Genomic DNA, 121,896 nt, shown 5'->3' on the forward strand with positions numbered 1-121,896 from the left:
GTCATTAATACTCGACAAACGCCACTATTCTGCGACCTGATACGCGCAAGCGGGAAGAAAAACAACCATAGCGGACCATTATGTGGATTAAGTTGTTAATGTGCTGGCTCCGATCGGACAGCAACTTAAAATCGTAAGATATGCTCCACCATTAGCATCCACGTCTACTTCCGCAAACACTTCTTTCTTCTTCTGTTTTTATGGCTGATCACACACTATGTATGTGACGTTATTGCGCCCTCTACTGCGCATGCGGGACACTTTCAGGTCGCTTGCAGTTCACACAGGAGATCGCATACAAGTGGTTGTTCACATTTTGAACTGTGAACGACCATGCCAAAAAATCCGATTTCACCAAAAATTGGATTTGGGTCACTTCAGGGTGCAGTGTGAACCTAGCCTTAGTTAATAGAGTCTAGATATATAAAACTGGCCTTAGTATAATTCTGTTATTTGGAGGCCTTAGAGATTTGTTAGAGAGCAGCATCATGGAGAGCTGGGAACACATCAGACAGATCAGGGAAACAGTTGTGAAGAAGTTTAAAACAGGCTAGGTTATGAAAAAGCTTTGGAAGTGAGGCACCATTCAGTACATTATCTGAAAATGAAAGGAGTGGAAACTCTGCAGGAGCAACAGAAATCCACAGCCCAGGTAGGAGAATGTGAAATCAGCACAGCAATTAGTTCTGCAGTCCACAAATCTGAATTACTACTACACGTCATGCTGAGCACCTCCTCCCTGCTGTGAAACATGGTGGTGGCAGCATCATGCTGTGGAGATGCTTTTCTTCAGCACTGACAGGGAATTTGGTCAGAGTTGATGGATGCAGCTAAATACAGGGTGATTTAAAAAAAAAACCCCTGTTGGAGGTTACAAAGGAGTTCAAGCAAATGGAATAGTTTGGATCAAAGCACATTGATGTTTGAAAATGGCCCAGTCAAAGTCCAAACCTTAATCCCATTGAGAATTTGTGGCATGATCCCAAAGTTATTGTTCACAGATGTTCTACATCTAACCTGACTGAGCTGGGGATGTTTTGCAAGGAAAACTAGGCAATATCTTTTGTGTGCTGACCTGCAAAGCTGCTATAGAGATACCCCCAAATGACATGCAGCTGCAGTTGCAACAAAAGGCATTTCAAGAAAGTATTTTCCTTGGAGGGCTGAAAACAAATTTCTACCATTCTTTATCTGGAAAATACTTTGAAAACTTCCACTAATTCCCACTTCATGACTACTTTGTTTTAGTCTATGTTTATGGTTACTTTGTGACAGAGTGTTAAAAGCACAAGGGGTGTGAATACTTTTGCCAGGTGTTATACACAGTTAGACACACATAAACACACACGCACACACACACCCCGACATGCACAGTCTATCCTACCTCCACCCATCTCTTGCTCAGGCTCCAATATCCTCTGTTGTGCTTTGAAGATGTCAAGGAATAATATTGACTGAGTCTCCAGTGAATTGTTATTGTGGTCTCCCTTTTCTGGATTCCATGGTAAAATAGGAGGCCATAAAAAAGGGGTAGGAGGTGAAGGACAATGATATTCGTTACAAAATATGACAGAACTCCAAAAGGGTTCAAAGTTGGGATGACACATAACCGAGGAGGAAGTGAAATGAGTCGACATCTGTGTTTTGTATTGTTTGTTTTGTTGTCACTTAGAGGCTTTGCAGAGTCTCTATTTAGGTGTTTCCCGCCAGCAATCAGACTGATATCTGCCACGGCATGTCAACATATGCAGATGATGGCTATCTGTCTTCATCTTCCTGAATGAGCAAAAGCAGGAGGAGGAAGATGAGAGGAGGAGATAAAATGGCAAGGGTCACAGCCAGGGTTGTTTTTTTTTGTTGTTTTTTTTAAAGTATCTGATCCAGTAAAACCGGGGCAAAAAAATGTGGTTGATTCCATAAATTTTAAGAGTGCATTTTTGCAATGATAAACTTAAAACTCATATTGCTCATACTATATGAGGCACACTACCCTGCTAATCCAAAGCAGCATAAGACCAGATGTTGATTCGTGTATTTGAACATGATGCCCAAAGGTATGACGAAGTTTCAAATAGACACTGAGGCAAGTAAAGTAAGTGGACAGAACTTACTGCTGAAAGCATCTATTTGCATAAAATTCAAAAACCTATCAACACCTTTCATTTGTCTCTGACTTTAAATCAGACCAGACTTTCCCTGTTCTGTGTAGGTTAGGATTACCCTAATTATATCTACTTTCTGAAAGCCAGATTTTTTTATTTTATTTTGTTAGGTTGTTTTTTTTACTTTTACTGGACTGAGATCAAATTTTTGCCTCCAAAATTACTGGGTTTTCAGTCTCCAAGCACCTAACTTTATGCTTTGGTTCATTATCTATATGTAGAAGTTCAATTTGTGCATATGTATTAATTTCTTAGCTAATGTCTTTATGTTGTTTCAATATTTGCACACAAAGTTCTTTCCTCACGAGGCCCTTTGTTTTGTTTACCCATCTCTGCCAACACAACATGATGTTGCCATTTTCATACTTCACTGTCGGGATGGTTTTCTTTGATTTGGAAGTTTCCACCCTTTTCCTCCAAATGTAACAAGGAGAAAATGCTTCAACTTTGTGCGTAAAAACATTTCTAATATGCAAACTTCTTTTATGTTTCTTTTGGATTAATGGCTTCTTATTTCCCTAAGTGGCCTTTCAGCCAATGTAAGGTGTATTTTGAATCATGTCTTATTTGTAATTATTTGTAGGGTAAGTAAATAAAAAGTTATTTATTATGCAGAAGACTAACAGATGATTATTCTTCCCACTCAAAGTTCATGGAAACAAAAAAAAGCAATATTTAAATAATTTCCAAACAGCTGAACACAAGGGACCTTTATTAGAAAGATGGAAGTGTCATGCAGAATCTGTTTCATTTATATAGAAACCTCTGGTGACCCAATACCTTACCGAGACTCTGATAAGTCTTTTAAAAAAATCATGCATTGAAGAATTTCTATTTTAAGATAAATAAAGCCTGCTTGATAATTGGAATCAATTCTGTCCTTTTTGATTTTGGTAAAATGACTCTTTGGATCATAATGTTTCTTTTCCCGCTCTTTTCATACACAGATACCAACTTCCTTCAGAAAGAACCATACTCCATCCCCGTGTTTGTTTTGTAGAGCCGCTGATGCTCTCACATCAAAGGCTTAGCTGCCAAAGTCACCCTGTGATGCATTATACTCTCTCCCACTGATCACCTCCATTGTGAGTAATTGCATTATCCAAATCTGCAGGCCCCCTGCTATCTTCTTTTTTCTCTCAACCCCATTTACCTTGTGAAAGCTGAAGCAGGCGAGGTGGAGGAGTGAAAAGGCTCCTCCTGCTGTTAGGCACATCCACCTTTTAAGCCATTTGAATGGTAAAAGAAAAGGATGCAGAGAAATAATAATGTTTCCCCTCCTGTCATTTCAGCTGCCATAATGGTGTTTCTGTAAATCCCAGGGATGGGAAGTAGTTTTCGCCGGTGTAATAATATTATGGATGCCGAATATCCCTAATGTTTGTCTCTGTGATACTGTTGTTTGTCATTGTCAATGTCCTGTTTGTAGTTTATTCAGTCAGAGGCTCCTGCAGCCAGACAAGGCCTTTTTGCATTTGCTGGAGAGTATTAACAGCATGTGTTATGATATCATGAAATCAAAGCCTCAGGTCTTTAGTGATGTGCAGGAACCAGACATGAATTCCAGCCTCAGGGATCAGATGAGCTCTTCTGTAAGATGAAGAAAAAAAGAAAAAGGATTTGGACTCAGTCTCCTTTTGAAGGAGGTTGTATGCTCTAATGAGGTTCTTTGAAGATTAGCTTATTGTTCCAGGTACTTTAATGTCATATGTATAGTAAATGCATGGCATCAAAGTTTGCCTTGGTTAAAAGATACTCTCCTTAAAGTGCGTCAGAGAATGTGAAGTGGATGTTTTAGCCACTGCTGGTCTGTGGTTGCTCTTTCTAGCCTCTGGGAGTTTACAAGGTCTAAAGAAAGCTAAGCCCGTCCTCTGAAAGTTCGGCTTCTGGCTCAGCGTTCAGTCTGATGGGATTTTAACCGTTTACTCTGCATTCATGTAGAGTTTGCTTAGTGCCCTGTGGTACTCAGTTTCTGGTCATGCAGCAATCCCGGCGGTGTCGTTAGACAAAAAATCATTTCAGAGAGGAGTCTTAGACATAGTGTGTCTTCTTGAGCCAGGTGTTTAAATACCAAACCATGTGAAGTTGTTTGCTTGGTCAAACACGTGTGTTCAATATGCTGATAGACTTGCACAGAAGATAAGTTTTTCTTTTAGTAAAAATAAATGCTAAGCACACCACAAAGCTAGTACCAACGGGCCTCGGGCATGGACCGGAGGGAGACTCTCACAAACTGATAACTTCGAGTAAAAATGCAACTGTTTAATTTGTCATTTCCAAAAGAATAAATAACTAAAAAAGTGTGCAATAGAATTGCATTTAAAGCACAACAGTAGCAATTGTTCCCATCACTACAAAAAGTTGAATGGCATATTGACTATTACATTCATGTCAACTGCATGACATTTATTTATAACTATTTGGATTTTTGAAACAGAGGTTTATAAATGTATAAAATGTGTATTGTTGTTATGAAATGTCATTTCATTTTGATGTTAAGGATCAGGAACAGTCTGTATTTGTGTTCTTACTTAATTTTTGTACTTGAATTATTTTAAGTTGCCTATTGCAACACCAAGGATGTTCAGTACATTCAATTTTTTGGGTTGAGTTTTTTCTCTTTGTTCTTGTCTTTGTGTCTCAGACTAGATTCTAATGTTAGTGGGGGTTTTGGGGTTTCACTGTTAAATCTCCCTGTTTTATTTCATTTGGGTTCATTCCAGAGTTTATTAGTCGGTTTCCCTGCTTCGGTTCTCCTCCAGCTGTACAGTATTTCCCTGATTAGACACACCTGGCTCTCATGTCAATTATTCACCTTCCGTAGTAAAAAGCCTGTCAGTTTGCTAACCAGATTCTTCTGTCCTGCATTGTCTGTTTCCTCAATGCTCGGTTCCTCGTTCTCCTCTTCTTTTGCTGTTTATTCCTCCGTTCTCTCGGAGCAGTCTAACAAACGGCAACAGTTATCCTTATAAGGATGGTGTACGGTGCTCCCTTACTTTCCACAACATCACTTAATGTGTTTTTTGTGACTGGAAATATTTACAATTAAAATGTCTTTAAAACCAAAAAAAAAAAAGAAAAGAAAAGATAAATGCTATCAGCCTTGTTTTAATCAGCTGATGGGCAGTGGATAGCAACAAGTGCAGTGCTGCATTACGCTAAGCTTTATGATGGAAAACTTTTATTCTTTTTCTAACCATTAGCATTTTTAAACCTTGATATGGTTCAGTACTTATAACCCAGCCTAGTCTCCAGTTGCAATAAATAAGCATGTAACTAATGAGCAAATTCACTATGAGTCCTGGTTTCTTGTAGCTTACCGGTGATAGTGGTTAAAGAGAATATAATTTTGAGTAATATTACAATTCATGCTGTCTTTGTCTTCTGCTCTCCTGTGAGTCTTTGTCTCTTCCCTCCCCATATTTTCAGAGTTCTGTTTATTTTCATGACAAAGGCGGGGCTCTGTAACACTTGGCTGCTCTGCTCACTCGAACCCCTGGAGACAAGGTCATGTCTGAGGATGTGTATTCATCAGAATCTTTGAGGCAAATGTGAGGAGGTGGAAGAGTGGGAACAAAAATAATGCAAAAAAAAAAAGTAAAATAGTAAAGGTTTTAAAGAAAAGCTTTTAAGGTGAAGAGACATAGGAGTGTAATATAGAGAGACAAGCCACATAAACACACAGATGAACATAAACATTAAAACAGGTACACGCACATAGACCTACACACAAGACGCCTTTTCTCCTCAATGGGCATGGTTCCTTCAGCAGCTCCTCACCAACACTTGAAGCTGTTCTGGTGGTTGACAGGGAGCAGTTGGACTGTCGACAGGCCCAGAGTCTGCAGAGAAGCAGGCTGCACCGTCATGTGAAACACACTCACACACAGACGCTGACATAAACAGAGATCCGTACAGACAGCACAGTTGAAACATGTCAAGCAAGATGGCTCCTTTGACAAAATACACACAAACACACGAGGTATGTAAGGTGAATACATTAAACAGCAGCGTTTGTTTGACTGAGCTGGAAGACACACAAACATCATACACAAAGAGCTGAAACACATGAAAACAGTATGACTCCTGTGTCTGAATACAGAAACACACAGAAACTGATTTATAAACAGAGCTCTGGGGAAAGGTCCAGGAAAGTGATTTGCTTCTTCTTCTTGAGTTGATCCTCAACACGTGTCACAGTTTACACTCTAATCTACAGTAAAAAAAAAAAAAAAATTCAAACAAGGAAATACACAAACTTCATCTGTTCTTTCACTTCCAGGTTTGTTTATAGACTTTCCTGGAGTTCTGTTTGGGATTCTTCTGCTGTGCTCCGGTGTGTGTCCCTAAATCCACTTAGCTTTCAGTGAGTGAGACAGATGATTAATAAATAAAATCCAAAATTCATTCTCAAAATAACCATCTTATTTATTCCATTTTTACTGCGTCAAGCAAAGATTAGTCTGACTCTTTTAGCAATGCAGTCTAGGAGTGTGGCTTAAGTGCTACGCATCAATAACACAGCGATGACAGCTCCCAGTCTCCAACCGGCCTCATGTAAGATAAATTACAGCCTGAATCTGACTACGCTTTGACACTCGCAACCCAGCGGCACGGCCAATAAAACACTTGGAGTGCTATAATCTGTTTCAGTGAGACTCACACATACAATATTACATGCAAACCTTTATTTGTGAATGTAGTACCAAATGTATTTTCATACAAACATATTTTCAGCTTGGTGAAAAGCTACAAATAAGTCAGTGAATCTGTTTGAATGTTACAACTCTAATTTAGAACTGATAAAATTACTGAAGAGTTGTAATTGTTTTTCTTGACTTTATAGCATAAAGGCAAACTCTTTTTCAAACACTGATTACATTTTTTAAATTAGTGACGGGCTGTAGAGACATACAAAGACAAACTGCTTTTAGAAAATAAAGTTCTGGATCGACTTTTCTACCCAGCATACACAATGGGATCTTTTGCTAAACTAGGCATATTACCATTGTTTAATGTCATGCTAAGCAATGGAGATGTACTGCTTGCACATATGAATATTCTCTCTGCATGTTGAATGCATGATATGGCTAACGTCACACGGCAGTGTTGGAGTTATCTTCTGATTAATTCAGACAATAATTATTTGACCAATAGGAAACAGTCATGGACTGTACGTAGAACAGTACAGTTCTACCAAGATGGTCAGATGACAAGACAGTGACATTACTGAAAAATAAATTAACTTAATTCATTCCCATTCAGGATAGATGAATGGGAATGAACTATGTAAATTTTAAACCCGATACACACGCACTTTGTGACAGGATTTGAAGACACAATGTACCTTGTTTCTTCTGCTATAGTGTTTTTCATCTATACTGACATATTTGGTGAGAAAAACAAGGTTAAATTTTGCCAAACCTTGATTTTCTTTCTGATGAAAGATTCATCTAAGCATTTTTAGGTTTTTTGTTGGAAAACTGAAAAAATGTGACTTTATGTGGTTTGCGAAACAAAATACTAGTGGGAACTTTTTTTTAAAAAAGTCACTAAAATTGCAAGAAAAAATTGGAAACAGGAAGAAAAAATAGGATGTAATATGTTTGAAAATAAATACAAATCACCTCGCTTGAGGAAAGATCCATAGTCCTTAGTAAAACTCATCTTCTACTATTACAATTTCTCCAGACTCTTTCAAAGTAGGAACAGTTATTCTGACAAAAAATATATTTTTTGTCAAAAAAAGAAAGTAAACGGCTATAAAACTGTGTTGGCAGATCACAGTGGCAACTTGGCCAGCCAGAGGCTTTCCTGTATAGACCACAGAGGGTTAACACTTACAGTGCATCACTCTACGGGGAATTCTGAAAGCTGCAGCCAAACTGAGACAGTTGGTTGATTTATGAGCCAGAGCTGGGTTAAGCACAGTCTGGTGGGCTGAGGCACGCACCATGATTGAAAGTCACATCTAAGCCAATGTGCTGGCCTCTCACTCTGCACTCTGTGCACACACCCAGAGATGACTGAGCTTTGTTTTGACATCAGAGGCTCACAAATGAAGTTGACAGGTTAACTTTTAAGAAGAAATTTGAGCACAGAAAATACAGGAGTCTACTGTTTTTGTGAAGTGGCATTTGGATTTTGTTGCTTGTAATTCTCTCCCATGCTCTTTCCGTTTATTGCTACTTTGATCATAAATGTGTATCCTTTCACATGTAGAAAATCTCAGCGATTCAAAAAGTTTGAAGCTTTTCACAGTGTAACTATGCAGGAGACGGGGATATTCGGGCTACACGTAACCTTTTTGCATGACTTTCTTGAAAAGTCCTGTCCAATCAGACTTTTGTGGTGCTTGTAATGTGAAATCTTTGAAGTCACACAGGATTATGGCTAAGGGAATTTATTAACTTGTTAGATGTACTTTGTCTTGCTGAAGTATTTGAAGAATGTGCCTCAAACGCTTTTTCACTTTTTGCCACATTACAACAAACCACAATGGATTTTAATGGGATTTTGTGACCAATACAAAGTAGTGGATTAATGTTGAAAATAAAGAAAAATGACAAGTGGTCGTCAATATGTTTTTTACACATTGAGACTAACACTCTTCTCCTTTTTCTTTGTGAAATGACTCAATCTCAGTCACATTGGAGACAGACCATCCATTTGTAGCAGTGGTGCTGAACTCCAGTCTTCAAGTGCTACTAGAACTCAACTTTTAGATGCATCTCTTGTTATAAAAGTATTACTGATTAAACTTTAGCTTTAATAACATAAAGCTACATAATATTTAAAGTTTAATAGTGTCAGGGTTGTTAATCATTTTCTTGATTTTACGTAAAATCCTTCTTTGCACCATCATCTCCAGGGGTCCCACAGTAGCCCCCAGAACAGAACCAGCCTTCTTTAGCAGGTTGTTGATGCTAATAGCAGAAAAGATGACATTCTTAACAGCAGACTTATAGAAGATTACACAGCAACTTGGTGCAAACCTGGAAGGATCTAAGCTTCCTCCAGAAGTACATCCTGTTTGGTTCCTTCTTGTAGGCGGCTTCAGTGCTAAATCTCTAGTCCAGTCGGTTGTGCAGGTGAACACTAGGGTATTTATATTGCTCAGCCACCTCCACGTCATATAAATTCGAACTACCCTGAAAGCTGCAGCTTTCAAGAGGTGAAGTGGTGGAAGGTGGTGAAGTAAACGCTGCAGACCCAGGTTGAAGTGAAAGGATGGTTTTTAATGGTGAGAATGTCCAAAACAGTCCAACACAATCCAACACAGTCCAACAGCCAGACAGCACGGCTGAGCTAAAGCCAGGGCTCAACGCTGGTAGCAACTGGGGAAACGAACGGACACAGTGCAACAGCTAGACAGAACTGAACACGAACAAACGACACTAGACAGAACTGACAATTCGACAAGGACCCGACAGAGACACAGGTGACATTAAATACACAGGAGGTAATCAGGAAACTAGACACACCTGGGAACAATCAAGGGGAGGACAGGACAGCACAGAGACTCAAAGGACACAGAAACTCAAAATAAACACAGAAAAACTCAAATCAACACAGAGAAAAACCCAAATCCTTACAACACCGCATTGTTCACAATTTTTTTTAAAATTAGCCTTACTTTCAGAACCAAAAAAAGGAACATAATGTATAAATAGGTGTGTATGCATAAAAATGATCATTATTATGGCTCTCACCAATATTTGTTATCTTTATCCGACATTGGCTTTGTTTTTTCTCCTCAGTTCAGCCCTATGAAAATGCTAATAGCTCCACATAATGCTCGTAATTTCCTACTTTTCTCCCTGAAATCATTATTTTCTTCCCGTTGCCATTTACAGATTGTTCAGGGATATGCACAAAACATCTTTCCTTTTGCCTCCGCTTTGGTCTTTCACATCTTCTGTATGTTGTAACATCAAACGTTACACATAAAAGCCTCTCCACGGTGCCCGGGAAGAGTTTCTCTCTTGAAATGTGTTTCTCATTTCATGCCATTATCATATCACTGGACATGTCCACATGCAACTTTTGTTTTGAAGGCCGTGGACTCGGAGAGTAAATGAGCCACAGAGTCTGCAATTTAAGCTCTAATCCCATCCTAAGCCCTGGTGGAGACTTGACTGTTGAGTGGAGCATTTCCAAAGCCCAGACTTCATTCAGGGAATGGACTGAAGAAGATTTTGATAAAAAGTACTGAATAATCCCAAGGTTCCTGTTTGTCTTGGCTTTGTTGGGTACCACATGATTGTTGAGGTTTAGACAAAGCAAGACAAACATAACAGAGGGATTATAGATTTACAGATTTAAATCAAATGGCTAGTATTGCTTTATGATAACCTTACTATAGTTTATAGCAAAGGTAAGGTGATATTGTAACATTACCTCAACAAAGAGAGTACATCCCAGCTAAATAGCAGGGTCATAATTATGTAAAATAAAAACCAAATTGATCAGCCAGTCCACTTTTATACAGTCACATAAATAGAGTGATTTGTATTGTAATGATACAGTGCAACTCATATGATATTGTAAATGCAGGTTTGTTTTGTTGCACTTGGTTGATATTTTTATAAAATGATGTCCATAAAAAAATATTTTTTTGTTATTATGGATCAGTTTTTTCATTGTTTTTTTTTTCAATTTACTGTTTGTTTCCTTTGCTCCAGTTAATATTTACTGTAACCCTGGCTCTGATTTTCTGATCTTTTTAAAGTCCAGTACCTCTCACTTCATAGAGAGAAACTAACACAAAATCCCTTTTACAAGAAACAAAACAATACTGCTGGGGGCTATTTAAGAGAGAATTCAGACAAGTCCTTCAGACTTTTAAAAAAGATGCTTTTTATGCATTGATATATAGTTTAACTGATGGAGGGATGCTTGATCTTTGTTAGGTTATCGTCTCCTAGTCCTGCAGTTTGTCATCACACTTCTAAGTCATTACATTATTTTAGTCCAAGCAACTCAGACCACTTAAACTGAACCATATAATAAAATAATCCATATTTTCCATAAGAGAAATACATTTTATGTAGCAGTATGTCCTCCAATGGGACTCCTTGAAAAAGATCTTGCTGTATCTATGAATAAATTAACTGGGATGACTGAAGCTGCAGAATAGTAAGAACGAATAGGTCATCTTTATGATGAAAGTAGAGCATTGGTTTTGAATTACTGCACACTAAGTCATTTTTATTCAAAGGAGTAACTTCAGCTACTCCATCACATGGCTCTGGGCGAGTCCTGCTCTCAAGCAAAAGGGCTTATGATTGCATTTTAATGACATAAGTGGGAACAAGGTGTCACTCGAACTCAAATGGCTGGAGTGTGCTCCCAATGTATTCTTCTGAATCCCCTCAGACAAATTGAAATAAATGCTCTGCACCAAGGAGAAATGGAAAATGGAGACCTGCTAATGAAATTACTTCAAAATGCTATTGGAATTGCCAAGGGAGATATTTGCGTACAGTATGTACGAGTGTGTTATGTTGTGCCACTTATTGTAGGGAGATTACAGGCCTCAGGTGCGTTGTTGATTGGACCTTTGATTTTACAGCATTATAAAAAATATATACTGAAAAATCTCTGCTCTGCAGAGGTCATAGATAAAACAGTATCTTCCTTCTGATGCCAGGAATCAAGCAATGCTTAGAAATGGTAAAGCACTATTTTTATCTCATTAGGCCTAGACATCCTTAACAAAACTGGCGGCAATCACGTTGACTACATTTGTGCTAGTTTGTGCAGCAAAAACATTTGCTTGTGCTACTTTTGGTTTGAAGATATTAATGAAAGTTTAAAGGTTAAAATGTCTACCAGCTCCTCCACATTACCCAAATCAAAAATGTTTGTGCTACGTTTGTGGTGATTGTTGCAGTAAAAAAATTTATTTGTGCTGCTATCATTTTAAAGAAGGTAATAAAAAGGTTTCCAGAGGTCATCAGAGGTCAACCGTCCATCCACTCATATTCAAAAAATCTAATAAATTTGACGTCAAGCAACTCTACTATGTGTGTGCAGCAAAACATTTTGTTTGTGCTGCTTTTCCTTTGAAGATATTAATGATGGAGGCGGGGGTTCACTTAGGTATATCTGCAGAACATTGTCTTTTTGAAAATGGAGGTTTGTGACGAGGAGCATGGCGTCTTCTAAGGATTATCTTCAGCCTAATCAATTAGGTAAAAGTTTGACCCAATATTTGATCAGATCTGCTGATCTGTGACCAACAGAATTTGTGAAGCTGCTTAGTTCATTAAGGAAATGAGTGAATTGTTGACACAAGTCCTGAGTCATGACTCTTGGATCAATATTTGGTCAAACTACCCCAACATATGACCTAGGAAAATAGCACAGCATTTTTACTGGGTAGCTGTTTCAAACAGACCTTAAATTACAAATGCTTGGGAAGTGGATTTGGATCCTTTAAGTAATACACAGCAAATTCTAATATACAAGTAATTTTAGGACTTTAAATAAACCAATGCAGCCATTTCTCAAAGAATGCCCCATGGTCCAAATCCAGCCCGATTTTAAACCTTATTTAAACTTTTTAGTGAGCCACCAACTTGTCATTTTATCAAGTAGTTATGGGTAGGGCAATAATTTATGAAAAACAATAAAAGCTTTATTCACTGCACTGTAAACTCACACATGGATGCAATGAAGAAGCAAATGAAGCCATCCATCTTTTTGACACTAAAGGCAAGCCCACTGTCTTATAAATCTTCCACTGTCCAAGACTTTTTGGTCATCATAAACACTGGCCATTTTGCCATGCACTGCCTTTTCTTTCTCACATTTTTCCTACTGTTGAGGAATAAAGTATTTGGCAGGCAATGTTAAAGAGACGACACAGAGATGTGTAGCAATGAAACAAGAGCAGAAGTGTTCCCCAGAAGCTGACTCATTTTTAAATGATAAAACCAGAGAACCCAAGTTCACTTGGTTAAGGATCAGTGGGCACACGGGAAAAGCAGCGATGCTCACACAGATATGCCTTGTGTTAACTACTCAGAAAACCATAGTTTCTTGAGAACTCAAAAACAGAAACAGACACCAAACTCATAAAAAGACTAAATAAGCTGCCATGTGTGTTTTCCGTCTGTGCGCAGTTGACCTTGGTGACCAAATCCGAAGGTACTCTGCGTATATCTGAATTGATTTCTGTGAGCAAATAAGCCACTTTATTAGTCTTTATAAGTGGATAAGCTCAAGGTATTAGTAGTCATATTTCGTCAGCATTATGCATGTTTCTTTACACAATCATGTGGTGCAAATCCAAAATGGCATGAATAGAAAATCCCTAAATAGGATTTACAAGACTGCTGGCTTTTCGTGTGTGGCATTTATATGTCTGCTGGTATGAGAGAGAGGCTGAGATAGCAAGGAGAACTCTGTGTTCAGCCAAAAACAACAAGAAGTTCCTTTTGCACAGAGCAGCCAGTCATGAATCAGGTGTGATACCTGCTCCCGGTATCAGCCAAAACAAACACCCACAAAGTACAGTTGTTTTCCGGCTCAGCTTTTCACTGTGTAAACGTAATTACCAAGGTGTCAAAGTCTTTATTTTCTTCTTAACAGCGGAAAATACATTCATTTAATCTTTAACACCAAAATCCTTTTAGTCCCAGCAGGTCTAGCTACATTTTCATCTGCTTGCTGGTGAAATTCTGTTAATTTGGCTTTTCCTTTTATTGATTCTTTTGTGATATGTTTTTTCAGTCTCAGCAGTTGGTTACCTTATGCCACAGCATTGTAGAAAATGTAGTTCTTAAAAATGTGCTCATGTACACACCCACTTGTTACCTTATTGGGAATACCTTACCAGTGACCTTCTACAATCAGAGTTGCCAGAATAGTTTTTTGGATCAGAATCAACAAGGTGTTGGGAATGTAAATTAATTGAGTTGCTGCCTTATGATGCCTGATTCCCTATATGTGCTGTGACAAGCAAGTCAAGAGAAATTCCTAATGAAGTGGCCATTGAGTTTATAAACAGTTCAAACCAGATCTTTACATCTTTGCACAGTATAAAAACACACATAGCCTTTTTTTAATTACTGTCAAATCAAATCTGATTAAATGTCATTGTTTTGAATTAGTTAGGATTATAAAAACGGTTTCTGTTTGCTTAATATCAAGATAAAAAAAAAACATTCTTTAGGTTTTGTTATTAACTTTCCTAATATTCAGGAGCTACAAACATGTCTTCAGTATTTGGTAAAATTGCCTTTTAAAGGCTACACAATTGTACAGTAAATAGTACTGTTGCCTTGCAGCAAGAAGGTCCTGGGTTTGAATCCTAGCCTTTCTGAGCAGATATACCATGTTCTCCCTGTGTATGTGTGGGTTCTCTCCGGGTATACTGGCTTCCTCCCATATTCCAAAAATATGACTGTCAGGTTGTTTGGTCTCTAGGTGTGAGTATGTGCCTGCCTTATTTTCTGCGTCTCTGCGTTACCCTGTGATGGACTAGCAACCTGTCAAGGGTGCACCCTGTCGCTGGCTGAATGACCACTGGAGATAGACACTGGCGTCCAATGCAGGCATAAGCAGGTATAGACAATGAATGGATGCCATTTCAAAGTGTTAGGCTTTGGTCACCATTTTGGAAATACTTCCTGCTAGCTTCCTTGAAATTTTAGTTTGTACTAAATGTCCTTTGTTTGTCAAATGTGTTCCTGTGTTGCCTACAGGAACACATACTAGAAACTTGTCCAGGATGTACCCTGAATCTCACCAGTGATGACCATATAGACATTTGGCTCAATATAACCCAGTAAGGATTAGCAGGTATTGGCAATGGATGGATGGATTATGCATTGAAGGACAAGTTGGTCATACTATACACAATCAATTGTGACAAAAATTAACTGAATAAATTCTCACTCATTAAGTGAGAATGATTAATAATCTTTGTAGATGTTTTACTTGATGTTTGCCCCTGGTGTTGTTTTAGAGACTTAAAGAAACTTTTGCATTTTATTTGGCTCTCCCTAAATAATGAGGATATTTTGGGAGAATCAATTCTTTGAGGTAATACTTGGGAGAAAAAGTTTGAAAACCACTGAGGTACAGCATACATCCTTGTGATATACTGTAGCTAAAGTGGCAGTTTTCTTTCATTAGTACATATGGCGTACAGAAACACTCAGTAATGATGTTGCAGTAATCTGATCCATCTATATTTTACTGTGCCTACCGGAGCTGAGTTCATTGAGTTGTCTTCGTTCGGCGTTTCCACAGATGTGTGTTATGTGTCTTCGAGTAAATGTAGTGATTAATGCGTATAAGTACCTTGTGACAGCTTCAGAGCTGATGTGAACTTATAGTTAAGGGTAGAGCCTAGCCGGGTATGACCCACAGTGGGGCCATAATGGGCTGGATAGGGCGCCCCGCCGTCCCCATCAGGGGTGGCCGAGCGGACACAGACATTTTACAGGAGAGGAGGTAAGTGTTTGGTTACAGTCTCAAACAAAAAGAATCCTCCTAAAACCATGCTCCTAATCCCCGTTTTTCCTCCCCCTGTTTCCCTGAGCCCCAACACCTATTTTGTTCTAGTTTACCCCTCACTCCGTTAGTTCCTTCTCCAATCAAGCTCAAACACCCATCTTACTTTCCAAACTGTGTAATTTTGACCCAGGCTCACTGTTTGTTAATGTCACTTGACTTTACACTTACTCCTGCAAAAGCATTTCATGTTTTCTCATTTTTAATATGTGCCAATGGATCTTTTTCCTCCTTATTCTCTCACTCCAATTTTAATTTTTCTCATTGTTCTTTGGTAGAAATGCGTGTTTAAATGTGTTTATTGGATTTTTTTTATGTGTTGTTTTTCCACAGTGTTTTATTTTTTATGTACATTAACTTAGAATAATGTTCAGATGCATCAGGAAATCTCCCAGACAGAAAACTAGTGAAAGAATAGAGATAAAGCAATATAACACTTTGCCGTTGTGTTAAGCGGTTTGATTAGCTCCAAGCTGGCATAGCTGCATTAACTACTCACGTTGAAAAACATGTTTTCTCCTTTGTTTCATACAGTATCTAAATCATTTAATCACAAAGTGAAAACATGAGTTCATTTGAAACAGAGGCATTAGTCCGTTAGCTCATGAAACACTTACAATCTAGAATGTTTAGATCTGCCTAAATGTGATACATCCATACCTCTTCCATGATGCACGGTGCAAAGTCTGCAGCAGCCTTACAAGGAGGGACCTGACAGCGATGACAGCATGATTAATGCTCAACGTCGTTCCCATTCAAACACTGACTTCACACACACACGCACACACCCAGCTCATGTGACATGCTTGAGAAAAACTTAAATAAACTGCTCACTGGGAAAACTATAAAGCTCTCATTGCTTCCAATAGCAGAATGAAATATATCAATAATGTGACTACAGATAAAACTTAGATTTGGTTTATTTTTACCCAGATTTGGTTTATTTTTACAAAAGCTTAGTTTACTTATATTAATATCTATTCTGAGTGTACTTGTACTTTTTTTCTATGTTGTGCTTCCTACTTAATTTAGGGAGCCATTTATGTTTTGGAATTTTAGTTTTAGCTCATTATTACAATAATAATTGTGGAATAGACGTGCTCAGTCAGCTGTGGTTCCTTACAACATTTTGCTCGTATCATTAAAATGATTGAACTTGACTGTATGCATTTGAATCTGAATGTGACTATATGACTATATAACTAATTTATTTAAGCCAAATATAAACTAACTTGGATCCCATATTGTAATAAATGCACTGAATCTGTTTTGACTTGACAGTTGTTAGTAATTTGGTAATGTATACTGAATATAATATTTTTGCAAAAATTGTCAAAATTATTGGCAAGTCTACGACAGCCAGCACTAAGTAGCAAAAATTATAATTTCTGTATTGTTTTGAAAATTATTGAAAAATAGCTAGATTAGTTAGTATTGAAAAGAAAGAGCTAGCTGTGTTGAAAGCAGCAGCTTTCTCCAAGGAGCACTAACTTAAAAATGAAAACTAACCAAAATAAAAATGAGAAATAAAAAAAGAGATATTGACATATCCTTTAGAAATTACTCAAATGTTTGGTTGTTTTTTTTTTTTTATTTAAAGACTGTACACATGTAAATTATATGATAGTATGGAGTGATCAGAAAAAAGAATATTGGTTTCTGCTCTTTCCTGTTAAACAGTAATTTCACGGCCAGCTTGGGGAAATAGAAAATACACGGAAATAATGAAAATTTGGAATTTTATGCTTTTTTTGTTGCTGTTGTTTGGTAGCCTCCTGGTAACAGTGCCCAAAACTGAATGTTTTTCATTCAAGTAGATGTAAAACACAATATTCCATTTGTATTTAAATTCTGCAAAAATTGCGAAATCTTTCTGTTATTTGTGTAGCAATCCAACAAATACCTCATATTAATGTGCAATTTCCACAATTAGTCTATAGGAAACGAAATATAACTCATCCGATGACAGAACGAGCTTAAATCTGCCAGCAACCGCTGAGGCATTAAAACACTTTTGTGGTTCATTCATCCTTCAACAGTTTCTGAGGGGATGCAGGGATGTGAAGGAGCTCCTTCTAAAAACTACCTTTGTTAAGCTCACCACATTCATTAATCTTTGCGATGCAGTCATAAAGGAGCCTGTGTGGAGGATGAAGAGGATGTGTGATTCCAGTGGCTGCCAGGGGCCAAGTGGTCAATCTGAGACAGAGGAATCACAGGTTGGCATGACGAGTCCATGCCACTCTCTGCCAAGACAAGCTATCGGGCCATATAGACAAATCTCCTGACAAGCTCTCTCAAACTGTGAGAAAGTAAATCCTGACTGCCAAGTCTAACAGCAAACTGAGGACAGTTTATGGAATCCATTAATTCGGCGCTTTTGTGTTTATCGTGGTTCATCTGGAATTTGATTTGTGATTGTGATGTATGGAGTCTCCTCAAAAGTAAAACCAAGCATCAACAGCACACCTTGTACAGGCATCCAAAGTTCACACATGGTAAAGTTTTCTTCATAGGAAATATTTTGTTGGAGTTATGAAAACGATGTCAGTAATAATTACTTACTGATAGTTGTACATAATTTCTCAATGAGGCTGTGCATAACTTATCCCTTTGTATGATGAATCCCTATTCATTTTACAGTGCTTTGATGAATTGTTTATACACCTTAGACTTTTTTAACATTCTGTCATGTTGGGCAATAATTCCATGTATTGTAGTGCGATTTTATGTGATCAAGCAACACAAAGTGAAACACAATTGGGATATGGAAAGAGGTTGATAAGTAGTTGATTACAAATAGAAACAAGAGAAGAGCAGCATGCATTTCTTTTAAATAAACCAGACCACGACTGAATTGTCTGTTCAATTCAGGCCCTCAATCCCTTTGCAGGATCAAAGGGATTGAGGGCCTTGGTGCCTATCTCCACAGATCATGGAGTAACCCTGGACAGGTTGCTAGGCCATCATAGATCAACATAAAGACACAGAGGACAAATATCCATACACAGTCAATTTACAGAGATCAATTTACCTAACAGTCATGAATCGGGACTAGGATTAATTCTGCAGAGTACCTGGAGAAAACCAATGCATGCAAGACGAAAACATGGAAACTCCATGTGCCAAGACCCCCAGCCATATTTAAGACATTCTTGCTGTGAGGTAATAGTGCTACAAACTGTGCCAATGTACAGCCCTCATCCACTGATCCACTGAACACCTCTTCCAGAGTTATGATGAGTCTCTTGTTGATTCTTTTAATTAAGAGTTAATGCTCTCCTTGCCAATTTAGGCAGATCGTCATATCTTAGTGGATTCACAGTTGTGCCATAAATGTTCAAAGTTAAAGATATCATATTTATAACCTGACCATTCTTTAAAATTCTCCCCAACTTTATCCCTGATTTTCCGCTTTGTTCCTTCTCTCATGTTCTCTAAAAGAATCTTTGAGACTTTTACAGAGCAGCTGTATTTGTATTAAGATCAAAACATACATGTGCACCGTGTTTGCTTGGCATATGTGTCCTACATTTTATTTAGTGGTATTAGGATAAAGAGCATGGAATCTTATTACCTCATTCAGTAAACAGAGATACAACCTTGGAATGCAATATTATTAATAATAGATAATTCAGCTCACTGATGTGGGAAAATAGCCATCCTCTTCCAACATTAGACATTATGTCTTCATCTTTGAGTGACTTGCTGTAAATGTCTCATAGAAAGAGCTTGTTGAAGCAAGCTGAACAGTAGGGCTTTCCATTCTGCTCCTTGAAGATCCCGTGGCTGAGTTGCCGCAGACAAAAGGCGCAAACAAAGTGCTCAGGATGAAACTTGCGATCGAGAGCTGAAACGCAGCGGCCAGTGATGGGCTTCCCACAACCACCGCACAGGGTGCCTTGCCTGGCGTGAAAGTGGGTGGAACAGAGGGGCCGACCGTCCAGTTCCATGAAACAGCCATCGCTAAACGGCTTCAGACAGTCCTGAATTTAAAAAGAGAAGTAGAGGATAGTGAAGGATTAGGGTAAGCAAAAATGATGATGTGTGTCAAAATAAGACTGAATACAGCCAGATTAAAAAACAGCAAAAATATTTGCAACATTGGCTCAACTCTTGAAGACTGCGGTTACAGTTTTGGCAATGTAGTCTATGATTACTTTTCAAAATTTGCCTTTATGACTGCTTGGTAGCAAACAAGAAATGACTGCGAAATCAGCACAGAGGGGAAAAATGATCAATGATGCATATCGAAAACATTGACCATTTTAAACAAATTGTGATGAATGAAAAAGGTTATGTTATGTTTCTCATCCATATTCAAACTTGAGGAAGTGAACAAAAGTTTTCAGTTGAACTTATGCCCACTTCATTCGCTGTACACAGTGGAGGGGACGGGATGTCACGGCATGAAAAACTGCTGGCCGATTGGTCAATTCATAAATAGACATGTAGTCATCTTCTTCAATCAAGACATAGACGTAGAATCCAATAAATAAATAAATGATTAATCACATAATAATAATAATAATAATAATAATATATTATATACTAAATTATATTCATATATAAAATTTATATTATTGTAATTATTTATTAGTTGTTGTTTTTTTACATTATTTAACATGCAAGAAGTTATTGGTTAATATCATTTTCCACAGGGAAGAAAGTGCATAAGCAATTTTTTTAGACAAGTCACTGCTTCTATTATTCAAAAGGATCTCTGATGATATTTAACCGGCCTCATGAACCGAGAATGTGATCGCTGAAAAGCCCAGTAATTTGGTCTGCACAGTTTTTAGATGCATTACAAAACGTACAAAACTTTAATAATTGATACAGTGCACAGATTTGTGTAGTTGCACCTTCATGTAGCTAAAGTTACTTTTAATTTTTATATATCAGGCTACTAGGACATATTTGCATCATTCATCATCATTGTACATATTCATATAGACAGAATAGGGATGACTGACTGGATAAAAAAAATACCCATCTTGCAGTGGGATTAACACTGAGAACATATTGTTAACAGCTTTGTCTTGCAAAAGAACCTGTTATTTATAAGAAGGTTGGCTCTAATAAGGTGCTTGTTTGTTTACATTATCCAGTCTGGGCACACCCCCAAGTTGTTCTGGAGCTAGGAAGTAAATATCCTATTGAGTTCCTAAATTCTGTTTCATGTTTTTTTTTAAGAAACCTGTAATCTTTGATAATTAATTATTGGATGGTAAACAGATATTGTTTGGCCGTAGTTGGTGGTGCAGAGGTTGCATAAGTGTGTCTGCCCTGAAGCTCAAACTTTATTGAAGAACCTGACTCCACTGTTCAGTCTTTTTGGGTAAATGCCTAACATCAATTATAGTGAATGTGATTCATCACTAATAAAGTCCAGCTGTCCCAGCAAAATCTTCCCAACATTTGCTGATTTGTAACTTGTAGTTTAAGCCATAGCCTGTAGAGAGGGAACAAAGGCTCCAGAAGATCACATTGTACAAATGTTAAGGAGCTGCACGAATTTCTGCCAAGTCCTGGTTTTGTTTTTAAATGCTCAAATAAAATCTGTTCTCAACACAGGAGAGGAGCTGTTAAACATAAAGCTTTCTTCTAAAGTGAACATCTAGATTTAAGGGTTTTTTCATTTTTTAGTTGGAACAAATCCAAACTATAAAACACTAAATATTACCAAAAGAACACAAAGACTAAGGTGAACTCTGGTGAAGGCAGCATCATAGTCTGGAGTTACTTTTCTTCAAGCGGAACTGGGTTTTTTGACAAACATGCATTGTGGCAAATGTAAGTCAGCATTCATCCAAAGCATTCGGTTACTGGCTAGAATAATGCAATTTTTCTTCATCACTGTATTTCCAAGCATACCTAGAAGTCCACAAAATCATGACTTCATGGAAGTAAAGTTAAGCATGTTATTGCAAAGCCAAAGTCAGAAAAAAGAAAGTTTGACAGAAACTTTGAGGGCTATGAATAAGACACGTTCACTTAGTCTGACAGGGTTGGACAACTTTTGCCAGTTTGCTCACTCTATTCTGTAAAAGTTACCCCACCCTATCAAACTATTAACTCCAGTTAAGATGTGGAATGCAGAACTTCTACTAAAGCATAAAGAGTGCTGAAAGGTATTCAACAAAGTTATAGTTTAAGAGTGCACACCTCTTCAACTATGTTATTGCTTCTTTTCTACATTTTTTTTTTCTTTTAACAGATATCTTTGTTTTTTAGTTTAATTGTACTGCATACACATCACTGTATCACACTGTATATATTCACATTTATTGGAATTATATTCATGGGCTTAAGTTGTTGAATGTCCTAGATTGTTAAAAAAAAATAAAATTCACTTCGTAGAACAGAAAAAACATAAAGGTGCCATTTTTACCTCTAAGTTTTCAGAACTCTGCGCAATTAATATCTTGAAATGCAGCTGACCGAGTAAAGAGAGAAGTGCAGCAGACGGAACCGTATTTGACCGACTGCTCTACACAGCGGTGGCTTTGAAGACAATATAAAAGATACCCACGCAGAGAGAATATGGTTCCCTTGATTTATCTGCAACATTTCCACCGCAACATTTTCATCATGCATATGGTTTGCATCAGCCCTGTGGTCAAACCGATGCAAACAAAGCAAGTGTGTGGGTATCTGTCTCATTTATTCTCAAGGTTGTGTGTGAGCCGGAGCCGTGTGTGTGGTCTGTGTTGGAGGCTCACTGCGCAGACGAAGCACTCTGGATGCCAGGTGCCATTGGCTGCAGTCAGGTAGTTCTCTCTAACGGACTCCCCACAGCCTGAACATTTGGGAGCAAAGAGGTGGTAGAAGTCCTTGCAGCAGTATGGTTTTCCATCCTTCTCCAGGAAGCCTTGGATAGATACGGGATACGCTGATATGTGTGCTAAATATTATTTTTATGCTGAGGCAAATAAATTATCAAACATCTCACCGTCTGGCCCAAACAGGTCTCCGCAGTGTGTGCAGAAGAAGTGCTCTGGGTGCCAAGTTTGGTCCAGAGCTGTCAAGATGTTCTGGTGGAAAAAAAAACACCAAAAATACTACATCTCTATTTTACTTTCTTTGGGGATTATTGAAGTTTTTCTCATCTCTCGTAGCTAAATGTGAACAAACACAAAAAAAATGGACCGTGAGCCACATGAAAGGAATCATCAGGGATGCTGCATTAGTTTCTCATTAATGTCTTTGGTTTATAGCATGAGGTAATCCCAGTCTGAAAAACCACCAGTATGGGTTTTCCTTTTATTTATTAGCATAACATGTGATCTTGGCCAAGAAAAAAAAATAACAACATCCAACATGTCATCATGCAATCATCAAAATTTTACAGTGAGGATTAATGGATGTAATGGACAATTTAGGACATGAATAGGGAAACAAAAAGAGAAGCTGAGATTAAGTTTGTTATTTAAGATGCTTTACATAAAGTGTAATACTGCATAATTGGAGTTTCTTATTATACCTGCAATATCGGCCCCTGGCAGTAGGCGCAGCGTGGAGAAAAGAGCTGATGGTAGTCTTTGTCACAATACGGCCGTCCCTCTCTCTCAAAGAAGCCTGTTGTGCTCAGCTCCTCCTTACACACCATACACACAAAGTGCTCAGGGTGCCACACCTCACCCAGAGCTGTGATCATCTAAACAACAAAAGTCAAATGAAGTGAAAAAGACTGCTTTGACTATAGTTAAATTTAAAGGTTCACGTTTTACCTTTCCAACAATGCATTTGTTGCATGCAGCACAGTGGCCTTTGGCTGTGGTGCGCACACCGATCTTCTCCAGGTCCGAGCTCAGCCCTCCAAGCAGGTCATCTATAGAATCTGTTTTCTGCGTCTGGATCGAGGGTTTTGGGTTGGAACTTGCTGGGCCGCTGCTACTGCTGCTGTCGCTGTCCTTCTGCCCTGATGTCCCATCCTCGTTTTTTTTCTTTGTAGTCTGCTTCTGTGTCAGCGGTGGAGGGGCCGATGGAGGTAAGTGGTTCTAAATAAAGATACATGGATGTCAAAATGTCAGGTTTAGTCTTTACATGTGCTAAAGAGATTTAAGTTCTTAAGTGATCAAATACAGAAATATTATGTCAGATTGTGCAATAGTGATGTTGGTGCAATACTGCCCTCTAGTGTTAAACCTTATTAATTTATTTCATTTTTAAAATGTTGCTCTACTGCACCCGCAGCATGTCCATATGAGGCTGGTAGGTAGTTTCCAAAAGCATCTCACTGAAGTTATTTCAGCTAAAGGGCGAAATGATCTATTTTGAAGCAGTGTGAACTATATTCACACATTTTTGTTGATATCTTTCGCTTAATTAGCAAAACAAGGTAAGATTTGAGGGTCTACCTGCAATAAAATGGTTTTCTTTGAGGAAAAAATAGAGTTGATATTGATAAATTTCAATATCTTTTGTAAAAACTGAATATTTGATGATGTGTCCAATTTGTTCTCCCCATAATAGCACAGTCACAATCAGAAATATTCAACTCATTAAATCTTTTAATGATTTATTAACACGATGCAATATTTGGGTACAACAAATGTATTAACGTCACAGTTTTTAAATACCTATGAAATATTCTTTTAAAGCTGTGTGAAAATTGTAATAACCTGTAATGAATTTAAAACAATTCACTTTGTTTTAAGGCTAGTCGACACCAATCAAGCCTTTGGAAACTCAATAAGGATTCTTCATTTGTTCTTTTTGTGAGGCAGACATAAGCACCGCACATGAAGGCGCTGTAATCGTGAGAAATAAAAACAGTATCAATAAACCTGTGAGAGATTATATCACCTCACCTGAAGGGCTGTAAGAAAATTTGCAGAAATATTAACATTCCGCTATTATAAGGGAGATTAAAACATATGGAGCAGCTGCATACCTGCCTGATCATAAGTCCCCAGATTTTATCAAAAGTTTTTAGTTACTTAATCAGAATAGCTAAGAAAACCCTGTGTTTGACCGAAGGACACTATAATACACACACTGAATAAACAAGGGTTTAATGGCAAGAATCCAAAATGAAAATCTGTGGATCACCAGGGACATAAAAAGCAAAATATCTACCAGAAAGGAAACTAGAAATATGGAAACAAAGAGTATTGGGAGATAGACCAAACTTGAACTGACTATATGACAAAGCGATATGTTTAGCTTACAAAGGGTCAGGCTTATGAACAGAAGAAAACTGTCACCATAGTCAAACATGGAGGTGGGCCTCTGATGATGTGGGGCTGTTGTTCTGACATTGCAAGTAGCATCATGTTTTACCAGACACATTCACAAGAGGGACATGATTCCTTCTGTTTACAAATCAAGGCAACACAGTCAATGTATTTTCATTGGACTTTCTAGAAAAATATCTTCTTACGGATCCATTTTCTTTCATCCACTTTTCTATAAAGTATTTTTATGCAAATGGGTTAAATATTTGCTCCTTGTTAGTATAGTGGTGAGTATCCCCGCCTGTCATGCGGGAGACCGAGGTTCGATTCCCCGACGGGGAGTGAAGTTTGTTTCAGGTCCCTCTTGAAAATGAGATCTAGATCTCAACGGGGTTTACCTGATTAAATAAATAAATAAATAAATAAAAAATGTTCTGATTCCAACTGTGCATCATTAATTAACTCATTTTTTTTACCAGTACATCACTTCTACGAGACATTATCATACACAAGATGTGAATTGTGATCATTTATAACCATTTCCTGACACATCCAGGTAAACAGCTTTATACTGACCCCTTCTGCTAAACCCATCAGGTCTTGCAAGATAGACTCCAGTTCTAGAGTTGGTGAGTCCGGAGGCAGAGCAGCTGCAACAGGCGCGGGTAGGTCACTGTGTTAAAAACAAATGTAAAAAAATTATAAATAAATACATGATAATGCTACAAAAACCTTTGCGATAATAAAAAGCATTTAGAGACCAAATTTACATTTCTATTTTTGCCCATGTCTAAATAATATTGGGAATAGATTTTGTTAAAGCATATTTGGCTTTTAAATGTATTTTATGGTGGTTGAAAGCAATTTAAAATATATTTAGTAAAATCCGAAAAAGCCGGAACAGCATAACTTAACTCATAAACAAATAAGCTATGAGCATGTATGAAAGGCAGATTGAAACAACAAGACATTGTTTTCAACACTTTAATCTTCTATTAAACACAAAATAGCAAAATATTTTAAAAATAAAATTATCATACTGTGAAAAACTTATCTAAATTTGCAACCACACGAAATGCATTGTTTGGAATTGTCTTGCTGAAAGTAGCATTCAGATGAATGTGCTTAGCTTTTCTAAATCTTTAAGATTTTTGGTTTCAACTATGTTTATAAAATATCGTAGTGCTGTCTATGCTGCATGGTTTTGTACTAGTTAGAACTGCATAAAGATCAGATAATTTATGTGTTAAGCTAATTTGGTGTTTTCCTTTTATCCTGAACATTTGTTGCTCCAAAACATTGCATGCATGTACCAAATTAATGAACTTGCATTGAATGTTACACTGTGATCCATCAGATTATAGGATTTTTTTTTTTTTTTCTGATTCAGAAGACATGTGGCCTTGCTGGATCATGATGTTACATGTTTGCTTCACATAGTAAAGTTTTAACTGGTGGAGACAAGAAAAACATGTTCTCATCATGGTCCGTGGGCTTTTAGTGGTTTCTGTTTACGATGAGCTGATCTTTTACAAATGTCTTGTTTTTCGGTTGTTATATGCCTTTTTTAGTAACTGTTTTAATTAGCTTTGATCCATTTATTTTGTTTGTGTCCTCCTTTGCTTCTTTTTCTCTGCTCTGACATCATCCTCCTTCTGATCACTGTCTTATGACTACCACTTAAGCTTACTTCCAATTACATCTTTCTGTGTGTTTACTCAACTGCTTTGTTGTTTTGTTGCCAAGATGTTGTTTAACTTATTTCATCTGTCAGACTTGACACAAACTCTATTGTGTGTCAGTGGTTTGTAACCTGACACACATGCATACAAGCCTGACTCAACTCTTATCCACTCTTTAGGAAACTGCTACTTTATTTTAGAAAACTTGGCTATTTTGCCATAACTTGGGCCACAGAATCATTCATGTTTTTTGGGCCTGCTTTATAAGCATGCCTTTTTTAAATTAAATTGCATTTTATTTATTTTCTTTACATCAACTTTATAAGTGTTTTTGGTGTTAGGTCATTTTAAGACATTCAGTGCTCACACATTTGCATACCCCCTATAAATACAAATGACCACACACAAGGACAATGTGTGGTAGGTACTACCACACACCCCACACTAAGTGTGCTAATTACTTGTTGTTTTATGCATTACAACAATATTTGTAAGGCAAATATGATAAACTGTATGCCTCAGCTATGAATATATTTTTGCTGTCTTGTAGCGATTTTATGTTTTACTGGTGATGATACAACAGAACACTGAAATTCTGTGTAAAATTCTGTTTAATTTTACATTAAACACAGGACAAACAGCAGACAGGCATTTATACATTACCTGTAGACATTAGAGCTGGCTGAGTTTTTCTCTTTCTTTTTGTCACTGGCAAGAATGGCACCTGGAGCCTGTGTGGACAATGAAGTTACATTGACATTTTGTTTACATAAATATTTGAGCTTGTTTTAGTCCATTTAAAATGATAAACATATTTCTTTCTCTTTCGTTCACCTGTCCACCAGTTGCAGCGGTGGTTTCCTGGAGACTGTTTGAACCTGTAGGACTCAAAGCCAGCTCCTCTAACAGCAAATCTGCAGACGAAAGCAAATCGTGAAGCTTCGTAGCAACTTATAGGTTGTGGTGTAACAGCTTCATCTCGAGTAGCGTTAATGTTACAGTTGAGAACATTATTCTGCTTGTTAACCAGCAAAACATTAATTTTTTGCAGGGTAGTGGATTTCCTGTGCGGATAAAGGTGCAAACAAACTGAGGTTGTTTCATACAAGCCGACTTCCTGAGGAAATGAGAACATTGCTCCGTTGCAGAAGTGAAACTTGTCTTAATGTCACAAGAATGCGGTGACTAATACTGAGGCGATTTCATGCAATCTTTTTGTGACATGTTATTAAAAGGGAAACATGGAGATAAACAATTAAGCATATTCAATATACATTGTACTGGTTTAGAATGAAAGAGTCAAAATTTTGGTCGCTAAAAAGAAAACCAGATGCCATGTTTGAAGCAAGGAACGCGTTGTAGATATTGTGATTACTTTGAAACTGCTCATTTACATTTACATGTCGTTAGATCATGTCGTTAGAAATCAGCATTTCTCAAGCACAGTCAGCAGAATCTGTTTGTTGTAATACCAAACAACTTACTAAAAACAACTGGTTGATAAAACAAATAAATAAATAAATAAATAAACAATTACAATTTCTCATGATATACCCCAAATGATATTGTTTGTAGTAATTACTGAACAGCACAGATGTGTTTATATAGTTGATCTTGGTCAGTAATCTCAATTATGTATTAAAGCTTCATATATATATATGCAGTTTCCATGTTATCATCAGCAGAGAAAGAAAGTCACCTTACCGAGTTCATCCATGTTGTTTCCTGCTCTCAACACTTGGGTGTGTGTGCTTTTTTTCTTTACTGCAGTTTTGTCACTGGGGTAACAAGCCTTGTTTCTCATCAGATCTACACCACCACTTCCTGCAAGGAAGTTTTTTTTTTCTTACTATAATAAGATCTAATGCTGCGTGATATCGCAGCTCAAGGATCAAACCTTCAAGTTTCATCTTGATCTTGCAACATTTTCTCACATTTTGTACTCAGTTTTGAAAAGTGCTTGAAATAAATTGTGCATGCCACTTGTTAGTGTAAATGGTAAATGATTAAAACAATGTGTTTATAGTACCAGAACAATTTTAACAATTGCAATGGTTTTAATAAGATATTTATACATACAGCGAGATATGTACGTTTTACTTGCTGAAGTGTATCATTGTAAAGATGAAAGTAGGTTATAAATTGACGCTAAGGCATCTCAGTGGAGGTATTTCAACAACTCATAATACATATTTATTTATTACAGACACATTTAGTTAGTATTTTGAAATGAAAACATGACTTGAATGTTCACACAAATGCTTTGAGGCAACAAAAGCAAAAATATTATCTTTATATTTGTCTAAAAGAGACACAATCGGGCTGCTCTGCATGCTCCTTTCCTTAAATGTAACACTTCACAACAAGTGATTGTAAACTGAACTAAAAGTGATTCTGAAAGTCATCAAGGTTGCTGAATTATGACTTAAACCTGACATGTAGGTAGGCAGCATTCATAAGCTTGATTTTTTTTGTAAAACTCAGCTGAAGTTGCTAAGAACAAAAGTTCCTACAATTTAAATGGCTGCATTCCAAAGTGACGCATACACATGGTTGCAGTGGTATCAAATTAATGATTATTACAATGTTAAAATTAAACACTGCACATCAACAGTATAGTAATTAAAACAATACCACAATGCTGCATGTAGCAACCAGCAACATAATAATTGCCAGAAATGTAAAAACTTGCAGACAATATGATAAAGTTTTTTTTTTATCCTATTCTGTAATACCAATAAGGAAGTAAGATATATGACTGACATATCACTTTTTAAAAAAGTATTTAAGATTTAATAACTCTTAAATAATTGCTTATATTATAATACCTTGCAATTTTAGGTAATTTGCTATGGCTGCAAAACCCAACTGAAAAATATACTGCTCAAAAAAATAAAGGGAACACTTTAAGTGTTAAACACCTGTTTAAGTGTTCCCTTTATTTTTTTGAGCAGTGTATATTGTACATATATTTTTTTAAACATAATGTGTAGATATAAAAATTCATAATTCTATAGATTGATAAATAATCTAGAATTAATTTCTAGGAAGTGTCATTTTCAAATAAGTGTTCCTTTATGCCAGTTACCAGTCAATAATTTAATAAGTTACTATTGGCAAAGTTGAATTGCATGACTGGCTAAAAAGTTGTATCACATTTTGGCATGATAGGCTTTAATACATTTAATACGGGCAAAATATTAAGTTACTTTCAAATATTGTGGTATTAGCCATATTACATCACTAGTTGCCACAGTGTGCAATACCATCCATCCATCCATCCATCCATCTTCTTCCGCTTATCCGGGGTCGGGTCACGGGGGTAGCAGCTTCAGAAGGGAGGCCCAGACTTCCCTCTCCCCGGCCACTTCTTCCAGCTCTTCCGGGGGAATCCCGAGGCGTTCCCACGCCAGCCAAGAGACATAGTCCCTCCAGCGTGTCCTGGGTCTTCCCCGGGGCCTCCTCCCGGTGGGACGTGCCCGGAACACCTCATCAGGGAGGCGTCCAGGAGGCAACCTGACCAGATGCCCAAGCCACCTCAACTGGCTCCTCTCGATGTGAAGGAGCAGCGGCTCTACTCTGAGTCCCTCCCGGATGACTGAGCTTCTCACCCTATCTCTAAGGGAGAGCCCAGCCACCCTACGGAGAAAACCCATTTCGGCCACTTGTGTGCAATACATGGGTCACAATATGTCTCAAAGCCAAAAAGAAAATTACTTCTTGTAGGACATGTCCAAAAATGTTTTAAAAATTAATTAATAGATAAATGAGAAGTATTGATCAAATGTCCATATCACCTCAGTAGACTCCATTAGAGGTGGGGTGGAAGTGGCTCCATCTGAATCCTTAACTGGAAAGGGGAACTAGTCTTTACCTTATTATTGAGGCTGAACATAGTAAAAATTATACACGATACTAATTTTGACTGCTTACTCAATTCTGTTTACTCAAACACAGTGAAAGCTCCTCTTACACAGTTTTTATTATTATTCCCAAGATCCCTCAATAACTGACCAAAACAGGGGCCTCAACCAATATGTTTTCAACACATTGCTGGTTGCTACGTGAACATTATATTTTTAAAACGATTAAAAGAGCCAGAATCACCTTTAAATCTCTGCTACGACTCCACCCTGATGATGTCAGGTATGCCACTCTGATTTGCATGCAGTTCTCGTCATTTGAAAGCACAAAACCGACATGCAGGTCCTTCTAGTGAGCCTCTCTTATCTGCTGACAATTTCGACCTAAATGTTCAGACAAACAACATTTTCTTTAACTGAGACCAAAAAAATCTATTTTTTTGAACATGTATTTCACTTTTCTTGTGTCTAGTTCTCTATGTTCATTTTCAACACCATGTGGCAGTCACCTGCGTTATCTCGTACCACTTTGGTTGCAACCACTTAGTAAAACTTGAGGTGTATCAGTTGCGAATATGTTAAACAATTAAAAGCTAATTCAAGGATACATTTTCCGATCATAATGCTTGAATGTTTTCAAATAATATGCTTGACACTTTCTATGCGTTATTTAAAGCAGTTTTAATCCTGTACTATCATTGATACTTTTCATCTTTATATTCCCCCCCCTGTTTGATGGTTTAGTCGTTCCCGGAAGAACCTCTGTTTACAGCATCGCAGTAATAGCTGGAAGGTTTAGAGTCGAACGATAAACAGGACTTATGCATGTTTCTTAGCGTTCTAATATTTTGCTAATGCATTTGTCTGAATTAGCAGTAAGCTGTGATTTAAAATGACGGTTTGGACGAGAAAGAGCGGCCGACAAGCTGGCTAGCGCTGCTGGGTTAGCCAGCGAGGCGAGAGTAGCAGCAGCTGCTAACTGAGCACGGAGCGGCTGCTGGTCCGTCCAGTCCAGGATCTCAGGTATGTCCGCCTCACCCTCAAACAGGTGTACACGTGTACGTGTGTAAAAGACAAGGAGTCACACCGGTTCGTTCGGCAGGAATACAAGCGGCCATGGGCGCAGAGAGCAGCGCGGCGCGGGGCTGCACTCTGCTGGAGGAGCCGCTGCTGACCCTGCCCGCCGGACCCACCATGTACTCGGCGGTTCTCCAGGACGGGAAGCCTGCGTCTGTGTTTGTTCACAAGCGGGACAATGAAGACAAAGTCAACAAAGCTGCTAAGGTGAACTCGTATAAAGGCCTTTCTCTGGAGCTGTGGGGTATTTGCACTTACTGCATTTTTATTTTTTTTACTCCTGATTCCTATAATAAGTTATCATTGATTAGTCTGCAAAACAATTTCGTTCAGTGTGGCAATGTCAATCAATTTAAAAAGGTAATATCAGCTACAGACATGTTTTTATTTAATGTAAGAGTCTCTCAAAGATTAAGCAATCTTTTGTGAAACTGTCTAATACACAAGTTTGAGATTAAAACAAGTCTTCATTTCTGATGACTTTTCATGACAGCAATTTGCATCTAGGTGGTAACAGGATAATCACAAAACTCATTTGTACGTTATCTTATCCCTGCTACTAAATGACCTGCTAGCATTTCTTAAGTGAACATTGTTTGAACGAGGTTGTCATCACTTTCATTTTGATAATGGTGGAAGAGCAGAATGGTTACTTAAATAGGAGTTTGCCTCAAATCCTTCTCCTTTTGTCAACCAAGATTATATGTAATGACACAAGAGGTATTTCCAATACTTAATATTTAAAAAGCATATCAGGTTAGAAAGGTTGGACCCAAATCGATAATTAGTTCACTAGTGGAGAGCAATTCATAGCCAAGAAATGACATAAAGAGTAGGGGGGGAATTTCTTGTAGACGGTTCAACTCAAGCTGGTATGTCCAACTTAAGGTTCTTAAGACTCAGTGCCCTGCATGTACAGGTGTGTCCCTTGAGACAATTAAATAACTTGTTCAGTTTGCCATTCTGTTTTGCAGCAGCCTGATAATAAACCATTTATTTTATTCAGATGTGTTCAACTTGGAGAGAATCCAAATTACGCAGCACACTGGCTCTTAAGGACAAGAGTTGGACATGTTGGCACTATAGGAGATGGTTGGCAGCAGACAGATTTAAGTATTTCTGTGCACATAGCTTTGAGCAGTGCCCTTGTGTCATGTAGAAGGAAAGACGCCAACATAGAGAAACCAACCCTGAGCAATGAACCAAGAATGATTTGGTGATTAATAATAATATAATAGAGTACTATGTTTTAGGACAGAAGTGATATCTTAGTGGCTCAGGGATAAAAACATTGAAATGTGTCCTTGAACAGGAAGCTCTCAAAGTTTTTGCAAATTTACCTTCCTGTTCGCTGTTTCTCCTAGAGGTTCACACGACTTTGCAACTCCAAAGCAAAGAAATATTGACTTATTTCCTTAACGAAATGTGTTTAAAAACACAATGTCCTCTTAATGAAATAGGCTTTGGTTTGACTGCTTTGAAGAGCCTGTGAACGTCTGATGCTTTAAGCTGTAGTCATAAAATATTAAGTGTTTGAAATGCATATTTTACAGACACAAAACAAATGCAGCAGAATCAATTTAAGTGCACAACTAATTAACCCACTTTTCACGTACTGCAGCACCTAAAGACGCTGAGGCACCCGTGTCTGCTGCGCTTCCTGTCCTGCTCGGTGCAGGACGGCGGCATCCATCTCGTAACGGAACACGTCCAGCCGCTGGAGCTGCTGTTAGACAGCCTGTCCCTGGAGGAAATCTGCGCCGGCATCTACGACGTCCTGCAGGCACTCATCTTTCTGCACGAGAGGGTGAGCAAGACGAGGATCCATTTGCTTCTGTTGCCAGCAACCCGGGTGGACATTTTCTGTTTGCCTCTCTTGTGTTAAAACTTGGATGCTTCTCGTTCTTCAGGGTAAATCGAGCCACAACAACGTCTGCGTTTCCTCCGTGTTTGTCAGTGAAGACGGCCACTGGAAGCTGGGAGGGATGGAGACTGTGTGCAAGTTCTCTGAAGCAACTCCAGAGGTAGAAGATGGAATAGTAGCAAATTCATTGTTATCAAATATTCTTTGGGTGAATTTTCACATGCATGTTAAGAGTAAATAAGTTTTGGAAACTCAGCTTTCAACGGATCAGTTCATTTGACTTATTTCTGTGTCAGTTTCTAGATAGCATTCAGAGTGCTAGAGAGGCCTCCTGTGTTCCTCCTGAAGAACAGGTCAGTGGGTTTGACTTTATTACAAAAATGTGAAAAAATTCTCCCTCCTACATTTTCATTAAAAAAAAGACATTGTTAACAGGTGGAAGACTTTAAAATCCTTCCAGACAACCATGCTCACGCTCGGGACTGTTACTCGTTTGGTGCAATGGTGGAGGCTCTGCTCCCTCTGCTGAATGACTATGGTGAGTGGAGATGACTTGATAAAAATCTGGTTGCAAATTGTTAAATTTCACTTCATTTACTTACTCTGCTCTTTCCTGTGTTCTTTCTAGTGTCACAAGAGCTCTCTGACAGTCTGACAAAAACCCTGCAGGCAGGCCTGCTGAATTCTGACCCCCTGGCTCGACCTCCACTCAGCACCTTGCTCAATCACAGCTTCTTCAGGTTTTTGTGCATTTCTGTCACTTGCATTTGCAGCGTTTTAAACTGACAAAACTTTGATTTTAAACACATCGTTTTTAAATGTGTTTTTTCCTGTGAACAGGAATGACTTTCTGGAAGTGATGAATTTTCTGAAGACCCTCACACTGAAGACCGAAGAGGAAAAAAATGAATTTTTTAAGTAATAATTTGTTTTGTTTAAATCTAATATTAGGTGTACTCATAATTTGCAATGCGATGCAAACGTATTGATATCCCGTAAAATATTGTACATTTGTCATGTTATAACCACATATTGTAAGCTGCAAGAGTAAATGGGGCTGAATATAAATGTTACATTCTTAAGACTTTCAACTTTCATCCATCACATACAATCCAATAAAATGCATTAAGTGTATACTTGCAAGGGGACAAATGTTTAAACTGTTTTAGGAGTCTGAATACTTTGAAAAGGGATTGTAAATTATAATGTCGTCTGAATTGTCTTTGGTGACTTTTTACATATTTTTTTTTATATTTCAGGTTTCTCCTTGACCGTGTCCAGAACCTTCCTGAAGAGCTGATTGCTTCACGCCTTGTCCCCAAACTTCTCCACTCCCTTGTTTTTGCAGAACCCATGGCCGTCAAGAGCTTCCTCCCTCATCTGTTAAGACCAAAAAAGGGTACTATGGCATTTTATCAAGAATATGTCAAGTAACTTGACAAAGAGATGTTTAAACAAGTAAAAATATGACTGAAAACTCATAATTTCACCTTTGTGGACAGATTCCAGTCAAGGTGACGGCAGTGAGGATTGTCTGCTGTCTGTGTCCCTTCATCAGAAACATGTGATTCCTCAGCTGCTTAAACTCTACGAAATAAACGAAGAGCACATTCGGATTGTGCTCTTGACTCACATCCACATCTACGCCGAATTCTTTTCCCACGATGAACTAAAAAATCAGATTCTACCTCAGGTAAAAGCTCAGTTCTGTGTTATTACTGAACACATACAGGTGTCAAGGTGTTTTGGATTTGTTTCAGTTTAGTGCAGTGCAAGCAGCTAGACCAGAAATAATTTGTTTTAGTTGTAGTCTTGGTCCTCTTTTGTTGGGGCAAAAGTTATGTCACATATTATCAACCAAATTTGACAATACATGTCCTATTTTTTTATGACCAAATGTTACTTCTGTTATTGTGATTGCAGTATCTTTGTCATGTAAACCCCACTGCCATCACTTACCTACTCCTGGTTGTGAAGTTGGTAAAATAGTTAAAAAAAAATAGAGAGAGAAATATAGCAGTAAGTTATATTTCTTTCAGATTTATTTCAGGTTATATCACAATGAGTCTATAAGAAATCAAGGGCTAAAATTAGTTGATGTAAAGTTACCAAACAAAAGTAGTCACCTTCCATGAGTAATTGACAGACCAAATCTTCATCGTTTAACTGAAGAACTTGTCATCATCAACAGCTTGTCCAAGTGGTGTCCCCAGAGATGTAATCTTGGTCCCTTTTTGTTCTTTTTACACCTGCTTGTATTTGACGTCGAGTTTAAAGTAGCATCCGTTTTAATTACAATTTTGAAAATAAAAACCAGTTATTACAATTTGGACAACATGACCATATCCTTCTTTGTGATTCAGGGCCATTAAAAATATACACATTTTGTTTTCCTTCAAAATCCTGAGTGTTATTTTAAAAACAATTTTTCCATCCATAGAATGACGAATGCAAGTGTTAAAACCATTAATTAATTTTTTTTTCCAAATTAAAGACTCTTGCTCAGGTCAAGACATTTCTCTCATTCTTGCACTTCTGGAGAAGTTATCCGTACCTTTATTTCTTTCAGTCAACCTTATTTTCATATTTCTGAATGTTTTGTCTGCATTTCTTCGATCAACTTCTATTTTTAAGCATTCTTATAAATCCAATTATTGCCATTTCCGTGTGGATGCAACCTAGTGCTTTATAAACTGTTTTATATAAATTTAGTTTCCACTTTTTCTTTTTTACTGGCTACAGGTTTTGTTGGGCATGAGAGACACCAATGACTCTCTGGTTGCCATGACGCTGCAAAGTCTTGCTGTGTTGGTGCCTTTACTGGGAGCTCACGTGGTTGTTGGTGGAGACAGAAGCAAGATCTTTAAACGCACAACACCAAGTTTTACCAAGTCTGCAGAGGTCACACCTGAAAGTAAGGAACTCCTCATTGAGATAAAAGCTGATGCACCTATTGTTAGACTCCACGTTTATATTGTTGGACTCCATGTTTAGTATCCAAAAGGATTATCCAGATTAATTTGATCCATTTTAAAATTTGTAAACAAGTTCTTCAAATAATGTTTGCTTACTAGCATATAGAGGGGAGAAACAGGTTTTACTGACAGCATGCACTAGCAGCACTAATGACATTTTACTTGTCTTCCTTAGCTTCTCCTGTTCACATAGTTGGAAGCTCAAACTCTCAGATGGTTCAACCCTCCAAATTCCTGAATATGCTCCCCAAACCATCAGAGACCAAAGGCTCGGTCCTCAGACACATGGGAAACTTGACAGGCACACAAGAGAAGCCGAGGGTGATTCCGCCATCATCTGGTAAGACCTTCAAGCTGTTTAAGTTGGGTGTCGACTTTATTGTAGCTGAAATTCAGTGTGGCCTCTTTGCTGTGTTTTCCAGATAAAAGCCGAAAAATGCCTTTAACCTTAAACGGCTTTCATGAGGATAATAGACAGGAAGTGTTCCTCGGTTCGGAGCAGGCTGACAGGCTAGAGGGCCCTGTGGAGGACTGGCCTGACTGGACTGAAAACGATGTGGGAGAAAGTAGAAATGCGCAGTCTGTCCACATCCACATTAAGGCATCAGAGGGAGCTGATGCTATTAGCAGCAGACTCCCAAATGAAAATGCAGAGGAGGAGCCTTGGGATGACTTTGAGGACCCTGAGCCGACGTTGGATCTCTCCCCTACAGCTCCTTCTGCAGATTCACTGATTCTAACACTTTCCAGAGGGAGCACCACTACATGCGCTAATCCGATTCCTGAACCGTCGACACTGAAATCCTCCAAACCCCTAAAGCTGACCTCGGCGCTGTATCAGTCGACACAGGCCAAGGATATTTCTTCATGGGACAATGACTGGAGTCAAAAGGATTTCCAGAAACCACTAAGACCGTCAGCCCCAGTGCCCAAATCAGCAGTGCCAATGAAGAGCGACAGGACAGGAGGTCTGGGGGAGGAGTTCACTATTAAGGTGAAAAAGAAGGTAGAGAAAGACCCAGAACTGGATTTGTTTGCGGACATGGTGCCGGACATCAAGTTATCTTCAACCGCTCTGCTGCCTCTAGAGGAGAGAAGTGTGCATGTCACAGGAACGTCAGCAGTCTTTTCAGATAAAACTCTTGAGATGGGCTCATCCATTGATACTGTAACACTCACTGCCAAGTTTGCAGCAGCTAACCCGTCTGAGGTGGGTTTTTCAATTGTTATTGAATCCATTTATGGTAGATGAATCATTATATAGAGACTTATTATTTTAAAGTTGTATTTATAATTAGAAAAACCAATTCAGTTAATGATCAAATGTGTGTGGGTCACTAGATTATGTTTGGCTGTCACAACTAATTAACTTGCACAATTGAAAGTCTTCATTTTGCTTGATAATTTATGCCCAAAGAAAGGTGGTTTTATGTCTGAAACAAGTTTCTGTGACTTTCAAATGTACCTTTTTAATAAAGATGTTTCACTTGTTCCTGTGTTGGTCTGTTTTTAAGGCTGAAGCAGATGGCTGGGGAGATGGAGATGACCTCAACTGGGAGGGTGAGAATGCCTGGTGATGACGACTGATACAAAACTCAATCTCCAAAACACTCAACCACTGGAAACCTTTAATCCATGCATCACATCTGGAGTGCCACTATCCCACAAAGCTGGAAGAAGCTTCTCATAAAATGATGCAGTCTGATCAAGGAAAACCTAAATCTATTATCTCTGTTTATTATGGAAATGTGGTGATACATGGGCAGCCGGGTGGTGCTAGACATGGACAGAAGAAGCCATTTGTAATTGTTTGCCAGTTGACATTAATCACCTCAATAATGGTTAAAGATCCTAACAAGGTAAATGTCATTGCTTTCGTTTGCTTTTTATGTGCCAAATCAACTATTAGCATCAAGCTCAAGATACATTTTTAGCAGGACAAAGGTTGATTTCTTAAAGGCTTGCACTTTGAATGAATGTGAAATAGAAAATCTATTTATTTGAGCTTTTTGGTTGGTGGTGAAATAAACATTTTTGCTGCAAAAAATGTTTTTCTTTCTTTATGTTATGTAACAGAACCAATAAGAAAAAATATGGCTGATAGGATCAATTGCAAATGCTCAGTATTTAAATAGATTTAATAAACGGCATCAAACACAGCAAAATAAACTAAAACTTGACACAGATCCAATTCACTGTACAATAAGTCTTGAGGGGTTTTAAAATGAGAAAATGCTAGGTTGTGTGTCTGACTGAAGTGATTTCTCTTATGAGGGTCATCAGTTGCTGAAGTTTGGCTTTCAGCCACGTTGGAGGTGGTGCTGTCGTGTTGGCTTTACTCTCCACGAGAGCATGAAGGGCTTTTAAAGAGTTCTGAGCCGTCTGGATGTGGCGGTCGTACTCCTCCTCTGCATTTGTCTCCTGTCGAGCTCTCTTTGGGCTTGGCTAAGAGGGAGGAAATTACAGGCAAAGAAAAGTTAACTCACTGTTATTTATGTCTCTCTCATGCTTAAAGCAAAATAATGGAAGCAATCCAGGGAAATGTAAGCTAGTTACAGATTAAGAGATTTTGTTGAAGTATGGACTAATGAAATAAACAGAGCAGTAAAATTTAGCTTTTGGTTACCTTTTTATACAAGCATGAAAATACCAGTCCAACATTTTCTTCTTTTACCATGCCTGTTTTTATGTGACAGCAGGGTTTATGTAGGGTCATAAGTCTTAAAAGATGATCAGATTTCCCATCAGAGGGCTTAGATTTTATTTAGTTAAGAACAGCAATACTTGTAATTGATTCCATATATTGTACCTCTGCTTAACTAATTAGGGTGTTATTACAAAACTTTAAGGCGCCATATCTGGGACAGGAAACTGCTCTGTCGGAAGGAATTCATCGCTGGCACACTAAAATATATGACCATAAAATAAGGCACATTCGACTCACCACACTGTAAATAATGATTAATGCAAGAACAAGTCCTAAGGACAAAATGAGAAGGAAGAAAAAAGCTTATGGCGGGACTTTATCCTCATATAGGAACTATTACACTTCATGTCAAGTCCAAGTTCCATGGCTGCCATGGCAGTTAACATGACAGGAAGAACGCGACGACTTGTCCTAAAATTAATAAGGAATTCTTTAATTTCCCCTGCATCAATTAAGATGGTCGATACCTTTACACCAGTCCCCATCGCTATGAGTTAGACCCCACTACTGCCGTCATTTTCAAATTTCATCATATAAAAGGCTGGATGTTAAGCTGAGCGGTTATGAGCCCATCGTGAAAACAGAAGTGGATTCAGGACACAGGCCTGAGCTGAGATTAATTTCTGTGGATTCTGACAGTTCATGCACCTCATAGAAGTGGGAAGGTATTAATTCAAGCAGCAGTAGGGAGTCTCTGCAGGTATTAAAAGCAGAGCGAAAGTCCAGGAGGGGTGGTGGATAACATTACGCTATCCATTACTAGCTCATTCAGGAGAGTATATTTAATCTGGCTTGAAAAACACATGTTCTAATAGTTGACTAAAACATATTAATTGGTATATTTGTAGCATAGGCTACTTCATAAAAAGCAAAAGGTTTGGAAAGAAATGTAGAAAAAAAATTTACTCAAATCACAACAAAAAAAAAAATGCAACACAAGTTGCCAAAGTTAAATTTAACTTGCTTAAGTTACTAAGCAAGACAGGAATAGATTGCCAATTTATGTTAAATTAGTTCTTAGTAATCAGTTTTTAGTTTAAAAGCAGGTTGCCTCAGTCTACCACCAATTACAAGACTGTGCACATTTAGAGAGATGCCATAAATCTGAGCTCAATGATGCTGCTAACCTCAGAGTCTGTGATGGCTTCGGTTTCAGAAGCCTGTTTGTCAGAGCCACTTTCTTTGCTCTCCAGTTTCTTATTGTGTTGCTCGATCACCACTTTCTCCAGTTTCAGCCTCTTTAGCCGCGACTCCACATCTTCCAGTAGATTCACCGTCTACAAAAAATAAATTAAAAACATACAATATCGACGACAACCTGTTTTAATCTCAATAATCTCATTTAATCTCAATACATTCTCATTGAATGTTTATCACCAACCTTGCTTAGGTAATTGATCACTTTGGTCTTTGTTTCGTCCACACACAAACTCTGGGAAATGACCTCTTCATGGTTTGTATTCTTGAGCACCACAGGGAGACAATATGTTAAAGTCAGGCTGAAGCACCTACAGTCATGGCCAAAAGTTTAGTCAATGACAGATTTTGTTTTTCGGGAAACTATTGTGTTGTTGTTTAGCCAAATTGTTTTCATGGTGTAGTGGTCTAGATTAAACAGTTCATGTTAGGAACTGTTTAATGTTAGGAAAAACAATCACTCAAAATGTCATTGTTTTCATACCAGCCACTTAGTTATCACTTTTGCCCTGAGACATGATGGTGCATCATTCATCAACACATTGCTCCAGGAGGAAGTTTTGACGCTTTCCTTAAACATGGCAGTTTTTGGACAAAACTGTGAATGAGACAATTCATCTGAAAGAGAGAATGCACTTAGGATGTTTCACTGTCGATGTAACACAAAGTGTCCAGAAAATCCTTTTTCCAGATGTCCTTAACAGTCTAAAAATGTAGTCAACAGGCAAAACAACTCCGATCTTGTTGCTTCATGCAGAAGTCAGTCTCAACTTGTTGTTCTTGGAAAGAAATAGCTTCTTTGCTCCTCTTTGTAAAACAAGGCTAGAGTCCAGATGTTTACACCTCACAATGCATCCAGAAACATTGCACACCATGCAATCCAAAGCTCTGTAGGTGATGATTCTGGCGCTTACAGGACTCTCTTAAGTGCCTTGAAGCTTTGATCAGAGCAGCTGAACCTTGCCTTGAAGGGTTTATTTGGTTGCGATCTGTTTTGAAGCAACATCCTCCCCCGTGAAGCACATCTGATGCAAACCAATGACGACAGCTGCTCTTCCCTTGTCAACACTTTCCCCTGAGTTCATTGCAAGTATGTTATCAGGTCACTTTGTGGCAGGACTAAAACACTCTGCAACTTTATAACTTTGCAGTTAACTGTTTTTCATCTAATCACTTTACAGAGCAACATACAATTAATGCGAGTTGCCGAAGAAGTTTCCAAAAAAAAAAAACAAAAAAAAAACAAGATTTCTGTCAATCTCCAAACAGTTGGCCACAACTGATCATTTGAAAAAAAAAAAGTACAATGGTGAAGTTTATGTGGTACCCCTGCAAAGTAAGAAAAGGCCTCCAGGGCGTGCTGATGTAGCAGCCAAGACTTGTCAGCCAGAAGGGCTCCAAACACACCGCTCAATCTAGGAAGGATCTGGCCCTGTGAGACCAAAATATGTTAAAAATACAGTTTTAAGTCTCTAACACGGTGTTGTATAGTTAGATAACACAGGAACAGGACTGACAGGTTTGCTTAAATCGTTGTAAATAAGGATATGAGGTAAACATGTGTACTACTGTACTTTTCAGTAGGCCTACACTCAGGTTTTTTTTAAACTTTTTTTAATTGTATTGAAATTCAATTATAAATAATGTACTGTTTTAATTAAGCCTTTAAAAAGTTTAACATTTTTAATAAAGTTAGTGAAATAAATTAACTTTTTGAAGACATTATAATTTATTAAGATGTATCTGTTCTTTTTTTACCTGGCAATCTTCAGGAAAAAAGATCTTTCCCAGGGAGGAGAGAAACCCCAAAGCAGCCAGCAGTAAATAATCTGGACATTTCTGAGAAACTACAGCTTCCAGACACAACAGACCCTAAAATAACAATGAGCTGTCAACAGAAATATCATGTACATTTTTATACCCTTAATGTGTAAAAAAAAAAAAAAAAAAAAAACATTACCTGAGAAATGGTTTCAGGTTTAATGTTCTTTACAATAACAGTTGTTGCTGACAAGAGCAGTTTCAAAGTATCCTGGAGCACAAGGTGGGTCTGCAACTGTTTTAAGACAAGTTACACAGAAATAATTCTTCAGTTCTTTCACTAATTTAGTGTGTGTACATTTGTGTGCTTTTGTCACCTGACTGGGATTCATTCGTGACCACAGCTGTGTAATCATCCTCAATACGGACAATGAACACTGTTCCTCAGGAGAAGGATGCCCTCGAAGCAGAGAGAGGAGCGACCCCAGCGCTGCGTTCTGGCACCAACACAGACATTGTATGAAGAAATAATTCATTTTTAATATCAGTTTTCCACCCTGCTCCACTGTATTGCTTTCTACCCTGAAGGTCATTCAGGGTAGAAAACAACCCTGAATGACAGCTGCTAGGCAACAATCCAGTTGTCAAAGTGTGAGGTAAACAGTCTACTAGTGATTATTTCAAATAAAGTTTGACACTAAATGTGATATATTCATGTTGTAAGTAAGTAGATAATTGTGAATCTGTCCTTAATTCACTTAAAACAGAACAGATGTCTGAATAATTTCCACGGAGAGCACTAAAGTAAACAATCACAGAAGATGCCAAATGTTTGACTAAGTCAGTCGTCTTTAATCTCGAAAAGAGGCGTATCTTACTCTTGAGCCCAACCATTGTTCCCATATCAGTTTTGATGCACAGAAGCAAAAATGTTTTGAAATATTGGTAAACCTCAAATATCCAAGACTGTCCTCACCACTTTGTCCACTTGTCCCAGTTTGTATCCTCCGTCCTCCCACTCCATTAGAGTCCTTTGCATCAGGGCAATGATTTCTGTCTCCACACGAAGACGGACGTCCTGAGAAAGAGCTCTGACGAGGACGTGATGCCACACGGGAAGATTTTCCACCTTTGATGGTGAGAACTCTGCCACCAACTCCAACTGGAAAAATAATTCTTAAGATCATTGGTTCTAATAATAAACAGGGTGGGTTGAGGCTTTGAAGAAGAATCCAGAATATGAGATTTATTTACGTCATCTCTTTAACAGAAGAGATGATCCTGGCATTTTTGTTTTTAGGACATTTTCTTTTCCCTTTGTTTAAAATGTCCAAAATTTGTCAACTGGGAAAGTAAAACAATTTAAAACCAACAGGCTGCACCAATTGCAGTTTTCTGGTCAATTGCCGATCTTTAAAAAGCCTTACCTTCCGATTCCGATTTTGATTTCTACAACTGTCTGTGAGGAAATGGAAATCTTCAAAGATCCATTTTTAATGTCGAAGGTTTTTTTTCTGTAAACATTTTTTAACTATGTCTCAGATTTGTGTTCTCAAGATGATTGTTCAATTGTCTCATTTTCTTTAGTTAACAAGACGATATTTTGTTATAACTAAATACTTATGATCTCAAAATATTACCTTGATGCTTGATCTATTCTATGAATTTATTTTACTTCAGAAATCATGACAATGATCCAGAGGAATTGATTCAAAACAATACAAAAAATAAAAATATTTTTCAGACTATTATCACCTATAATCACTCTGTTATTTCTTATGCAATTCCGTACACACTTGTCCATACTTAGAAAAGCTGAAACAAGTTCTATATTTTCCATGCTCTTAACAATGTAGAAACCCTGGTTGTTTTACATTTTAAAAATCTCTGAAAGTTTGTTCACATATGAAGTTACATTGTTGGTGGCAAAGTAAGCTGAAGGTAAATACGTTTCCCATTTGTGACAGAAACCAGATTCAAGAGTGCCCTCATTTACTGTCCTGAGATACTAGCTGCTTTGACAACAAACAGCAGAGCATCAAAACAAAGCTTTATCCTCAAAATTATTGATTGTCCAACAATTTCCTCCTTTTCCAAACTACTTAAAATTTATTCCTCTTTGTACATAGCCAAAGGGCTGGACTGACCAGTAAGTTAAAAATTCCACAGCCCCGCCTTAGGGTTCTTTCTGATAACCTAACAATTTTGCATTTCTGATCTTAATGACTCTTACCTGGTGGCTTGGGGTCATGAGGAAAACCATACGTCTCAGTAGCAATCCCAGGTGTAACAACTGGTAGCACTCAGAATTGCATGCTTTCACCTAGAGGATGAAAAAAAAACAGACAGGAGGTAAAAACCTTATTTGACGTTGCCTATTCTTAAATTTTTGTTTTTTTTAACTATATTCAAAATTCTAATGTTTATTTTGTTTATTTTTAATGTGCTTGATTTTTAATTTAATTTTATTATTATTATCTTCTTGTTGTATGTTGTTTTTAACTTTTTTGTACAAGCACTTTGAATTGTCTTTGGCTGAAAAGTGCTATATAAATAAAGTTGCCTTGCCTTGCCTAATGGAGAGTTAGGAGAGTGAAAGCTCACATCCAGCAAAGACAGTGGAATTACCCTTTAATAGACACTGAACTAAACCTCCAAATCACCAAATTCAGGTGTTCTCCTAATTTTCATACAAAAAGAAGTTTATGAAATCCAGTGTCGTGGCATGCAGTCTGCTCTTAAAAACATCTGTGAAGTCACTGCCTGGAGACAGTATCTACAGACCTCCAAACATCAGGAAATTCAAATTATCTCAATATGTCCACAGAACAGCTCATGGAATGGATCACCAAGTTCAAGCAGCTGCAGGCAAACCTTGATATCCGGTTTGTGATAAGTGTCACACAACCCGGAACTGGACTACAGTAGATAACATTACAAGGTCATATTATGCTGCTCTACTTGATGAGCGTGGTTTAGATGGTTGCCAGGGACATGGTACTTGAATGACTGCACTGCACAAGGTGTTTTTCTTCATAGGATTGTCTTTTCCCTTTAGTCCCAGTGATTGAAACTCCTAATGTTAACAATTTGGGGACAACCGTTTACTGATTAAACCTGTCATAGAGGAGGGAAATGTGTTTGGGAGAACTTGACTAGCTGCACAAGATGAGTTTGAGTGGAAACTGTGCTGAAGGCCTGGTCCTCCAGGATATATATGACCTCACAGATGTGCTGTGGAAGAATACTTAGATAAAAATACTTGTCAAAGTTCTGGAAAGTATTCCCAGAAAAGCTGCAACAGGTATTACAGTATATATTACCTCTGGGATGTTATTAAAGATCATGTGTGGATACAGGCAAGCGTTTCAATACTTGTGTCAACACAGTACATGTCTTCTGGTTTTACCCACCAGCTGAGCAATAAGCAGGACATGATGTAGGCAAAGTTCTGCTGTTCCGTATCTGAAAGAATAAGTTGAATTAAACAGTCACTAATGTTAAAAATGCTTACTTGCAGACAGAGTTAAGCAAGTTAAACAAATGGTGAGGGATATGCATTTACTTCTTTGCAAATTAAGCTGAAAAATATAACTTTGGCAAAGTCCTGGAAATGTATTAATGCAGCCTATTGTGACTCTCCTGGTATGTGTAGGTGCTATAACAATTATTATAAGATTTTAAGATATTATAATATACCATCTTTCATCACTTTGAGTTCACAGTTCAAGCTTGCAAAAGAAAGATTCTGAAATAATATCCTGTTGGTAAATGGGTCAAATATAAGCTATTTTCAATCTGCAAATAGTTTCACTACTCATTACTTTGTTGTAATGAGTAGAAAAAGCGGAGACCTCATTTTAAGTGAAATTTTCAGAACTTTAACTTAAAATAAAAGGCATATTCATTGCACTAACCGTGCTGTAAAGCACCACACATCTACTGCCAACAAAGCTGTTGGAGTATCAGCCTGCAGCACAGCATCCATCAAACAACGTTCCTAAGGATGGGAAATAGAAGAACAAGGGAAATCAGATCAGCGATAACCAAAAACCACAAAGCACCACAGGGAGGCAATTAAAAAAACAAGAATATTTAACGGACATATCAGAATGAAAGTGAAAGAATAGCTTGTCTTGAATGAGGGGAACACCTGCATGAAAACAAAGGCAGTTTTTTGCTTGCCAAACTAAATACTTGGTTGGAAACTAACCTCAACCAAAGACTCCATTTCAGAACCAGAATCCTTACAAATAGACAGACTTCCTGCAAGTCAAGATTTAAGCTCAAATGTACTTTCCTCCAGCAGTAAAATACTTATTTTGTGGTTACCCCTTATATGATTTAAAGACTTTTCCAAAGAATAAAACTTGTCACAATTAAAAAAAAATCTCAGAATATTTTTGCACCTTTTTTAGATTAAATAAATGATAACTTGGTTCCACTTTTTGTTTGATTTGATTTGTAATTAACAGGACATTCAAACTGATTTCAAAGTCGTACAATGCAAAAAGTGAGAATTGAACCCTCCTAAATCCTACATAGAACATGGGTATTTTGATTAAGTCAATAATAGTCTGTGGGTCGGATCTGGAGGTTCTAGGCCACACTGTCATTTGCTGATTCTGAATTCATGATGGTTGTTGCTAATATGAGAAGGAAGTTTAATTTTCAAACTTCATTGACAAACCAATGTTAGTTTTTCCAGTCCGGTCTGAGTTGTAGCACATTTGTGCTATAAATGTTTTAATTATATTCATAATTGTTAACTTGGTGTGTAAGTGGTTGAGCATGCAGGCCTTACTAGTACAGGAAAGAAGACTGGAGGGAGCACAGCCACACTGGCACAGAGCTGTACACAGATGTGTTGGTGCAAAGTGACTTCGACCTGGGCCTGACCCTTCAGCATCACCCCTGGCAACCGAACTGGTACTTTACGTTCAGTGTAGCATTGTCGGAAGCTAATAAAGATAGCCTGGTAGAGAGGAAGCCTAGAAAGGGAGAAAGAACAAAGGAAAATGTTTTGATACTCGGTCAACATAAACCTGCTTTACTTTAACCTGATAATGAATCATCTGTTTTATACAAGCTCACTGTACTAACAAAGACTTTATTCTCAGTTTGAAAGATTAAATATACATATAATACAATCTGAGAAATCACAATAAAATAATAGAATGACTGCTAACATACATTAGAGTAGACTTTAAAGTAATATGGCAAAAGTGAAATAAAAAAACAAATTATCAGGGATCCTTGGAGTATTAGATAAACAAAAACTCTGAAGAAATCCCAATCACCTTGGTGTGTCTTCTGGAAACTGACTTCCAGAGTACCAAAGCTCCATCACTTCCTCTGGTTGGCTGAGCAGCTGGCCCAAAATATTCACCAGCATGAGAAAATGTGGAAGCTCGTGCTCAGAGCTCAACCCTGCAGGCAGGAAGTTGTGAGAATGTTAGTATCTTTTTGTTTTGGGTTCATAGCAAATACAGACCCCAAACAATAAACAGTCTATCCTGGACAAAAAAATTACTGTTTCCATCTCAGAAGCAAAGTTTTATTGAAAAAGTAGCTCATAACCGACGTCTGCTGTTTCGGCTTTGAAACAACTTAGTTGCAGTTTCTTCATGACTTGACCACTGTAGCAGCTTTTTACCTTCTAAAATGTTATCTTTATCAGGAAAATGAAATGGCCTACAGAAGGAAGGTCAGCTATTTATTTATCTGCTGCTGTGACTCCATTTATAGCTAAATGTAGAGAAAACAGAGGAATTGACTATTAATTTTAGAAGGAAAAAAAATCATGTCGTACCAGTAATGAGAATAATTCAATAGATTTAAAAAGTTGATTCACGAATATTTAACAACTGTAAGAAAACGTGGACGCCTTACAAAGGGAATTTAATGGACACTTTTTAAAATGTAAACTCACACACGTCTGGCTGCAGCACAACTTCAGCAAAGGGCCTCAGAGGCAACAGCTGAAGCAGGAAAGCATCCATAGGAACCAGAGCTGATGCACTTAGCTCCCCAGCCAGAGCTGTGGGCAGCGACGGAGCACACAAACTTGGAGGAGACTTACTGAAAGACACCAAGCTCATCATAATCAGAAGTATGCCAGGAATCACAGAACAAATGTTTGAAAGTTAAATCTCACTTTTTAAGCTAACATTTGTACCTGAATATCTGGAGGTAGAGTTGGTGAAAGCAGCTGGATTTTTTTGTCAGAAAATATTTAAATTCCTGTTAAGAAAAGAAGATAGAAAGAAAAGTTGGTAATACCTAAAATCAAGACAGCAACACGTTACAAAATGTTACAAAGAAGGTTTCAGTACCTTTATGTAATGAACCAAAGTGTTAGCAAAGAATCTGCACATCTTTGCAGTTTTCTGGAAAAGTTTGTATTCCGGACTTTGAACAGTCTCCTGCAACAGGTCCATAGTACATTAATAAGCCAGAGGTTTGAGATACTTTAAAATAAATAATTAGATCTTTCTAACCTGTAAACCTGCCAGCTTTATCTGTTCAGCCGTCTCCACACAGCTCTGTAAGGAAGCCAACAAGTTGTCAGACAAGCTGTTGACGATGTCGCCATGGTGCAGCTGTTCCTCCACCAACGACTGGTACTTCAGGCTCTGTCTGAACAAAATAATTTCAAACATATAACTATGACATATGTCTAAATCTGGATTAAGTTAGCTCCATTATTGTGCAAATATAATGCTTAGATATTTTCACATTTTGTCACAATACAACCACAAACCACACAATTTTATTGGGATTTTAGTTGATAGACCAGTACAAAGTGGAAGATACATTTGAAGTCAAGCGAAAATGGTAAATGGTTTTCAAATTATTTAACAATTAAACATCTAAAATGTGAGGTGGGAATGTGTCTGTTAATAGAAAACACCACAAATCTAACCTTTAATAGAGCAACAAGGAGAAGACAGTGAAATGCTGCAGAGTTAAAACTGGACCAGCTGCTAACCTTCCAGCTGGACAACAACCCTAAACATACAGCCAGTGATTCAATGTGATTCGAAGAATATTTATGTACTAAATAAAAACGTGTCTGATATGGGACACGATGTAAGGAGAAAAAAAAAGCTCAAGATAGATCAACAAAACATGCTTACAGAATAAAAGAACAAAAAAGGACTTACTTAATGAGGAACTTCCACGTGTTTGCATGCAGTGCAATGTCAAGGTTAGAGATAATGGAGCAGATATCGAGAAGGCTGTGAATCACTGTAAAACATTGACATGCTTAGTGAGTTTCAAACTGCATAAAAAATACCCTGATACAATAAAGTCAACAATTTCACAGTGACCAGTGTTGCAATGAAAGACAGAAGGATGCATACTTCCATACACACACGTAAACACACCTGTAACAATGTCAGAAACCTCCTCATCTGAGGCGCTACTGTCCAGAGAGATCCTATCCAGGACCTCCAGCAGACTCTTTTGCAGGGAATATGCCTCCTTGAAAAGTCCTTGCAGCAGATCGGCCACCAGAGACAGACGGCCACAATAAACTATCTCACTATCCTGTGGACAGAAACACAGACAGCATGGTGTTGAACACATTTTTATACTTAATGATTACATTAGTTATTTGAAGAAAACAAAAACAGATACCAAAAGTAATAAAAATATGCACTAAACATGTAATAAAGGTAAACATAGCACATTTACATACCTTTCAACGCATAGAAATTGAGTCAGACGGTATAAGTTTGCTAAAAAAAACTATTGATTGGTCTCATTCAAGCTCAGAGTATAAAAGTTTAAGCTTCTCTACTTTTACCTCCTTCCCAACATTAACTCCAGGAAGAGGAGTTAAAGTTGGAATGTTGGAATGGAAGCTCAATTTAAACTGCTGTTGGTTTTGGCTTTATTACTTGCAAATTATCAAGAGAAGGCTTTCTTTAATTCTTTCCCAGAAGGTAGAAAAAACACTCTGTTTCCTTCTTTCTTCATGGGATCCAAACTAAAAAACAAACCTTGCAGTGTTGAAATGTTTCTCTCAGGACTTTAAGGATGCAAGTCGGTAGCGAACGGATGGCATCCAAACAAAGACCTTCTTCAAATGAGGCAACATGGCGCACACAAATGGAAAGTGCATCGATTAACTGCACCATTGCCTGAAAGACACAAAATCTTAGTCAAGCATGAGTTAGAGGAAAAGTTAGTAATAAGAAATGAACCAAATAATTAGCCAAAGATTAGAATCAAATACAAATTTTGCCATGATCTGAACACGCATTCGGTAAATGCATTAAAACTAAGAGCCTCTGCCAATTTTGAACATTAGATGCATGATGTACTTTGATAGATTTTTCTGGGACTAATAAAAAAATATTTTAAAAATTTCATCCAGATTAGAGAGTTAATCTTTGATGTTTAATTTGGAACCATCTTATAATTTCTTCTTCAAAATGAGTTGGAATCTGTAGGCCAGATCCTGAAGGTCAGAAAGACTTTTCATGAAGATATAGTACTCTTTCTAATCTCACTTTGTATGTTTACCTGTAGAATGTTCCTTAGAAAAGTACACAGTTCAGTGTTTTGACTTGAAAGCTCGCCAACTTGATTCATAATTTCTTTCATCATGTTGTCGAACATTGCTACTGCCTGCACACATTTGTGTAAGACAAAGGGAGACAAATTGTTACACTTTTTCAGAAGACTTGTTAATAAATTGGTAAATCAGACATCAACAAGTACCCACAACACAGTCTAATACCGCAAGGAAATATTATGGAATACTTTTTCTCCCTAGGGCAAGAATTACAGACATATTTAAACACGGCAGCTGAAAGATATCAAGTAATCATCCTTTATTCTTAAGTTAGAAGTTGTGGTTGACAGCCATAATTCCCCATGTTCACAGGCCAGCATGCCCTTAAAAATCACAAGAAAGCTCACTTCTAATTTTGCATAAAAAAACATTTCTGAAATAAATGCAATACCAATATTTTAAGGCAACGTAGTGGGAGTTTATTCAACAATTAAATGTGAAACCTAAAATGGTAATATAGCATATGTACTATTTAGTAACATTAATTTTACAAAATGTAGTGGCATGTCTGTTGACACTTTACATAAAATTTCTAAAATTGGTTCTGAAATAAAAATCCACAACATAAACTCATTCACCTTTGGTAGGATCTTGGAAAAACACTCCTCTTCCAGTTCTGACAAACCAATGTGTGGCAAGAACATCTCTGTAATTATCTTCAGTATACCTGTGTGATTTTTGTACGTTAGAGATGGTTCACGAGAGGATTGCTAAGAAAATAAATTCACAGTGATGTTTAATAATTAATAAAAAGAATAATCACTCACGTAGACGATCATTCCAGGTAGCAGCCTCATAATGCAAAGAGTAGAAACAGTCAAGAAAAAGCTCTCTATTACACTTTGTTTTTATACCACAATTCTATTATGTGTCAAAAGTGTCACCATTCTATTAAAAAATAATAAATATATACTTATATATGTAAGAATTTAAATAATGTTGGAAATGCACAGATTGGAAAAAAAAATCACTACAGTTAAAAATAGTATAAATGTTGAAATGGTCAAAAGCCATAGCATCAGTCTGTAGAAAAAGCTGATGTCAATCATTCGTAAAATAAATAGACAATTAAATGTGGAAATAATTATTTAAAATATGAATCCATGTGTTGAAAGCATGTCTAATAATTTCATTGTGTGGTGATGCAGTGTATTATGAATTTATTTTACAGGTCACCATTACTCAGTTGGTTAGACAAACACTGTCACAGACAAGGTAAGCAGTCTGCAGTTCAACTGCTGTCCGGGTTAACAAATGTTGGGGTACATTTGACACTCTAACAGTCGTGGGAATTACGGTAAAGAGGGGTACACAAGCCAAATCCTGACACGAAACTATGTGACTCAAAGCGTTTCACAACATTCCTATTTGGATAAGACGGTGAGTCATTAAATGCCGTGCGGGAGGATATTGTCAGTTTAGGCAGGACAGACTTGATCTCCTGGCGACAGGTTTCCTGACTCCACTGCACCACCTCATCCAGCAAAGATGTGTTGGTCTGGGACATGATGAAAGTGTCGGTCAACGCTGGCAGAAAAAAAAGGACGGGGATTTTAGGGCCCTCTCTGAGGAATGGAGTCACTGAAAATGATTCACATTCATATTCACCAGTAAGTCCTCTTCTGAGGGACAAAGTGTTGTTGACATCAAGTTATTTACAGCATTGAATAGCGAGAAAGAACCCGAGAAAACCCTAACCCTATACAATGCAAGCACAGCTCAATGTTACTATCAGTGTTAGCTTGTTACAGGTAAACTAGTTACTCCTGAACGTTTACCGAACACGGGACTGAATCTTTTAGTCCGGACATCGATTAAGCTCAAGTTTCTTTACCTGTGTTTCTCCTGACGTCACACGTATTCTTTCTTTCCTATCCTAAAAGCCCTAAACGTTTTTTTATTTTTATTTAATTGTCAAAGTAAAAAGTATTGACGGTTTATTTTCGACAAGCATAACATTCCGCGCGCCTGCGCTTAAATCGGATATGACGTCAGGACTACGCGAATCATCGCATTTGTGCTCATTGGTTGGAATCAAAGGGTAAACCAATGACAAAACTAAACGCGTTTAAATCGATGACAAAAGTAACATTGGGTAGAAGATTTTTTTAAAAATTTTTACTGCGATGAAAAGCATGTTTAGTTTCACTCACTGTGGTTCTTGAGGTGGATTATTAATGCATTAATGTAAGGGTGCCCTGAAGTACTGAATATAGCAAATGGACATATGGATCTATTTCTGTATTAAATATCCTTATTTTTATTAATCCTATCTGATATTTCAATTTTCTGATAAACGATACTCGCTACAAGCTCTGGTAAAGAAAAAAAGCAAAACGCTTGAAATATAATAAATAAATAGAATAGTTGACGTCACACATGAGGCTTACTGTATTTATGTTAAGAAGAGAAAAAAATAAAGTTGGTGGTTAACATCAGTCCAGCATCTTCTGACTCACAGTTACAGACGGCAACAGAAAAGGGGTGAGCTAGCTGTGATTGTACAGTGTGATTTAACATAAATTTACATCAATAATCATATATCTTTAATATAAATAGCAACAAATAAAAATATATATATATTTACGCTCAGTGTAGCATATATATAGAGAGAAAAGGAAAAATAATACACATACATATTTCACATTTAAAGACTATAAGTGACAACTGAAATGTTACATTGCATCAAATATTAAAACATAACGAGAAAAAATCTAGTTCAGCAGCTTCTGTCCCTATAAATTAAATAAAATTCAACTAACAAACCTTAACAGCTGTAAAATTAAAAATGTATTAATTAAACACAGCTAAAATGCACATTAATTGTTAAAAACATGTACAAAACAGGACAATATTGCACATGAAATGCTGTATATAATTAAATATATGTTAAAATGTCATACTTGTAAAGAAAACACAAAGCTGATCATAATCCTTACCACAGTTGCAGATGGCAACAGAAAAGTGGGATGAGCTGACTGTTACTTTTTGCTATGATAACAATCAACTGTCAAGAGCAACACCAAACTTAACATAAAATAACACATAATGTAAGTCAGGAGAAAATTACTTTTGCTTAAACAACATGAATGTGAAGAATGAAAGAACCTATTTGACAAACTTCACATCAATTGTTAAAATAAGAAACAAACAAACAACATCTTACATTGGATCATTATCCTCCTCAAAACCATTGGAAGCCTATTTTTTCTGGTACATAATTTTTTTTTAAATCAGAGTTTGTGGTATCATGCACTGGTCTATCACTAAGATTGATAGGCCAATGAAAAAAACAAAACAACAGATTCACCATTACAGAGTCTCCCCATTGCTGAATTGTTTTATAGTATACATATTTATTTATATTGGGGATAAATAAGCATTAACAAATGCCATGCATTTTACAATTTCCATGTATAAATTAATAACGCCAGTAAAAGGCACTTAGAGAAATATTTTATAGTATATCAACCACTGAATGTACTTCCATGTAATTATTTGATGAAACACAAACATTAAGTTGTGTGAGATCATAGACAAACTCACAATTCAGTAATGGACATACTAAGTAGCAGTGAGCTCTTCAACAGATGAGACAAAAGAATAATCATTACGCTTGACATTTGTGAATTGTAGCTAACTCATTCCTAACGAGGTGCTTTCCCCACATGCTGTTTTATTCCTGACCAAACACAGAACGCTTTCATTACAATTAAGCCAGGAATACAGCACATCTGTTGTTTGTTACATAGTGCGATGGAAATAACTGATAACATAAATTTATGATGTTTAGTGTCAGCATGGAAATAACTGATAACATAAATTTACGATGTTTAGGCAGATACACTTATGTGTGCTATTTTTAATTCTGTGCAGCCTTTTCAAATAGTTCCCATATCTGAAGTGAGTTTCTATATAAAAACTTCCTTCCATAAATCTTATGCTGTATTTGTAGAATATTAATAAAAGCATTTCTAATGGTACTGTAAAAAATGAATTACCAAGTAAGAGTATCTAGGTCTAGGTTAATGAATGTTAACATAATTTTCAGAACAAATAAGCAAAGCACATAAAGGCTTTTTACTTTTAAGTTGGGATTTTTCTCTCTGACCTAACTGACCTTAGGAATTGATGCCAGTAAGTTATTGTACTGCTGATAAGCTCTAAAGCAGGGAAGTAAACTATGGTATTTATTTATATGGCTTCTCTTTTAGCAGCCAGAAGTGTGAGCTGCAAGGTGCAGGAAGTGACTAACATCGTGTTAGTCACTTCCTAACATCTTTCCAAAAGTGGCATTGGTTTCAGTCCACTGGGAGGACTGAAACCTCCCAGTGGAAGAACAAGTGACTTCCTAACATCTTTCCTAATGTGATATTGGTTTCAGTCCACTGGGAGGAAAGATGTCTGGGACAGCATGACAGTTTCTACCATAACAAAAGAGAGAATAATACAATAAAAAAAAAAACCACTTTTAATGGAGAAATGTGCTCTGCCAGACATGACGCTGCATTTTCATCATTTCCCACTTAATGTAGAGTAATGTTCGACAGTTTGTTAAAGTCAGTCTTTACGGTATTTAATGCATTTTCCAAGAAAGGGATGTGTCTAAGGAGCTTAAGAATGCTATCTCCCACTCTGACCCTCCAGTTTGCAGATAATGTAAAGGTTATCGCCTGGCAGGAAACCACGTTGCAATTGAATGGAAACCGGAAAGAAAGATCCCTTTTCTTTGTAGGTCGCCGGGTGGCTGATTGAACATGGCCCAGTCAGTGTTCACCTTGCACCTCGTGATGAGGGTCAAGTACAACCGATAAGAGCTCTGGCAGTGTGAGCAGAGAAGCTAAATCTGTTCTTGTCTGCCACATCTTATTTTCACTGTAACTAATTTCAGACAGGGGAAATCCCTGAGCAAAAGAATGGGGATGACTGCTTGGCATAGCAAGAATTCTGTGTGGTACGCCTTTGGAGATGTTCTGTTCAGATCCAGACAGTGTTTAACACCCAAAACAGAAATGAAAAATTGATCATACCTCTCTCAACCACAAAAAAAAATTCTTCTCTTTGATTTCTTACAAAATAAATAAAAACAAAAAATATATGCTACTGCATTTATCACAGAGAAATAACATATTCAAGAAATAAAAACATCCACGGTATATTTGCCTTGATTAAATGTAGTCAGAATATGAAATATTCCTACAACAATCCCTTTCGGTTTGGCTGACTAGTACAGATTGTTGCAATATTACATGAACAAATTTGAATCAGAGTGCTCAAACCTTTTGTAGTAGTTTTGCTCTGTTTCTTTATCTTCACTCCCAAATTATTCCTAATTATGTATTCCTACAGCTCTTGTGTAGAATGCCTTTGACACAGATTCCCAGTTAAATTTAGATCTGAACTTTAACCCCTGCCATTGTACACCCAAATGCAACTTCAATTTAGCTCTGATAAATTGAAGTTGCAGTCAGAGCTCTGACTATATATTCAAATGTTGTTATTCTGCTGGAATGTGAATCTCTTCCCCAGCCTCAAGACTTCTGCAGCATCTAACAGGATTGCCCAGTATGAAGCTCCACGCAGTTTTCTTCACCTGCTGAAAAAGAAAAATCACCACCGCCTGATGCTGCCACCAACATGTTTCATTGTACGGCTGGTGTCTTCATGGTGATGTGGTTATTTTGCCAGAAAGCTACATTTTGGTCTCATATGACCAGAACATCTTCTCACACATATTTGTTGTTTTTTTCATGGCTTGTGGAAAACTTCAAAATACATTTCTAAAGACTATGTTTCAACAACTTTTGTGACTTTTCTACAAAGATTTGCTGTGTGGTTGAGTTATAGTTTTCCCTTCTTCCACCTGAGCAGCAGATCTCTGCAGCTCCCATGGAGTCACCATAGGCCTCCTAACTGCTTCTACTTCTCACACTGTTGGTAGGTTCAGAGCAGACATATTTTCAGATGATAACGTTAAACAGTGCCTCATAACATGTTCAAAATACACTCTTGTATGGTGTTTTTATAATTTTGTAATTTTTTGTTTTTATTAAAGGACCTTCAACCACCTTGTTGCTAAATTGTGCTATGAAAATAAACTTGATTGAATGATGGTTTTTAAAACATGACCCTGATTTAAATTTTTACAAAAATGTATTCCTGATTTGTTTGTTCACTAATGTCCTCTAACAAACCCCTGTGGCCTTAAATTTCACACACCTTTATGAAAGATGTGTGAGTTTTAGGATATTTAACATTAAAATTAATGTTGATAAAATAATTGACTTACTAAAGTTGTTATAACTGTAATAACAGCAAATGGAAACTAAAGCAATTTACTCTAAATTCATTATTTTCTGTAAAAAGGGTCTTGTAATGAGAGTGTGATGCCAAAATGGAAAGGGAAAAGAAAATTTTCTTATCTGTCTGTGGCTTTCAAAACAATACACTTTCCCCCAGCTTAACAGGATGCATCCGTCATTCCAGCTTGCTCATGCTTTCCTGTATGTACTTTACGCTTGGCAAACAAACTCCAATTTTTATGAAGTGATGCCAACAGAAAGGTAAAATGGGGAAAATAGTCTATTTTAAGATCCTTGATTAACCTACAGAAAAAAAAGACTGAACTTGGCCTTAAAAACATAGAAACATTTTATACAAGATTTCACTGAGACCAAAAAGTTTAATGCTGTATTTAAATTAGATAACAGACCAGAGGGTTAAAGTATTATTCTGTGGTTTGGTGTCATAAATACAGGCAGGCATTTGGAAATGGGAACAAGGCTCCTATTTTTTGTCATCTGACCAAGTGACCTCATAGTCACCGAAGACAGTTTTCAGCTTCTCAACAGACACAGAGTGGTCTGCTTTCCCAAAAGCCTGAAAAAAGAAGCAAATAAAGCACTTCTATGACAACAGATTTCAAGAAGAAAACATTTTTTATATCTTTTTCATTTTAATCCAGACTCACCGTGGATTCTCCAAACACCCTGATCTTCTTGTCCTTGTTGTTGTGCTCGATCTTCCCTCCTCCAAGGCATTTACACTCCATCCCTAAGGCCTCCAGAGCTGGACTGACCTTCTCAAATATGTGATCTGCATGGATAGCATAAAAATAGGTTTAAATTACTTCAAGTCAAATAACCAACACGTAAAAGCTAATTATTTTGATTGTGAAGCTCCTAAAGCCATGGTCTGCACTATTCATTCTCGAAAACATGCTAAAATTGGTGCAGCTGAACTTTTGGCGGACAGTCCGGTTTGATGGGCACAAACACAACACTTCAAGCAGAACTGACACACTTGACGCTCCTCTTGCAGCAAACCTGCAACTTATGAACTTACTGTGGTACTCCGCACTTTTAGTGCCTCGTACTACGTCTTTCTGTGCATCGCTATCTTTTACTTTAACTCTTAGCAGTATGTATTTAAAAGTCCCCTCGGGATCAATCTCAACATCGGGAATTTTAGCCAGAGCTTCTGCCATTGTGCCTACAGCTCTACATACGCTACCATTGAGCCTCCGACTGATCAGAAACCTGCCAAGCACGCCGAGCATGATACGTTCACGCGATTGGTTCCTTTTGCGTCAGGATCTATTTCCGGTCTTAAAGCGACAGTGCATTTGCAGTTTGGCACCAAATCCTTGCAATGCGTCAACGCTGGTGACCTCGCGTGGCAAACACATGAAACGTTTCGCTTTGTACACAGACCTCGTTATTGCGTCTTGGAGTTTGCACGCCACCACTACACACTTAAATATTTTTATTTGGACCTTAGTCATTGTGAATAGCCAGTAAATAGATACATGTTCTTCTTTTTTTACAATTTCTACTGAGAAATATCTAAAGGGCTGTGCCTTTGTATTCCATTTAAGTAACATATTTTTAAATTTGCAAGTTATCCACCAGCTTTGCACAATGAGAGGCTGAGATTTCTGCCATTTTTTCCTCCCAAAATAGCAGAAGAGCAATCATATTGGACAGAGACCTCTTCCAGAAATATCACCTCTGAAGTCTGGTCACAGATTTAAGCCTGGACTTTGACTGGGCCATTGCTGCACATTTATGCTTTGATCAAAACCAATTCCATTGCAGATCTGGCTGTCTGTTCCTTGTCTTTTTGGGAGGCTTTATGTTTACTAATGTCCTTCAACAAACTTCTGAGACCATAAATTATGGTAACGTACAATTTTTCCACAAGCATTTTTATGACACTAGGACAAGTTGCACACAAATACACATGTTTGTTACTTTGCGTATTTGTGGATTTTTACAAGTTGGCTTCATACAACATCCCTAATCAGATTTTTCAAACAAATCTCAAATGTTTTGGAGTCGTCTTTCTGTCAACTGTGATCAGCTTTCCTGTCTCTGAGGAAGAATGGCATCTTCACAACATAATGCTGCCACCACCATGTTCTATCACTGGTGTGTTTTGTTCATGAAGAAGTGCAACAATAACAATGTGCATATAAGCTAAAATCTTCTTTCAACAATGTTTCTTTTTGTCACTCATTTATAAAGGCCAAATTTGATGAATGTACAAAAATAGTTTTCAGGACTCTTCCGATGATTTATTTGTAAAAATTTAAAAACTACATATCATTTTGTTTTGAACTACTGTGCATTAGTCTTAAAGTTTTTGGATGCAAAAACTTTAAGACTAATGCACTTCTTAAACATTTTTGTCAAAAACATTTGAGGAAAAGAACAGATGCCTTATAGAATGGCAAGAGTTTTCTATGTCAGATTGTTTTGCTTCTGGGTTCAAAAGTAGGGAAGAAATAAGAATAGAATTTATCTAGGGTGACTTCTGCTCCTTTCCTGTTGGTATCAGGTCACATGCCCTGCAATCATTAAGCAGGTACAAAAAATTAGATAGATGGCCTCCTCCATATTAAATCTGTTTTAAGTGTTTTAAGCAAAGCTGAACCCTCATTTCACCCAGGGCGCAGTCCTGTGTGAGTTAATCAAAGAGTTGATATTGTTTTCTGGGGAAGAGGAAGTGGTTGCAAAGTGTCAAGGAGCAGTGGCTGCGGTCCGACGCCTCCAGCCAGAAAGGAAGGAAATGAACCGTCAGCAAAAGAAAAAGTCAGCATGCAGGCGCCTCTGCTCCTGCATTAAACTGCAGCTTTCCCATTCCCAAGGGGAATTATCAAAGAGTGTCCATTCCTTTTGTTTCTCCTCTCTGCTTGATGACATCCTCATTCTGGAAATTCTGATTCTGTTTTGGATTATGAAACATATGTCAATGTTTACACATTGTTTGTTGGGAAAACCTTTTACTGAGGGATTGGCATAAAGGTGAAGGGCCAAGAAGTTTAGGCTAACGTCTGTTCAGTTCACATTGTTTAAACAGCAGGACACCAGCTCAACAATTTATTTGGCTATTATTGCTGTTTTCAGATGAAGATACATTGACCACACATGTGCTTAGAAGACTTTGAAACTTAAAGATCTCACTTATTTTCATTTATAGTGCAAAATTCTGTATTATTTTAGTTGATTTTTTTGTAAACTTTCAGAATCAATTAGCTGTATACTCATACTCTTTTAAGAAAGACATTTTCTTAAAAGAAAATTAGGTTTGACCAATGAATACCCCAAAAAGATATAAACAGGGGCCAATACTAACCAAACGTGAATTCCACCTGCTCAATTAAAGAGTCACAGTTTTGAAATATACAGAAAGGAAAGGAAGAGCACCCCCAGTTAAAAAAACAACAAAAAACTAGTGAATCGTTCTTGTAAGGAGCTCAAGTAATTGAATTCAATTTGTATACTTTTTACATGATGAAGCCGAGTTACTCTTAAATTTTTGCCTAGAAAATGGTATGTTCAAAATTCTTAGGAAGTAGATATTGTTATTTCTTAAAGCTTCCCCTGGAAACTTGGCCAAGAAACTTTTCCTGTCAAATTTAATCAGAGCTCCACTTTGAAAAATAACAAGAATATCTGACTTCTTGGAAAGGAAACACAAATGAATAAAGAAAAACTAAAGAAAACTACACAGTACCGTTTTTGCAGATGAGGGTGTATTGGTGTATTGCTAGCTTCATTTATCATTCAGCCTTGACATCAATAACAATGGGATGTTGGAGGAAATTTCCCTTGAAACTGATCCTTCCAAGTTGTTACTCCTAGTCTGCATGCTCTTCATTTTAGAGGTCAAATGTTGATGCTGTTCCTCTTAGTCCAACAGTTGTTCTCATCATCTAGGTTTGTCAGGAGACTTATCTGGGACCTGATGATCAAACATCAATTACTGAGCAGAATTTTTTTCATGCGTCATTCACATTAAACCTGACTTCCTAACAGACTACAGGTTGTGCTAGTGGGCACAAACATGTCGACTGATTAGACCTCTTTTGCACCCTTTATATACATGCAGACCATATTATCACTCACATAGCACTCACAGTGATCGACCCACACTGTTGAATGACAGCCACTCTTCTGTGAACTACTAAAACACAGTCAGACAGTTCACTGAGGTGCAAAGGCAAGCTTCTCCATTCCGATGAAAACAAAACAAAGAAAATAACACTTCACATGCTCTCCCTACAGAATATTGTAATAGCTATATTGCAATATAGATATTATATATTTTCTGTTAGCCACAAACTTAAAGAGGTTTTTGTGGGCCCCCCAGATTCTCCTGATCCTGTACAGAAGCATTTCCCTGCCTATTTGGCTTTGTTGCTCCACCTTCTTTCACGAAATGCATGTTATCTGTTGATCCTTCTCCCCTCATTCATGCAATCATTACTTCCACAGAATTCAGGATCTTAAGTGGTGCCATGCCCAATTTAGCGGAAATGACTAAAGCACACATTTCTACTTTGATAACTCACATTTCACGTGCACTGAGTCATCACTAGGAAACTGGTGAAAGCAGATAACCAAAGCTCCCTTAAACATGACATTATGCCAAAGACGTGTTGTGTAACATTTGTAGCAATAAATCTATGTTTAGTTTCTATACTCTGGTATTTTAGTCAGAGCACGTCCCTAAAATACGTACGTTGCTGATTAAATGAATTAAAGGTTTGAGATCTGCTTATTTGCCTATTTGGCTTTGTTGTTCCACCTGCTTTTACGAAATGCATGTTATCTGTTGACTCCTGTTCCCGTCATTCATGCAATCATTCCTCCCACAGAATTCAGTATCTTAAGTGGCAGCATTCCCAATTTAACGGAACTGACTAAAGCACACATTTTTACTTTAATAACTCACATTTCACATTCACTGAGTCATCACTAGGAAAGCGGTGAAAGCAGATAACCACAGGTTTGAGGTCTTAAACCACAAAAAGAAAGCAAAGAAGAGTGTTCATCGGCTTGTTTATTTTAAATCTTTTGCATGGTTCTGGTTATTGCAATTAATTTCTTGTGGTGGGAGAACATTGGCAATAACACCAGGCTGAAAGAATGATTTTTTTTTATTATTTAAACAAAGTTTAGATAAACAAAAAATTAATCAAACAATGTATAAGCAAACAAAATAAATAAATAAATAAGTTGATTCATATGTATTTTTAACTCGAAATCGAAATCAGTCTGAATAATACTTATAAAGGTCAATTTTATGCTGTAAGAATAATACAAGACATATTTTAATAGAATGACATGAAATTGTTATTCTATTTTATATCACATTTAAATATAAAGTAGCATATCGTGAAGTATAATAGTATATAGTTTGTACAAACAAAACCTACATAAAAATCCCACTTAAGAATGAACACTTTCTCTTTGAAAGTAAAAAAAGAGAAAGTTTCTAGATATCAAGAAGTGAAAGGAAATGATACGTGAGGTTTGGGGAAATTCCATGGAAATGCTTCACTGGAATGAGAGCTTCCTGGAAGCCTGAACCGGGTTACGGCAAAGTATAAAAACAGGCTCCTCAGCAAAAGAAGCTCAGAATCTTTTCTGGAGAATCACAAGACTGTTGAAGCTCTTCAGCCATCAACCCTAAAACTGTGAGTTCACTGGATTTCTTTTTATTTATTTATTTGCTATGATCAGGTTGCTAATGGAAAACTTGGCATTGCTTTATCCTAATGCACAATTTTTGTTTGTTTTGACAGAAATTCATCGTTGGATTTCAAAAAAGTGGATATATGATGGCTGCCTCATTGATGCCATTTGTCGTTTTTTGCTCAAGTATGTAAAAATTAAATTCATTAATAAAAGTTACTTTTTAGCTTTTATGAATACATATTGATGATCCTTTATGATCCCACAGTGTAACATGTGTCTTTGTTCTCTCTTCAAAGTGCTGTGCATGTGGACTGGTGTAGAATGCTGGTCTTACTTCTACTCAAACGTCACAATGGACTGGGAATCAGCCAGAACATGGTGCAAGACAAATTATACAGACATGGTTGCAATCCAGAATCGAGAGGAGATCGAGCACCTGAAAAGAGTGATACCGAAGAAAGCCGGCTACTACTGGATTGGGATCCGCAAGGTTAATGATGTCTGGACCTGGGTCGGGACCAACAAATCACTCACAGCAGAAGCAACCAACTGGGCTCATGGTGAACCAAATAATGGCCAGAATGGGATAATCTCAGGCCAAGCTGAGGATTGTGTTGAGATGTACATTAAAAGGGAAAAGGATGAAGGGAAATGGAATGATGAGCGGTGCTCAAAGAAAAAGACTGCTTTGTGTTACACAGGTGAGGACTTTATTATTTTTTTTCTAGTTTTGTTCCTGTTGTCATGAAGGCATCCTTAAAGATTAAAATTCTGAGGCTTTATCAACTATGTGATATTTTTTGGCAGCTGCCTGTAAAAGCGACTCATGCATCCATGGTGAATGTGTGGAGACCATCAACAGCCACATGTGTAAATGCTCTTTAGGTTTTTATGGAGAAAAGTGTGAGCAAGGTGAGAAATTGCACGTTGTACTTTATTGTTTCTAGTTGTGGTAGAGATTTTTTGATGCTTGCAGCATTAAAACATCTGAAGGCATTATGTTCGTTTTGCAGTTGTGCAATGCAACATAGATCAAGTGATCAAACCTGAAAAGGGAAGCGTAACTTGCAGTCACAAGTACAAGAACTTCTCCTATGAATCTTTGTGCCAGTATTCATGTGAAGAAGGATATCAGCTAAGTATGTCAGAACCTCAGAAATGCCAAGAAACAGGGACATGGTCAAAGCAGTCCCCGACATGTGAACGTAAGTTGAATTGCAACACGAAGATGAAATTACTCAGCATCTACATCAGCAATGGCTTCTAAATGTTTTGTGTCCTGTCACCTGCAGTGATTCAATGCCAGGAACTGTCTGCTCCCGAAAGAGGATTTATGAATTGCTCTGATCCCCTGAGAAATTTCAGCTATAGCTCCAGCTGCAGATTTACCTGTATGGAAGGATACGAGCTGGATGATTCCTCCTCCATCACTCTGCAATGTGAATCATCTGGAAAATGGAATGCATCAAAGCCATCATGTGTTGGTACGGCCACTGATTGTTCACAATTTAACAGCTCTGACATGCAGATTAAATGTCATCTGTGATGATAAAGTTAACTTATGTCTTTCAGACATACTGAAAAGCTTAGTTTTCTTCTGTTCTCTGTCATCCAGCTGTTCAGTGTCCGGCCCTCCAGAATCCAGACAATGGTTTCATTACCTGTGAAGACGAAACAAACATGAGGTTTAGCTATGGAAAAAGGTGCAACTTGAGCTGTGCCCCTGGCTACCACCTGGTCGGACCAGAGATGATCACCTGTACATCAGAGGCTGTTTGGAGTGAGAAGATGCCGCTTTGTGAAGGTGAGCAAACAGCTCAAGCGTTTTTTACAGAAAGAAAAATAGAAATCAAAATTTCTTATCGTGGTTCTCTTAGCTATTATTTTATGTTATAAGAAAATAATTGGGGTTTATTAATAAGGCCTTGTTTCGCAGCTGTTCAATGCCCCGTGCTCCAGGATCCAGAAAACGGCTCTCTGAAATGTGTAGATGGACATGGCTATGAAAAGAACTGCAGCTTTAGCTGTGATCCAGGATTCGAACTGCAGGGTGTGCACACCATTCAATGTTCTGAGGATGGACAGTGGAGCAATGACATTCCTACCTGTAAAGGTATGTGTCATTCATATCTTCTTTTGGCAAAGTTTTTAATAGTCTTTTTTTGGTGAAATCTTAAGGCTTTCCTTACATTAAAAACTATTACTTTGTGTTGTAGCCGTCCAGTGTCCAGCCCTGCAGGATCTAGAAAACGGTGCCCTGAGCTGTGAAGGTGACATGGAGATGAGGTTCAGCTACAGAAAGACATGTAGCTTTAGCTGTGACCCAGGCTTCAAACTGCAGGGGGTGCACTCCATTCAGTGCTCTAAAGATAAAACGTGGACTGATGCCACACCTTCCTGCACAGGTATGATTGACTCATGTCTTCTAGCAGTGTTTGTTCTCTGTTCTTATTTTTCACATACTTTTCAATTTATGGTTTTTTTCTTCTACTTTGGGACATTTTATAGCTCTTCCAAAGATTAAAACTATTACTCTGTGCTGCAGCTGTCCAGTGTCCAGCCCTGCAGGATCTAGAAAACGGTGTCCTGAGCTGTGAAGATGATACGGAGATGAGGTTCAGCTACAAAAAGAGCTGCACCTTCAAATGTGTCCCTGGCCATCGCCTGGTGGGACCGAGCGAGGTCACATGCACAGCAGAAGCACAATGGAGTGAGAAGATGCCATACTGTGAAGGTGAGAAAAGTCTTAAGAGTATGCACATCTTGTTCTTCATAATTCAGTTGCCTGCTATGCATCAAAGACGACTTCACTAAATATACATTTTACACTCTCCTGTGACAGCCATCACCTGCCAGAATCCAGATGGAGCAGCTCACATGATTGTAGAATGCAGTAAACCTTCAACCGACTTGGACCCCAGCTCCACTTGCAGCTTTAGCTGTGAAGCAGGCTTTGAGCTGCGTGGAGCAAACACCACTACATGCAGTCAAGATGGACAGTGGAATGAGGCCCTACCAACCTGCAAAGGTATGACAAAAATAAACAATGGCCTACGTGTAGACGTTGTTGTAAGCAGAGATTTATTGCCACAATTGTAAGATTTCTTTTTTAAGATCATTTCTCCTCATCCCTCAGCTATCAGGTGCCCTCTTCTCGATGCTCCAGAAAACGGTCATATTAATTGCTCAGACAGCCAACCAGTCTTCAACTCTCAGTGCTCCTTCACATGCGATCAGGATTACACGTTAGACGGACATGAGATTCTGACCTGTGATCGCCGTGGCAGCTGGACTGGAAAGAACCCCACTTGTCAAGGTAAAGAAAAATAAAAATAAAACATACTCAAATAGAAGAAGAATTTATGGTTTAAAATTTGGTCAGATTGTTCACATTTCACAATGTCTCCACAGCTAGTTCAGCTCCTGCCACTGTTATTACCACTGGTGTGGCAGCAGGAGCCACTGCTTTGGCAACTGGTGTGTCTCTGATCATGTGGATTTTGAAAAAAATGAAGCAAAGGGCATCCAAGTTTGAGCTAAACAGGTAAATTTTGCATTTATATCTCATATTTTTTCTACCAAGTTAAATATAAAATTTGAAGAATCATGGAATTCACCTTGTTTTCTTCCTAATTCTTTTCCTTACAGCACCTCTGACTCGGAGGAACCACTTCAGGTCTACAAAAGCAGCTCTGACAGTCTCGTCTAAGCCACAGATATTCCTAAAATAAAAGACAGAAAGCAGGACTTAATCAGAAAGGATGGACATAACATGTGAATTTTCTCCCAATGGGAGTTATATATTGAACATATTGTTCTACAGCACTATCAGTATCCTGGAAATGTATTTTATTGTGGCCTTACTGTGAATGTTTTGTAAGAATGTGGGTGTACTGTGAATTATTTTGACAAATTCATATCAGTATTTATATAATATTATTTATGGGATCTGTATTTCTGAATGTTAAGTATAAAACTGATTTAATGCAAGTAACTCCTGTAGCTGTAGCTGTAGTTTATCTGCATCTGTGAATACAGATAAACTACGAGTTTTCTATATGCAAATAATCTTAATAAATATGGTTAAATACAGCAAAATGTCAAACTGTACTCATTATTGTGCTCACATCATCATGTCTTATTTAACAGATTAGTTTTATTTCCGTATTAAGTTCAGAGGTCCCGCTACCAATACAAAGGTCCTACTTGTATGTTGGTTCAGTCGTCTAATCTGCCTACAACGGTTCCCACGCAGTGATTGATGACAGCCATCCTGTCCTTCTGACTCTGCCCTGACCTCGGGGTCAACAGGAGTATACAAACAATTCTGATAGGTTTGCCAGGAAGGAAACTACACTGCTGAAGTTGTTTGTTCCACAACTGATCAGCAGATTTTGTTTTTGAGAAGTTGCTGTTTCATTTGTCAGCACTTTTAGGGGAACACCGAAGAAGTAAAAGTCAAAGTTCACGACAAATATTATTACTTCTTTATATAACATCTCAATTTCTTTGCTGATCAGAGTTAAATTTCTTATAACTGTCGGTTCAACCTCCATAATATTTAGTCCTTTCCACACATTTTAGTAGCAGTTTCTTACTCCTTCCAAGAAACTGCAAATCCTTTTGGACATGTATCAATTGCTTCCATACAATTCTTTTGTTCTACAGCATTATCATTTACTCATGTGATGTCAGTCAAAATGAACACATTGTTATAAGAAATGCTGAATAGTCGTTTTTTGTTAAATTAATAGTCCTCATTTCATTGCTTGAGTCATTGTAAACCAAAATGTTAAACTTGTTCAATTCTGTCAAGCTAATTTTATTTTAGCATTTCTACAGTACTCTTTCCCAAAAATGTCTCCTGACTTGAACAATTTATCTTAGAAGAATCTCTGCTGTCACTGATGATATTGTTCACAGTTGTGCACAGATTTACACAAAGACTGTTTTATGATTGTACATTAGCTTGAACTTTGCTCTTGCATAATGCTGTAAACAGGTTAGAATAGATAGTTCAATAGCTAATTCCTCTAAGCAAGTGTTCATGTCAATTGAAGTGTCAGTATCATCAAGATGAAAAGTCCTGATACTATAATTATAAACACAACTAAGAAATTCGGTAAACTTTTTTTTATATAGCACACTACATGTGAGTACATCAAAAATATTTTAACATAGAAAAACACAGAGGATAAAACAAAATAAAAGATAAAACAGCATGACATAAAACTCTATAAAACATATTGACTTGGGTAACCATACAGTTATGTTTTGCATTTTTACTGCACATCATGCTCTGCTTTTAGAAAAACTACAATTGATAATAATACACAAGATCATTTTTTAAAAATCTTCTAAAATAAGTAAGTAATAAAATATAACAAAGGACTTGTCAGGATCTGTTCCGTATCTGTGTTTATTTTGAGTTTCTGTGCCTCTTAGTCTCCGTGTTGCAGGTCTCCCCTTGATTGTTCCCAGGTGTTTCTTGTCTCCTTGATTACCCTCTGTGTATTTAACCCCACCTGTGTTCTTTGTTCCTCATTGGGTCCTTGTCCTGTTTGTCCAGTACCTGTTGTCACTATCTGCGAGCTTCTGCATCCGCTAATTTGTGCTGCCTGGACTTTGTATGTTTTGGGATTTTTGGACTACTTTCATTATTAAACTATCTTATTCATCTTACCCTGGGTCTGCTGCCTCTGCCTCACTGCCTCACCACCCAAATCATGACAGGACTATATGGAAAATTAATCTTGTTCTGTAATGGACGGCTTCCCAGATTCCTAAAAGGTAAAAAAGGCTAATGTTAATCAACTAGGTGATTGATGCTAGATTTTGCAGCTTTGTCCAGTGAGAAAATACGGGTGATCAGTTTTTCTATATTTTGATGAATATAGAAAACAATGATTTATTCTCGTAAAGAAACAAACCATAAAACTATTAGCACTGAAAAGAAACAAAAGAAAAATATGCCCCTTGAGTGATCTTTATCAGAAATGAGTGGAATTCCCCCAAAACATTAATTCTAGTTAAGCTAGACCAATAAATCATTCAGTGCCACTATTACAAACATCCAGCTATTCTATGATAATGTTGGGCAAGTATAAAACTCCTTCACTGACCAAAGGCTGTGCCAGTCTAATATTCAACTTGTGAACCTCATGCGTATGAGGTTCTCTTTTTAACATAATTGGGAAAACAAATGTTATAAATTAAGCATTTTTGCAGTTTTTGATGATTTATTACGTCAGCAGTTCTGGGTAAGTCAGACATTATATAGTTGCAGATTATTAACTGTTATTAACTATTCACTTTATCCTTTTAAATAGGTAAAGCTGCTCATTGAAGATGAAGTGGCTTCTGTTCATCATTCTTGGTGCGTTTTGATCTTAATACATTGACTAACTGAATAAATATTAGCTGTCGTATGGAAATGTGATCTGTTTCCTAATCTATTTTCAGGTTGGTCTTTTGCAGAGGCAACATGGGGCTGGACGTACCACTACTCAAACAACACAATGACCTGGTATAAGGCTAGAAAATGGTGCCAGGAACATTTCACAGACATGGTGGTTATCCAGAATCAGACAGAGAACGACTACATTGTTTCCATATTGCCGAACAGAACCAATAGTCCATATTACTGGATTGGACTCACAAAAGAACACATAAATGAAACCTGGAAGTGGGTTGGTAACAACAGCACGTGGGTCGGAGAACATTCATGGGCAGAAAATGAGCCAAACAACAATCACATCACCGAGTTTTGTGTTGAGATCTACATCAATAGTGGACAGAACCGAGGGAAGTGGAATGATGAGAAGTGTGCTAAAAACAAATCCCCAGTGTGCTACAAAGGTAAGTGAAATTGATTATTTTGAGAAAGCAAGTCAGTTAAAAGTAAAATAAAAAGGTGCAACTTGGCTTCAGAAGTAACAAGGAATATTTGTCCTTAACAGCTCAGTGTAATGATTCATCGTGTGTGAAAGGCAGCTGCTGGGAGACTTTAAACAGCACAGCCTGCCTGTGTAGTGACGGCTATGAGGGAGACAAGTGCCAAACAGGTGATGATAAAGATGTTTCTAAATGACTGAAATACATGAGATTCACAGTGCATAGCCAGGACAGAACCATCTAACTTCAGGGGCAATTGTGCCAAAATAGCAAATTTGCTAAAGATCTGCCCTATAAGGTCATGTTCAATTTATCAAATATCAGGAAGAGCAAAAAGACAGACTGAAGCAGACCACTTTCTAAATTATTGTTCACACGTCTGACCTACTTGTTATCTCTTTCCGCATAAGGTCATCAACATTGTTCTTGTACTCATCCTGCTCTTTTTCATAGCATTAAGGAGAACACCTGTTTCCTTTGTTTCCTGAGCCCCACTTAATTATCAAAATATACACGCATCAGCACTCCTGTCCTTTTTAAGACACATAATATTTGGAAAAAGTATTTGTTCTTACATAACAGGTTTTGTATATTTGAACCATCCTTGCCAACAGTTGTGGATTGCCCCCCTCTGTCTCAGCCTGAAAACGGAGACCTAAAATGCTCACAAGGAGGGTGGGAATTCAACACGACCTGTAGCTTTAAATGCGATCCAGGATTCGCCATAAACGGCTCATATATGGTGACCTGCAAGGCCAACAGGACCTGGAGTGATCTACAGTCAGTTTGTTCTGGTGAATACATAGTTTTAACCTCAAATGCAGCATTACTAAATCAAAGAATGTGCTGTACCATTGACCTCTATATTGAATCTGTTTTCCATAACTTCCTTTGCATGCACTAATATGTTTTGTGTTTTTAAGCAAATATGTTTTACACAGAATATAATTCCAAGATATTACATCATTGCATATGTTTTCAATCTGTTTGCACCCCCAGCTGTGCAATGCCCCCCTCTGCCTCAGCCTTCTAATGGGAACTTCAGTTGCTCCAAAGAAGGTCAGATATTTAACTCAACCTGCCACTTCAAATGCCATCTGGGCTTCTTTATGATTGGCTCATCAGCTGTGACCTGTGCAGCTAATGGCCACTGGACTGGACCGAGGCCTGTTTGTACAAGTAATTACATGCAAGTACTAAGATTCTGTCCTAAAAAAATGGACTTTATGGCAGAAGACAAGAAATCTGTGCTGCTTTTCCGCAGGCTATAAACAGGCGCTGCTGGCTGTTGCTGGGTGTGGAGCCTTGTGTTCATTCTTTTGCATCTGTTTCTGCTGCATAAGGCACAGAAAAAGTCAGTATTTCTCCATTGGGCTTTAAAGAAATATGAGATGCTGTGAAAACTTGCTACACGACTGATGTCTGTGCCTGTTTATTTCTTACAGAGAAGAAACGTGCTCAAGACAGGTCAGTGTTGAAATAAGGAAGTTGTTCGAAGCATCGCCGCATTTTTCAGATTCCGTACGACCTTTAATCAATGCAATTTTGTCTTTTTTATTGACAGACTTGTCCTTCATAGGGAGCCTGAAGATGCAACAAGTCCACCCAGTGATGTAAATGGAGGAACAAGCGGAAACACACTCACACCCTAACAAAATATGCAGATAATTATTATAGAATACAGATTTTTATATTTATTTATCACCTGACCAATTTATTTACTATCTGTCTGTTGTCAAGTACTCTATAAAAATAAAGGTTGCATATCACATGTCTAATAGATTAAAATTTTGTATAAAATGATCTAAATGTCTTAAAATACCCAACTTAAATAACAATTGAATGATAATGTTGTATACTTTTGTATCTTTTAAAAAAAATAAATGTAGTTATATGGATTCATTTATTTTATTGATTTTACTCGTATGTCTTGGTGTTTGTACTGATGCACACATTCCTGTATCTTGGTAGAGACCTCAACTTAAGAGAGTTTGGTTCTTACAAGCAAATGAGAACTTATGAACTTTATAGACCTAAATTAAGAAGAGTCCCTCTTCTGAACAGTGCCTTTGCTCCTGGAGATAAAAAGGTCAAACAACTGTTGATTTGTGGACAGTGCATCCTCTGGGTGGACTACAAAGGTTAAAACTTTAATTCTTACTTATGTTAAGAATTTTTTTTCCTGTTTTATTTACATCATGCTGCTGCTGCCCAATAATTCCCCAGATCTCGGACCAATTTAGTACATCTTTATCTTATACTGAAAAATAAATAATACAATCTTAAACTGAATCCTGAAATAAACAGAAATCAGAAAACAGCACTATACTAGACAGTTTGTTGTGTTGATGATGTGTCAGAACTATGAATCCGCTTTGGAAAGAAGATTCTTCACCACTGAACAGATCCGACAAATTTAAAGTCACTATCAAACATCACACAAAGGTTTACTCGCAAATGAATAAGAAAAGAGTCTGTGGCACTGTCGTATGCATGCTAGAGATAACATTGTCCAATTGTTATGAGTTTAAAGGTCAGGCAAGGAGCATATGAGCCAAAGAAGCCAAGATTGCCATAGTAACTGATAGCTGAGCAATCTTTATGAACGACCGGCAATGAAGAAAGTCAAAATTGAAGGGAGGTCATAAGAAATCCCTTTTTAATTCTTGCCACAAGACAGGAAGACTGTGCAGAGGTTCACTTTCCATCTGACCCATAACCCTAGACATTCATGCTGAACATTCTTGTTCTGGTGAAAGAACAGCTGAAAAATACATTGTAGCTGCATACAGCTATGATGCACATGTTCAGATCAACTTAATTAATGTGTTATATTGGCCCAGTTAAAATCTTACTCTAATGTAATGTCTATAGCAAACTAAATGTGAGCATACGTGGACTGTACATGTACTTAGACTCAGCTAATAAACACTATGTTGAAGCAATGTTGAAGAAACGTTTCCCTCTTCCTTGTTAAAAAAACATTTTTTTTGCATCTCTTTTGCAAACACATGCAATTTCTTGCCAGATCTTCAGCAAGGTTCCCAGAGCTGCTTCCACCCCTTTGGGTCCAGTCATTTTAACTGTTCCTGCCATTGACATTGTGAACATAATTTTGGATTGGTAGGCGGACCCTGACCTCTACTCCTTGCCAGTGGTTGTTACAGCCACTTTGTTCCTCTGTGCTTGGGAAACTGGAAGTGGAATGCCAACCAAGTTTATGTTTGCGATATAATAGTAATTTCTTTATCTCTCCCTCTCACTTGAATAGCATAAAAAGCAGGTTTACATGTTTTTAAAGATTAAGAGCCTATTGAACAGAACTGGAAAGTGTGCAACCACAGAAGTTTGAGAGCATCTTGTGGCCTTGAATGATCAAGTAGATAAACTGTCTAGAACTAAAAAAGAGCTTTGTACTTCAATGTTTTTCTTTCTTTAGTCTGGCCCTAACGGAACTTACCAAGGGACTTTTCTTTGCTTTGGTTTTGTGCTTGTAATACCTGATTGTCGCCATGCTCAAACACTCATAGTAAAGTCACTTCCTGTCCTGACTGTGCAACAGGTCAGATCTAAGTCACACCTGTCATCAGTTTCCTTCACACTTATTTAGGCCCACATTGGATAACCAAGCCTGTGCTTCAACAGTTGTGGGTAGCTCATGTTTATTTTACCATAGAATATGTAATTGTGATTATTAATCCCCTGTTTGCACAACTTGTTTTATGGTGAGTTGAAACAAAAGTGTTTCATAAGGATATTGGAACATAGCATTTGGTTTCAAGTCATTTGTATCCTCGTCCCATCACCTTGAAAGATGCCCCAGCAAGATTTTTCCTACAACAGGAAACAAGAAATTTGGATTATGTGTTTTGTTTCTCACTGCGCACCTACACCGGGAGGAAGGATGAACCACCTATGCAAGATTAGGTTGGTCAAACATTCCCTTTTTTAAAACATAAGTAACTTATTGAGTGCAAAAGCAAAGTAATACTTAATATTTGATAATCTTGAATAGTTCTAAATACACTAAATCGAATTACAGTGAATTGTAAAAGTACCCACTCCCTCCATTGTACATAACCTCTGATAATTGTGAAGATGAATGAAAGTTTTTTTTTCTTTGCCTAATAAAATAAAATCTGAATAGTGTGGGATGTCTTTGTATTTAGCTGCTCTAAATGTTTCTACGGGCCTTAACATTTTGGGGTTGCCCAGCCAACGTCCCAGTTTGAAACTGCTAGAGAATCCTTGGACGAAGCGAAAGATTATTGTGATGACAAGAAACTCCAACCTTGAAGAAATAAAGCAGCAATAAAACAAGTCGAGATGATTGTTGTAATACCAACAAAATATTTTTCATTGATCGTTTAGAAGGATATGAATAGTTTAAAAAGTAGATGTTGTAAGAATGTACATAGAACAGAATACATATTTTTCATAAGGCAACTTTTATTTATTTTTTTATTTATTTATTTACTTTTATGTATTTATTTTATTGCAACTTTTATTTCAGCTTTGAAAATGTTCACATTTTTCACATATTACATTTATTTTCAAAAATGTATAGATTAAAGAATTTTCTTCCTATCCCATTACAAGATAAAACTGTCATTTTGTAAAATCATTTACAGTTTCCAATCAATATTTAGTTTCCATTTACAAAATATCAAACATTCACACAAAAAAAGATGCTTTTTAAAATCAGGGTTATCTTTTGGGAATTGTCTGCCATTTCCGATCAGAAAGAAGCATCATGGTTGAATATAAATAACATAAAATCCTAACCTGCCAGAGGTATGAATAATTATGGGCTTTATTGAACAAATATGATTAAATAAGTCAAGTAAACTAGAGTAGTGCATCAAAAACTACCTTTGTTATTGTTACCGAAATAGAAATTTAGACAAGGTATGCATGTCTGTTCAATATTCTTCTCCTTCATCTTCCTCTCCCATGCTATCAGCTCCAACCTCCTCATAGTCCTTCTCCAGAGCTGCCAAATCCTCCCTGGCCTCAGAGAATTCACCCTCTTCCATCCCTTCCCCTACATACCAGTGAACAAAGGCCCGCTTGGTGTACATCAGGTCAAACTTGTGGTTAAGTCGAGCCCAGGCTTCCGCAATAGCTGTGGTGTTGCTCAGCATGCACACTGCCCTCTGGAGCTTGGCTAGGTCTCCCCCCGGAACCACAGTGGGTGGCTGGTAATTGATGCCTACCTTGAAACCAGTTGGACACCAGTCTACAAACTGGATAGACCGTTTTGTTTTGATTGCAGCAATGGCAGCATTGACATCTTTGGGCATCACGTCGCCACGGTACAGAAGGCAGCAAGCCATGTACTTGCCCATGCGGGGGTCACATTTAACCATCTGATTGGCAGGCTCAAAGCAGGAGTTAGTAATCTCAGCCACTGTAAGCTGCTCGTGATACGCCTTCTCGGCTGAGATCACAGGGGCGTATGTGGCCATAGGGAAGTGGATGCGGGGATATGGCACCAAGTTGGTCTGGAACTCTGTCAGATCCACATTCAGGGCACCATCGAAACGAAGAGAAGCAGTAACAGAGGACACGATCTGGCTGATGATCCTGTTCAGGTTGCTGTAGGCTGGACGGTCAATGCCAAGGTTTCTCTGGCAGATGTCGTAGATTGCCTCATTGTCCACCATGAACGCACAGTCGGAGTGCTCCAGGGTGGTGTGTGTGGTCAAGACAGAGTTGTAAGGCTCCACCACAGCAGTGGACACCTGAGGAGCTGGGTAGATTGAAAACTCAAGTTTGGACTTCTTGCCGTAGTCCACAGAAAGACGCTCCATTAGCAGGGAGGTAAAACCAGAGCCGGTTCCTCCACCAAAGCTATGGAAAATCAGGAAGCCCTGAAGGCCGGTGCACTGGTCAGACTGGGGACCAAAGGAAAGCACATATGAAGCAGAGTTACATCTTATTTAATCTGAAAACTAAATGGGACTCCAGAAATAGTCACCAGTCTGCGGATCCTTTCCAGAACCTGGTCGATGATCTCTTTTCCAATGGTGTAGTGTCCACGGGCATAGTTGTTGGCTGCATCTTCCTTACCAGTGATCATCTGTTCAGGATGAAACAGCTGGCGGTACGTTCCAGTACGTACTTCATCTAAAGACAAGACACTCAGATTAAGGAAATTTTCCCCCTTGATTTCTTTGCACGTTGAGTGATCTTTCTTACCAATGACAGAGGGCTCGAGGTCTACAAAAACAGCTCTGGGGACATGCTTCCCAGTTCCAGTCTCACTGAAGAACGTATTGAAAGAGTCATCTCCTCCTCCAACGGTTTTGTCACTGGGCATCTGTCCATCCGGCTGTATCCCATGTTCCAAACAGTAGAGCTCCCAGCAAGAATCACCAATCTGGACACCAGCCTGCCCTATGTGTACAGAGATGCACTCACGCTGCGGTGCAAGAGGAAAAAAAAAAAGTATAATCTCAATGTTATGATCAAGAAATGTTAAAATATATGAAGCAAGCAATAGAAAGTGCTGGTCTATCCCATTTTCCTCTCTCAATTACATTTCAAGGCCACAAATCACATGGCTTTGGCTGCCCTTTACCTTCGAGAGCAACAAGATAAGGGTTCTTTTGTTAATAGACACCAGCAACGGATGACTACAGTCATTTGACTAGTCAAACTAGAACACTGGAAATGAAAACATAAATAATTTTCCAGCTAAGAAGTCAGAAAACAGAAGCCCTTGTGTGAACAAAATCCCATTTGAATAAAGTTCAGTAACCAAACAGGAAGTAAGTGTGCCTGATTAAAGACGCAGATGACAGCAGTTTCTTTAAAATATGAGAAGGCCTATGAAGCTTAGTAAGCAAGTTTTGTGGGAGTAATAAACAAATAAAAACACACAAGCAGTTTCAGTTTGTATAAGACTCATGCAGCTCCTCACATATTGTACTCCAAGAGGGGAATGCTTCCTGCATTTAAAAAGCCGAACATACTGAACATATTCATGTGCTAGTTTTGTTAGATTAGATTAACAGTTTGTAACAAATTATGATGAATAACAACGGTTCGTTTTTTTATGCTCACCATGATTCCTGAAGTTGAGAGTTCGATGTGTTGGAAGAAGAAAAAGCTTCAAAGTTTTCTCTCACTGACAGCTAAGAGTCTTCAGAAAGAAGAAAGTGATGAATGCAGGTTGGAGGCACTATTTATATTCATTTGTCCATAGAAGTACACACTTTAATCTGATAGGTTAGGTGTCTAGAGACTCATTCTTATTGGTTAAAAATGAAACAAGTATTTGACTTGCTGAAACACTCCCAGCTTCTGGTGAATTTGATAATTATTGACAGAGGAGGACTTTCAACTAACTCAAGCTAACTCATTTGATTATTGCTATTATAAATAAGAAAAGCAAATTTTGGTTCTGAATGTTTATGTCAGTGTTGCTTTTTTAAAAATAAAATAGTGAAACGTAATATTATTATTATTATCATTATTATTATTATTGAATTTTCTTTTGTTAAAAGCAACAAATTCTCAAGACATATCACTCTGAGATTCTGCTCCAGTAAAAAAAAAAAAAAGATTTATTTTAACATTTTTTGGTAAATAATCAGGTCAAATCGAACAAACAGTGGTCCAAACAAAAATAGTATGGGAAGGAAGTAAGTCATGCATTCATCTATTTTTCCTGATCCATTTGCATCATGCTGTTGATAAACCGATAGTGTATACAATACAACTAGTTCACAGTTATGGTGTATAGACAACAGGAAATAAGACTTTCAAATCTGTGAACACTCTCTGTACACATTTCTGAAAACAAAAATCAGAATTTTAGGGCAAAAACATGGTATTAGTAATCATCTGAAGTTAATTTTGATTCCTGGAGATCATCTCAAGACTGGCACTTGATATTCCACAAAGTTGAGTCTCAATCCTCAAATACCCTAACCAGTGTTTGGGAAAGGTTTTCTACTAAGCTCAATTCACCAATATGGAAACCACTACAAAATACATAAAATTGAGCTAAAGATTAGGTTAGAGGTACTGGAATTATTCTTTGGTAAATCATTCAAATGTAATTTAATTAAATAAATGTCAGTTTGGACAATTAATTTACCAACATGAAAAAATATTCATATCATTTTATCGTCTACTGGAATTTATAGATGTGAGGTAGTGAAAGTTTACAACTAAAACTGTACAGGAAGATAAAATCTTATCGTGTTTTTTTGGGAAACTGGGTTGAGGGGGTTGCATTCTTTTTTTTACTTTCAACATTTTATTTTCAAGTTTTTATGTACAAGCTGGGTGTCATCTGTTATCCACTAGGGGGTGCTGCAGAGCTCTACATACCTCTTCTTCCCACATCCTTGGTGCTGTGGCAAACCTGAAGTGTTGAAGTGTTAACAAAACAATGCAAATTAAATTTATTTAATAATTAGGTAACTTTAAAGCCCAACTGCTTGCATTTAGATTTATTTAGTAGCATCAGAGTGAAAGGGGTAAAATGTATGTTTCAGATTTATATTTGTTTTAAAAATCATGTAATTTAATTTTCCCATCACAACTAAGCACTACGTTAGTCTGTCAAATAAAAAAATACTTTGTAGTCTGTGGTTGTAATGCGACACAATATCAGTGGTTGTGAATGTTTCTGCAAGGTCCAATTTAATCATTGGATCCTAAAAATGTCTTTTATTAGTTAGAGACAATTTACCGTAATCTCACCTGAGCAAATTCACATAATTGTTTCATGTGGTATCTAAATATGCAAATGTAGAACTGGACAAAAATGCACTGTCTTAACTGCTCCCTGGGTTTATTGGTGAAATACTGCAGCAGTTTAACAATTACTGAGATAGCAGTCCCTTTACTATCTAACCAAAGTTAGATAGTAAAGAGACTATCTGAAGAGGGTTGACTATATTTGGCTGCCATATTTTGCCTGTTTTTATTTCTTAAAAAAAGAAAAGAAAAATAATTTGCCGAAATATATATTCTCCTACCACATCACAATTATGTTCTTTTGGGTCTATCATAGAAAATGCATTTAAGCTTGAGGTTGTAATGTGTCACCACGTATAAAATTCAGAGGGCCCAATCCAGCAGTAAGGCCACACTGCAGCTTTAGAGCGCCCTCTTCTGTTACAACAATTTTATGCCGTCAGATCACTGGTTTATTTGGTAGCACCTATAAGAAATGAGGAAAAAAAAAATTATATAATCACACTAAACCACAACTGGGTAATAACAATAACAGCACCTTAAACAATGTTTTTTTTAAAACCCAAATTACAATGTTTTTTCAAAATATTTTTTAGATAATATGATCACTGCTAACAATACAGCTAAGAATGAGAAGGCAGACAGCATTTTAATGTGGAAGGCATTTTGTGTTTGGAACATTTTCATTGCTTGATGTTGTAGATAAATTGTAAAGATTCTTCCATATATATTCTTTATTTTCCCCCTTGTTTCCAGATTTTACTGTACACTTTATTGAGTGATAAGCATGCTTATTGCAAGTATTTTGTTTTTGTTATTTCAAACATAATTAATGGTTTGCAGAAATATAAATTTATCGTTGAAGCTAGATATTTACACGCATAGTTTGAACACATAGTTTTGACTCTGTGTTTTGCCATAACGACCATTGCTACATTTGGAAGAAATGGGGAAAGGGAAGGATGGAGTTTGTTGATGTTAGAACTGGTGATCTTAATGATATGAGACCCTTAACTGGAGGGGAAGACGAAAACAAGGACTTGTCTAAGACAAGCTGAAACTGTTGACTTTGGATTGAGTAGATTTTGTGCCAGTGAGTAGAAACTCTGTTTTGTCATTGCTACGTTTAAGGTAGCTTTATGCAAACCGGGATTTTATTTCAGCACTAAATTTCTGAGCCAAGTCATGAAATTCATAAGCACATTTACCAAATGTACAAAGGCAATGTAGGTACTTAAAAACTTTTTTGAAAAATATACTGTATATAAAAAGCTCTATTGTTATTCTGGTACTTGGCCATCTAGGAAGAAAACTTTGCAATCCTTGTTGGCCACAGTAAGAAACAAGTGTTAAGTGTCTATTTGTAGGTCAATTATTAACTGTTTTAGCTAAAGTGGGTCACAGTCACAGCGTTTGCATTGTGTTTACTTTAAAATCAGATTCTGCAATTTATGATCTGCACAGATTCTTTTTGTTGTACATTTGAGCTGTTGTCCATTACTAGACAAACCTCCCGTTGGCTGGTAAAAGCCTTTGTAATGTCTTCAGGAAAGCGTGTGTATCTGTCTTGATGATACAACAGCATGAAGCCAATTATACCAGTTAAAAGACAGAGGGTTTGTGGCCTGCAGCTGGCACAACGGGTGCAATTAATAACCAACCGCTGACAGGAAACTGTTTGGCTACCATCATGGTAATAATGAGGTTATTGCTACCTGCTGTGACTGTATGATCACATTTTATTTATTTATTTTTTTAAATCCCTCCCCTGCTGCTAGTAGAATTTAATGCATGTCTGTTCAAGCTCTCACAAACGCTGTTTTCTCTTGTTCTTCTTAAACACAGACAGCAGTTAACTCTTCATAATGTGCCTTTAAAGCAAACGGTGTTGCTCCTCCGTGCACATGAGCTTGGATTCATGCAAATGCCAGCAGATACTTGGAGCAGATACAGACACAAAGGGACTCACACGAAGATATTCTCTGCTACACACTTCTTCAGCTCTCTGCTTGGCAGCAGATCACCCCGCTGACAGACACTTAGATTGTTCCTGACCAATGACTTGCGCTCTCTGCTCTGCGAGGTCTGATTTCATAGTGGGAAATGTGAGACAAGTCCAGGAGAGGGTTCACGGCAGGGGCAAGGAGGCAATCCGTACAGTTGGGCTTCGTATCTTCACGTCACGCTGGGCATTCTCTCCTGACACAGCTTTCAGCCCCTCCGTTGTCTGGTGCCTCGTCTATTCTGAGGGTTTTCTCAGCCTCCCGTCCAAAGGATTGGAAGCGTTCCAGTCGGGCACAGTGCCTGGGTGGTCCCACCACCCCACCCTCTTCCCTCATCCACTGGAAGAAGGAGAAGGCAGAAGAATGCAAGAAGCACAATGTGACCGTTGATGAAGACGGCATGGATGCAATGCTTACCTGCCGCTGACCCATACAGCTGTGGAGGCTCCGCAATTTACAATCTACAGATCCATGCAACGGCCAGGGGAAGAAGATCCACTGACCCATCACTTAGATGGGACTGATAGGTGATGAGGATGGACTCACCTGCATGTCACCCAAAGAATCTTCTAAAAAAAAAATCTGGCGTATCTTGGATGTATTTTTATTATTTTGATTGAACAGTATACACACACACATTGTGAGAATAAATACAAATACACTCCGAAGTTATTTATGTACATGAACAGAAGGGGTTTCTGTCTAACCATGAAAAGTGAGGGGAACAGCACCATGCTTGGAGGGTTTATGCACTTTCTAGACATTGTGCTGCAAATGGGAAATGGAAAGTATTAAATGAAGCGAAGTGACAATGTTTACCAAGAATTGAATATGTTAAATTACATGGCATCGCAGTGTATCCATGTCCACTTCTGAAATTTTACATTTGTTGACCTAACTAGCCTGGGGAGATAAAAGTGTGTTTCCAGAGTGGATTGCAGCTTCTCCCTGAGCCTGAACTCCACCCTCAGGAGGTGAAGTATGAGTCCTGCATGGAATAGAGGCAGTCAATGGGAGTGAGTGGGGACGATCCAGCCAGAGAGAGGCAGTCGTTGTCAGCAACATGGCACAGAGACTCCCTGTCTATTTCCCCATACAAGTCTTGAAAACCTGCGAAAATCCAAATTATCATTAGGTTAGTGCATGTAGACTCTTCAGATTTGACCTTTCACTTACAAGAGCTGACCGTCGCACAAATGACTTTGCCAGGCTTGTCATGCAAAGCAAACGTCTTACCCATGATGATTTAAAAAGACATGTTCACATTGATACATGTTGAAATTCATGATTCCAATTCCACATGTCAGTTTTTTTGTGCCCAAAGTGAATTAAAGTTTTCAAAAAGTACTTTTTTGTTTTTTACATTTTGAAAAGAATACGCTCAATTTTCACAAATGTAACTATAACCTTGAGACTTAATACCAGTAGCCTGTCTATGTGAGAAATTGTCTGCTCCTGCTGATGTGGAAGCCGTAAGCAGTGGCTTATGTTGCTTATGCATTGTCCTGGCTCAGCACTAACCCTCTAACTTTTTGGAAAACAGCCATGCTGCAAAAAATAATCCAGTTTTTTTTAACAGGGAGACAATACACATTCTGAGATTTAAAAAAAAGAAAGAAAAAAGAAAGAGATATAAGGGTAATAAAAATAAATTAAATTAAAAAAAAACAGAAGGTAACTTGATTCCAAATTCTAGGTTTATCACTGATGTGTGAAATTTTAACAAACTTAAATTTTAACATTTATAAGATGATATAAATGCACTCTCACTTTTCTTTGTCAAATTACAAAATGCTTTTCATGAAATAAAACAGGGTTTAATTTCCAGAGTTCTTTTACCGTAAGGGTGCATGTGATCCCCTGGCATCTGGGGTGGAGTCAGGCCCTGTCTGAAGGGGTCTGTGTCCCAGTCCTGCTGCTCCAGAGTGGTGAGCCCCATCTGCTGCTGCTGCTGAACATGGGCAAAAGATGGCCCCATGCACTTTGTCTCTGAACCTAAACTGCCACATGAGGGCACTGTAGAGCACAGAAAACTTTATGAAATTGTTTCATAAAGTTGATTGATAAGATTCTTCTGCTAACATTGATGTGAATTTGTTACAAGTACTCTTTTTTTTTTTTTTATCTATGATTCAGTTGTTTTTACTCAGACTCTTAATCTAAATTGTGAGTAATTAAAGTCACAACTGATAAGTTGTACAGTATTATATCTGAACTCACCTGTTGAGAGTTCGCACTGCTCCTGGGTGTGTTGCTGCTCCTGCTGCTGTTGTCTTCTGGCCAATTTCTTCATCTAAACAACAAACATCCATTAAATGAAATAGCAAAAAAATTAAAATAAAATCTGTTTTGCTCTGTGTCATGTGACTCTGTCGCAAAATATTAACAGTGAAGTCAAGAACATCTGTCATTGAGTGAGAGAAACCACACGAGTCCACTTTGTGAGGAAATATTAGCTCTAATCTCCAGTGATCTCCCTGCAAGATGTCATCAGCTTCCTGTATAAGGAGATAACTCGGCTGATTTCCACTCTGGCTCACAAAGTCAGTGCAGAAAGACTGCTTTTATTAAATGTGCATGTGAGATTGTGTATGCATGTGCATATGCGTGTAGGTGTGTATGTGTGCGTGCTTACTTTAGCTCTCTGGTTCTGGAACCAGACCTGCACAACCCGGACACTTAGGCCAGTTTCTGCTGCCAAGGTCTCCCTTACCTTGGATTAAGATTCAGGTGGGAAGTAGAAAAAGACATAAAGCAAGGTTAGAAAAGTAAAAAACAAAAGGAAAGGTAATTGTGCATTTGAAGGTTAAAACGTTTGTTTGCTCTCACAAAGGTCAAATCATAATGACGCTAATTTTGAAATGCTTTTAGATTTATTTTAGGTAAATCTGCTTTGTGTCTTTGCAATATCCTAATATGAAACAAACAAACAAACAAAACCACTGTGTCATCTGTAGGATATAAGCTGAGCTGTGATGAAATCATTTGTCCACACTCTGTATAAAATCAAAGAACAAGCACGTTACCTTTCGGCAAGGTTTTGATGAGACCTCAAAGGAAGCCTTGAAGGTGCGTCTTTGTTGGGTGGTCAGAATAGTGCGAGGTCTTTTGGGACGTTTGGTTTCTGGATTATCTGCACCGCCTCGCCTCTGCGTAATCAGCCCCAATTCCTCCTCTTCTTCATCGTCACTTTTACCTGCTGAGCCAACGTGATAGGGAAGACATGCAGAGATTAGACCTAGGAGACATTTTACCAAGCAAAACCTAGGTATGTAATTTAATATGTTGAGCAGAAATAATGCACCTGGATGAACATTTTAGGCTTTAATTGAATCTAATCCTGATGATCTGTCCAAATCAAATGAAATTCATTCAGAATTTCACAGGTTTTGCTTAATTTAAATAAATAAATACTCAAAGGACTGTCAATGTTACCATACAAAAGTAGCATTCCACTATAATTTTTACACATTTTTGTCAAAATTATGACAACTCTAATGTCCTGCTTAAACCATCCAAACTGATGCATAACTGTTAGATGGAATAAAAAGGATGAGTTATTTTAAATTTTACAAATTTTGCATTATGCATATACACATCAAGTGCAACCAATTGCTTTCAGAAATCACCCGATTGATAAATGGAGACCAGTTTTGTGTGCGTCCACCTGTGTGAACAACTGCTTGTTCAAATTAGGGAACAAAAAATAAAAGACAAACTTAGGGAAATCAAAAAAACATTTTAAAGGAGCGTCAAACTAGGGGAGGTTATACAACAGTACGTTAAGGTTAGAACATCTTACAGAGCGCTGTTCAATCCGTCATTTGAAAACCAAATTCGGAGAGAGAGAGGAAGCAGTTAAACAGAGAAGCAGCCAAGAGAAGTGATGGAGTTGTGGAGATCTGCAGCTCAGGTGGGAAAATCTACACTGACAGAACAACCAGCAGTGGTGCATTCTAGAAATCTGACCATTATGGCAGGTTGCCAAGAAGAAAGTAATTGCATAGGGAAAAAAAATCAGAGGAAGAGCTGTCTGCTGTTTACCACCAGCCATATATGAGACACAGCAAATATGTAGCAGAAGGTGCTCTGCTAGATGAGCTTTTCCCCTAAATGCAAAATATATAGGGAAAAAACATTTTATGTGTGAAAAACTGAAACTGGTCATCACTCTGAACAAACAAAGCTCATAGTGACATAGCATCATGCTGTAGGGTGCTTCTCTTCAAATTTGGGTGTCCGACCTGTTTTAAGTGAGCTCAAAACAGGTAATAATAGCAAAACCCAATTGTTTGTCTAGTTACACTCAGCAAAAGTAGGTAACTGTTGTTCAAAACTAACTTTTGTGGTTTTGGACAACAGCATTTAGTTTACATTAACTAATTAATCTGAACAAGGTCTGATTCACATAGGATTAAATCTGAATTTCCTGATTTAATAGTAGTTGCACATTTTTATTTAATGTACTTTGCATGAAAACGTAGTATGATTATTTTGAAATCACATCATCTGCAACAGAAAATACATATTTTTTAATCTGTCATCATATCTAACAATGCATTATGCATATACACATCAATTTTTTCAGTGCATTTCTTTTGAGAAGCTTTTGACAGGAAATGAGTCAGGTATCGCTCTAAAGACAGTGGGAAACAAAATAATATGTTTCTGTTTTTATTTACATTATATGAAAAATGGGATTCTGTTAAATAATTTTTATATTTCTCAATAATCAATAGAAATACTTATATCTACTATTTATTTAAAAAAAATGTATTCATTATTGCAACAGAAACAATACTAATGGTCTAACGGCATTTTAATTATTAAATGATGATTTATTTCTCATCTTAAAATGTTAATGCATAATTAATTAAAGCAAGCATCTCTTAAATGTAAATAATTGACTTTATGCATGTGCTATTCATACATAAAACATTTCTAATACTTACACATGTAGACCTAAATAAATTATCTCGCAGTCTGCTTTTCAAAAAGGCTGCTATGTCAGCTACTGCCTGCTTCAGTGAGCTACACAATTTCGAGCAAACAACTCCCGAAGTTAGAATAAAGAGCACGTATATCATTAAAGTCAGTGAAAGAAAAGCAGCATCAAAGCATTCAGGTTGTATACCGGTATCTGAAGATGCTGGACTCGCCAGATACTGATGGTAGTCCTCTCTGGCACACAGAAGCTGTCCCTCCCTGAGGACACAGCGGTCTCCAGTCTGCAGGCGGCAGGAACAAACTTTGCAGGTGAAGCAGCGCAGGTGGAAAGCAGCGGCTCCGGCTCGCATCACAAGCTCTGCAGGGGAGATGGCCTCCGCACAGCCCCCACAATGCACTGCAAACAGACTGAAGACAAGAAGGTGTAAGTAGGCATACATATCAGACACTCGGTAGCTGTTAGAATAATGCATATGTTTGCTTTAGGTTCTCAAGGACTTTGTACGCCACAGTAAAATGGGACTTTATGAGAAGAAAATACACTTTCTTGACCTGGAGAATGTTGCTGAGTCTAGCTGTCACTCAAAACCACAACCAGCGCCTGACTTCTCCCCTTTCCTCCTCCTTCCCTTTCTACCCCAAACCGTTTAGACACATACCCTCAGTGTGTCGGGTGTGTATCTTAGCGCCTGGCAACCAGAACTGGTGGGCTCAGACCCGAGAGACTGTTGCCGTGGCTCCGACTGCTGTGTCCGAGGCCGTGCTCCTGGGGGCTGGAGAGAAAAGGCTCTCGGCAGGCCATGGCTCCAGGCTGAGGGGGGGAATCAGGTCTCCTGGTGGGAGAGACTGAGCCGCTGGTCCCAAGAATTATCCGTGGAATTATCTTTAAGTCTGCTTAACCAGAGTCGGACAAAGGCAGAGCCAGCCCCCGAGCAGCGGGACCATTGTCCTCCGGTTGGCACGGCCACATTTTGGGTCTGTCACGCAGGATGATGCGTCATCATCCTGGAGCTGGCGTTTGTTTCCAGACCTGACTGGGTCACCAGACCAGCCAGTGAGGAGGCATGAGAAAGTGACAGTTTTACCCCTTTTTTTTTGTGTTCATCTAAAATACTGCACTTGCCCAACAAGGAGAGTGAATTGGGTGTTATACCTTTCTTCATACATAAAATAAAGAATGCAAACAGGGTCAAAGTGCTTTTGGTTTCTTTAGTTGTAATTTTCCGAAAATAAAGCAAAATGCATGGCAAATAACAAAATAATGATTAATGTCCCAAGATTTGCTACAGTTACTAAAGAACAATAATCTTGTATAATTTATAATTTTGCTTAGAGTCATCGTTCATGTTGTAAACAGGTTTTAACGTCCTGCTTGATGTCTTGACATGATTCTTCAATACTTCTACATACTGTTCCTTCCTCATGGTGTAATCTATTTTGTGAAGCGTTTCAGTCCATCCTGGAGAAAAACAATCCACAGCACGATTCTGCTACAGTGAGGCTGGTGTTCTTTGGTTTTTGAGCCCATTCGGTACCAAAACATGTTCATCTCATCTAAAGGACACAGAGGCATTTCTTTCCTTAATGGTGTGGCTGGACAGTCCTGTATTTTTTTTGTTTCTACATACTACTCATTGAACAGATGAAAGCAGTGACTTCAGGCATCTGGGAATTGTACTCAAGGGTTGGCTAATTTCTTTTGATTTTTTTTATGATGTCACAAGGACCTGCTGTGTCTGAGATGTTGCTCTAAAATACATTTGACATTCTGTCTAACCCTTAGATTGTGAATACACCTACTAAAGATTAACGATTTGGAAAGTCATTAAATTATCATCTAGACTTCCCTAAATTGTTTAAGCAAATGGTAATGTCAGTGTTTGTAAAAAAAAAAAAAAAATGAAAAAGGTTGCATGATTTTGGCATTTTAGCAGGTACAAGTAATTTTATAAATATAGTATATAGAGGGATTTAAAATAAAAAAGTGAGGGATGAAAAAGTTGTGTGTCTTTTTGTGCAGTGCATCTGGTTTTAACTTTTTTGTCTAGGATTTTTGTGAATGTATATGTTATTGTTGTTCACAGTAGAAGATAATATATCGTGCTTTTCCCCCACGACATATCTTTCCATGCAGACAAATAGATTAAGCTAAACACAACCACATAAAAAGACATTACGTTTTATGAATAATTTTGGCAAAGTTTATTTTCGTAGGTTCTCTTATTTTTCTTTAAATATCCAGAGAAACATGTTTTTATGTAATATTGAACACATTTATAATTTACATTTTCCTTAATATTCACAAACCAACTCAGACTAAAAATAAAGACAAAACAAACACTCATGATAAAGGACCCCTGTCGAGTGGTCTAGAGCTCCTACATCCTAAAGGCAAACATTGCTGAGACCTCTTAATGTCACTCTGGAAACGGTGAATCCCAGCCCCAGAAACTCACCAGTCGCCCTACTTGACCCGTCAGAGTCATATGTCCCTCAGCGTTGATGGTGTGGGCTTTAATATGGCCAACATACCATCTGTGGTATGCGCATTCCTGTGGTGACACGAGGTGAATCACCCAAATATATCAAAGGAAGTGTGGCTGAGGAAATACCCGGAGTGTTTGCGGGTCTCTGGGATACACTGAGCCGATCTCTCCCTGTGATGCTAATGATAGATGTCAGCAGAGAGCAAACTGCGGGCATTAATGTTTTGGAGATCATTTCTTGTTTCGAGAATCGCCGTTCCATTACAGGCCTAGTCCAGCTCGCCCTATTAGCCCTGGTTCTTTTAAGAGTCAGTAATGCAAAGGCAAGAGTATCTCAAATACTTAGGCAGCAGCTCAAGATGTTTAATATTTCAGAGTTTCCGCTGACATGATTGGCCCAGCGACTCGGCCGGGAGAGCGGGAACACTCAGTCACGCTGGATTAAGACCAATTAGTGACGTGGTGGTTATAGAGAAATAAGTCAGCAGAATATTATTCTCCTCCAAACCAATATTGGGCACATTTAAGGTGAACACACTGTGTAAGAAAAAAACAAACAAACAAAAAAAACAACTAAACTCTACACTCACTCACTGTTCTTGCCATGACCTCAGAGCTGACCTTTGGCAGTGGGGCAAACAGACTGCAGGTCTGCTGGACATGCACAGATCCTGTTTCTGGATCAGGTTAACCTGGATCCTCTGCTGAACACACACAGCAACATAGGACACATATCAGATATGCATCTTCGGGTCAAGTGCACCATCCGTCACGTCGCAGATCTGTAGACCAATCTGCTGTCCACTCCACATGCTCACTGAGCCATTTAGGTAATCTATATACTGACAGTCCAACCAAACTAAACCTCCTGTTGTCTGACAGGAGTTATATTTTAATAAATAATATGACAGCTTGTTGCATGTAGTGTATCAAATCATTGACGCTGGTCAGGAGAACAAATGTAGGACTAATTTAATTAAGTTAATCTTCTGGTTCTTAAATGTAACCATTAGAAGACAAACGATCAAAAGTTCACATGTTCTTCACACCATCTAGATTTCATCAGTGATCATCATGAGCAACATATTGCTGGTTGGATGTGGCATGTGCAAGTGCAGGTAAATGCAATGTTATTCTTGCTATATACACACTCATTGATGTATTTCATTTTTTTAGTGTGTGTACAATTATATTGTTCACACTAATTTTCTCCAGCAAGTACTACATGTTCAAAACCTTCAAAAATGTGTTGATATCCCCTCTCTGTTTCAGCCTGGGTCCATCAGTTATAATATTATGGTCTCTCAAAACCAAAACGAAACCCAATAAAAATGTTCAAGTTTAAAATAAGTCACAAATCAAAAAATATTGTATTAGGAAATTTTCAAACCATAAACTCCTGGGTAATTTTTGCAATTTAGAGTGTATCCCAACTTTCAAGTTAGTAATAGAAAAAAAAAACATGTTAACTAAAGACACTATGTGTTTATGCATTTATTTAAAATTACATTTAGCATTCCATTTCATGTGACCCATTTCATTGGTATTTTTTTCTAAAAGCAGTAATACTGTTTCATTTTGCTTAGCAATAAATGTTTACATTCAGTTTAGTTTACTCTTTAATTGCTTGAAAATTTTGTATGGTTTTCACAGTATTTTAAACTCAATTGTGAATAAAATGTCAAACTAGTTTAAGTTGATACTTTATAAAGTAAATCTTCCAACACATTTGCTCTACATTTTACTGGTTTATGACTGTTTTGACTGTTTTCTGGACAGTATGAAGAATTTAGGCCCTAATACAGTTCCTGGTGAGACTCCAAAAGCAACGTTGTCAATAATATTCCATCATGTTTAATTCTGAATCAGTACAGTTATATGTCAAGTTATTTCTGATGACCATTTTTCAAAATTACATCAAAGCTATTTATTTAATTTGAACAACACAATTTGTAATTTTAAAGGTACAGCCAAACATAAATGAAAATCTACATTTTTTTACTTCACTTTATGATTTAAAACTATATTTATTTATATAGTTATTTGAGTGATACTGTCAAAAGAATACAAACTGTAATATCCAAATGCTATCCCTAAATTAAAAAAAAAAACTGGTAAAAGACAGCAATAAATACACAAAAAAGAAACAATTTAATCCTATAATTATTAAAAGAGGTGTATGCATATATAATTACTATTATTACAGGAATATTAATTGTTCATCATTAATTTATTATTCATTACTATTTAATTTAAAAAGTTTTATTCATCTCTTTCAAGTGAGATAAACGTATTAATCTGCTGGCTTCATGTTTATTTACATTTTGCTTAAGCTTTCTATATTATGTTCACCTGCCTGTAATTTGGCTAATATCTGTAATCAAAAAGAGGCAAACAAACAATAAAAAGTTGTTGTTGTTTATTTTTTTTTCTTTTTTGTTTTCAGACTGAACAAGAACTTCAACTGCAGAAAACACTATCATTGTCTTATAACTCATTTCAGACTCCTAACACACTCTGGCTGCTTCCTCAAGCACAGAAGAAAACATGCCGGATCCAGACAGAAGATTCAGCATGTGGTTAGAGACAAATGTTGTCTCAGTATGGAAAAATCACACTTGCACCGCATCTAAGAAAGGGGCACCGTTTGTCTGGTGAGCTGATTCTGGCACACATTTTAAAACACTCAACGAGGACAAAAGCGGGGCCCATGTGTGTCACACAGACAGGAGGCTGGGGGTGTGGTGAGGGTCAGGGGGGAGGAGGTTTCAGAGGTGGAGCCTTGGCACCAGGCCTCCTGCTAATTGATCAGCTCAGATATCTCACGGTTGACTGGACCTCGTCCCATTGCTCAACACAGGGGCTGCTGCAGGAAGAGATTTCCAGATGCCGCTGCGCATATCGCCAGGGCTCCTGGAGCGCACTGTCCCCCAAAATAAGTTCACGCCATCCTCACCGTCTCTCTGTAAGGGATGCACCAGACCTTCTGACATATGGCTCTGCTCCACTAATTACCTCTTTGCACTGCTCTTTGGTTCTGAACTGTTATATCCACTCACCACATGGAGCTATTTGGAATTTCAAACAGAATTATGTCTAAAATATAGATTTTATTATAGTAGTGTTAAACCTACAAAAAATTGCTAATTTTTTTTATATACATTTCATTGTAATAGCAGGAGGCATACATTTGTCTGTACTACTTTTGTTGGAAGACCCTTTGATAAACTAGAGCAAAATAATACCTTTTGGGTGGGTGCATTTCCTCTTGTTTGGGTGAGAGCAGCTTGAAGGAAGACTGTGACGACAAGTAAATGGGAGAGAGTACGATCATTTTTTCTAGGGATGTGTGAGAGGTGGGGAGGGGACCATATGCTGTCCCCCGCTTGCAGTTGCCACGCCAATGGCCCCCAACATCTTAACACATTTTGACAATGTGTCAGCTGAGCTATACCCCTGGTTGTGCGTGAAGGTGCGATGGTGTTATTGTGCATGTGTTGTCTGTGATCATGATGTACAATAAACAATAGTTTCCTTACATCCCTTCTCCACCCACCCAGCCACCCACTCTGCAGTCACCTTGCTCTCTCAGCTCACCAGGCCAACTTTCTTTAAAGTCACGATGCAAAGTTAAAACCTTTGCAAACTCAACCACGGAGATTTGATTACTCTGCAAAAATGGAAACTATTTCATTGAGTCTTTAGCCTCTGTTTCTTACTGTTACACAAGCAAACACACACCAACACATGCATTCTTCATCAAGGTCAAGATGTGGACAAGGACTCTTTTGTGAAAGTCGGACTAATATTGGGATAATGAATACGTAAATGGGCACCAAAGGAAAACATTTCACTTGCAAACTTGCTGTAACTCATAGGTATCCTATTTTGCTATAAAATATTGTACACGGTTTCCTGCCAAGTATTCAAACCCTTTGAGGTTGCTAGGCAGGGGACAGGGCAAAAGTGTAAAACATGGTGCTGTGGTTAAATCAGATCAAGCCTGGACTTTTTAAACCAACATTCTACATCCCTACAGTGATCAATGGTGGTGGCAGCATCATGCCCTTGGGACGTTTTTTCTTCGTCAACAGCAGGGAAAAATTTCAGAAGTGAAGATGGAGGGATAAAAACAGTGCAAAACTTGAGGTGGAGTTTGGCAGACCAGAACAGCAAAGTTAATCATTAAGTCAGAGCTACAATGGACTCGTTTTAGTAAAAGTATAATAGAATGGCTCAATTCTAAGGTCTAAGTTTGGACCTAAATCTACGAAAAGGCTTAGAGACTAATGTTTAAAGAAATTCAAAATGGCAGAAGGTGAGCTGGTTTGCAAAGAACAATGGCAGAAACACCCAGACGACTTTTGTGATGATCTATGAAATAAAATTCCAATCAAAATATTTTTTGAAACAAAAACAGGAGGAAGTTCAAGGAGTTGAGAATACATTTGACACCGTTTTCTGCATCGTGAAAACTCTGATGGATTTTTGTCGACGCCCAAAATTAGTTAGAATGCTAATGTGGGAAATTAAATTGATTTAAACTGAGTAAAAGTAATTATCCGTGTACAATGAGTTATAGTAGGTTATATATCTGATTTGAATGAGAATGGTAGGAGCGAAAAACACTAGAGGACTGAAGATAATATCAGAATTAGGTTTTGGTTATGGATATCTGGTAAAGTTGGAAATTATGACTTTTTTGTTGTTGTTTTTTTCTACATTCAAAGAGTTCAACTAAGAAAATATGAAGTTTCTGCACTCACTGAGCGTAGTCCCGTCTGCAGAAAAGTTTGCGGTCCCGCAGAAAGCAGGAATTCCTGAGCGGCTCCCCGCACGCCGCGCACCGCACGCACTCCTCATGCCAGAGGCCATCACTGACCCTCAGGAGAAACCTGTCTCTGATCGGCCGGTGGCATCCAGCGCACACTGCCTTCTGATCCATGCCTGCAGGGTTCAGAGGGGGAGATCCTTTGATGAGCGGGTTTACAACGAAATCACCGTATCTGGAAAAAAAAAAAAAAGGAAGAAAAAAGAAATCAAATTGATGCACCAATAATCATCACTTGGATAAAATCTTTGAATTCAATAAAATTTCCGTAACGGCAGAATTGCGTTTATTTTATTTCATACTCTCATACGTCTGCTAATTTCAAGATGTTAATGGCCTTGAAAAGAAATATTTTTTGAAATACTGCGATAAAATAAATAAATATTCACATAACCGTTCTCTAAGCCAATGATATGATATGGTAGAAATTTTGTTTATTTTGCTTTATTTCTTTTTTTTTTTACTTTTTAAGAAATTTATCAGACATACATCACTTTCAATAAACTTTTGCCACTAATGCTCTGAGGTAGAACTTACAACAGCATTATAATGACACACATTACCTGTGATATGCGAATTTCTCTTAAAGGAAGAAAAAAAAAATAAATACTTTGATTCACAAAGTCCCACGTCTTGTCAGAGCATCTCCGGCGCTCAGGATCCCGCTGCTGCGGCTTGCTGCTGAGAGCAGAGCCGCGCATCAAAAGTTTCTCCTCGGGGCTTCCACTCAGAGACCTCTACAAGCGTCCACACCCATCCAGTAAAAAGCCTGCGCTGCTCTATCAATTATCCTATTATCGGAGAACAGGAAAGAAACAGAGAGCTGTGGGTATTTCCTCCATGTGCAGGTGCAGTTTACCTCTTTCCAAGTCTCCCCCTCCTCCTTCGGGCGCTTTCTCTCCCCCTGCAGTTCACTGCTTTCTCCACTCTGAATTTAAAATACATTGTATTGTATACGATATTGAATACAAAAACTATTATTTCTACTCAATAAAGCTTGGATATTTCAAAAATTTCAGTGTGAGATGAGTAATATTTACAGTTCCACTTGGGGTGGCAATAAAGCTGTCTACATCTGTAGGTGTGTGGCAGATAATGGGAGATCTGAAGTTCATGCTTTATTGCAAACTAACACGAAGCGTTTTAATTGATTGTTTTGGCGAGGCTGGACTCAATCAGCTGAGAAAATGTTCCAATAAGCCATTGGAGGGGACTGAACGAGTTATGCATAATTAAATGCAGCCATTGGAGTAAGAGTGAATTGTGTTGCACGTTTTGGAACCCTTTATAATCAGCATCATAATCTTCTAATATTTTATGTAAAAAACGTGGGTATTGCTTATATCAATTTATTTAAATTTGCCATTCAAAATTACTGAAAGACAGAATGCCAAGAAAAACGGTAATAATAAAAACTGTCTCTAACTGTCCTTTGAAGTTCTGCAGCTGAACCACGAAGCTAGAAAAGATCCACACACACACCCCCACACACACCGTCCCAAATACTGTGAGGCACTTTATTGGCGCCCTCTCGTGGACGAAGCTTGGAAACGTAAAGGTGTAACCAGATTCAGTTTTTCTCTTTTCATTCGGAAATCTGAGTAAAAAAAAACTACAGAATAAACAACACATTTTACTCACATTTTAAATAACTTTATTCTGTAAGAAGCTTTAAACGTGTTCTTTTATGAAATGTTTTTTTTGTTGTTTGTTTTTTTTCTTCTCTCTCTTAGAATAAAATTATTCCTCTGTAATTTGCATTGGGATGCTTTTAAAACAAATACAACAAATCATCTATTTACAAAATCTGTTACCAAATCTATCAGAATCTGTGTGCATATAGGATACTCATCCAAACAACTGGAAAATATCACTGTTATTTTAATCACATTGCTTTACTTGGTAGAAAACAGTTTAACAGTTTCGATCAAGTCTCTTTTTTCTCCATCCATCTTCACATCGCTCACAAGTTGGGGGTATTTACAGGGAAGGGGAGTGGAGGACTGGTGTCATGTGATCTGATGCGGAGCCTCCAGCATCTCCATCAGGAAAGTGTCAATGGGCGTGTCCCCGATTAGTTTAAAGAAGAACAGATGCTCCAAACACTTGAGACCGATGGAGCGCAGAGCTGGCAGGCGCAGGAGCAGTTTGGCGAACCTGCAAATGATTAAAAAATAAGTAAATAAAAATCTAGTTAAAAAAAATTATCTTAAGATGTCACCTAAGTGGCAATGAGGAAAAAAATCCTGCTCTTCAGGCAAAAAGCTGTTTGAGATATACCAATACGTTTTGGGCAGAACCCATCGAGGGAGGCTACATTCCAGCACAAATATTGTTAAAATTGTTTAAAAGGTGCTATTACCACAAACTATTTTATAGTGATCAATGACATTAAACTCCAACACGATGAAATAAAGTCTGTGGCTGTAACATAGTAAAATATAGAAGAGATAGTGTAAATACTGTTTAAAACAACGTTCTCAAAAAATATCTAATGTCTTACTTACACTTTACTTTACAGTTAAATGCATTCATAATATAAAACCATCAACTGGAAAGTGGGTATGCCGTCCTCCTGATGGCTTCTATTTAACTGGCTGAAACATTTCATGTCTCCTGATTATAATATGCACAGTGCAATAACTGCAACCCTCCGACTATAGTGTGAGTGTAACATTTCCCACCTGCCAGGCTGGTCGGGGTACTTCTGTTTTGTATACGACTCCAATGAAGCGTAGACTTTTTCTCTTAGCGCCTCCACCTCTGATGGGTTTGACAAACCTTTTGCATCTAAAACACACAATCCAACATATGCATATGTCCAGTGCAGTACTGAAAGGTGCAACATGCCGCTGTATTCGAGTCCTGCCCATACTGACCTGGGTTGAATAGAACGATGGCTCGCAGGCAGCCCAGCTCTGTCTTATCCATCTGCATGTCTTTCATTTTGGATACCAACTCTGTGAGGACTCTGCAGTCAAAGATTTTTATGTTATCAGGACAAAAAAGTCTTTTAAAACGAGTGTTCCATAAAAACACACAATGTAAATTTTAACTTAATTGTTTTAGGCCATTCCTGTGAGACTCTTTGGAGTTTGCATCTTTGATATAAACATTTTAAGCTAGAAAAGCCTCCACAGGGTTTTGACAGATTTTCAATTTCCATATGTTTCCAGACCGAAATTTCAAATGATTTTCTGAAGTCTTTAGAACATTTTGGACTTTTTAGCGCAAAATAATGTACCCTTATTTCTGAAGTACTTTCTGAGGGTCTCTTACCTGTCGAAGATGGATCCCACTCCTGCACTGTGGGCGCTACTTCTGTGCACGTGTAGACCTGTAGCCAACAGGATGCCGTCTTTAACTGTGACTGAGCGATGCGAGAAAGAGGCAATGAGCAGCTCATTCCAACCTGGACAAAAAAATAAATATAAATAAAGACATATTGACCATATTATGCATTACATTTTTAGCAAGATTGGTTGCTTTTTTCTTATTTCTTTTCTGTGATTCCCTTTATTCATGGCATGTGTGCAAGCTCTCCCGCCAGTAGGGGTCAGTGTAGCTGATACTGCAAACTGCACTAGTGGGACTTAGCAAATATTCCAGTTATATTTGGTTTCACTGCTCTATAAAACCAGGTTTCAAAAATGTGTCGAGTGTGTAGGCGTGTGTGTGTGTGTGTGTGTGTGTGTGTGTCTTTTTAAAATGTTTTGACTGGTTTCACGTGTTTATTTTTCTGTGCAGCTGAGGCTGAATAAGTGTGCGTACCTGCTCGAAGCAGGATGACCTGGTCGTCCAGAGGGAGCTCAGAGAAGTGTGGGATCCTTTTGGCCCATTCCACCAAGGTGAAGAGCTGCTTGTCTGCTGCTTGACAGATATTAGTGACGGGGTCGTTGGTCTGGAGAGAAACATGGAGGAAGGAGGCCCACACAATGCAGTTAATACCTTAACTTGTGAGCTCCTGCAGTGTGACTCATAAAGTCACAGTGACCATAGTCAGTGAGCAGGTGCGGCTGTTGCTATGTTTAGTTACTTTGTAAACCAGCAGTTTCCTTTCATGACTCGAGACTCTTGAAATAGTCTTCAATTTGAAAAGAAACTTTCCATAATAATTTTTAATAAAACAGCGCCTTGTAAAAGTATCCACATCTTGTTTTTTTGTGTTTTTTTTACATTTTGCCTCGGTTCAACTATGATCTGCAACAGTTTACGTGATGATTAAACACAAACAGCACCTACTTAAAAATGGAAGGAAAAGGCCAAATAGTTTAAAAAATGTACACAGGGCAGACGGGTCGAGGAAAAAGTTGTGGAGAAGTTTTAAACAGGGTTAGGTTATAATCCCATATTCCAAGCTTTTCAAATGCGTTTAACCTTCCAGCTGGGAAACAGCCATCGATAAGCAGCTAGATCTGCAAAGAATCTCTTTATTCAGTGTGACAGAGTTTAAGTTACTTTGCAAAGACTGATCAACATAATTTTTCTCTAAGTGTGCAAAATGGGAAGTGATATCCTCCAAAGCATCAATGCATTTGACTTTTTTTTCTGTAAGATATTTGAATCTGACTTCGGAGTAAAGACTATAACATCCGTAAGTCTAAATTGGATTTAGTCTCTCAAGCTGCTTAACCTGACTAACCTTTGATTAACTCATCAACAATCCTTTATCAGTGTTAATAGATTCCCTTCTAAACTCATTTCTACTTGGACTGGTCGGGTTCTTTTTGTTTAGCTTCATAATCTGCAATACATGTCGCTTCCTCCTCAGATTATTCATACCATTAGATGGATACAGCACATATTATGGAAATAGGAGCTTTGTATTAATTAGTCTCATAACAAAAGGCAACTATCTGTGTGACTTAGATCCTTACCGAGTTTCCGGGGCTGCCATCGCTGTACGTCTCCGTTTTGGGCTCCACAGCCAGCTCAGCATCCAGGATCTTTTCCACCGGCATGTCGTCGTTGAAACTGCTGGTGGATTCCACCTCGTTCTCGCCGCGCTCCTTCCCGCGCTGCCTCTCTTCCTGCACGGCTGCACACACGCCCACACCCAAACATGGACACACACAAAACATCCATTTAAGTTCAAGCTTTTTAATACAGATATGTGAGCTTATGAAAAAGTGTGTTGAATGCCTGACGGTACTTTGAATCAGACAAACTGGCCTCATAATAACGCATATTCTAGTTTACTGAACATGACTTTTGCACTTTGTTGAAGCACCTACTGATTTATTTTTAACCACCTAGTCTACTTTGGAGGGAATTTATCAGCATCCCACATCCTGAAGTGTTAATATTTGACCACTCTGCCTTGGAGACTTCATTCAGATCTGTCAAATTGTGAGAACATCTCCTGTCCACAGCCCTACATATTTGCTGTCAGATTTAGTTCTTGATTCTGTCTTGGCAATTTCAAAGCTATTCCAATGATGAAAATGCTATTTTTTTATTGATTTGAATACATACAATCCTTCTTCATCTTTGGCTTTTCAGCAAATGTTTAAAAGTTTTGGGTGTAAGTTGATCTATAGTAATTTCACTATATGTATGACTTTGGGATCAGGACAGCTGAACTTCAGCATATTTCAACAAATTTACTATAACTGATAAAGTGTGTGAGCTCAAGAAGACCGAACTGTGAAACTGAATCATGATGTGGTCAAACAACATTTTTGTTTAAGGATCAACAGAATAATAGCCAAGTTATTAAAAAAAATAGGTAATAACACAGGATATAGGCCATAGTTCATATTAAAGTTAGGAAATGATGTACTATAGGCTCATTCAAAAAAAACTCCTGTTTTAACAGAACCCTTTTAAAAGGCTCTGTAGTTGGACCTCCAACAATTAAAATTGTGAAGTATGGACTTGTCTTAGTTAAAACCTTGACAACTTCAAGTAAGAGATTATATCAAATCCATATAGAGCCACTAAAAACCCACTTAATCTGCTTTATGTTGTTTCTAATAACATATATCATTTCCATAATTGTTTAAAACTGAAGATCGGTTGGTTTATCTAGGATTAAAAAAAAGCTTCAAATCAATAATCAGATATCATCCACACCTGCTGTTTGAACCTGTTTATGTGTTCAAACAGAAAATAAGACTCACAAATGATCAGAATTGTAAAAGCAAAACCTGTTTAGTGTGAATTAAAAAGATTACACAGGCTCACCTTCTCTCTTCATGCCCATGGCCAGGCACTTCTGATAGCGGCAGTACTGGCAGCGGTTCCGCTGGCGCTTGTCTATCAGGCACTCTTTGTTGTCTCGACACGTGTAGGTGAGATCTTTACGGACCGTGCGCTTGAAAAAGCCTTTGCAGCCTTCGCAGCTGTACACACCATAGTGCTTTCCTGTGTGACATAAATCCAACCCGTCAAACCTGCTCCGAAACCACAAAATCTGTAAATCTTTTTTGGGAGAACATCTCAAGGTCTAGATAATTACAGCTGGAGAAAAACAGAACAAAACTTGAGAGGATTCTTGGCAATGCTTGGTTCACCCTCAAATGTTACCTGAAGAGCGATCCCCGCAGATAGCACAGATGTGCTTTGACATCCCCCCCGGGCTCGTACATTGGTAGTTGATGTTTCCCAGAGACTGCAGGCCCGGTGGAGGCTTGATGTCCTCCGAACTGCTAACATTGTTCATTGAGTTCATCTGAGGATGGCAGGAAGACAGAGGATAAAATAAAGAGTTGTGAGGCTGGAGCTGAGCAAAACAGAGCAAGGGAGGAAGTACAGAGGAAGCGAAAGGAGTTCAGCAGTCTCATGACAGTATCTCCCTTCCCCTTTCTGTTTTTTTTTCTGCCTTCTGCTAGATCACTTTTTTTTCCCTTTCCCCACCCACTCACTTTATTGTGAAAGTGTCTCAGCAAACGATCACATGCTTGGTCAGAGGGAGGGGCTGAATCCGCTTTCTGAGACTTGTCATACAAGTTTTTTTTTTGTTTTTTTTTGAGCGTGTGTACTTGAAGGAGGCGTGGGAGAGGGGAATACACATGGGTGCTGCCGTACTCAAAAACAACAGCAGAGGGCACTCAGACAGAATTTCCTTTTTAAAGCTATTTAAATATACTGTGTACACTACAGTCAGAAATGGCTTCACTAGTTTCCCAAAGATTCGCATTTTAACTGATGTACATTTTTGTAAAATAAAAATATTTTCTGCCTGACAGATTTCTTTGGTTTTTGCTACACTTGCTGGTTTCAGATTATTGAACAAATGCTTGATAAAACCAACTAAACAACCTGTATAACTACACAATGCAGATTGCAAATGATAAGCTAAAATATTAAGGGACATAAAATTACCCACACCATTCTAAAGCTGTGTGAAACGTATTTCCTTTTAAATTGAACAACTGGTTGTGCTACTCAACTCCTGTTTACAGTAACTGCCAACAAGTCTTTAGTAGATTTTCAGTCAATTCTTTGTGGAACGGGGGTTTTTTCCACCACATCAGAGGGATTTCAAGAACAAACAGCCTGTTTAAGGTCCATGTCACAACATCTACCAGCATTAAGTATAGACTTTGACTAGGTAGTTTCAAGGTTTTCTTTTCGAGCTAGTTCATTTTCTGCTGACTGGCCTAAGTGTGTGTGTCCTTAAGATCACAACAGTTTCCTTCAGGATTTTCTGTTAGCAACCTGATTTCATAGTTTTCATTGCATTCAGAAATGCATTTCTATGCCAAATATGTCAGATGTCCAAAATGTTTTACTTTTGTTTGCTAGAGCATAGATTTTTTTAAGTCTCATGTTGGTGATTTTCACCCTGAAACTCTCCAATGGAAGTAATTTTTGCCCCATCACCTTTTTATTGTTGAATCATGTACCCAGACCATAGATGAGGCAGTTGAGGCCTGCAGTGCTTGAGATGTTGACATTGCTTCTTTTGTGATAAATCATCAAGGCATTATGCAAAACTATAAAAGCAAAACCAAAGCCATTTGTGGGTGCCTTAATGCCAGCTACTACAATGTGGCCCGTATTTACCCAAAACTCTGCCTTGGAGCTGCAGGCCATATCCGAGCTGCAGCTCCAGTGAGCACCACTTTCTTTTGAGCTGTTTTTACAACAATTTAAGGTAACATAGTTACTTGATTGTGGGGGAAAAAAACGGCAGCATATGTTTTAAAAATACAGAATTTTCCAGGTGTATTTCATCATTTTGTTTAACTTCTTTTTGTCTATACTCAGGTTATCTTTGTCTGACAATAAATGTTGTTTTGTGATCTGTTACTATTAAAAGCAAAAACACATCTGTAAAGGGGCAGATACTTTTGTCGCAGCACTGTCAGTGACAAGTCTGGCTCCAGGCTCTCACATCATGGTGTGCAATAACAAACTTAAACTTCAACAAGGTTAACAAGGACATCAATCCATGAGAAATTGAAGTTTTTACACAATCACTTTCAAGACAGTGGAAGCTTTTGGCTCCTGCATTTTTTCAGCCTTCTATCGACATCCTGCCCTTTGACCTTGGGCCGTCGGCAACAACCCTGCAGAATGCACATTTGTCTCCCATGCTCATGTTTGTTAACTTGCAAACATCTGCAAAACAACTGGAGAGAGGCATGCCTCTGACCTATATATTTAGCTGAGAATGACATATGGATAATCCCCCCAAAGTCACCTCTAGCTCTTCCTATCACTTATTTACAACATGCACTCTGTAGATCCTCTGATGGCCAACTGGGCCTGGGTATTTCAGACCTCTAAAGGTTACCAGAGGTTTTCCTTCATGTTAGTTTTCCCTTATGTTCTCAGAGAGCGCTGGTTTTCCATGCATCTGTCACCCTCTCTCAGTGCGGGTGGCCCAGAGGCAGATAGTCATACTTAAATGAAACATCAGCTCCTCCATACTCGCTCATCGGTGAGTCAGTGGTGAACAGCGATTCTTCTTTAGCATGCAATGGTGTTGTCACAAATAATTAATATCACAAAGACTAAAAAAAGTAAACCTTTTCAGCGGTGTTGTACAGACAGGATGCTGCTTTAAAAAAAAACAGTAAACCACTGTAGATAAGGACTACAAGCTTTTAGTATGGATTATTGATGGATCATATATTCTTTACTCAAAACAAGAGCACATTGCTTCATTTAGGATAGGTTTATATGGGCTTTAAAGGGGGCAGACTCCATTATGATCTGCAAATCAAGCACTTTGACTCTAAACATACAGCCAGATTTAAATTATGTTTTAGATTAAAACATATGTTACTGGAATGGCATATTTGAAGTTGAGACCAAATGTCCACTGTCTGATCTGAGCTACTTTGCATAGTTCAGTCCTGTTCACTTCCAATTATTTTGCTGTTGTAATTGCAGAAAAGGATGGTTCTACAGTGAAGTTTCTGATTCTAACATAAAACATATGAAAGTTTATGCAGTATATATATGTTTTGTAAGGCAGACTTGACTATCTAAATTACTTCTTCTAATATGAAAATATGTATGAAGTGTAATGCTGAGTGTCAGGTTTTTCTCTGCAGGTAAGGAGGGACTGCCACTCTGCATCACAGCAGTACTTCAAAACTCAGAGATGACCTTTAGGGCAAGAAGTTTAAAGGTCAACAGAAAGGTTAAGGAGAAAGAGGAGTGCCTGAGAGCTAGTGGAGAGACCCATATATCAGCCTCTGATCTGCTGTAAGATATTCCACAAATGAAAGACACATGATCAAGAGTTAAGCATGTTAAGTTCTCTAAGTGCTTTGTTTTCAGACTCAAAATGTTGTCAAGCAGCAAGGGCAACTTTAAACAGTTTAAAGGGCAGAAAAACAAACCACATAGAACCTTTCAAAAATATATATGCTACTTTTTGAAACATTTCAGTCTCTTGCTTACACCCATTCATTTCTCACCTGTGGACTGCTGATTGGTCCAAAGTTCATGTTGGGAGTAGACTGGAGGGGTACGGAGGGTGATCCCAGTGACGACGTGATGACGGGATAAGGTGATGCCAGGCCGTTCATCGGCGAGCCCAGGGTGGACATGGGGGACGGTAGGGGCCTGGAGGTGCTGATGACTGAGGGATGTCCCACCATGCCAGCCATGGAAGGGGGATGACCGTGGCCTGCACTCATTGGCCCTGCCGAGTCTGGATAAGATAGAAGTGTAGTGAGTGACTGAGCAACCTACTTAACTCTACAAACTTTGACCTCATGAATTACTTATTGAAACAGATGCACTGTGTTACTCATAACTCAATCAGACTCCAGTTTCCTTCCAAATGATGAATCAAAGTCTAATATTTACACATAGTTTATAACCCATTAAGGTTTCCGCCGACTCATGAGGAAAATATCTTTCTTCTGAGCTCCTAAACGATCCACCAGCTTATCTGTCATCTGGTTGAACAGTTGGCTTTCTGCAGGTTTATGATAGTCTTTAAAAGGAAAAGATTTAACAGACTTACAACCAAAACAATAAGCTGAAAGATACTAAAAACAATGATCCCAGTTGTGAAAACAATACCTTGTTCCCATGGTTACACATTAAAACAACTGTCAGAAGATTTTTAAAAAACTAGCATCCAAAACCAGAAGGACTATGTCCAAAATATCAACACCTCTACCAAAAAAAATTATAAACAAAAGTTTACAAAGAAAATAAATTCAAACTAACATAACAAAGATACTCCAACTTGCTGCCACCATGAGCAGCGCAATTACAGAACAAACACGCCAGTCCTCAAGAGCAGGGGTCCTACAACTTTCAATGTGTTCCAGGGTTAACATACCTGAATCAAAGGACTGAATTACCTCCTTATGCACTCAAGAGTCCTGAAAATGACCTAATTATGTGATTCAGGCATGTTGACACAAAGACACATCTAAAAGCTGCGGGACGCCAGCCCTCAAGTAGTTTGACACCAGAACATACATTAACCTACAGACAGATTTTCAAAGAAAATCTTAAAGTGATTACATTAATACAGGGCTTAATGATATCATCAAAAATATGTCTTTATAATTATATTACTGAAAATTGCTCTGATAATTTCTTTATTATTACACAATGTCCTTTCTAAACTAAGTCTGTTCAATTGGATGATATATATAATTGACATAAAACTTTAAATATGTTATCCTACTAAAAAATGTTTCCATGCTTTCTCCTGCCATCGTTATGTTGCCATGGCGATTGGGACGTACATACTGGGGCTCAAAATCAATATGTCATTTGACATAGCTGTACTTTTTGAATATGAAGACAATAAACCTTAAAAAATAATTGATATTGCTAAATATTAGTATAAACATTAGTCAATCAGCAGGCTATCATGTGAATTAGCTCATCTCATCTCATTTCAACATTCTGGGTCCAGTTATGTTAAGTTTTTTCTGGGTCACAATTTGACACCTAAATATTATTATTGGTAACCCTGACAAAAGCGTCCACACAAAAGTTTTAAAATACATACAATTTTATTACAGTCACATAATATATCAGATTGTTAATGTGAAAACATTACCAATCTACCGCAGAATACTGTATAATAACCACAATAATAAAACAATTCTAATTTCTAAAAAATCTTCACATTAAATGTCTTAATTAAATATTTCACACTCAAATAACACATTTACAATAAAGTTGCTTACATTAGTGTAATGAGGCTAAATGCTGACATCATTTAATTGAGAATGGTTGTCAGGTTTGTTCATACCTAATATATTCCCAGACACTTACATAGCTATTTCCAAGTTTATCTGTAAATTAATGTAACACTATGTAATAATTTTAGGGCTGTTTACACATCTTTATCAGATGTGCCGACAAATGTGCAGGGTGCCACATGTCCATTTGACTCAGGTATTCTAAACAACTTATGTGATTAGCTGGAAGAACTAAATGTTCTAGATCAAGACAGATGATTAACACACATAGTCTTTCATGATAACGCTGCAAATTCTGTGATTAACTACAAAGATCTTCAAATGAATTGTGGTTGTATGGGGGGGAAAAAAGATTAAAGTCAGCTGAGATCATGTTAACGAAAGAAGCCATTTGTTTATGTGATATCAATGTTCGCTGTGCATGACTATACTGTTTGAAGCCCACCTGATTTCGGTCACAGGGCGCTGACTATGCCCATCCATTGATATAAACTGACAGGCTGGCATTTACATAGATGACCTACTTAGAAAAGCTGTCAGTCAGCTGGTTAACAGGGCATACAGTGTAATTTCATGCATGTGTCGTAGCTGAGAGCCACACAACTTTCACCAAATAACAATTTACATGTAAAATATGTACGACTGTGTACCACACACAAAACTACACACTGGCCACAGGCTATCCAAATGCAGCAACAACTATCTAGGCTGATGTTGTTGACTCAGAGAAAAAAAAAAAAAAGAATAAAACCGAGTTGCCTAAAGCAAAATGTTACTGATGAACAATGACATGTCTATTGTAAGCATGTAAACATTTGGATCAGACTGCATAAGCTGCTGCCTTTGTGTCACTGCCTTCTACCACCAAACACACTGACACACACACACACCCACACACACTCAGTGTGATAATGGGCGCAGTGCCAAAGGTCATATTTAAATGTCACATTCTCGTGTCTCATGTGTTAGGATGTGGGAGTGTGATAGCAAAAAACACGATCAACAGCATCTCGGACTTGAATTCTGCGACAATCTTTGTTTTGTTCTGCAGCACTGTTACAAGTAGGCATGCTGAGTCAAAATACAACAAATGTTCTAAAAGTGAGGAAGGCTCTTATGTGACATGGAAAAGACTTGCTCTTTGCAAGAAAACTCCAACTCCTTAGATCTCCATCCACTGTGTTTCATTGTGGAAAGAAAGCAATACGCAATGAGATTATCTACAGTTCTAAACAAGACCTTTGTTTCTTGACGTCATAAATTATTTACAAAATTACTAAGAGGTGTTATTATTAAGAAGTTAAGCAGAAGCAATTTCCACAATTAAAGAATTCAATGTGTCATGTTCCTTGGGTGTTTTGATTTTTATGTTTGCACATTTTCTTGTGGTCTTGCCATATTTAAGTAATCTCTCTGTGTTTGTTGACATTGTTAAGGTGTTGCCACAGTAGTTCATTGCTTTGGGTTTAATTTACCAATTTATTCTGGAGACATGTTTCTTGTATATATAAATGTAGATTTTCTTATACATTATTGTCAGGCATTTTCTCCTTTTTGTTTCTAGAACTTTGAGTCTTTGTTCAGTTTGCTCTCATCTGCATTCTCCTTGCCACAGCTGTACCATATTTCCCTGGATTAGTTTATCTGGCTCTCTTTACTACTCTGCTCTCAGTGTACAAGCTGCTGATTTTTCATTGTTCAGTACTTGAGCCTTCCGTTTATACGCCTGCTATTTTTGTCCTTGCTCCAGGTCCCGTTCAAAACCTGTACGTTTCTTTTTTATTATAAATGTTTAAAATGCCCCATTTGAGAAACAGTCTGTGCCTTGAATCATATTAACTAAACTTGACACTTAAATGGTTTCTGACCTTGACTTGAGTCATTGGCAGTTACTTACCTGTATAAATTTTAGGTAGTTGGAAAGCTATTATTCTTTTTCCATCTTTTTTTGCTGTTTTATTTGATCTGGAGGGAATGCAAGCACAAAAAGCTTTTGTTGCCCAGAGGCAGCAGTTGTTCCAAACACTCCACTCTAAATGACTTTAATTTATCCAATTCTGAGAAAAAAAACCTTAAAAACTGTTCTTTTTTCAAAATGACAATGTTTTTTTGTGTGTTTTGTTTCCCAATGTTGTGACTTCAGTTTCTTAGCATTTTGAAAGCCACCAATGAAACAAATTGCTTGTTATTTTGCAAACATTTTGAAATCCTGTCCCAATACTTAACCTCTGGCAGCAATAGAGGCCCCATCAGGTTTTTTCCCACTTTATTTTTCAGACAATAACATCGTTTTAAAGGAAACGGAAAGTCCTAGTAATGTGAGGAGTGTCATAATGTTTGGCTGCTGCCTCCCTGGCTGGATGCAGCATAGTTTTTTGTACAGACACTTAATGAACACAGCTGGCCATTCAGTCCCTCTCTGTTTGCCGAGCTACAGGTATTGCACAACTTCCTGTTTAGGACTGAGACTATGGCCTCCACCCGTTTTTTACTTGCTCACTTTCTCTAACTCTACAATCAATGATGCCTTGTAGATAAAAATGCAGAAGTGTCTCTTCCTCTAACCTCAGAAAAAGACTGGAAGAAAAAGAATTCTAGGAAATATGTTGAGCTTTAAAGTAAAATTTTACAGAAAAATAGAATAATAAAATTTAACAATAGTGGGAGTGTTCCCTCACTTTGGAGTGCATGTGGAGCCAGTCAACAAGATTACATAATAGGTGACCACTGTACAGCATGTACTGTGTCTGATTCTGTGCACTGACCTCTCGCTTTATGTGCATGGCAGACTCCCCTCGGGTTCACAAACATCTTGTCTGGTAAGCAGACAATATGACAAAAGGGCAGCAGTCACAACAAACATTTGGAAAACATAGCATAGCAATTATAACAGTCTGATAAAGATGAAAGATATATATATATATATATATATATATATATATAGATGTGTGTATATATATATACATATATATATGTGTGTATATATATATATATATATATATATATATATATATATATATATGGGGGGGGGATATAATCTCAGCTAAAAATATTGCTTTATGTTACTGAAAATATTGAAGTTTTGAGCAGGGTTATCTGTCTCAGTTCCAGTTGTTTTAACTATTGCTCAGACTAAATATCGGCAACTATAAGCAAGAAAACATTTTCCGGTCTTCACATTGACTTGTGATTCTCTCCACATGTCCACCTTACCTAAATGGTTAAATGACATATATTTTGGTTGTTCCTGTTTTGAAGTGTCTAAGAAATAGGCATTTGTATAATATTATTTTTATATCCTAGAGAAACAGAAGAGAGGGAGAGCACCTGTGATTTAGCAAAAACAAAAAATAAAACTGTTTCATATTATTGTATATTTCTTTTTACTGAATAAATGTTTGATCAACTTTCTTTGTCACATATAAGAAAATGCAACTCTAAAACTGCAGTGATAGTTTTCAGAGAAGATGACTTTGTGAAGGAGGTTCTGGGAACTCTTAGACTTTTCTCATATGGTTACACTTATTAGGAATACGAGCTGTCACTAATAAAAATATATAGCTTATAATATCCCAATAACAGTCTCATGCCTCTTGAATGAACCTAAACCTAAACAGATAGATTCTATTAATTCACTATTAATTTCTGCACCTGCTAATCCAGGCACAATGGCTCCTTTTGTCATATTCATCAGTAAGTCTGAGTGATGTGTGAAGGTCACTAATTTAACAGAAAAAGGAAGATGTCCACAAATGAAAAGAGGAAACAACCCTCCTTTAGGTCAAGCATTTTAAAGACTTTCACCAGTAAACTGAGTTTAAACTCTAGGTTCAAAAACAGATACAGTTGTACACAACAGCCTCTTATTGTACCATGTAAAAAATTTAAATGCATGACTTTTAAAGCTTAAAAGAACACATTTAAAAAAGTATACATAGAAATATAGCAGCATTTTTTAAAGTAAATACACTAAAAACATCTTTCAATCGTCTTTTTTATGACTATTTTAGGTGGACCTTTCCTCTTCATTTTACCCAGAAACTTGTTTGGAAATATTTCCAGTCACAAAAGAAATGAAGACCTATTGTTTGGAGATTGTCAGAGTGCCACCCATCATTCCTTCTAATTTAAAAGTCTTATTAAAACTGCAAATTGCTGATTAGATGTAGCTGGTTTATTATCAGTACGTTTCCTCTACAGAGAGCCAGTAAATATGTGTGTGAAATGTGTAAAATAGTTGTATTTTTACCTCAAAGTTATCACACCAAGAGAAACACAATGATGCCTTTGCCTATTAACTATTTTCTCAGCTGATTCCTAACTCTGATGAACCACACTTAGACATATTTATAAATGTCCACTTACTGTGCCGATGGCTTTCAGACACTGAGCAATGAGATACTTGTCAAAACGTATCAGCAAGAACTTGCTTCTGTTTGCTACTGCTGTACATTGCAACACAAGAGCCACACTTCATACACATAAACCATGGTTCCTAACGCAAACCTTCCAGCAGTCATGAGCTACACACCCTGGGGAACCAAAACACATGGGTGACCAGCTGGCAGGATGCCCGAAAGGGAATGACTGGAGAGGTGAGCATGCTTCGAAAGGTGAAGGTGTGTATGTATTACAGTGTGTGAGGAAGAAGGGCCAACAAAGCCATCCAATGAAGCATAAATTTCCCCACTGCCACTCAAAAGGTCTTATCCTGAAATAACCTGCATTGTGACTCTTCCATAAGTACAGGTGTATATCATCACCATGAAAGTTGAATGTTAAATCTAAATTTATTTAAATCTTGTCAGAGGTTAGTAGTCAAGCAATTTGAAATGTAAAATGTGTAATTTTATGAAAACTTGACAGAAAATTGTAAGCATTTTACACAGTTTAAGAAATTATTGGCCTCCATTACACAAAATTACAAAAATAAGCGTCTTCATAACAAGTTTCAGAACATTAAAAAGGCATCCAATGAAAAACAGCCTGAGACAAAATCAAGCCACACAGTTTCCTGTCTTTCTTTGTGTACAAATCTGCCCTGCTCCAGCATCTATCTGAGAGCAAACAGACAGACAGAGCAGAGAAGGGCACCTTTGACCGCTGGCGTCGCCAGTCAAAGGTCACCTGTTGCCAAACTCCCGAACCAAGTTCACGAGAATTTTCTACCTGCAGCATTATCGTCACACAGAAGCGACTGTAGCAGAGGAGCATGCAACTCACAAACAAAATCAGCAACCAATAATGACAGTTCGATCTGACGACTAGATGTGCGACTTTTACGATAAATCGCAGTGGCTCTGAGCAGCAAATGCAACAAACACAGGCTAGTTTTTTCTACTAGTCAACTACTAGTTTAAGACTGTTAATCAATTTAACAGAGAATGCTGCAGACTTATAATTACCTTCTGTAAACTTTAGATAAACAATATCAGATAATCTTGTTTCCTGTTAGAAAATTACTTTGACACCAATCATTAACATAATAATGTTGGATAATGGCCACTAAGCCTTACACCAATCTGGTAATCAGCAGGTTTAGATACACATCATAGACCATAAACCCTTTAACTCCCACTCTGCTAATTACTGGGTTGATACTGGCTGGAGTGATCCACTGTGTGGTAACTCAATAAGGCCATAGCCCCCAAACTAATAATATCTCCTGTCTGGAGAGTTGGGAGGGAGGTTGGGGGCGAGGAGCAGCAAATCTATGCTTGAACAGGAGCACAAGTCCTAAAGTCTGAGAGATTAGCCCTAACAAAGATAAATAATCCTCAGCATGTGCATCAGTTTGTTTAATATATATCTTATAAGTATCTGCATTTAGTGACTGTGTGTACGTGAGTGTCTGAAAAATGGGGGTCTGTAGTTGACAGTGCTGCAGCCAAAAGAACAGAGAACTTCCTAAAGTAATCAAACAGATAGCCTGCGGAGCTCATTACACGGAGCGGGCTTGTAATTAAGAAATAGCCTCCCTGAGAATCCATCCGCATTGTGCTCAAATGCACAGCCTGTGTGCGCATAGATTACAACTTTGTAAAATCCTCTGCATTCGCCAACACAACTATACCACACTTCAACCATTCATTTTATTTTTCTGCCTAAATGGGGTTGATGTTTGATCAATTGTGTCACTAAATCCTCTTATCCCGTAGTAAGTATCTGCAGCTCAGCAGGCCAGCTGTCAAGAAGGTGGGAGGCCCTGGGAGGAGGGAAAGGGGGCTAGGAGTGGAAGAGAGCCAGAGAGGAAGGGAAGCAATGGTTGGTGAGATGGACGGATGTAGAGTGTGATGGAAGGATGGGGGAGGGATCTGTCCCACTTCCCGTCCATACCACCACACAAACTTCAAACCTCTTTGGTGGAAATGTGAAATTGTCAACTGATTAGAGCCTATGTATATTATTATAAACAGATGTGTTTTTAGGAGTAAAAAAGTATCAGAAAGAAAAACAAATGCAGATCCACTGACCAGTCATTTTTGACAAGTATTTTTTTCGTAAGTGTACAGTAATTTTTTTTTTTTTATGTTTTAAATTTTTGGTATACAGTCTCTTATTCTTTGTTTGTGTTTTTAAAAACATTTTGTTAATCTACTCTGTTCTTCTTTGACGTCTGGCCTGATTTAGATTGATCTTTATTGACTACAAAACATGTAAAACAACAAACTAAACATGAGATGCAGATTCTTTGACTGAGGAAGTAATGTTGAATCTATCAGAACATTATTGAAATACAAGATTATTACTACATATGAAGCAAAGCAAATTCCCTTAACCATTATCTGATTTCTTCCAAACTCAAACAAGGACAATAAATACATGCTTTTGGTCGACAGGCCAAAAGTTATGCAAATCTTAAAGCTACTGTACTGAAAAACACATCTGATATGGGTAAATGCAAGTTACCAAAAAGTGTTTTGTGGAAGTTGAGTCCAGTCACATCTTTGAAATATGCATGTCACTTGTTATTCACTCCTATCCCTAATAATAATGCATGTTTATTAGGATCCAGACTAAGGACAGAAAAGTCATCTGATGATGCGCCTGATTGGCTCATCTCAAAAAGGCGAAAGTGAGTTATTAACCTAGCTGGTTTTACTTAAAGAAGAAAAGTACCAATATTCTAGCAATGGAAATTACAGTTAGAAAAGTAATGTACAACATGTTTGTGACTGTTTTGTGTTTTTCAAGACAGGAAATATTTCCAAGAGGAGAGAAAATGATGACGTTTTCTGTTGTTGCATACAACAGTAAAATGTCTAATTTTGCCTTAAGGACACCTGTGTCAGTGACAGATTTCTTTTCTAACGGGATGAAGCTCTTTTTGCTTCCTACCATGCAGAGAACATAAAGAAATGTGATTTGTTTTTTTCAATAAAGTCAGACGGCTGTGAAAACACGAGAGATTGAGATGGTGAACTTCTCTGACCCCACAATGTGCCCTCTGGTGAACTCAAACAAATATTCTTATACGCTTACACCATAACCCTAATTCTTACACCGAGTTTCAGCAACATTTAAGATTTGACATAAATATAAATATTTCATTGCATCTATATGAAGCACATTTCATATTGTGCTTTTTTCTACACATTTCGCGTCAACACACGCACTAAAACCTTCCAGAGGGAGACACGTTACACAGAAGCAGAAGCGGCATATCGATTGTGAGGCCAGGGCTGAGACAAGGACAAGATAAATATTGTTTTGCAAGTGATAAAAAAGTTTGAAGCTTAAACAAAAAGAGCTAGCAGAGAACAGGCTGACCAAGCAGTCCCGGAAAGCAAACAAGTAGCCGTACTAAAAGGCTCAGTGCAAATCAAAGCATCTGCCCTCGTGGCTCTGCCTGATGAGGTAACTCCAATTAGTTCCTGGAAGTAGTCGTCCCCTGTTACACAGGAGGACCATGGAAAGGTGAACACAAGCTCACGCTGTGACCCAGCACCTTTGAATAAGGGCAGCCTGACTGCTGGACAACCCAAGCAGCTGCGCTAGAAGAAAGATCATGGCTGCACTGAATAATTGAAGAAAAAAGTAAACATGCATAAAAGGCTCCTATGGAACACACAGTGAAAATGCAGTGACAGACGACTCACAAAGCTTATTTAAATGCACTTCAAATCTGGTCTGGAAAATACAATATTTGCCTTTATTACAGTGAAAAACCCAGTGAGAAGCAGGTATAAACAACAGACGCAATAGCTGCAGACAAGTGTTAATCAATGATGCAAAGAAGTTTAAGACTCATTTTGTCAAAACCTAGACAGTAAAACATTACATAACTAATTACTTTGTAAGGTACAATGAAAAATAAGCTTAGACTGAAGTACAATTTAACCATAAGACTGAGAGGTTCAACCAACACAATCTCTGTGATGCTGCACTGAGGCACAGCTGTGCTTTAAGACAAACACTGAAATCAGACATACTTATGGTTTTAGAGGATATAATCCCTGCAGTCAACAGCTTAAATAGAGTGACAGCCAGAAACATAGAAAACTGCAGATTTAGTTGTGCTTCGTTTGGACATATGAAATACTGCCAGCAAGTAAAAAAGAAAAAAGAAAAATCATGACACATGAACAGCGACACCAAAAACATCCACGCTAATCAGGCATTGTGAATGCAAAGGAAATACCGAGTGTCAATAATTTTGGGAACATTTAAGTTAACAACAGTAAAAATACATATTTAAGATGCTTACGTTATCACTTTCTGGAGTTCAAAATAATGCCGCTATTGGTACTGAGTTGCATTTTTAAAAATTAAAGGCTTTTTTCATGTTTCAGGCTTTCCTTGATTGCTTCTGACCAGCAGTTGCAGAATGCAAAAAAATATATATAAAATAAGAAAGATATGAAAATGTTTGGTTTTAACTTTAAATACTGTGATGTTTTATTCAAGGCTGTCGTACTGGGAAAATCTCATACTGTCTCAAGTTTCATCATTAGTTAGCGTGACTGAAATTAAGAAGATTTGTCTGAATGTTTGGGTGTGACTGCGAAATAAATAAGAGAAACATCTGAGCCTGAGAGCAAAGCTCTTGATTCACAAGTGTCTATTTATCAGCTATAATCATGAGATGTGGATCAGGACCGAAAGAAGGAGATTCCAAACACAAGAAGGAATTTCAGCATTGATCCTTTGGATTGAAAGAAAGTCAGATGACATGGTTTGCGGTCTTCCTTTGAAGATTTTCTGGTAGTGTCCCACTGTGAAGAAATGCACCTTGCTGACAAAGTACTTGTTAGAGGAACTATAACTTTATTCTGACCTGAAAACTCCTTATGATCTCTCAGAATGAAGTATTACCCGTGTCAGATGTCTTTCTCTCATATTTAATAAAAGAAAAACAATGAATGAATGAATGAATGAATGAATGAATGAAATCTCTTGACATGGGGTAGGGCAACGGAAGCATAAACCTTTCCAGATTCAATTTCCACTGGATAGATAAACAAAACATAAGAAATATAAAAAATAACTGTAAAGTATTTTTATTGTAAAAATTGAAAATACTGCAGAAAATATTTCAGTGTCTAACAGGTACAGTGTGCATTTAAGCCAAACATAATCCTCAACTTTCAGAATGATGTGGATTTAAAGCTCTGTCAAATGTCCAGATGTGCTCTCAGCAGAGATGAGGCCAGAACAATCTGCCCTCCCGCAGTCAACAAGGACACACTTAACGCTCAAGACTCCGTTGAGCACCCTTGTGTTTACACTTTTAGCTGGAGTGATGCGCCTCTCAAAGGACACTTGAGAGTACAATAGCTCTCTGTTATCTGCTCTACTCACAGATATAATCACACATGCTCACAAACAGTGTAGCGCGTCTCAGTGAGTCGACTCGGGCACATCCCGCCCCAATCTCAGGAAATATGAGCAGCGATGCACATGCACCGATAGAGGGACCTAGGGTGACGGACAACAGAGGCAAACCCCGATGGAAAGGGGTTAATAGGAAGGGACAAGTGTTGAGAGTTAAACAGATAGTGAAGGACAAGGCAAAAAGAGCTGGAAGCGTCCTTTAAGGTTGAGTGACATCCCTGCTGAACACATGTGAGACCTCAAGTGAGTCACAAGCTCTCAATTCTAGCAGGAAACAGCAAAGCCTTGTAGCTGTCACAACTGGTTAGAATTATTCAATGGTTTAAAAAGCACAAACGTGGGCTTATGTACATTTACACTAAAAAAAATTAAGTTGCAACAATGGAAATTATCCTCACTGACAAATAGTAGATATAAAGTGATCCATGAAAAAAATAAATAAATAAAAAATCCACAGTGGGACATGATAAATGCAACTTAAATTAAAATGAAAGGACTTATTTCAAGATGTACAAACACAAAACAACAAGAAAAAAAAAATCTAGTTACTGCTACTCACAGTGACCGCAACCCCTTTCCCTCCTAGGGCTGCCTCCGGTTGCAGGTAAAGAGGCAGGGTGCCACATGCCTAAAACAAACAAAAAAATAAAAACAAATTGTGCTTCAGCGGATCCCAAATCACACACTTTCTAGGAGAGAATAGAAAGGAAAGGCTCCATGTGGAGAAGGAGGAGCTGTTTTCAAGTTGGTGCTGCCAGGGGGGTGCGGCACCGCATAGCAAAAAGGAGGCGGAGTCCACCGGCGCCAGTTATAGGATTACCCAGATTATCCTTCCACGGAGATCAATCCCACAGGAACAGTTTGCTGTTCGACTGCTGCACAAATCAGCTCCTCCACCACCCACTCAACTCATGTCTATCTCTCTGTGCATGGTTCTGTAGCTGTGCTGAGACACCTGTTGCAGTGGCATGACCAGGGTGTCAAGCGTATGGGGAGGCAAGGGTCAAACTTAAAAGAGTCCAGAACAACGAGAAGACTCCGATTACCACCTCGTAAAAGGGATCAAGCCTGGAGATCATGTAAAGACATTGCAGAGAAACTCGATAGCTACCAGAGGGGGTTTTTTAAATATATAATTCAAGGACATTTCTGTAGTATATCTTGTTTTATGTGCAGACTGAGCATAAATGGGCTGAGAAGGTGAAAACATGGCAGCAAACATTCAAGAATTCTCTCTTTTATCTTCCCCCAAGCATCTGAAATCTCCCGTCGACTCAAAAAAAAAATAAACATAACAGCATGAGTGCTGAATGGTATTACTTATGGCATGGTGAGTTCTGCTTGAGTGTTTTGTTGGTTTGTTTGTGTGTTTAATAAGTGTTATGACATTCCAGGATGTTAGGAATTGTCTTTTAGCCGAAGCTGTGGGACGGACAAGAAAACGTGGCGCAAAGCGAGAACCTTAATGCAAACATGGGCCAAAAATACACCTTTAAAGGCAATGGGGAACAATACCTGGCAAGTCCTCAGGGAGCCTATACAAACTTTGTAGCTAGTAGTATGCAATATGGTCCTTATTAAAGAATCAATTCAACAGAGTCTTGTTTTAATAACACAGAAATCAGTCATTTGTTCACTATTCCAGGAGGAGTTTTAATTTGTCTTGGATTGCGAGCACGTCATGTGATTAACAAAAATGACCCAAGCCAACAAATGTGAAGCTGGCAGAGATTTTAATTTATCCTACCCACCTATCAAATGTTCATCTTATGAACACAACTGCGGTCCTGTAATCTTGAAAAACTTTCCCCGATATGTGTGCATCTTTTGCGTGACGCAACAGTTTTCTTGTGTGAGACACCTGTAGGACACTGGATCGATTGACCACACATCACTTGAGTGAGAGACTCCGGTAACCTTATCCTCCCGGTGACAGTAGTTGGGCAGGAACGTCGTTTGGCAGCCAGGCAAATGAAAAAGAGAGAACGCCAAAGAAGAGACCCTTTTAGACATTACGGAAAAAAAATTGCCCAGAAAGAAATTACAATAATCTTTTTATTCTTTAAAGCATGCTGTGTTATGATAGTGTGTCATGGCCCACATTAAACATGTCAAATCAACTCCTGAGAACCCTAATTAGAAATCAGAGATGTAACACAGATTACAAAGACAGGAGGAGGATAATTAGCATTACTAAATTTAGGTTACACTCCTTATTCTTAAATCTGAGTTAGAAATATTATAATCAGCACACTCTGTAACCTCAGGAGGAAAGCATTACCTTATATTCTTGTCCTTTCCTAAGATGTGAATTTTTGAAAAAATGAAGTCATAATTGTGTATCATGTAGAGTTTAACAATTTTATTTGTTGCTTAATCTACTTGGTTAGGATTAAGAAAAGAAGGTTTGTTAAAAAAAAAAGCTCTTTCTAAATGAAAAGGCTTGCGGGTAACCGTAATAAGCAGAACAGCCAAAATATACAATATTCACCCCAATAATTGGAAACTACTGTTCACTTTAACAGGTGTTATATTTCCCTAGTTGCTTATGTTGTTATTGGGAGTCATGGTAATAACTCCTGCTTTTCTGTTTTCAGTAATAGAGAATAAAAGAATAATATAGATTACATTAGACATTGTTGTTTTAAATTTTTGTGTAATGAAACTGTGCCATTTTTCCTAAAGTCATCATACCGTGAGAGTCTCATGCCGGCTCATGCTTGTTGGAAGTATGGGGGGGGGGACATTACATCAAGATACTGTACATGAAAGTGGCGGTAAGACTGAGAGCGACCTTGCCTCATTCTCCCAAACAATATAACCATCCTGTTTCTTCTGCAACACCCCGAAAATTAAACATCAGCACACTGTAAACATGACAAAAGCCACCGAGCTTCTTAGTGTGTTTCCGCTGAAGTATTTTCTCTGCACAGGTTCTGAAATGAGTTTTGGAGCCGGAGTGTGGATGTTTCTATGAGGGTTTTTCAGTAAGACTATAAATAAACAAAACTATGCTGATATCACATAATATTACATAGGCTAAAACAGAGAGGGTCAAGCTCACTTTTCTGTTTTTGCACTTTCTCAAATTATCATGATATTTTTTTTTCTACCTTAATAAACTTCCAGCCTACTCAAGCAGGCTGGCAACTATGAGTTGCATGCTACAACTCATAGTGAAACTACTAATTCAGAGTCAGCTTTTCTTTTTTTTTAAACCAACCTTAATTCCAGGATTCTCTTAGTTTTTCAGAAAACTCAGAATTTCTGTGCTTGGGTATCTTTGCTTGACATTTCCCCTTTAAGAAATACATTTGCAGACACTTAAGCAGCTGGGGCTATGAATCAGCACCTGCAACCATTTAAAAACATTAATCAAGCTACTGCACAGCTGCTCAGTGATTAAAAACTCAGTCCCCACAAGATCAGAGAGATGTAAAACAATCTGCATCCATACACTGATCTGTGTGTTATTACAATAATTAGCAAAGAAATAGTCTAATACATCTCATGACAAAATACTCCCGCAGCCCATGGGTCTTTCCAGGTTCTCAGCTTGATTAAAGCTGGAATTAAATCATGGCTATGACCTTCTTCACTAATGACTAATTACTGGCAATTAGCCCAGAGAATGGCCTCCTTACGCCCCATATTTATTTCCTTTATTCCCAACTCACAATCTGCACGTACACGCACAAAAAGACATCTGAGTCTTTACACTGACATACAAATGCACACGCCCAGTGAAAAGCACAACAAAAATGACCCATTGTATATACTGTCTGCAAGTACACGTGTTGGCGCTGAAGAATTGCAGGTCTCAAGCTATAGAGTGCCTGAGCAAACACTTGTGGAAAGCCACACCTACCTTACCTGTGTGGTTTATTCACTCTGCAGGATTTGTGCATGACTAAGCATTAAAGCTCCCATACTACAACCCACATTCTTCAGGTCATGTGATGCCGTCACTTTTTTTTTTTTTTTCAGTGAAATTTGTGCATATGATGCATGCACAGAAAAAGTTATTGGGTATATGCTTTTTGTTTTTTTGTTTGAGTGCATGAAGAGGTGAATCAGCGACCCTTGGCAAGTGTTGAGAGCTCACATCAACTCTGATGACTTGTTCCTTCACCACCCCTACTCCCACAACCTTCATTTCCCTGTTGATTTGCTCCCTTCACTTTCCAATCCTGTTCTTCTTTCTGCTGTGACTTCCCCGATCTGCGAGCTAAATAAGTTCTCACCGTCAAAAAGCAGCAAGAGGGTCCTCGTTAGCTTGTCTAGAATCACTTCCACTGACAAAAAATAAAAATTGCTGAAACGCAGAGAGGGGGAGGGGGAGAAATGCTGATTCTATAACTGCAAAGCCCAGGGCAGGCCTGTGTGAAAACCTGCTGAAACATAACATGTCTAGGAAAAACTGAGGAGGAAGATCACAAAAACAATCCCCACATAATCACCGACTTGTTTCTTGACTCCACACGCCTTCGGCTTCATGCTTGTAACAGATTACAAAGGCTGACCATTACAGCGTCGAAAAATGAGCACAATTTATGACTCTATTATGCATCTGAGTGTGTGGGCTGTCGATGCAAAAATATGTAATAAATCATAGTTCTGAGCCAAAACAGAGACAAAGAAAGGCTTGAAATGTTCTCTCAGCTGTTTTTTTAAATTTTTTTTTTATGAGTACTGTGCTCCATCGTATAGTGTTTAAAATATAAGTTCACTTTTATTATTTTATTTTGAAGAAATTTTCAACCCATAAATAACCTCAGTTTGGGACTATTGTGGGATTGGGGAACTTTTCAACTCAAATTCTTTGGTAAAAGCTGAATTTAAAGCTCCAAAATGTCAAATCTTGACAAATTTCCCTTTAGGTAAAGAATTATAACTGGGAAAACAGAAATTTATTGGACCTATATCTGAAGTAGAGCAACTGAACACAGTTGAAGTGCATGACTCTTGGGACAGTCCTATTGCCTAATCAGAAACTTACAACAGCGTATAAGTGAAGCCCCTGAGGGGGGCCTGCTCTGTTCCTTCTGTACCATGGGTTTCCTTCTCTCCATGCTTTCCCATCCATGTCTCTGTCATTCCCCAAGGACCTGCCGTCATTACAGAAACAATTTTCAGCCTCACTAAGTAGTCCTGATATAACAGGACACAGCAGCAGTTACAGTTGCTTTAAAAAAGTATGTAACCTCACAACTTTTTCACATTTTGTATTGTTGCAACCACAAATTTCAATGTATCTTAAGGGATTTTATCCAATGCTCGGTCACAAAGCGGTGCATGACTGTGAGATGAAATTATTATTATTTTTTTTTTTATAAAAATTTAACAAATGTGGCGTTTAAATGTTACTTTGATGTCCCTAAATAAACCCAGTATCATCAGAAGTCACCTAATCAGGTGGACTCCAATCAGTAATTGGAGCCGAGAAGCAGCGAAGAGGCCCATGAGAACAGGTAGGAGCTAAAAAGCTCCACAGCTCAGAAGAGATAATCTGTCAACAGGGAAACCCTTAGTCAAGCACTCCACAAATCAGGTCTTTGTGGAAGAGTGGCAAGAATAAAGTGGTTGTTGATAGAAATTTACAAGAAGTCCAGCAGATTGACACAAGCCATGTAGTATCAACAAGGAGCTCTGGTTGATTGAGGTGAAAACCTTTCGACCTACGTACAGAATGCTAATGCTGCAGATCACATCATTTCAATGGAGAAGCATGGCGATGGTACCATGGGAACGTTTAAATGGAAGAATAAATGCCGCTCAATACAGGCAAACAGATAGATGTTTTTTGGGGGTTTTTTTGCAAATGCAAAGCTGGTGGACACATACTCTCCCAAAGACTTCCCCGCTGTCATTAAAAGGTTATAACAACTCCCGAATACAATTCCTTTCACAATAATAGACTACTTCATCTTAGTCTACTCGATCAAATCTAAATAAAATTGAGTTTGTAAATGTAACCTGACAAAATTCAAACACTTCATCTTCAACCTCTTCTTATTTAACTACTGCTTTACTGTCATCTTTTTCTTGTTGTTGTGTTTGAAATGCTGCACTCCAATCTGTGTCGTTCTGGATGAAAACAAACATCACATGATAGCTGATGCATGTGGCGACTCAGTCAGATTCAATAATCGCTTATTAAAGATCGGGGTTTAACACTAAAGACAATCGTCTTATTTAGGAAGAGCTCAGCAGAGTAGGCCATAACTAACTCCACATGTTGCAAACTGATCCCCTAAGCAGTCACTGAGGGGTAACGGGAGAAAGCCACCAGCTGGTTCAAGGGCAAAGTCAGAAAGGGTGACCCGAGAGCTGCTTTACTGTACAAAAAAATCACATCACAATGTTTTCCGGAGAGGCTCCCGCAGCCCACAGCGCTGACCAGGGCGCGTCCAGCACGCACGCTCCTCTCCGCTACCTCAAAGGGACTCCCAAGTTTGTTTATCTGCAGAAAGCCGACATTCCTCCGCGCAGTTGCACGCAGTCCTCTTCGGACCCAAACGACCGTTCCAGACCAATAAATTGTGTTTCTGTCTCAAACAGTTTAGCAAGAGACGCGCGACAAGCGCCATAAATTACATAAGCGCAATTAAAGTGCCAACCTCTGACCTTGCCAGACCGGGCGCAAGCATGATCACCTGACTTTATGCAATATGGCAACAACTCTGGATTCGGCGTCGCAACTACTATTCAACAGCTTACTCTAACATTCGCAGGCAGGACTCAGGCGATTAAAGTCCGCGAACAGTTTCGCTGGACAAGACCTACGGAGGAGACGCCATGAAGCGATTCTCTCGAGTCAAAACAAAACGCGAGCAACAAGCAGAGTCGATAGGAACACAGACCGCCGCCGAAAGCGCAAGCCTTTACTTACTGAGGTGTAAATATGGATCATTGCTGTCCATAGTGAGCGAGTTGTTGCGTCGGTTTCCTACAGTGGTTGCCGCTCCGCATCCCAGTGCATTCCTCTCTCTCTCTCTCTCTCTGTATCTCTCTCTCTTTCTCCCAGCCCGACTGAACTCTGCAAGGCGGCTCAGCTCAGCGCGGGGGCCCCAGCCAGGGAGGGGGGCGCGGCAGAACAGAGCTTCTCCCAATGACAGCAGTGGTCGATATGGAGCTCAGAGCACGAGTCATGATGAAATATTTCTTCATCTCTGACAATGTGTTGCAATACTTTTTACAACTAAATGCTCATTTCGATAGGCTGTCTCTGTGCGTGTATTAATAATGTAGGAAACCCCATTTTAAAGCAACAGCTGTGATTCAGATACAGTACAAACAACACCGTGGCGGCAGTTTTACAACGATGTCGCCGATTAATACATTGATTAGCCTGCTTTGGCTAAGTATAAGCTATGCTGTTGCTGTCTGAACCGTAGGCTGTCCTAATATGAACTCACCAATGCGAAATGCAACTCTATTACAAAGAAATGTCACACTGAGCAATGCATAATTAATCGTGCAATTATATTTGTCAATGCAAACCATTGTTTTTAATCTCCTGCAGTCTTTCCCTAAGAGATGATTCCTCCTGTGTTTACCTAATTGTTAATGTGAGTCCTGGTCTGGATACCCCCCGCAGTCCCCCACCCCTTCCTCACACACCCCTGTTCAGAGTGCGGGGTCATGCAGGGGTGAAGCTCCTGGTACCTCAGAAGGTTATTCAGGAGTCAAGCCGCGCTGAGGTATTCACAGTCTTGAACCGCGGAGCGGCCAGACGCTCCGTCAACGCCCCGGCCCCGCTGACCACTCAGCGGACCCCCTTTATCGGCCAGCCCCGCTAATGGGGCGAGCACCCCCGGCTCCACCGCCGTCCTTGTAACAGCGACCCATAAAGGCGCACAGGAGGATGCTAACCAAGATGAATAGCGTTTTTTTCTCTCGCCTCATTCTACACTAATCAGAGCTTTTCATTTGTTATGGCATCGCGCCAGCCCCTCCACCGCAGCCTCCATTAGGGCCAG

General features: G+C 38.1%; 9 protein-coding genes across 15 annotated transcripts; 3 read left to right on the forward strand and 6 right to left on the reverse strand.

The window, feature by feature from the left end:
• Positions 1–19,145: 19,145 nt before the first annotated feature.
• lpxn (leupaxin) lies at positions 19,146–28,382 on the reverse strand. Its single transcript, XM_028026645.1, has 9 exons — positions 28,258–28,382; positions 27,388–27,467; positions 27,217–27,284; positions 25,448–25,544; positions 23,423–23,692; positions 23,176–23,349; positions 22,645–22,726; positions 22,415–22,563; positions 19,146–19,675 (listed from the first exon to the last, which is right to left on the reverse strand). Exons 1-9 carry the CDS (start codon positions 28,355–28,357, stop codon positions 19,409–19,411), a joined length of 1,287 nt encoding a protein of 428 aa, XP_027882446.1. The 5' UTR covers positions 28,358–28,382; the 3' UTR covers positions 19,146–19,408.
• Positions 28,383–31,149: 2,767 nt separating this feature from the next.
• On the forward strand, positions 31,150–38,379 carry scyl3 (SCY1-like, kinase-like 3). Its single transcript, XM_028026621.1, has 14 exons — positions 31,150–31,439; positions 31,519–31,700; positions 33,115–33,300; positions 33,404–33,517; positions 33,654–33,710; positions 33,793–33,895; positions 33,986–34,097; positions 34,198–34,275; positions 34,617–34,756; positions 34,860–35,050; positions 36,100–36,271; positions 36,508–36,672; positions 36,755–37,542; positions 37,847–38,379. Exons 2-14 carry the CDS (start codon positions 31,533–31,535, stop codon positions 37,907–37,909), a joined length of 2,337 nt encoding a protein of 778 aa, XP_027882422.1. The 5' UTR covers positions 31,150–31,439; positions 31,519–31,532; the 3' UTR covers positions 37,910–38,379.
• A 59-nt stretch (positions 38,380–38,438) lies between these two features.
• firrm (fignl1 interacting regulator of recombination and mitosis) lies at positions 38,439–52,568 on the reverse strand. Of its 3 annotated transcripts, none has more exons than XM_028026618.1 (25): positions 52,419–52,568; positions 51,996–52,111; positions 51,352–51,391; positions 51,163–51,251; positions 50,533–50,637; positions 50,007–50,147; positions 49,389–49,551; positions 49,164–49,248; positions 48,498–48,636; positions 48,333–48,422; positions 48,176–48,240; positions 47,930–48,078; positions 47,298–47,427; positions 46,802–46,988; positions 45,915–45,997; positions 45,411–45,462; positions 44,231–44,320; positions 42,974–43,159; positions 42,375–42,494; positions 42,197–42,292; positions 41,995–42,108; positions 41,564–41,668; positions 40,421–40,501; positions 40,167–40,316; positions 38,439–38,777 (listed from the first exon to the last, which is right to left on the reverse strand). In XM_028026618.1, exons 2-25 carry the CDS (start codon positions 52,089–52,091, stop codon positions 38,568–38,570), a joined length of 2,766 nt encoding a protein of 921 aa, XP_027882419.1. In that variant the 5' UTR covers positions 52,092–52,111; positions 52,419–52,568; the 3' UTR covers positions 38,439–38,567. The 3 variants fall into 3 exon arrangements, with proteins under 3 accessions (XP_027882419.1, XP_027882418.1, XP_027882417.1); XM_028026617.1 differs by having other exon boundaries at positions 51,996–52,165; XM_028026616.1 differs by having other exon boundaries at positions 52,193–52,568.
• A 4,643-nt stretch (positions 52,569–57,211) lies between these two features.
• On the reverse strand, positions 57,212–58,179 carry LOC114150312 (14 kDa phosphohistidine phosphatase). The gene is made up of 3 exons (XM_028026660.1): positions 57,929–58,179; positions 57,555–57,679; positions 57,212–57,463 (listed from the first exon to the last, which is right to left on the reverse strand). The coding sequence occupies exons 1-3, from the start codon at positions 58,140–58,142 to the stop codon at positions 57,371–57,373; spliced, it is 432 nt and encodes a 143-aa protein (XP_027882461.1). The 5' UTR covers positions 58,143–58,179; the 3' UTR covers positions 57,212–57,370.
• A 4,267-nt stretch (positions 58,180–62,446) lies between these two features.
• sele (selectin E) lies at positions 62,447–66,660 on the forward strand. Its single transcript, XM_028026622.1, has 14 exons — positions 62,447–62,567; positions 62,676–62,751; positions 62,865–63,269; positions 63,376–63,480; positions 63,582–63,773; positions 63,861–64,052; positions 64,184–64,372; positions 64,505–64,681; positions 64,785–64,973; positions 65,114–65,302; positions 65,411–65,596; positions 65,705–65,884; positions 65,980–66,112; positions 66,217–66,660. The coding sequence occupies exons 2-14, from the start codon at positions 62,709–62,711 to the stop codon at positions 66,275–66,277; spliced, it is 2,241 nt and encodes a 746-aa protein (XP_027882423.1). The 5' UTR covers positions 62,447–62,567; positions 62,676–62,708; the 3' UTR covers positions 66,278–66,660.
• A 1,607-nt stretch (positions 66,661–68,267) lies between these two features.
• LOC114150308 (L-selectin) lies at positions 68,268–71,360 on the forward strand. Of its 3 annotated transcripts, none has more exons than XM_028026653.1 (9): positions 68,268–68,358; positions 68,898–68,944; positions 69,031–69,426; positions 69,528–69,632; positions 70,077–70,256; positions 70,462–70,641; positions 70,727–70,816; positions 70,908–70,929; positions 71,027–71,360. In XM_028026653.1, exons 2-9 carry the CDS (start codon positions 68,917–68,919, stop codon positions 71,112–71,114), a joined length of 1,089 nt encoding a protein of 362 aa, XP_027882454.1. In that variant the 5' UTR covers positions 68,268–68,358; positions 68,898–68,916; the 3' UTR covers positions 71,115–71,360. The 3 variants fall into 3 exon arrangements, with proteins under 3 accessions (XP_027882454.1, XP_027882457.1, XP_027882455.1); XM_028026654.1 differs by lacking the exon at positions 68,268–68,358 and adding an exon at positions 68,718–68,828; XM_028026656.1 differs by lacking the exon at positions 70,077–70,256.
• A 2,226-nt stretch (positions 71,361–73,586) lies between these two features.
• On the reverse strand, positions 73,587–76,658 carry LOC114150302 (tubulin alpha-1C chain-like). The gene is made up of 4 exons (XM_028026644.1): positions 76,531–76,658; positions 75,664–75,886; positions 75,443–75,591; positions 73,587–75,359 (listed from the first exon to the last, which is right to left on the reverse strand). Exons 1-4 carry the CDS (start codon positions 76,531–76,533, stop codon positions 74,385–74,387), a joined length of 1,350 nt encoding a protein of 449 aa, XP_027882445.1. The 5' UTR covers positions 76,534–76,658; the 3' UTR covers positions 73,587–74,384.
• A 3,358-nt stretch (positions 76,659–80,016) lies between these two features.
• lmx1a (LIM homeobox transcription factor 1, alpha) lies at positions 80,017–92,795 on the reverse strand. Its single transcript, XM_028026662.1, has 7 exons — positions 92,380–92,795; positions 85,315–85,535; positions 83,207–83,379; positions 82,816–82,893; positions 82,401–82,473; positions 82,020–82,196; positions 80,017–81,290 (listed from the first exon to the last, which is right to left on the reverse strand). Exons 1-7 carry the CDS (start codon positions 92,556–92,558, stop codon positions 81,148–81,150), a joined length of 1,044 nt encoding a protein of 347 aa, XP_027882463.1. The 5' UTR covers positions 92,559–92,795; the 3' UTR covers positions 80,017–81,147.
• A 1,280-nt stretch (positions 92,796–94,075) lies between these two features.
• On the reverse strand, positions 94,076–121,034 carry rxrgb (retinoid X receptor, gamma b). 3 transcript variants are annotated; one of them, XM_028026641.1, is made up of 11 exons: positions 120,807–121,034; positions 114,474–114,542; positions 102,323–102,558; positions 98,973–99,117; positions 98,631–98,810; positions 97,322–97,500; positions 96,216–96,345; positions 95,724–95,856; positions 95,324–95,415; positions 95,129–95,234; positions 94,076–94,601 (listed from the first exon to the last, which is right to left on the reverse strand). In XM_028026641.1, the coding sequence occupies exons 1-11, from the start codon at positions 120,835–120,837 to the stop codon at positions 94,454–94,456; spliced, it is 1,449 nt and encodes a 482-aa protein (XP_027882442.1). In that variant the 5' UTR covers positions 120,838–121,034; the 3' UTR covers positions 94,076–94,453. The 3 variants fall into 3 exon arrangements, with proteins under 3 accessions (XP_027882442.1, XP_027882443.1, XP_027882444.1); XM_028026642.1 differs by having other exon boundaries at positions 97,322–97,482; positions 120,807–121,033; XM_028026643.1 differs by lacking the exon at positions 114,474–114,542 and having other exon boundaries at positions 120,807–121,032.
• Between the last annotated feature and the right edge of the window lie 862 nt (positions 121,035–121,896).

This window comes from Xiphophorus couchianus, chromosome 9, assembly GCF_001444195.1.
Source record: "Xiphophorus couchianus chromosome 9, X_couchianus-1.0, whole genome shotgun sequence".
NCBI lineage: Eukaryota > Metazoa > Chordata > Actinopteri > Cyprinodontiformes > Poeciliidae > Xiphophorus > Xiphophorus couchianus.

What these genes read in the sequence shown, in the direction of transcription:
- lpxn (XM_028026645.1), bottom strand. Translation starts at nt 28,357, where the DNA reads ATGAGAAACAAGGCTTGTTACCCCAGTGACAAAACTGCAGTAAAGAAA. An exon ending in CCGCTGCAACTGGTGGACAG is followed by an intron (nt 27,285 to 27,387) that starts GTGAACGAAAGA and finishes TTGTCCACACAG; the next exon opens with GCTCCAGGTGCCATTCTTGC. An exon ending in ACAAATGCATTGTTGGAAAG is followed by an intron (nt 23,350 to 23,422) that starts GTAAAACGTGAA and finishes TTTGTTGTTTAG; the next exon opens with ATGATCACAGCTCTGGGTGA.
- scyl3 (XM_028026621.1), top strand. Translation starts at nt 31,533, where the DNA reads ATGGGCGCAGAGAGCAGCGCGGCGCGGGGCTGCACTCTGCTGGAGGAG. An exon ending in CTCAATCACAGCTTCTTCAG is followed by an intron (nt 34,098 to 34,197) that starts GTTTTTGTGCAT and finishes TCCTGTGAACAG; the next exon opens with GAATGACTTTCTGGAAGTGA. An exon ending in AAAATCAGATTCTACCTCAG is followed by an intron (nt 35,051 to 36,099) that starts GTAAAAGCTCAG and finishes TACTGGCTACAG; the next exon opens with GTTTTGTTGGGCATGAGAGA.
- firrm (XM_028026618.1), bottom strand. Translation starts at nt 52,091, where the DNA reads ATGTCCCAGACCAACACATCTTTGCTGGATGAGGTGGTGCAGTGGAGT. An exon ending in TCATGACCCCAAGCCACCAG is followed by an intron (nt 43,160 to 44,230) that starts GTAAGAGTCATT and finishes TTATTTTTCCAG; the next exon opens with TTGGAGTTGGTGGCAGAGTT. An exon ending in AACCTGAAACCATTTCTCAG is followed by an intron (nt 42,109 to 42,196) that starts GTAATGTTTTTT and finishes TTGTTATTTTAG; the next exon opens with GGTCTGTTGTGTCTGGAAGC.
- LOC114150312 (XM_028026660.1), bottom strand. Translation starts at nt 58,142, where the DNA reads ATGCTCGGCGTGCTTGGCAGGTTTCTGATCAGTCGGAGGCTCAATGGT. An exon ending in TAAAAGTGCGGAGTACCACA is followed by an intron (nt 57,680 to 57,928) that starts GTAAGTTCATAA and finishes CTATCCATGCAG; the next exon opens with ATCACATATTTGAGAAGGTC. An exon ending in GGGTGTTTGGAGAATCCACG is followed by an intron (nt 57,464 to 57,554) that starts GTGAGTCTGGAT and finishes TTCTTTTTTCAG; the next exon opens with GCTTTTGGGAAAGCAGACCA.
- sele (XM_028026622.1), top strand. Translation starts at nt 62,709, where the DNA reads ATGATGGCTGCCTCATTGATGCCATTTGTCGTTTTTTGCTCAA. An exon ending in GCAGTCCCCGACATGTGAAC is followed by an intron (nt 63,774 to 63,860) that starts GTAAGTTGAATT and finishes TGTCACCTGCAG; the next exon opens with TGATTCAATGCCAGGAACTG. An exon ending in TGCCACACCTTCCTGCACAG is followed by an intron (nt 64,974 to 65,113) that starts GTATGATTGACT and finishes TCTGTGCTGCAG; the next exon opens with CTGTCCAGTGTCCAGCCCTG.
- LOC114150308 (XM_028026653.1), top strand. Translation starts at nt 68,917, where the DNA reads ATGAAGTGGCTTCTGTTCATCATTCTTG. An exon ending in ATCCCCAGTGTGCTACAAAG is followed by an intron (nt 69,427 to 69,527) that starts GTAAGTGAAATT and finishes TGTCCTTAACAG; the next exon opens with CTCAGTGTAATGATTCATCG. An exon ending in TCTACAGTCAGTTTGTTCTG is followed by an intron (nt 70,257 to 70,461) that starts GTGAATACATAG and finishes TTGCACCCCCAG; the next exon opens with CTGTGCAATGCCCCCCTCTG.
- LOC114150302 (XM_028026644.1), bottom strand. An exon ending in CCTCGAGCCCTCTGTCATTG is followed by an intron (nt 75,592 to 75,663) that starts GTAAGAAAGATC and finishes TCTTGTCTTTAG; the next exon opens with ATGAAGTACGTACTGGAACG. An exon ending in TGGAAAGGATCCGCAGACTG is followed by an intron (nt 75,360 to 75,442) that starts GTGACTATTTCT and finishes TTTGGTCCCCAG; the next exon opens with TCTGACCAGTGCACCGGCCT.
- lmx1a (XM_028026662.1), bottom strand. Translation starts at nt 92,558, where the DNA reads ATGGATCAGAAGGCAGTGTGCGCTGGATGCCACCGGCCGATCAGAGAC. An exon ending in TCCAGCATCTTCAGATACCG is followed by an intron (nt 83,380 to 85,314) that starts GTATACAACCTG and finishes ACGTTGGCTCAG; the next exon opens with CAGGTAAAAGTGACGATGAA. An exon ending in GCAGTGCGAACTCTCAACAG is followed by an intron (nt 82,197 to 82,400) that starts GTGAGTTCAGAT and finishes TGTGCTCTACAG; the next exon opens with TGCCCTCATGTGGCAGTTTA.
- rxrgb (XM_028026641.1), bottom strand. Translation starts at nt 120,837, where the DNA reads ATGGACAGCAATGATCCATATTTACACCTCA. An exon ending in CATGGGCATGAAGAGAGAAG is followed by an intron (nt 97,501 to 98,630) that starts GTGAGCCTGTGT and finishes GTCCATGTTTGG; the next exon opens with GTGTGGGCGTGTGTGCAGCC. An exon ending in TACCCCGACCAGCCTGGCAG is followed by an intron (nt 94,602 to 95,128) that starts GTGGGAAATGTT and finishes AATCATTTGCAG; the next exon opens with GTTCGCCAAACTGCTCCTGC.